The sequence below is a fragment of the Juglans microcarpa x Juglans regia genome, chromosome 3D, assembly GCF_004785595.1.
Source record: "Juglans microcarpa x Juglans regia isolate MS1-56 chromosome 3D, Jm3101_v1.0, whole genome shotgun sequence".
Lineage (NCBI taxonomy): Eukaryota > Viridiplantae > Streptophyta > Magnoliopsida > Fagales > Juglandaceae > Juglans > Juglans microcarpa x Juglans regia.
Window position 1 is genome coordinate 17266749 of NC_054598.1, and position 144179 is coordinate 17410927.

Here is a 144179-nt window from a genome sequence, read left to right on the forward strand (position 1 = left end):
ATTGATGGCAAAATAGCAGGAGTTAGAGGCTCAATTGATAAAACAAGCAGACATGGAGATACGCATAAAATAACAAGAAGATCAACAAAGAGAGATGCAACTCCAAATGCAAGAACAACAAAGACAGGTGCAACTTCAAATGCAGATGCTTATGCAACAATTCAGGCCTCCAAACAATTGAATTTCATTAGAAGTGTTTTTACATATTGAACAATTATGTATCATGTACTGGTAATTTTATTAGTATTATTAGTATTTTATTTATTTAGCTCTGACTTATTAGATTAGTTTTATTTATATTGAACAATTTGTAATGTATTTTTTAAATATAAATATCTATTTGGTTTTAAATTGGTATTATTGTCCAAGAAAATAATAACCGTTCGAACTCTCATCAAGCGTTCGAACATATAAAAATGGACACAACCGTTCGAACATTGAAAGTTAGAGTTCGAACGATAAAAATTTTGTGCCGTTCGAACAGGCAATTCACTATTTGCGTTCGATCATAAATTTTTTTGTTCGAACGTTTCTTCATGTGTTTTTGGTCGAACGGATTGGTATCGATCGACCGGCCATGAAATACATGTTCGAACAATTACTCATGGTTCGAACGTTATTTACTACGTTCGAACGAATTTCTGAGACGAATTTAAATCATCCCAGAAAAAAAATTCCGTTTGAAAGCGATCGAATGGTCCAGCTTAATTTCGTCCCAAAAGATATTTTTTGGGACGGATTTGTCATTTTCGTCCCAAAATACATTTTGGGACAATTTTATAGGGACGAACTTGGGACGAAAATGTTCGTTCCAAAAGACCTAATTTGTTGTAGTGTAACCTAATTCAATAAAAAGATTTTATTTTCATAATTATTAAATACTTCCTTTATAAAGATATTTGATTTTAAGATATTTATCTAATTTCATATCTATATAATTTTTTATAAATAAGGACATATTCTAACAATAAAAATAATAATGACTGCAAGGAGTTGGCATTGGCATTATTGCTAGAGATCATAAAGGTCAAATAATGGCCACAAAAGGAATGCGGAGAGAGTTTTTTCGTGATCCTATCTTAGCTGAATCTTTTGGAGCTTTAGAAGTTGCAATTTTTGCCATTGCGATTGGATTGAGGAAGATCATATTGGAAGGTGATAGTCATCAAGGGTATTACACAAGCTGGCTCTTCTTGGCATACTTAAGGTATTATCATTACTGATGTAAAACAGCAGCTTTCACTACTTGATAGTTTATCTGCCCAACATATTAATAGGGAGGCAAATGTTAGACTTGTTAGAGGACACTACTGATATGGAGGCTATCAATAACACATGAATTTTCTCTTAAAAAAAATTAAGGACATATACTTTGTATTCAATTCATTAATAAAATAATAACGATGGATCTCTCAAAATTTATCTCTATCTCATTCTCCTTATGCTCTTTTCTATTTCAAATTTCTACTGTGTTAAATTCTATCATAATATCGAAGCCATTGACTAATACCAGTAGAATATTTCTCTTTATTCAATCATTCAATCATTCACAGCCTTTCCACTACATTTTGTCTCAAATCAATGCCTTTTTAGCATATTTGTTAGCTAAATAGTTCTTTTTAATCTATTGTGAGTATGAGTTGAACCCGCAGACTCATTATTGTTGGCCTTTTGTTTGGGTCTTATAGTTAACCAAGGCCATGTTTGGTCTATTGTTGACTCAATCTTTCTATCTACTGTTAGCTCATATTGGCTTTGATATTTGATTAGCACTTGCCGGCCATAACCCCAAGTTTGGTATTCCATGCAGCTACAACTTACCATCTCACCATTTTCAACTGTCACTCCATCACTAACATTTTAGTCATTTCATTGGCAATCAATCAATGAATATGAAAACTATGCTCAGATTTCAAATTCAATATTTTTAAGTTTTCCATCTTGAGATTGAGGAGATATTAGAAATAATATCAAATCAAATTCTTTATTATTATACTGATCAAAATCAGAATATTTTATATTCATAAATATCCAATATTGACTTGATCAATAGATTTAATTTCTAAAATATTTACTTATCTCATCTCTATATAATTCTCCTATTAAAATGTGCCTATGTTTTGTATTCAATATATTGAGAATAATAATGCTTCAGTATATTGAGAATAATAATGTTCTAATCCTTAAAGTTTCTTTCTATCTCTCATTCTTTTCCTTTTCTCTAATTGTAACAATCCGACCCTCTGTGTCTTAAGAATATGAAATGTTGATGCATTTTTCCAATGGGGTCAGAGTCCAAAAATAAGGTTGAATGGCCCATGATGGTGGTTATGGCGTTGATACAGTGCTGGGATGCTCATCCATGAAATGGACGATAAATAAAATATATAAGCTGTAAATAAAGAGATATACATAGATTTATGTAGTTTGATATAACAGCCTACGTCCACGGGTCGTTTGGGGGGTGAAATCCACTATATTAGATGATTTTACAATCTCTCAAGCCCTCTCATATCTCTCAATATAATTGAGGAAATAGTTTTTCAGAAAGGTTGAAGAAGATGCCTCACCTCTAGAAAGTGAGAGAGTGTGTTCCCCAAAATGGCAGAGAAGTCTCTCCTTATAGAGATATCTAATTCTCCCACGTTCGTAATGGTCCCTTGCTCCTTTGTAGTAGCCAAGTCCTACATGCCTTATTTCACTTTCATCTGTCAACTTTCCTTACCTTTTATCTCTTTTATTTTTGGCAATGGGCTGGACCCTATTTCATTTTATATCCAACAGATGTCTACGATTTTTAAGGTCAACTTGTCCAACAAGAATGCCTTGAGAATCTTCAAGTCAACCATGATAGAGATTGTCTACGAAAACTATAGAAAAATAAATTATGGGAACTTGTCCCTATTTTTTGTTGTCGTGTGATGCAACGAAGATATATGAGGGCAAACCTTGAGGAGACATGTAAATCCTTGTAAGGGTCTCTAAGGATGGGCCTCTCGGATCTTTGTTTGTGTGAGCGTATATATGATAATCGAGCGTACCGATACTCGTGTGTGATTGTTTATCGTTAGTAAAGAGCATGTATTCCGTACTTAGTAATCATTTTGTTCTTGTTGGTGTTAGTGGATTTCTTTCCTCTAAGATGGTTTCAAGATTGTGTTGTTGTTTTGGTGCTAAAGTCAGAGTCTATTGGTGTAACCCGTGCTAAGTGATCAGGGAGCCCATTGACCCCAGAGTACATATTAGGTAGTTGTCGAGCCCATCAACATGTTCCCAAAGGTAACCCACATGAGATGGTTACGAAGCTTAGAGGCTCATTCCTGGAGGTGACCCACTGGTGGCAGTTTTGGCTAGAGAGGTAGCCTCAATCGCTCCGGCGTTCTTTAAAAAGAACTCATCCGAAACTCGTTGACTGTTCTTCGTCAACCTAGGAGTTTCCACTATTTTTTCTCACTCCAGGGTGGACAGGAGAGTTTCACTAGGATAATTCCACATCCTAGCCTTTGGGATCGTGACAAAAATTATTTTCATGTTCTGTTTGAAAAATATAGTTCATGACATGTGCATTTGTAACAAACTTCCATGTGAAAATGATATTTATATACAATATGCTAAAATTGTGAAAATTTCACATGTTATGTAAGCAAGTAGTCATGTACTCAATGTATCATATATTATGATGTTTCATGCCCAAAATGACAATTATAACATGAATGTGGCATCTATCAATAAATCATAAATAACTTATCAAGTTGTAAGATAGAGACCAATTTACAAACTGTCTGAGTTTGGAAAAATGTAGTGGTTGTAATCAAAGTTGTACTGGGTTAGGATTTGAACTACTACGGAAAATATTCATAATCAAAAGGTTTAAAAAATAAGTATTTACAAAATTACCTCTAAACTTTCAAAAATTGCCACTAAGGCCCTAATTTTTTACTATTTGCAAATAAGTCTCAGATTTCACAAACATCATATTTTCTATATTCTAAAACCATCTATGCCCTTATAATTCCTAAAATCAAAGGAAATTAGTCCAAATACACTCAACCCGTGGCATGTACTCTAGTTGATGTCTAAGTGTAATTTCAACTATTGATCCTTATGAATGTATGCATATTCAATTTCTTTAATTAATAATAATTATTATAATCCTTAATGACATGTTAAAGGCTTAATCTTAGGTGAACAAATTCATCCCAACACTTAATCAAAGCTAAAAACATTAATCTCTATTAAACTAGTCCTTAAACATGCATGATATCTCTTAGTCTTTTTCATCAGTGAAAGTTTCAAAAACTGGAATTAAACCATGCATTTTCCTTCATATCCCAATCACATGGTTTTCTAAATGCTCATTTTTCAAGTCTAAGTAAAATAAATCAAAACTTCATAAGTTAAGCATAATTTATTCAAATCGTGCATGCTTGGATGATCAACACAATATAGAATTAAAACCTATCAAAATATGCTTCTAATCTCAAAATCAAACCTTCAATGATCATTCTAAGACATTAATACATCATATCAAAATATGCTAAGACATGTCATAGCTAAGATTCCCACTTAAAATCATTTAAACACTTAATCCAACCTTAATGGACTCGATTTTGATTTAAGCATGGTAACTTTTTATAAACTCAACCAAAAATCACTTCAACACTTAAAAGCAAAACATAACATGTAAAATAAGATCTAGGGCAAGAAAACTTACAATTTTAGTGGCCCTCTAAAGATCCCAACACAAGAACTCTCAAAAACTCCCAAGAACACTCAAGACCTCACTCAGTTTCTCTCAATGACTCACTAAGGGAGGGAAAGCTCTCAAGATCTCAAGAGGAAGTTTGGAGATGAGGTATGAAGAAATGAGGGAGTGAAGGGATTTTTTATAGGCTTCAAGAAGGGAGGAGACATTGGCCTTAGTCCATGGTGATTGGGTGAAGTGGGCACTGGGCAGTGGTAAAAGGGGTTTGAATTTCTAGCTTGGTTGCATCACTTTGTGTAGGTGAATAGTGACCCAAATCAAATGTTCTTCATTTTTAGGTGATTCCATGCAAGGAGAGGGTGCAAGTGCTGCCATGGTATATCATTAGAAGAAAAAAAATAAAAAAGGTTTATGATATCAAGCATAGTAGCCGTCGGGTTCAAGGTTGAAATCTTGAGACAATTTTGATCATTTCTTGACTCACCTCTTGTCCTCTGTTCATGGTTGTTTTATTACAGGTCATGAGTCACTCTTGGAAGGCTTTTACAGGTGGTGGAAGGTGAGGGATTGACTGCCAAATGATGATGAAGTGGCAGCTCAAATGGAAGAGGTGAAGGGAAGGGTGTTGCCGAGTGGTGGTGGCTTGATGCCTTTTTTTTGTTGGGAAAATTTTGGTCAATTTCCCATAATGAATTTAAAAGTCTCTTGGGGATTGGATGGTGATGGAGGTGGTGTGAGGATGTGGGTCATTTGAGAGCAGAAAATCAAACCAAAATGAAAGGCATTTCGTTTCCATCCAACTAGTGTTTAGGTGCATTCGGTTTTTGGGTTTTTGGTTTGGTTGTAGGAACCAATTTCATCCACCACTAAGTCTGAATTGAGAAGGGTATTTTGAGGTACTAAAAGATAATAATGCCCTTGAGAAAAAGGCACAAAAAATTTGGGTTAGGGGCTATTCAGTCCATTGCACATAAGGGTACACATGTGTGTCGATTGGTGTGGGTTTAGGGTTTTGACATGTCATTACCCTTAATGACATGTGTGGAGATTATCTAGGGTTCTAATATGATCTAAGAATGGTGAAATTGAATAAGAAAATAAGAAAACTTCATATCAAAATGGCTAAAACGATTAAGAATAAAATTAAGTTCAAAATATGGTTTAAAGATCACTAATCATAGATAAGTTGATTAATGTCTTTTACTCAAGTTAGAAGCTTAATTATGGACAATTGGGAGTCCTAAGGGACGTGAGATACTACTTGGGCTTGAGGGAAACCAATGGTATGGTGTATATGAGCTTCAAATAGAAGTGTGAAAATGCAAGACAAAGCTTTGGGCCTTGTTAGGCTTAAAAAAGACCATCAATGGGAGTTGCATGGTTTATGGGCTTTGGGTGTGAGTTGATGAGAGACCTTGGTTCCAAATTTTAAGAGGTTTTGAGAGGCCTCAAGATATATAAATATGGGGCTTGAAAGGCTTGTCTTATGATAAATGGGTCATGGGTCAAAGCTAACACCAAGTTATGCCCAAAAAGCCTTATACCTTCCTCACAATTGAGCCAAACCTTTCTAAGGCTAACCCGCAAAGACTTTAAACTCTTATAAGGCTTGGTTCAAGGATTCTAAGACTGCGTTTGGATGTTGAACTGAGTTGAATTGAGTTGAGATAATAAAATATAGTTAGAATATTATTTTTTAATATTATTATTATTTTAAAATTTGAAAAATTGAATTGTTTATTATATTTTGTATTGAAATTTGAAAAAATTATAATGATGAGTTGAAATGAATTTATAAGAACCAAACGAAGCCTAAGTCTTAGCCCATAACATTCTAAGGTTTTAATGGCCTTAAGTGAAGCACTAATGAGCTTGTTCACTAAACCACCCATACTTAAGCTTAACCACTAATGACACTAAGTGCCATAGTTTAATGGGGAAAACAGATCTAACTAACTCCCTAAAAAAAGAAGACTAATAATAAATCTTATGCTAAAAATGTAAAGTCCAAAAAAAATATATAGTATTATAAACTCATTTTAAGGGAGATTAAAGCTTAATCCTAATAGGTAAGTAGGCGGGGTGTTACACCCACAAAGCGGTTCAGCAACACACGCTAGAAGCACCCACGGCCAACAGAAGACTCTGTAAGCCACCCAGTTGCACCACCCAAAGGACACTGCAAACACCTCTATTTTTCTACACCCAAAGTAGAGCAGCCACAGCCCCACATTCAAGCTCCCACCACAACGGGAAAACTGCCGAGCACAAAGAGCAACCACAATCACACGTAGCAACCAAACGTACAAGAGCACCTCCACGTCCAGCAAACCCAAACTGCAAGAAAAACGATCCAAACTGATCGATCCGATACACAATAGCCCCACGACGCACTCCTTCCACCATGGAAAATTTGCAAGGTGACGTTTTCCAACTACTGTGAGCCACCACAATCCACCACGCAAGGCAAATAGAAACCGACGTCACTCATCACGCCGAAGGACCATTAAAAGAGAGCCCACATGCGTGAACCCAAGTTATCCACCCCCATCTCGCCGAAAACCACCCAGACAGTCACAAAAATTGTCAACCGGTTCACTTTTGTTAGCCTTACACTGCCCCGGTAAGCCCATGACCAACGAACTCACTTCCTTCTGCTGCTCTTTTGCATCTCGGACTAACATCTGCCAACGCACTCACTATCCTCGCCTCACCCTCAGCTCCGTCGCTTGTTTCCTATCGATAAGCCTTGTCCCGGTCACACGCCTATTTCCACCAAGTGTTTTTCGCAAAATAAAAATGAGCTTTAGGGCTCTGTTCTAATTGTTTTAGTTGGGCTTTTTTAATCTCACTTGGGTTTTATTTACATGCTGGGCTTAATTTTAATTGGAGTTGGGTTATGTTAATAAATGATAATTAAGTTAAATGTGTATGTTAGTGGGCTGGGTTATATTTTAAAACAAAACCATTTTATGATGTTTTACACACGCTCGCTCTTTATTACTTTTCAGAAACTAGTATTTTATTGAAGTTGACTATTTTCTCATATGGGCTTGATGTTAATGATTGTAGATATTGCTATAAGGATTTTAGTGGACTGGGCTTAATATTTTTTATTGGGGTTCAGTTTTAACTCATAACCCAAAAATCTTATTTTTCAAAAATGCTAATAGTTAAATTATCTTATTAAATATTGAATTTATCAACCAATTTAAAACAGTATGTTATAAATGGTTATAGTTACTTTTAAACATTTTGAACGTGATTGAACCTATTTTATAAATTGAGATTTACGTGGCTTATCTAACAGAATTGTACTAAGCTTAATTACGCTATTAAGTTATAATTCTAAAGTTAAGAAATGTATTAGTATTTAAATAATTATATATTACGAGTATTCATTAATTTTGCATAATAAAGAATAATTAATAAATTAAATTCCATAATACATATTTAATTACGTGGAGTATTATCTCATGCTTTTCTAGAAATTTAGTGACGTTTAATACTTTATATAGTTGACGAGCTACGAAGTAAGACTCAGGAAGCAGTACAATGAGGTAAGTAATTCGATAACAAATTAGGATCATCACATGTCAATTTATATAAATTATTATTAAAGTCAATTCTTGAAAGCCAATGTTTATATACCACACATATCATGATATATGCAAACATGTCATTCAGCATAGCACACAATCATGTCATTACGCATCATGTTCATATTCAGCAATTATAATTATGTAGGTATTATGTCATGCATCTCACATCATATCAGTTTAATCAGATGGTCATTCAGATGCATGGTACCAATGCAGTTTTCAGGATGGATGTGCAAGCCACAGAGTCAAGCGTGGTCCACCGTAGTATGCTAGAATATTACTCAATGACTCTCCTTGCAGTCGTTGGATGTGGGGCCAATGCACAACCTTGCACACAGGGTTAAGTGTGTTGGCCAGTCAGATAAGTCAGAACAGTCAGTTAATTTAGATAAATCAAGACACATCATGCATAGTGTAAACATCAATATGGTCAGTCACGATTTTAAGCTTTCAACATGAAAAAATTTATGAAAATCCTTACATTTATTATGTTTGTGATGGGTTTCTTACTAACTCTTCAACTCATTTTAATTTTATTTTATATTTTTAACAACCCAGGAGAGGATGATGATGATCAGTACAGTAGCACCCGTCCTTACGATGGAACTTTTTATAAAATGATTTTAGTAATGACGACAGGAATTACCATTTGTTTTAAATTTTTTTACTTCCATACCCAAGGTGCAAGACTTTACATGATAAAATAAAACGTGCTTTGAGAATAAAAAAGGTTTACAGCGGAAAACATCAAACTTAAAATAAAAAGACCTCTCATACATTTAAAACTCTCATGCCTAGACTTTCGTGCTCTTCCCCTTGGGCAGTGTCCGTCCTAACGCATTCTGCTCATTTAGTTCCTGAAGGGGGAGGGGCATATGTAAAAACTAAAAATGAGTCAAATACTCAGTAAGAATTACTTCATATTGTAAAGATATAGCAAGTTAGGATTTCAATCATGCATTCATCCCTCATATGTACATACATACAAGACAATATGCATACATTCGTTTTGAAAACATCATTGGGTGGGGATTTTATTAAAAGGGACAGTTTTCTTTTCGGAAAACACTTCTCCCGCCAGTGCCTTCATTTCTTAAAGAGTCCTAAGACTTGTGCATTCTCTTATCACTTTCCATTGACCTTTACACACTATTACACCCCCTGGGCTGGGGTTAGCAGATCTACCTTTGGACCCAAATTCCACCCGCGGTCATGGGTTGGGAATCCATCGATCTGGGTGCAGTACTAGGTGTACTACCAGCACTACTTATCAGGCATTGCAATCTACCCATTCATTGGTACCCTCGTGCATTCGTTTGTTTATCATGATCGTTACGTGTTTTCATACATCATAGCATTCATTCATTCAGTCCTTTTTTCCCTTTTTTCATTAGTCAGTTCATTCATGGAAAAAGAATCATTTAAAGGCGTAAGCATAAACTTAAACATCACATCATCGAGGCATCATTAGAACAATCAGTCCATGGCATCCATAAAGCATACAGTTCATGGGGACATTTTAAAACACTTTCTTCGCATCGCCTAAAGCATCGATTCGTAAAAGTATAAGGCACAAGCCTCACACTTTCAATTTAAAAAGGCTACATCCAATATCTACTACGTATAGTTATCCATCACATGCATGCAATTACATACTTGGGTTGCCTTAAAAGGGGCTGCCAAGAATGGTCATTACACTTAGCATGTTTTCATAAAACGTCGTTCATTTTGTAAAGTGTCTTAAAGAGAAATATTTTCTTTTCATTTCATTCATATCTTTAGAAAACTCTAGAAGCATATAAATATAATACTTACCTAGTCTCCATTTTATTCTCATACCATGCAGTCCATTCACGTGCGTGTCAAATGGCAACCAACCTACATGCATACACATAATTTTAGCGTTATTCTCTATCTAGTACATAAGCAACTAAACTAGAAATAGAACTACACTTCCCTTGGAAACACTCTCCTTTTATCTCGGGCTCTTACGTGTCCCTTACTATGCTAAAACCTTCGGGGATCCACTTATGGTCACTACCTCTTCTAAACTCAACATCCTACTTTGAGTGCTTATCCACTAGAGTGAACCTCATAATTCACCTTCGGGTTAAGACACTAAGAGCTTCATCTTATTCTTCTTATTAATCTCATCCCGATGCATGACTCAGACCGACTAAGTCACGCATCTCAATCCTAGACAATACACACGTCACTTCCTATATTCGATTAAAAGCTTCCTCATCATCCTCATCCATGCCTATTACACGACTCTAAGCCAACTCTGAGGTTCAAACATTGTGTACCTATGCTTATGACAAATTACCCATTACATATGGTAAATCCGTCTGATACATGTGTCTAACCAGATTACAAATCTACCCTACTTCCTTTTAACACTTAAGAGTAACATATAATCCACTAATGCCCACTTGTGTAAATAAGCTCCATACTCCAATACCAACATTCTCTTAAACTCAACTAGCATGACTCTTCAGGCTACTCATCCAACTACATAACTCATCCCAATACTTAACACGACAAGACTTCATTCATAACTACACATTACGTCACGTCACGTAGTTCGAGATTACTCCCAAGGTACACCGTGACCTTATCACGTCACCTAGCATCTCGAAACGTCATTTGTATGCCAACTCCTCACTCATCACAAGTACGGTTTCTCATGTACTCTTGCCACATCGTGACATCTTGTCACGTTCCCACTATATCAATTCCGTAACTTCACACATACAACAACCATAACACTACTACACGGTAACACCCGTCACTGTGACTATCGGTCATATCATAACTACGCAATCATCCATATCTTCACGACATGACACACATTACTACACCACATGAAGTACACTATACGTGTACTCCCTTCACATTACACTATGCCACATTACCACTATGGCACACATGCCATACGATGCATTGTTTCACCACATGGAGTACACTCCACGTACTCCCTTCACAACACACTATGCCACATCACCACTACGACACACATGCCATATGGTGTATCGCTTCACCACCTGGAGTACACTCCACATGTACTCTCTTCACAACACACTACGCCACATCCTCACTACAGCACACACGCCATATGGTGCATCGCTTCACCACATGGAGTACACTCTACGTGTACTCTTCTCATTCCACACAACGCCACGAGAGTACACTCCACGTGTACTCTTCCCAACCCACACTACGCCACACAGAGTACACTCCCTTCCTATTCCACACTATACACCATGCAAAGTACACTCCACGTGTACTCTTTCCAATCTACACCATGCCACATTACCACTATAGCACATACTTCACAACCACACTTCACAGCACAATCCATAACATGACTACACAGCACACTTCCCAACTACCATTACAACCCAGTTCACAACACTATTACACAACACACTATACAACTACGCCTAATGCTTCATGTACACAACCACACCACATCACCACACTACACAGCAAACTCCACAACACAGTGAACTCCAGAAATACTAACAGCATAGTCTACAATCCAACCAACCAACTAACATAATAACGAGGGTAAAGTGAAAGAGAATTATACCATCGTCAGGATAACCCTTGCGTCGAAAGCCACTAGCTTGGGTGGTGACCATTCTATCGTGGTCACTGTCGTGACCTTACAACAGGACTATCTCGGAGACTGGATCTAGGGTTCTAACAGGTGGATCTAGGTTGTGCGAGGGTGGCTGACATAGTGAGAGTTCAAAGGTGGCTGAGGAAAGGCAATACATGGCAGCTAAAGCCGTATTTAGTGGCGGTTAACCATGTACAATGGATGTTCACGGTGGTTAAGGGCTATTTGGATGTGCAGGTTAGTGGATATGGAAGGGGTGGCCATGGGGAGGTTCATGGTGGTCTCGGGATGGCGGTGAGAGGCAAAGCACGGCAGCATCTAGTCGTGTACAATGCATCCGAAAGAGAGAGTGTGCTTGTGAAGGCTAAGGAGCTCGGTTGGGCATGGGGAGGTTAGGGGGAGGTTGCCGATGAGATATGAGACTGATGGTGGTAGTGCGATGGTATGGGGGTGGCTAACGGCGGCACTTTAGGGAGAAACCCATGTGTGTAGAGGGGTTGTATGCGTGGAGCTAGGAAGGAGCTACGGGTGGTTGGGTTCCATGGAAGTGGTCCATGGCATGAGGGGAACTCGGTGGTGATGCTTGGTGGAACTAGGGTTGAGCCGAGGTGGCAGAAGGGTGGAGAACCCGTGTGGAGAGAGGTGCTTGCATGAGGAAGAGAGAGCTGCCATGAGGGCCTTTGACGATGGGGTTTGGCCACCGACGTGAGGGAAAGCCGGTGAGGTGGTCGGTGGCACTGCATGGTGGCACACGGTGGCGCTAGGTGGGGTTTCTTAGAGGAGGAGCTGTGTGGGGTGAGGCCATCTGGTGCTTGAGCTGAGGGAGAAAGGGAGGAGACAGAGGGAAAATGGAAAAGTGAGAGAAAAAGAGAGGGAGCTAGGGTTTTAATCCCATCCCTTTATCTTGGGGTCTTTAAAACGATCTAACGGTGGACTTTAAATACTGATTTGAAAATGCGTAAACACTAACTTAACTAAACACTTAGAGGAATTAAGATAGAATATTATATCATAACTTTAAACTCAGCTTTAGTTTATAAAATAATATTCTTTCATCATTAGATAAATGATGAAGTTTTGCTAATTACTTTTAAGAGAATAAAATCATCTAATTAAATAGAGTTTTCAGCATAATTTAAATCTCATAATATTTTAAATAACTAAAATCATTTAGATAAAATTATTTTCCACAATTATAATATTTTTGGAACTCTTCAAAAATATTATAATTGTCTTACTTAAAATCAGGCTTGGCCCAATAATACTAGAAATACCCCATATAAATATTTTCAGAACATTTAAAATATTTGAGGGCTTTAAAACACTGGGCGTACTTTAAAAATCAACTGCTAACATTAAAAACAAGCCTTCGAGATTCGGCAAGCAAGACAAGACTCGCGATTACTAGAGAGAAGGAGCAGACTGTTACATCCTCCATTCCTTATAATAAATTCCGTCCTTGAAATTTGGCTTACCATTTAAGAGAAGAAGGAGCGGGGTGTTACAAATACGAGTAAGCGAGCTAGGCTTAGTAGGAGCAAACCAATGAATTTTTGTGGATTTTATTTTATGGTAGCCATTTTCTTTAGTTGGTTCAAGACACGGGTTAATTAATAACGCATTTTATAAATTCATATTTATATTTAATTATGCAAGTCTCTTACCTGACTATATGTACATAAACACGTGACATCCCTAGCCTACAGGAATGAGGTGTTATAGTAATCCTACCCTATCTTTTTGTTGGATGATTGATTAACATGTTAGGCTTTAAATTATGGCATGAGAATGAAGATTTGATTGAATTATATGTGGTTGAACTTGGGAATGCACAAACGGATCAGATTTTTGGAGTCTTGCATGTGTAAATTGTTTTGGTTTAAAATTTTAGCCATGACATGTCTTGATATAATATCCTAAGCTTGGCAAACTTCTTTATTAATTGATTGAAGGTTTATATTTGAGGATAACAACATGTCATGATAGGTTATAAGTCAATATATTGTATTGATCATCTAGCATATTTGGTTTCCACTTGAATGAAGATTATCTTGTGATATCATGATTAATTTTCCCATAGTTTGTGTTATAAACCTTTAGAAATCTATTTTCATCAGGTTAGGAGTTAATTTATATGATTTATTTAGGCTTTAAGAGTTTACATGTCAAAGAGAAGCTAGATACATCATGCCTATACCCAGTTTGAAAGTTTTGTAGTATTTTGGTGTTAGTCAATGCATGAATGAGAAAGGAACTCATGTGACAAAAATCTAAGTTGTTAACATGTCCTTTGGGCCAAATTTATTGTTTACTACATGATGAAATTCAATCATACATGCATTCGTAGAAGTTATAGACTTGAAATCACATATGGTCACAATGTATGCCACGGGTTGGATGGAGTTAGCATAGTAGCTGTTTGATTCTTGCAATTTTAAGATCATCTATGGATTTAGATAATGGAAAATATGAGGTTTATGTAATTTGGTGAAATTTGGGATCAAAATGCAAGTAGTGAAAGTTTAGGGCCCAAGCGGCAAGCAATTTCAGGAAGTATTAAGGCAGTCTTGTAAATATTATTTTGAACCCTCTTGAATCCGAAAATCTTCTTTAGTTTTATGATTCCTGACTTAGAAATATATCTTTTATTTTGTCCGCACCATTTCCTAATAACTAGGGGTGATAAACGGTCCGGACCGGACCGGACCGGACCGAGACTTAGACCGGTCCACGGTCCAGGATTTTTTCAAACCGGACCAGACCGAACCGAATGAAAAAAAAAATAAAAAAATATTTTATATATAATAATTGTACAATTAATAATATAAAATTTTAAATATATTATTAATATTTGTTAATATTCTATAAATTAACAATATTTTATATATATCTTCATCTAACCTATCACTATTAACAATATAAAATTTTAAATATGTTATTAACACTTGTTAATATTCTATGAATTAACTAATATATAATATCAATTAGTTAATTATATAGTAATTATATAAATTAGTAATATAATTTTCATCTAATTTATTATCATTAACCATAAAAAATATTTTTTTATTGAGTTTGTTACATAATCTACATTAATAAGTCACTTAATTTAATTTAATATTTTAAATAATTTTTTTTATTAATTATTAAAAAAATAAAAAAAAAAGGCCGGACTGACTGGACCGGACCAGACCGGACCGTACCGATTGCTATCGGTCCGGTCCGGTCCCTTTGAGTGTTCGGTCCGGTCCGGTCTGGAAAAATTATGGACCGAAAATGTCCATCGCTGGACCGGACCGGACCTGACCATTTTCACCCCTACTAATAACCCAAGAATTTTGTAAATTAGCTTCTAACTTGGATAATTTATTTATGATTCTTGTATAAACACCACTTTCATATTATAAATGTCATTTTGAGCATATAATGTCATATGATACATCATGGAGCATTTGATTACTTACTTACATGACATGTGAGGTTTTCACCATTTTAACATGTTACATAAAAATGTTATTTTTTACATGAAGCATACTACATAAGTACATGTCATGAAATATATTTTGAGTATAATAGGAAAATAATTTTTTTCACAACCCCAAATGCTAGGACGAAAAATTATTCTCGTGGAACTCCTTTATCCACTCTAGAGTGAGTAAACAATAGAGTGGTAATCCTTGGGTTGACAAAAAACCTTCAACGGGTTTCGAATTGATTTTAAAAAAAAAAAAATACTGAAGCAAAGTCATATATGGCACTTAATGCTAGTAGGTGCATATGATGATATGTTATGATATCAATGCATTAATTTATGAGTCTACAGACAATGTAGTTTCAACATGAGTTGTACTACGGCCATCAACAGGTACTCATAGTGCAAATGGGGAGCTGTAATGATACCATATGTTATGTTCTATTAATGACGGCTCTAATAAATAAGGAATGTTATGTTTTTAAAAAAGATGAAGTAAAAAATGTTTTCGGTAAGAAAATATGCATTAAGTTTTTATGAAAGATGTTGAGGAATCTAGATGGGAGATAAATACGGATTTTCTGCATATCTGGCATATATCTCATGTTTATCATTAATCATGCATATCTTATCTCTGTGCAAGTTGATTGTTTAACTTATTGAGATTTTAAACAATCTCACTGTGGTAGTCCCATTCCCCCAGAATGGTAAAAGCTATGTCAAGACTGACCTCTAACGAATAGGATGGTGATGAACTCCACCCCTCGACTTCAGATGATTGAGAATGAGTTCGACCCCGACCAAAAGATTGAGTTAACAATGATGTTCTTAGAGATGGTTCTATTCACTATAGAGCGTATTAGAGAGATATTTTTATCTAGCTTTTTATGGAACCTCATTGAAGTCGTCTGTAATAAGGAGATTCTATCTCCCATTTTATGTCTGAATTCATGCCTTACTGTTTGGACCTCTTTTAGTAAGGCAACATTTATCTATGGTTACTTGAATTATTAGGATGTTTAGTTCATTCTAATATGAAATTTTATAAGTCACCATTTTTTTACTACGATTATTGCATACTGCCAGTTGCATATTAGGATACATTGCATATTATATGTCATGAACGGGAGTATATAACCATGTGTTGCATTTTCGAACGTTTCAAGTCTCCATTAAATCCCAAGCAGAGGTTAGGGCATCACAGCTATGCCCATATGCACAGGGAAAAGTGAGATCGACGAAGTAGAAGTTTTATGGTGGTGGGCTGTTGACATGTTGTACTTACGACTTGGTGGTTGGACATGCAACTCACACATTACAGTGTTACAATCGAGATCAAGGTTGTGGCAACCCTAGGGCACAAGAGGAGGTGTCTTTATGTGATGCATGGAGGCTTTAGTGTATTTATATGAAGTCGGGTAGTACCTTATGAAATTGGGTTTGTGCCATGTTCATGGGTCGTAAGTTTTTTCTAGTCTTGGCCAAGGCTGATGGGCTAATTTATAAGCCCATTGTGTTGTTTTAAAGGTCTAATTGAACTATTGAGCTTGCTTGGATCAAGTCGTTTAGGGATGTTTGGGTAATGAGATAAATAAAAATTATGTTAATAATAATAAAATGGTTGGAATTAAGATTTTTATTGGATTTTGGGATAGAAAATAAAAAAATTGAATAAAAATATTATAAAATTAAAATATTGTTACAATATAATTTTTTAATATAATTTTTATTTTAAAATATGAAATATTTGTAATATTTTTTTTTTATTTGGAAGTTTGGAAAAATTGTAATTATTAGATAAAAATGTTAAAAATTCAAGTTAAGAATATTTGTATTTGAGAAGGAAATATGAGAAATTATGAGATGAAATAAAGCCATCTCACTTTCCAAACAAAGCCCATTTGAATTCAGTGATCGATTCCTAAATCTAAAACAAGCCCAATTCATCCAATTAGCATTTATGGGCCTTTAAATAATTTTTCGGATCTAATCCACATCTAGTCATGGGTCCGCTTGTCCAATAAATTAAATCTGCTTTAACCGACTCATTGGGCTCAATAAAATCCATAGTCATCCCCAAATAATTTATGGGCCAAGGCTTGTCCAATATTGTTCAACAACCTCAATTGAGTTTTATTATAAAATACAATTTTGCTACAGGTACCCGCCGTTGGGTACCTGTTGCGGAATGTGTGACGTGGTATTAACCATGTCACATTTATATTATTATTTTAATATATATTAAAAAAAAACTCGATGACTAATCTGCAAATAAAGCGTGTATTAAGAAACCATTATATATTTCTCTTGATCCACTGTTCCTGCAAATCATATTTTTCCTAACACTTTCTCTGCCAGGCACGCTTTTCTTGGCTCTTGCAGAAGCTGTAAAGTACCAGAAAGTAGGTTATGTCGGCTTCAAGATCAGGTTTTTCTTTGTTCTGGTATTCTCGTTGGAACTTCTCGCAGGTTTTCCCCAATTCCCAAGCACCAAACTCGTCCCTGTTTTGCATCTCAAAACTTTTCTTCATCCTCTTCATTCCTTGGCCATTTGAGCAACGGGCATCAACCATCTCATCTTCGTGCCGTCGAAACTGCACCGCTGCGTTAGAAGCCGCTGTGCCGTTGAACTCTCATCTCGTTTTCATCCTCTTCATTTTCCTCCTCGTCGTGGGTATGAGCAGCTCTGTTTTATGCAGTTTTTTTTTTTTTTTCTATTTTTCTATATCTTTAGCCACCCATCAGTACAGTTTTACCTTTCTGCAACCAACGACGGGTACCTAGTAAAATAGTTGGTTAAAGTACTGGATTTTTATGGTGGTACTGGTTTGGTATTTGGCTTTGGTTCTGGTGGCGAAGCTTCTTCACTTGGGATGGGTACATTCTTCACCTGTAAAAATGAATGCAGAGAGATGGAAGCAGAGATGTGCTTTGTGTTGCGTCGAAGGGAAGGAAATATGCAGTTGAAACGTAGGGAAGGGAATTTGCAAATGAAACGTACGTTTCATTTATCCACGTGGAGGCCTGGGTACGCAGGGGTCCTCCTCCGGGTGCAAATAGACTTTTTGTATAAAATATTGACCTCAAGATCCAATTTTTGCCTAAAATGTACGGATCTTGCTATTATGCACGAAGGTTATAGAACAGTACATTTGTCTTTTTTTTTTTTTAAAAAAAATATATTAAAAGAATAATAGAGAAATGCACTATTCGGTCACCACCTTCGGGCACTCAAGCATTTTCCCAAATCTAAATCTCAACAATGAGACCGAATTAAAACCTTAATAAAAACTTCACCCTAATTTCTAGCTTGGCATGTTTGGCAAACATGAGAATTTCCAAAATTCTCAATATTTCTCATAATTTCATTTTTAAATATCACTTAAATACATAACATTTTTTCAATTTCAAATTTTTAAACTTTTTCATCTAATCATTACCTAATCATTACTCAAATACAAATATCAATACAACTTTTACAAACTTCAAAATAAAAATAATATCAAAAAATTACATCCAAAAAATATTTTAACTTAATCTATCCACTTTCATAAATTTCAATACAATTCTTATTTTAAAATATGTTTTTATTCAATGTTTTCTTTTTCCTTTTCCAAAATCCAATAAAACAAATTCACTCAGATCATTTCACTGCTATTCACAAAAATTTAAGATATTTTAAGCATTTAAACATAAGAAAAGATATTTGTAACCATGAATTATGTAACTGCCACATAATCGCTTTGAAAAAAGTGAATAAAATATGGGACTACATAAAAATAATAATTTTTTAATAGTAGATCTCACTCTTTTTCAAATCGATTATATGGCATTTACGTACTTTACAATTGTATATAGAATTATTCTTTAAACATACCCTAAAACTCCATATACGATAATTACGTTAAATAAATAACAAAAATTAATAAACTCTTTTACAAAGTTTGGGGGTGTTAGACATAGGGTTTATGACTTTAAGATATAGTTTGACATGGGTAGTTGTCATGGAAGAGTTGTGCTTTGAGTGGAAGTGGATAGTTTGAATGTGACTTGGATTTGGACTATGCAAGTGGGGCATCTGGGGCTCTAATGGGTTGGGTTTCTTGGACTTCTTGTGAGACTTGGCAAAGAGAAACGTTCGGCTTGCCCATCTTTGAATGGGCCTATGGGTTGGACTTCCTATCGAGCTACTCAATATTTTAGATTTAGAGATGAATTGAGATGATTTATAAATAGTAATAAAATTTTTAGTTGAAATTAGATGAGATGAGGTGAGGTGAAGTGAGATGGTTTCATCTCACCTCTGAATCCAAACGGGCTCTAAATCTAAAGAGAAGTGTTATAGCAACAAATAAATTACATAACAGTAATCTTGCAAATTGGCATAACTTCATATGATTCATCAAATCTATTTTGCAATAAAAATAACTTTACAATCTGACGAATCACGTCAAACCTTATCAATTTGTAAGATTATTTTTATGTAATTTCTTTACGACCAAAGTATTTCTCAAACCTAAATTCATAATTCAAGATCCAGTCCTATGTACCCATGAATAAATCCTCATAGCCTATGATCATGACTCCAAGGTATTCATATTGATTCCTCTAAAATAATGTCACTTTACATAATCTCACTCTATTTATATTTCTTCAACTATTACAAGCACTAATCCCATCATATATTGAATCCTCAATAATAGATGCGAGTTTAAAATCTAAATTCCACCTCTTACCCTAATGACCTTCCATAAATAGAAACCCTTAAATAAAAAAAATGGTGGTGCGAGCGGGCCACCCAACGATTACTGCTAGACATATCGCTAGTATAAGTTCTTTTATACATTTTTTAACATCCTTAATCATTAAAAAATATATACAAATTCACTGATAGTCACTTACTTAACTATTAAGCAAAAAAAAATTAAAATAAAAATACTCGAGTAGTAACTTTGAGCGGTAACATTGAAGGGGCTAAGTTTATCTATTTTATCATCATTCACTTAACATTAATTAATATGGTATCAAATAATTGACTCACAAGTAAAACATAATAAATAATCTCAAATAATTTAATATCAGGTTATGAGATGATTGGAGGATGATATAATAAAATGGATTATGAGTAGCATTGATCAGTACACCAATACCATGTCATATCTAGGATTAAGTGCTAATTTGGGTAGTGGAATATTCACAAAATATATTAGATCACCTCACTATCTAAATACAACATAAATCTTACTACTGCTTTCCGTTAGCTAAGTCACATTGACAAAAGATGTATTTTCATCAACTTATTTGCTCCACTCTTCTTTTCTTTTATATATGTGTGTGTATCGCATCTATCTAGCTTTTACAACCCATAGAAAGACGGTACGATTTGGATGGTAAGTCTCATTTGGTTATATTGTTTAGATGAAATGAGATGAGATGAGATATTTTGTTAAAATTTGAATAAAATATTGTTATAATATAAATTTTTAATATTATTTTTGTTTTAGAATTTAAAAAATTTGAATTATTTATTATATTTTGTGTAAAAGTTTACGAAAATTGTAATGATTATATGAGATGAGATGAGATAGTTTGATTTTGTGTAATCAAACCAGTCATAAGTTGTGATAAGATAAGTTGAGATGAAAGTTGAAAGTTAAATAAAATATTGTTAGAATATTATTTTTTAATATTATTATTTTGAGATTTGAAAAAGTTGAATTGTTTATTATATTTTGTTTGAAAATTTGAAAAAAATATAATAATTAGATGAGATGAGTTATAATGATTAATGGCTCACTTTGAATAATAGAGCTTTTTGACTCTAAAGCTTTTATTTTTATATATAAACAATGCTTAACTGTTTTATTCCTCAGAAAAATTACATCATTGCATCATGCCAAATGACTTGGGAAACAAATTATGGGAAAAGAGTCTCACCAAATCACTAGATCATCTACATGCCATGAATGTCTTGCCAAACAATGGGCAACTGCATTGACCTCCATGTTAAATTGTAACTTTTGGAAATCTTAAGACCATCCTCCTTATCACTTGGAGCAAATTTTCCCATATAGGCATAGAATCCTGCTCTTTGTTAAGCTCTTGGACCACCAACAGAGAGTCACACTCCACTTGAAGTTCACTAATTCCCAAAGGAAAGTAGATCTAGAGACCCCTCAACATAGCCAATAGTTCAATTTCCATAGGATCATTAACCTCACGTTCTGGTTTACTAGTAGTTTAGATCTCTCTTCCACCCTCATCTGGAAGAGCCATGCCTGTACCTGATCTGCAATGATCATGGAATATAGCTCCATTTATGTTCATTTTCAGTACACCCGAAGGTGGAGGATTCCAACCACATTGAGGTTTAAATCCCTTTTGCTTCTCCCTTGTTGTAGAAATGAACTCATTGTAACCTACTAGCACATGGTCCAAGGCTTGTTTTGGAGTTAAACTCTTATTCTCATAAAACAGTTGATTTTTTCTATACCACAGCCCCTAAGCACATAAAAATAACTTCTCAATTTCACTTGTTTTATTCCTTCTGATCAATTGAGTCAAAATCTGTAGAAAGTCTACTTGAACTTGATACTCTTGCAAGAAACTAAGTTGTGCCAGCAATACACCTTTGAAGCTTGAACAATATAGGAGAGTATGATTAATGTCCTCCTCCTCCACCTTACACCATTTGCATTTAGCATCAACCACCACTTTCTTTACTTGTAGATTTTTCAAAGCTGGTAAACCATTCTTGCACACCCTCCAAGTAAAGATCTTTACTCTATTAGATACTTTCATCTTCCATATTTTCCTCCACCATTTTCTCTGCTCCTCCCCATATGAGATCTCACTAAGTTGCCTCTCATGTTGAGGATACTTAGCCTTACTCTAAGGCTTAGCATATGCTTACCATATGTGACATATTTGACCCTTAATTCTAGGCTTAATTCTAGGAATATTTCATTGTATCGATTTACTCCTACTTACCATATATTTTGTAATCAGTCTTTATGCTATTTGATTTGTATACTGTAAATGGTTATAAATAGAATATACTCACCGCTTCACAAGTGTGGTGGTTTCATCAAACCCTCTCATGGTATCACGAGCCACTCTGGTTTAACAGCCATCGTTCCTTCTCTTTTTTCCATGGCTTCCGATTCCTCTCCCAATCTTCTTCCTTTCAATACCTTAATTCACATGATCACCATCAAGTTTTCTTCCTCAAACTACCTTCTATGGAAAAGCCAACTCCTTCCTCTTCTTGAGAGTCAAGAATTGTTGGGCCATGTCGATGGAACCCTTGTGCCGCCACCCCGTTTTGAACCTACCAACTCTAACACGCCTAACAACAAACACCTGGCGTGGAAAGTTGCAGACCAATGTTTACTAAGCCTCTTACTTTCCTTCCTCACCGAGGAAGCCATGGCTAAGGTTGTTGGCCTCTCTACTGCACGTGACGTCTAGCTCACTTTGGAGAACACTTTTAGCCATCGCTCGAAGGCCCGCGAATTATCTCTCAAGGAAGATTTACAGTTGATGAAACTCACTTCCCTTCCCTTGATAGCTCCCAGGCCCAACCCCTATCCTGTCTCCATATTTTCAATTTTCTTGGAACCATGTCTCCTTCATACCGACTTACCCCCATCTTCCATCGCGCCCCCTTCCTAGCAAGTTCCTCAATCCGGCTCTTCCCCGTGTGATCTTTGTACTGACCATGTGGATGAGTTTGTGCAGGCTGTTGATTCTCTTGCAGGTCCCTCTTCGCCGCACCCGGCTTCCAGTCCACCTTCCATTGAGACCACTACTGAAAACACTACTGAGACCATTGCAGATCCTTCTACTCCGGCATTTCCATTGGCTTCTCATCCTATGCTCACACGAGCTAAAGTTGGGATTTTTGAGACTCAGCATCCGGCGAATCTTGGCATTTTGGGATCCTCTGGACTTCTTCCTGCTCTTCTTGCCTCTACTGAGTCCAAAGGATTCAAATCTGCTGCCAAAAATCATGCCTGGCTTGCAGCCATGGATGAAGAAGTACAAGCTTTGCAACAAAATCGCACTTGGGTTTTGGTTCCTCGCCTTGCCAACACCAACATTGTTGGTTCCAAATGGGTGTTTCGGACCAAATATCTACCTGATGGATCCATCGAGAGTCTCAAAGCTCGCCTTGTTGCCAAAGGCTATACACAGGTACCTGGTCTCGACTACACTGACACTTTTAGTCCTATTATCAAGGCTACCACTGTCCGTGTTGTGCTTTCTCTTGCTGTGACCAACAAATGGCCTCTTCGGCAACTTGACGTCAAGAACGCCTTCCTCAATGGTACTCTTACTGAACATATTTATATGGAGCAGCCGCCTGGGTATATTGATCTCGCTTTCCTCATCATGTCTGTCACTTGAAGAAAGCTCTCTATGGTCTAAAGCAAGCACCTCGTGCCTGGTTTCAGCGCTTCAGCTCTTTCCTCCTTACACTTCGTTTTTCTTGCAGCCGTGCTGACACCTCTCTCTTTGTTTTTCATCAGCAGTCTGGCATTATTTATTTGTTTCTTTATGTTGATGATATTCTTATTACTAGCAACAACTAGTCTCTTCTTGACAGTTTTACTCGCAAGCTTCATTCTGAGTTTGCCACCAAGGATTTGGGTTCTCTCAGTTATTTTTTTGGTCTTGAAGCCTCGCCCACTCATGATGGTCTCTTTCTCAGTCAGTTGAAATATGCACGGGATATTCTCACTCGAGCTCAGCTGCTTGACAGCAAACCTGTTCACACCCCCATGGTTGTTTCTCAACACCTTTCTGCTAATGGTCCTCCTTTCTCGGATCCTACTCTCTACCGCTCTCTTGTTGGTGCCCTTCAGTACTTGACCATCACGCATCCAAATATTGCCCATGCTTTCAATTCTGTTAGCCAATTTCTGCATGCCCCTACTGCAGATCACTTCCTTGCTGTTAAGCGTATTCTTCGCTATGTCAAGGGTACACTTCACTTTGGTCTTACCTTTCGTCCGTCTGCCGTTCCTACTACTCTAGTAGCTTACTCGGATGCCGACTGTGCAGGATGTCCAGATACTCATCGTTCCACCTCAGGCTACTCTATTTATCTTGGCGACAATATGGTTTCTTGGAGTGCCAAGAAGCAACCGACTGTCTCACGCTCTAGCTGTGAATCTGAGTATCGTGCACTTGCAATGATTGCAGCCGAACTTCTTTGGCTTACACATCTTCTTCATGACCTCAAGGTTCCACTTCCGCAGCAGCCTCTTCTCTTATGTGACAACAAAAGTGCAATCTTTTTAAGTTCCAATCCCGTTTCCCACAAGCGGGCCAAGCATGTTGAGTTACACTACCATTTCCTTCGGGAACTTGTTGTTGCTGGCAAACTTCACACGTAGTATGTACCATCTCACTTACAGGTTGCTGACATCTTCACCAAAAGTGTCTCTCGCTCTCTTTTTGAATTCTTCCGATCCAAGTTTCACGTCCGTCCAAATCCAACGCTTAGCTTTCCGGGGGGGGGGGGGGGGTGTTGAGGATACTTAGCCTTACTCTAAGGCTTATCATATGCTTACCATATGTGACATATTTGACCCTTAATTCTAGGCTTAATTCTAGGAATATTTCATTGTATCAATTTACTCCTACTTACCATATATTTTGTAATCAGTCTTTATGCTATTTGATTTGTATACTGTAAATTGTTATAAATAGAATATACTCACCACTTCACAAGTGTGGTAGTTTCATCAAACCCTCTCACTCACAAAGGACATGAACAATCTGTAGGCACTCTTGATACTAAACTGTCCATTAGGCTCATGCTCTCAAACCATGCTAACCTGTCTACTGTCAAAAGGTAGCATCATATTTAGTACCTCATAAGCATTTCTTTGAGGTAAAAATCTTCTTACATTCTCCATATCCCACCATCTTGTATGTGCATCAATTAGGTCAACAATTGTCCAATTCAATTGGGATTGAGTAATAGAAGTTGAAACTATAATTAATCTAAGATTAGGCAACCAATAATCTATCCATATGTTAATGGCCTATCCATCTCCTACCCTCCATCTGCACCCTTTTAACAGCAAACTCTTAACCTCCCAAATACCCTTCCACACATAAAAAAGTGCTGCTTCTAGCTTGAATTCTTTAAAATTAGAAGAGGAAAAATACTTAGCTTTGAAAATCCTGTGTAGCAACGAGTCATTCTCTTTGAGAATTCTCCATCCCTGCTTTGCTAAGAGTGTCATATTGAAGGCCTTCAAGTCTTTAAAACCCATACCTCCATTGGTCTTCGATCCACACAATTTCCTCCTACTAACATTATCTTATTCTCCTCTTTCTTTTGTCTCCACCAGAATTTTGCAATCAAACTCTTCAATTTAGTGCATAGAGAGGCAAGAAGTTTGAAGTAACTCATTGTATAGGTGGGAATAAACATGGCTACAGCCTTGATGAGCACACTTTACCTCCTTGTGATAGAAGCTTTTCCTTCCACCTTTGAAGTTTTTGTCATACCTTAGTTTTAAGCTGAGAAAAAGCTTAGTATATTCCTCTATCCACTATGGGAGGAAGTCCCAGATACTTATCATAATTTTGCCTTTGCAATACTCTCCACAGCTGCATGATCTCTGCTTGTTGACTAGGGATGACATTTGTGCTGAACACCATGGAAGTTTTTTTCTTATTCACGTTTTGCCAGAGGTTTTTTCATAAATTTCTAGCAGATGTATTATATTCAAGTTGGTTTGTAAAATAGCCCTACAAAACAAGACACTGTCATTTACAAACATTAGGTTTAACTTTTGGAGCACTTCTACAGGTACGAATCCCTTCTACTGCCCCATTTATATCAGTATGTTGTAGAAGAGAAATAAGTCTCTTAGTGCATAAAAGAAATAAGTAGAAAAAAATAGGATCTCATTGCCTTAAACATCTAGTAGGATAGATTGGACCTTTAGGCTCCCTCTCCATTTACTAGTGTTAAGAAAGAAACAGATTGCACACTAAAAATATCTTTAAAATGCTGCTATGCAGCTATTAAAAATATCTTTAAAATGTATTTATGTATGACTTTTTTCCAAACTTTACATCAACGTGAAGAGATTTTCTACGAGCTACAGCTACGGAAACCCCATGCGTACTGCATTTATAGCTTTGGAGTTTCCACTTATTTTTCGACGAAAAGATCAGTTTGATGTATTGAATGGCAGTTTATTTATTTAAAGAAGAGATTTCGAATTCTAAACTTCTATTTTAAAAGTTGAAAATTATGCCAGCTAGCGTTATTAATAAGTACGAAATCCGATTGAAAGGATTAAGAAAATCAATCATAACATATATAATTAATTAATTTAACTTGAAAGACAAGTTTTATACTTTGACCATTTGAAGTAAGCGGCCGGACACTACTCATAGGCTGCTTTTGGCATGTGCTATTTTATTTATCATGTTTCCAATCAATTAACATGTCTACATCTTTCAAAGTCATCAACTACCCCATGATTATAACATATATTAATTTTTCGGCCGTCCACACTTCACATCTTTTATTAGCCACATATCTTTTCCATAGACATATATAATATCTTGAACTCCATCCGCGTACTCAATGTTAATACAACAAATTTGCTCACATCCTGCAGCTTACAGCAAACGTAACGTGGAATTGACGTTTTCTAACGTTTTAATTTTATATTTTTATGAACTTGACATTAAGTATGTGTAATAATACAAGCATGACATAAGTATTTGGTGTAGATATTGACTACCGCTGAACCCATTTAGACAAAAAATGGAAAATTTATTCGCACACCCACGTACGCCTAATTACTTGTTATATATATATATATATATATATATATATATATATATATATATATATATACACAACTCAACTCAACTCCGCCATGTTTGATTACACAATTTTTTTTTTTTAAATTTGCCAAAAAAATTTCTATTTTAGTTTTTTTCGGATCATTATCTAAACATAAAAATAATATAATCTTTATAAATATTAAAATAACAATACCCTTAAAAAATTATATTCAACAACTTTGAACTATAAACTTTCAAGAACTCCACAATATACAAACTCCAATACAAATTTACTTTTTTTTGAAAAAAAAAAAAAAACTATTCAAAATTTTCTCACTATTTTTTTGAAACTCACTCCGTAAAAAAGCTCAAAATTTCTCATAACCAAACATGACCATAATTAATGAAATTAATCATATAGGTCTAGACCTATAATTATAGACCTAGATAATTATGTGGCTAAATAAGATACTCAACCATATAATAATCTATTATTCGGAAAGGCACTAGCTAGGCACGTGCAAGAGTCTAAGAGGTCATTCAAGGTGCTGGGCTTCCTTCGAGTTCAAATAGCAACTTCTTGCTTTGATATCTAGAATCTCATTCAATTAAAGTCCTCAAATCGAAAGGAAGTATAGTTCCTTCGTGAGCTTTCAGTGCGTAAATGTTAGATCAAAATACAAAAGCACACCTCCCTCACTTCGAAAAGAATTCGATTCCTTAGACAGATGATTAGGTGATCAAATCAGGCCAAGCATATAATCATCTTCGAATTAATTCGATTATTTGGACATAGATAATTACGAGGTTGAATCAGCACCAAGTATAACCAATGAGAATATTTAATTTCATATAATAATACCTTTTGTGTGTGATGGACTATTATAAATATTTTATTAAGATAAAAGTAGAATAATTAAAATTTTTATAAATATCGAATGAAAAAATTATTTATAGATATTAGTGAATAAATTAGAAGCTCTTTTCGTATGAATATGAAACATGCATTAGAGGTACTACTTGTACAATGAGAACTTTTTTTTCGTTGTTGGATCAAGTAAATAATTACTTCTTCAGTTCTACGCCTTGTCCTTTTGTTCATATGATTTTGAATAAAGATTATATAATAAAAATACTTAAATACCATTTAAAAATATAATAAAATAAAATAAAATTTGTAATATCTCTATCAATATTTTAAAATATAAAAACAAAACATGGGTAGAGGCCGCCACCTTTGGCCAGACCTAAGCTGCCTAGGTTGGTTGGCCAAACTAGCTGGGCAAGATTTGGGTTACACCTAGGAGGGAAACCCAAGCGATCGAGTCTGGGTTCAACATGCGTCATGGACGGAATTTATTCAAATTAATTTTTTTATTTTAATTTGATTTTTTAAAAATAAGAAGAAAAAAACTAGTTGGATATGTGGCGGGCTCCCAAGATGACATTTGTACCATGAATGAACATAGATGGAATTTATGATGGGGGGTGGGGGGATTAATTCACAATTTATTATATCAGTCTTATTAATCCTATAAAAAAAAAGCATAAGAAGATGTTGTCCAAAATTTCCTTTAATTTATGTATTAGGTATAACAGCAAAAGTACAAGTTATATGTATGTATGTATACATACATACATACACATACCTCCAATACCTTAAAAAAAAAAAAAAAAAAAGGCTTACATGATCAGCTCTTTCTTGGAACATTTGTTAAAGATGTCAAAAGAAAATCACCCTTTTTTCAAAGACTAGAGGAATATCTAGTTGGAGCCATTTACCTCTATCCTAAAGTTTCTGACATGCAATGTCTAATTTCCTTACCAATTTTATCATTAAGTAACGATGAAATATTAAATAATAGTGAATAGTAATGAAAAATAAGTGACAAGTAACAATAAAATAATTAATAATAATAAGATATTCTGAATACCAAAATTAAGCCAAGTGGAACTAGATGCCAAACTATGTTGAAGGAACTTTGAGGGTATTTTTAGTTGAATCAATCAGCTTGTTTAATTGGAATTAATGTTATCGAACATGCTCTTGATGGATTCTTGGAACATGGTTCTTGAAACTAGGTTATGTGAGTATATAATTAATTATCTCATCCACTATATTATTTGTTTATGTTCTTATAAGTGTTCTTTATTCCTTACAGACAAGCTGTTTTGAAACTAGGGCTACACTCAGAGTGCTGTGTTGCATGAATTGGACTCCTTACTCTAGTTTTTAAATCTAGAATTTCACTACTGAATTAAGTTATCCTAGTTTTTGGCTCTATAATTTTATTATTGAAAGACTGCATGCCTCTATTTACCTTCAAGAAGAAAGAATTAATTTCAATATATAATTGTTTGGGTCAGCTTGATAATTAATTTACAGTTATTTTGGACATAGCCATGACTGATAAGAAAAATGAAATGTATAATATTTGTTCTAATTCCATCATGAATGTCCAGTATATATATAGCATAATTCCATCTCTTATACACTGCAAAATATTGTTGAATGATATCAATGCATTGCTACGTACCATTAAAGAGGAAATTAGCTCTTTCTCATACATAATTTTGGAGCTTTTTTTTTATTTTTTGGGAGAGGGAGGTTTCAAATTTCAAACCTTCATTTTAAAAGCTAGGGATTATGCCAACCAAACCACAGGCCTTTGGCATATTTTTGGCACTTAAAGGTTGGTCAGTCATATTAATCCTCATGAAAGGATACAAAGGATGATCAGGATTAATGATGAGTTGAGTTGAAATTAATACCAGTGCTTCATTAGTATCTAATCTTATTGGCCTCCTTTAACTTTTCATCTCTTAGTGTCAATATTGTGTTAGGTCCCCTTTGGATGTTGACTGAATTGAAATGAGCTGAGTTCTTTATAAATAGCAGTGAGCTGAAACGATATAGTGAGTTTTGCAGGACCCATTTAAGATAAGTTTAGATATATTTAAATGTTAAGATGAGTTTATATATATTTATGAGAAGTTGAAAAATGTTGTCAATCCTACATATAAAGAGATGTTAAGTTGAAAAAATTTATGTGTCCCACGTATAAAGATATTTTGAGTTGAGTGATTTAAAAATTGACTGTTTATATATTAGACTCAGTTTAAAATTAAATAAATAATCTCGATTCAATCCACGTTTCAAACGGGACCAGTAGAATGCTTTTTTCGTTGGAATTCTTTCCAACCTCTATTGTATTCTAGTTTGGCAATTACAACCATTTGTCTAAAGATGAGTTTGGGATTTGATAGCGGACCTAAAAAATCAACCTACAAACGCTTTACGTCCAATTATTTTGGATAATGTTTGCGTTTTTAGCATGCAATTTTGTCGTGGAGTTTTGGCTTCCTAAAGCTACGATTGGATAGTAAGGTAATTTTAGATGATTTATAAATAATAATAATAAAATAATAAATAATAATAAAAATATATAAAAATTAATAATAAAATAATAAATAATAGTCCAAACACAGTCTGGAATCTCGTGAGCCTCCCTAGTTTTTTTTTTTCTTTTTCATTTAGCTTTTAGTTTTTGAATATTTAATTTTGTTTTGAATTTATTTCTTTTAATTTTGAGGTTTCATTTTGGCAAGCTTATTTTTTGTTATTATCTTTGACTGATTTGATTATCGTTCATGCCGCATCAAACACATTATTATTTAATTGGATTAAGTTCATTTCTTATACGACAATGAAAATGGAGTAGAAAATAAGTACGGTTTTGATTCGGTTGTTCGTTCGCAAAATAGGTGGGTTGGGTATCCGCATAAATTTCAAACTCCACACCACCGTTCTTTTGACGAGGGAAAGAACAACCAAATACCCTAGAGTTAGTTTCGCACCATTCAAAGGTTCAGGTGCTTTACGCCGTGCGTGCTTTATCAACCCAAAATCCCAACATTACTTAGATTGTGTTTGAATGCTGAATTGAATTGAGTTAAATTGAGTTGAGTTGAGATAATAAAATATTATTAGAATATTATTTTTTTTATTATTATTATTTTAGAATTTAAAAAAGTTGAATTGTTTATTATATTTTATATTGAAATTTGAAAAGATTGTAATGATGAGTTGAGATGAGTTGAAGTAGGTTAAGGTTCCAAACGAAGCCTTAGAGTATTAGCGTTGGATTGACTATTTTATTTTTCAAATTTTAATTAATATATAATTTTTTCACTTTTAACTAATCATTCAAAACTTAAAGTTTGCATTAGATTAGTCATCACACTCTCTATAATAATAAAATATTAATATTTATTATTTTTATATATTTTTAATTAATTTTTACTTTTTAATTACTTGTTTATTTTATTTTCATAATTTTCAATAATCTTTAACAATCGTATTCATTTTCATTTTCACAATCCAACAATCTATAATATAATAATCTCATATGTATATAGATGATAAAATTTCATATCTATAATATAATAATCTCAAAAAATACTTTTAAACTTGCGATATTTATTTTTATATTTGAAAAGAAGAATGAATTTACTGTAACTTATATTTTAGATAAAAACAATTTAACTAATTTAATGTGTAGTAAATATGGATGATATTTGTTACATTTAAAGATGAAAATAAATTTGACTAATCTAATACCAATGCCCTTATATTTTACGAGCACACCTCAAGAATTTATTTATTTATTTTGAAATCGATTCAAAAAATTATATGAATAAGAAATGATTTGTATAAATCTTAAATACATAAATTTTGGCTTCGTTTACTAAGTAAACTCATCTCAACTCATTATTACAATTTTTTCAAATTTCAATATAAAATATAATAAACAATTTAATTTTTTAAAATTTTAAAATAATAATAATATTAAAAAATAATATTTTAATAATATTTTATCATCTCAACTCAACTTAACATCTAAACGCAGTCTTAATATGAATTCTTATGAAAAAATAGATTCTATTTTAAAAAATAAAAAAATTATTATTTATTAATCGAATTTATTTTTTTATAAAATATTTATATAAAATTTATCTATTTAAATATTGTAAGCAGTATTACTTTGAGATGTAAGAACATATTCTTGGAGAAATGCACATGCAAGCAAACGTAAACCAATAAATAATCGTTAAATAGGATGTAACGGATTTTGGTTTTGAGTACTGAGGAGAAACAAAGGAGAAACAAAAAGTCCACCCCCCCCCCCCCCCCCCCCAGCGGGGGCCGCCCCTCTCTCTATATCTGTTTTGTTTTTGGTACCACATCTCTCGTTTATAAATTTGATGGAAGACTAGCTGCTAATGCTGTGGTCTAAAACGTCTGTCTGAGCTGTTGTCGTCAACCGAATTGAATGGCTGGCTTAACAGAAGCACCGCTTCCGTACAGAATCATGGAACAGGATGCTTCAGCTTCATTTTCTCATTCGAGCCCGACGGACGCTGTGTCTTTCTTTGGGCTGTGTTTGGTGCTCGGAATTGCTTGTAGGCACCTCCTGCGTGGGACCAGAGTCCCTTATACATTGGCCTTGCTCATCCTCGGCATTGGCCTCGGATCCATTGGTATTTGCTTTATTTCTATTTCGAATTTGTTACTCTCTCTCTCTCAAAGTGTTATTTTTTGACCATCGGTTTTAGCTCTGCCTCATAAAAAAAAAAAGAGAAGAATTTTCGAAGTTTCAATAATTGATAGGCTGTTTACAAAGTATAATTCATTTACGTATTATTTACACAAAGCTTTTCACTTTCTCTTTACGGGATTATTTACGTATTTATGCTCTCGGTTGTAGCAAACAACCAAAGAGTCTAGAGAGCATAAAGAAATTTAAAAGTATTTTGGCCTTGTTTGGATGTTGAGCTGAGTTGAGATGAGTTGAGTTCTTTATGAATATTAGTAAGTTGAGATTATGAAGTGAGTTTTGTGGAGTCCACCTAAGATGAGTTTATATGTGTTTGGATATTAATACGAGTTTAAATGTATTTCTAGGAAGTTAAAAAAGATTGTAGGTCTCGGGTGTAAAGAGGTGTTGAGTTGAAAAAGGTTGTGGGATTCACGTGTAAAGAGATTTTGAGTTGAGATGAGTTTAGTGATTTGAGAGTTGGATGTTAGACTCAGCTTAAAATTAGATTGAATTGAGTTGATCTTAATTCAGTCCAAGTTCCAAACGGAACCTTAGTTATGTCATTTGGAGACAACACCCAAAGGAGGTTATGGCCAAGGGTAAAGATGTTACTTGTGTAATCTTGTTCAATCCCTAAATTGGTGACATCCGGGTATGCAAATGGTATATAATATATACACCTAATGATAGGTCTCAATTCTAGAAGATACAGATAGTATAGAAAAACACTCTTCGGGTGAGAATGAACAACAGAGTGGAATAAACTTGCATAATAATCCATTAATAATTCTTGGCTGCTTAAATAGCAGCAAACCACTTAACAACCCACGTACATAAAGCCGAAAATAAAGGATAACACCATACTGCTATCAACTATTAACCGAAACACAAACACACGTTGACCAGAATTGAACACACGTACTAACGGAAATAAATATGTAGAAATAAACGTGTGCAACCGAAAATGACCCAGTCCATGCCTCATTCCCTACTGCACGTTCAAGCCTCACTCTTTGATACTTGGGTTCGGCTTTGGTTTCTCTTAGACTCACGTGGCTTATCAATACTCCCCCCATTAAGTGGATCTTTGTCCTCAAGCTTCACAGTTGGGAACATTTGCAGCAGCTTTTTCGTCTAGCCAATTGCTGGTGGACCTGGACCCGTTTGAAGGTTGTTTGCTGCTTGTATGGGTGTAGCTTCAAAAGTACCATATTGTCGATTTTGAACGACACATCCCCCTTGAGTTGGTTGCTTTTCGGTAACATCTTTCACAAATAATGTTGCCGCTGCCATCGTATCCTTCCAGCATGAGTAGTCGTGGCCCTTGACACCGGTGACTTGCAGTAAAATTCTCATTACAATTAAAACATAGACCTTGAGCTCGCCTCCGTTGCATTTCATCCCAAGTCAGTCGTCGAACAGGAGCTACAGGTGCGGCTGGTGATGCCCGAGTTGCTAGCGGAAGAGCTAATGGGGCTCTCAGATGTCCTAAAGTCCATTGTCTTGATAGTTGGTCATCTTTCATTCGTGCTAAGCCGATGGCTTCCTTTAAGGTCTGAGGCTTAAACATTCGGATACCATCCGAGATGTCCATTCTTAAGCCGCCCATAAATGTTCCCACAAGAGCTCTTTGCGTCCAGCCTCGTACCCGATTGCCCAAGCGCTCGAATTCCCGTTGGTAATCACGCAGAGAACCATCCTGCCTTATCCTTGAAAGAGCTTCATCAAAATCTTCGCACTCCGAAGGCCCAAAGCGAGCCCAGAGTTCGTCTTCAAAATTTGTCCACGAGAGAATGCGTTCTTCTTCCTGGAATGTCCTGCGGATCCATTGCCACCACTGGTTGGCCTCTCCTTCCAAGTGGTAGGAGGCCAAAGAAACTTTCTGGGCTTTGGGAGTATTCTGAAACTCAAAAAATTGGTTCACATGATTTTATCACTCCGTCGGATCATCTCCTGAGAATCGAGGAAATTCAAGCTTCGCTGTTTTGGAGGATACAACAAGCTGTCTCCCATTGTGGCCTTCACGCTATTGGTTACCATGGTTTGGGAGCTCCTGGTTTGAGAGCAAGACATCAGAGAGGCGATTGAGGGTTTCTTCCAAATGACGAAGCCTGTCGGCCATGCCGAACTCCATCCTGTGTAGCCCATCTTGCACTCCACTGAGCCCAGGCTCCAACTGCTCAATACGCTCTTGATTGGTTCCCATAAATAACCTGGCTCTGAGGCCAATGATAGGTCCCAATTCTAGAAGATACAGATAGTAAAGAAAAATACTCTCTTCGGGTGAGAATGAACCACAGAGTTGAATAAACTTGCATAATAATCCATTTATAATTCTTGGCTGCTTAAATAGCAGCAAACCACTTAACAACCCACGTACATAAAGCTGAAAATAAAGGATAACACCATACTGCTCTCAACTATTAATCGAAACACACACGTTGACCAGAATTGAACACACGTACTAACGGAAATAAATATGCAGAAATAAACTTGTGCAACCGAAAATGACCCAGTCCATGCCTCATTCCCTGCTGCACGTTCAAGCCTCACTCTTTGATACTTGGGTTCGGCTTTGGTTTCTCTTAGACTCACGTGCCTTATCACCTAAACATTAGAAGAAAAAACAAGAGAAATCCTGATATCGAAGATACTGATCGCAAATACAAGGGACCACCACAGGAAGGCCCAGCCATATATGGGCTCATACTCCAAAAGAATTAGTCCATTACAATTGGAGTTCCTTGAAATTGTTAGGGTGAACACAAAAAAACAGAGGAATATTTTCTACCATTATTTGTGCAAATTAAATTGACAATCTAGTAAAAATAAACTCACAAACAGAATAAAGAAAATCAAGCAACCCACAAGCAAGAGACCCAAGATTTTTACGTGGAAAACTCTCAAATGTGAAGGAAAAAACCACGGGACCTAGTCTAGTTAAACTTCCACTATCAACAATAATAGGTTTAAAAATTGTCTTATCTAGAGCAATCTCTACAAGCTAAAAGTACATCAAGAATATCTGTATTCTTGGTTTAACACATAATCATCTCCATACAACATGCATATCAGGGCAACAAAAAAGATCTCACCAAATGGGTATTTTTAGTAAACAATCAGAGAGGAATTTCAACGATAAGCACCAATCAAAATGAAGCTCTCACTATCAAGAATAAAATACTGAAATCTCATCAAAATCAGACCATAGATAATTCCTCAAAGCTCTGATGGAAGTGTGAGAAAAAGACAAGTTCTCACTCATCGTACATACGGTGCCGCAACTCCCTCTCTTTCTTTTCTCTTTTTATTTTTACTCTCTAACACACACGGCACATCACTTACAAAACACAGAACCCTACCTTTAAAAAATTACCCAATTGTCACTAAGTGGCTCACATGGGTTTCCCTCACTTGGCGGGTTCTACCCAACAGTAATCATTATAGAAGACTATAAATTTTGTCTTCCAAGTAATGTGGAATGCCATCCACCACCTTCTCATACTAAAATTGGGAACATGGATTCATGGGAAAAGAGAAGTAAATGTACTTCTCTAAAAAAGTGAAAAATATGCAAGGAGATTAAATTTTTGTTAGTCATTGAGAATATATTTGCTTCTATGATCATCTTGTATACGTATTTTAAGTCTGTACTTTTTTAAATTAATATCTATAAGTACTTATCCTGAAAAAGAAAAAAAGATTTGCGTCTAAGTAAGAGAAGCTTTGATCATAATAATATTCCATTTCCAAAATCTTAAGACTCCCACAACCATTGGTTGTAGAAATATAAAGAGTCCTGTTGGAATTCAAAATACTATATTCTACTTGCATCCACATCAAATCATGGGCATCACTTTGCCCATTATTCCATGAGTTGATGAAAATGGTGCTCCTCTCTTAATTTGGTTGATAGTATTGGTACTTCCGTGAAGAACTGTGAAAGAAGTGGAGACCACCTAGGAAAACTAAAAAAAGACACCATGTGTATAGCAAATTTGCTATATTTAACAGTAATGCTATGCCATTAACTTTGTCCTGTTTGTAACAATAGATTTATTGTAGGTAGTATCCTTCCTTCAAGTGATGAAGTAGTTGGGTTAAAATGCACTCTATTCTAGCGATTATGATGATGAATATGATTGCATAATAATTCATTTTGTTCCAAATGCTGATGCCACTAGGAGAAATATGAGCTATTTAATCATGGGTATTTGGAGATGTAATACATCTTGTATGTGGAATTTACTTATGAGTAGGTGTTTTCAAGTATTATGGTTGATATGGAATTTGTAAGCACCATTTATGGTATAGAATTGCTAGAAATTTCATACTGTGAAAATTTTTATTTATTTTGTTTTGGACCATGAACATGAGGGGTCCTTTTGACTTTGGTGAACTATAGATAAAGCTTGTGGAGATGGTTACCAAATAATTAAAGAATAATTTCCAGTAAACATTGGCATTGAATAGAAGATGAAATTTGACTGTTATTGCATTTTTTTTGTAAGCAAGACTAAGTTTAATTAGAATTAGGACTGACCTAATTCTCAGAACAGTGCTGAAGGCACAACTGAAAATTAAATTACTGAAGAAATTCATTGCAGCTATGAAATAGGAAAAAGAAGAAAGAAGGATGCCTCCAAAAACATCCAAAAACAAGCATACAGTTATCCAATAATGTTATAAATCTCCTACTATTTTTCAAGCTAATAAATCTTCTTTTTGTGCCCAACATAGATGCCTTTAATCACTTTCAAATTGCTTCACATTTTGCTTCTATACTATGGTGGTAGATAGTTTGGTGGGTCTTGAAGTAAATATTGAGATAGGTTGAGTGCGAAAAACTATTTTGGTACCTGAATGTTTCAAACACCTGGCAGCTTTATGCTTATTTTGATTTTTTCTTGCCTTAAGGTTTCATCTTTAAACTCTGCTCATTTGGTTGATTCCTTAGATGTGTTTGGATTTATATTTTGTTTGAAATTAATGGTAACTTGAGGTTGATTGATGTACAGAATATGGTACTCACCATCGATTAGGGAAGATTGGCGATGGCATTCGACTTTGTAAGTTAATTATATACTTACTACACTACAACACCTAAGATAGGCTTGGCCTGCTACAGTCAGTTTTTTACTCAAGGAGTTTTTCTCATATTTTTTTCATATATTAGCTACTACAAAGGATAAATGTTTTTAATATGCAGGGGCAAATATTGATCCTGACCTTCTGTTGGCTGTTTTTCTTCCTGCACTTCTTTTTGAGAGCTCATTTTCCATGGAAGTGCACCAGATAAAGGTTTCAGTTCTCTAACTCTCAGGACTAATGATTTGAGTTTTTGTTAGTGGAATTGTTCTTTAACACATTCGATTAGTAGACTTTCGGACTCCCTTTTTTTCATTGTTCCACCCATCCACCCACAAACACTGTAACACCCCACTCCCCACAGTTAATAATAAAGTCACTTTTAAAAATCACGTGAGCCGGAGTACTACTACTAACCTTGACTTAAAGATTTAATTTTCTTAAAGAAGCACCGAATACAAAGATTACTTATAATAAATAAAGTCGTTTTGTATTAAAATACTAAAATCATAAATCAGAGTTCGCGGAAGCATTTATAAAAAATTTCTCGAACTTTGTGCTATAAAAATCATAACTTAAAATCTCTGACACGATCTAGGCCATGTCATGCCTCCCTGGACTAAATCCCATCTTGTAGCTATACTTTAATAAAATATTTTGACTTGGGGTGATTTAAAAACATAAAAACAAACTTAAATGAGTCGATGACTTAGTAAGAAACCCATCATAACGTAAACATACTTAACATAAGATTTTTCATAAAATATTTCATGCCGAGAATTTAAACTACGTATGCTTATGACATGCATGACTTATCTTCGCTTATTTGACTTATCTTACTTATCATACTGGACTACACACTGAATCCTATGTTGAGGTTGTGCACTGACCCCACATCTTGGGGCCGTAAAGGGAGCCACTAATAGTATTCTAGTATACTATGGTGGACCACGCTTAGCTCCGTGGCTTGCACATCCACCCATAAATCGCATTAGTACCATGCGTCTGAATGATCATCTTATCAAACTGCTTTTATCTTACACTTGATCTTATGAAAGTTTACGTGTCTTATGCAACGTGAGATGCATAATACATACATAAATATAATATGCAGAAGAAAACATGATGAATGACGTGCTTGCAAATATTATGACATGCGTGGTACATAAATATTGGCTTTCAAAGAACTAGCTTTAATAATAATATATATAACTAGCTAACTATGCTAATCCTAATTTATGATCAAGCTACTTACCTCGTAGTGCTGCTTCCGAAATTTCACTTCATAGCTGGTTACCTATACAAGGTACTATGCATTACTAAATTTCTAGAATCACATGTTATAATACTCTATTTACTTAAATAGATACTATGAAAATAATTTAATAATCATTATGTTTTATTAATAAATACGTGTAAAGTGACCCAAAATGGCTATAAATAAGAGATATAGACTAAAGAGTAGTATGGTAATTGACCGTCCCATGTTTCTTAAACTTACAAAATCTACACAATAATTTACTTGTAAAAGGAGGTAAGGGCCATAATGTAATTTAGTTAAAAAGGAATCTATGCATTGATGAAGGCTACTGGTTCTTTTTCATTTTCAGAGGAATCAGTTAAAACCCATACGGTTTCAGTGCCGAGAGAGTGAAGAAAGTGAGAGAGAGAGAGTTGTGAGAGAAAAAGTGAGTGAGAGAGAGAGATTACAGGGAGAGGATGCGACCATGTGACAGGCTAGGTGCTGGGTTCGGCCGCTACACTTATGGAGGTTTATGATTTTTTTAAATAACACATGGAAGTGAAGATATTTATAGAGAGATTTGGGAGAGGGTGCCAACGAGTTCGAGCTGGACTCGGTCGCGGTTATTTAATAAGAGAGTTTGAATTTAAAAATATGATTTAATAGTTCATTCAATGTAGGATTGACAGTGATTGAGACTGCGTTGGGTATTTCAATCAGTGATAATTTTAAATTGAAATAAATTTATAATGGTCGATCTTTAAATTAAAAAAAGAGTGTAACTCGTTTAATAAATAATAAATAGGATTTAACCTAGTTATTGAGTCTAATTAAAACTCCTAATTAACCTCAATAATTTATCGGCCGTGGGCTTATCCAACATGGCCCATTAAATATAATTTAGGCCTAATAAAAATTTTCAATATTTTGACCTTAGAATTATTGGGCCGGGTTGTTACAAACACTTCCTCCCCACATATTGTGTAACACCCCTTGGGCTTGGAACTGGGTGTGGCCCAGTGGCTTGATTTGTTTGTCGGTGGCGGTGTGAGGAGCATAAAGTGAAGAAGTTGTACATGGGGCTGGTTTCGTTGGTTTGAGTTATAAGTGAGAAAACAGACAGAGGGAGAAAGCTTGGGTGCATGATAAAGAGGGTGCTTATGCATGGAATATATATAAAAGGGAAGAGAAGGGCATTCGGCACGAGGAGTTTGGGTGGGAGAAAGTGGTATGAGGGAGAAGTACTCTAGGTGCAGTGCATGGAGAGGAGTTTAGAGATAGAAAAATGTAGTCGTCATGTTGCAATAGGGGTGTAGTGGGTGTGAGGGTTTGGGCATTATCCCATTACCTAAGGATTGTCGGTTTGGGCGTTCCCATTACCTAAGGATTGTCGGTTTGGGCGTTATCCCATTGCCTAAGGATTTTCAATTTGGGCTTGTCAGTGGGCTAACTCTATAGGCCCATGGGCATATCGAGTGTTTATCCGTCCAAAAATCTCAATTGGGCTCCATATAAAATTTATACGCTAGTGACAATATTGTAATACCATTAATAGGACTGTAAATAAACAATACTACTTGACAAGCTGCTCAAGATCAGCTCAATCAAACTCGAGTTCAGCTCGATTCATTTATTAAATTAGCCATTCGTGAACACAAAATTATGATCTATTATTAAAAGAAACAACTTGTATAAAGTTGGGTTTGACTCGTATAAGCTTTTATAAACTCGAACAACTTCATATTTATTATTTGTGGCCTTATAAATAGATTCTTTGTTTTTTGAACTTTTCTCTCCGTACACAACTTTTCCTTGCCAAAGAACCCTAGCCTCCATCATCCCTTCAACCTTCTATCGCCGTCCCACTCTTGCCGGCGGCCTCTCTAAACCCTATCCTCCATCCCCTTGATCTCGCCATTGTCTCTCTCTCGCACAGAGATAACTCCAGTGTCAACGCCGACACTCATCCACCCACTCTAGTCCGGTGAGTGACTGCGCACCGCTGGCACACACAAGATCGCCGGCCCCCGGCGACTTTGTCGAGGGTTGTCTGACGATTGCAGGCCTCCGATGACACGGTTTTTTACTAGATCCGTTTCTGGTTTCTGTATTCCGTCATCTCCTCAAGCGGCTGATCTGTGTTCCTAGCACCTCCACCAACACAGACAAGACCCGCGACTTCATCAAGGAACTTTCAACGCCGGTACCATCTCTGGTGAATGAGTTTTTGAGCAGTCTGGTTTTTTTTTTTGCTGCGCAGATCTGGTTTTTTCGGGGTCTCACTCCAATGATGGGAAGTTTGATCTAGTGAAAGGTGTTTGATCTGGGGAAGTTTAATCATGGGCATTCTTAAACACCTTTTAATAGAATCAAAGGTGTGTATAGTGTCTATTGAGGGTGGAAAGTATTGTTGTATCACAGATAGGGGTAGGAAGGTAACCAAGGAGATGGTGCTCAGTTATGCCAGTGCTTATTGGCTGGCCAGTATAGTGGAGGAATGTGTTTTATCGGAGGGAGGGAAAGACTTCTTCAAGATTTATAGGGATGGAATCAAAGCTTTGTTTGTTCATAGGAGGTCGAACGCTTATAGGCATTTTTTGGAAGTAACTGACTATGATGGTGGTAGGAGGGGTCTTGGTCTCTTAGCGATCCCAGAAGGAGTGGAAGGAAAGGGTTGGAAGAGTTTTTCTATGGAGTTGAAACAAAGTTTGGCTAAGAAGGCTCCAGTCCTTGCACCACAAATGAACAGAGAGGTAAAGAAGGGGAAGGAGATTGTGAGGCAGTCCGAGTCGTATGTAGAGGTGGCAGTGGGTGGTTTAGGGAAGAGGGTGGCAGCGTATGGAGTTCCTAGTCATCTTCTAGCGGTTGAACAAAAACACAAAATGGGAGGCATGGCAGGGAAACTTTCAGAGGGACTTGGTCTGAAGAGGGAAGGGGCAAGATGTCAATTACTTGAAATGGAAAACTGTCAAGGAGAAAACGAGTTGCAAAGGTATCTACGTAGTTTGAAAAAGGAGGTAACGGGCGTGAAGGAGGATTTGAAATTGTTTAGAAAGGAGATAAAGTCTTGGATTTTTAAGATAATCAAAGGTTTGGGCCTGAGTTTGGGCCAACGTTTGAGGCCTTTAAAAGTAGGAAAAAGGAAGTCTGCAGGGTGTAATAGTTTGAGGCCAGACAAAGGGAAGGCCAAACTTGGGCTGGGCCGCATAAGCCCACTTTGCCTTCCAAACCTGAAATGGAGGCCGAAGCTCCATTTGCTCGTGTTTGAGAAGGGGTCCATTTCTGGGCCAGTTTCACGGTCCAACGGAAGTCCTGGGCTAGAGGAGACCCTTATCTCGGCGCCGGTGACAACAACTCCTACACAGAAATGCATGCAAGCTTCTATGGAACACTTGGAGGAGGTTTCTAACTTGTCCCCAGTCATATTGGCAGAGAAGGCGATAGGTTGGGTATCAGAGATGTCCACGACAGGAGCAGAGTCTCTGGAAGGCTTGGAGCACAGTGGGAAGACACAAATAATAATGATGGGACCTTTGGCTTTGGTTCCGTCATGTGATCATGGTGTAACGCCGACGTCTAAAGTAGGGTCCGTCGAAGCTGCACACACAAGGTCGCCAGAGGTGAATGGACTTGCTGCCAACCCAGAATCTCTAATGGAGAGTACCATTGGTGTTGTTGAGGAGGCACAAGATTTGAACAAGGGTTTATCGTTGATACCGTTTGGAACTACGTCGGGTGCGCTACATCAGGGGAAGACGTTGTCCCCTTGGTATCTCTTCCTCCACTAAACAATATAGATGGATCATCTTCGGATTGGGTTTTGCAAAAGGTTAATGAGATTCAGCATATTGTGGGAATCTCACATGGAGGATGTGAATACCAGTTTAAAGCTCTAATCACTGAGATTGAGGCGAGCCACTTACTTGATACCAAATCAAGCTTTAAGAAAAGCAGGGAGTTGAAGAGTCTTTTTTGTGCAATCAACTATGACGCTAAAGGTGGAAGCTCAAGTCGAGGGCATAAAGGTTGATGTATGTTGGCTAGTCTTTCGGATAGAGGGTATTTTGGATGGAGGTTGGGCTATGGGAAACATTGGGTTGGGGTTGGGGAGGTGTGATTTATTCTAACTCGGGCTTGATGTATGTTGGGTAGTTTTTCAAGGGTTTTTGGGGCAATAGGAGCTTCTAGTATGGGTTAGGGATTTTCTTGTATACATCTAGTGTACTTGGTTACTCTTATTGTTATATATATAATTCTTTTACTTATAAAAAAAAAGTATTTATTATTTGTTTATAGTATAATTTTAACTTTATGACGAGAATATCTTAATTATTAAAAGGACGAGGAAATCATGTTGTTACTTGTATACCATGTGCAAAGATACTCTTTGGTGTACTAAACTTACCATCTAATAGGCCTAGGTCCTAAAGCTTTTGGGATGCTTAAAAGTTCTTTTAAAGTTTTGCACAATAAGTAGTAGGAACTCTCTGAAATCCTTCTTTTTATTCAGACCCTTGGCTGAATTATGGTAAGCATCAATTGCATGATTTCCACCATGTATCTGCTACTGTTTAAGTGGCTTAAAAGTTCTACTTTGCAAGGGTCACTTTAAGCCACTCCATAACTCCCTGGGCAGGTCTGGTCTTGGGCCCAGAAGCGAGATTATGACCTAAAAACTGCCGAGTATGTGTATTCTTGTGGGCTTTGTAACCAGCCATGTGTTTCTGGAGTTTTACTTGCTGTGACTCCAACGTATGCCTCACACTAAGGAAATGTGAATCATTGAAAGATGTTCCTTGGAGAAGCATTTGGAGGACTAAGATGCCTTTAAAGGTGGCATTCTTCATATGGGCGTGTTGCTTTGATTCAAAGAAAAAGGTATTGGTGAATCATATGGGTATTGCTAGAATATGGTTTGGACATTTAGATTTATGCTAAAATGGAGCTTTAGGTTTTTATCGCAGTCAGGATTTAGGTTGGAGAAAAAGTAAAATAGATGATGGTTTTTCGTTTGCTGGTATTGTGGAGAATTAAAACAAGAAGTTTTTTTGCATAGAAAGAAAGGAAAAAAGGGGAAAACAGAATCAGGGGATAGGAATTACCTTGATAAATAAAAAGAAATTAAAATAAGCAGAATGCAGAGGCAATGACAAACAACTGTAAAATGAGCCTAATCATCAAAGAGCAAGGCCAAGAATCTGAAGGAGGCCAGACCTATGATCAGACAAACACAAGGTACCCCAAACATGTAAGATTCGTAAGGTAAACATTCTTCGACACTCATAGATGACCCTGATCATTTCTGAAAGCTTATCTCTGCAGCTCGTGGAATGTCTGGGGGGAGGTGGAAGCTTTGGTCCTGTCAGGAGGCATACAAACACTCTCTCCCGGAAACCATCTCTCCTTAAAAAATACAACAAAAAGTCCAAATTCACATGGTCATATGGCATTTCTAGGTCCAATTTCCCTAGAATCCCTAGTTTGATTCAACTATCATGACATTCAGCGATTATCAGAACTGAATCTAATATCTGTTGCCCCTTGATGAAAAAATTTTGAGAGCTGGAAATAGTATTTGCTAATACTATTTTCAATTGATTAGCTAAGACTTTGGAGATAATTTTATAGATGCTTCTACCGAGGCTGCAAAGACTTTTGCTCTTTTTATTCTTCTTATTAGTTGGGTGTTTCTTTTGTGTACTCCATGTGTACTTGGGTTGTACCCCTTTTGCTTTTCATAAAATGCATTAATTGTGAAAAAATGCACCATCAAATTGATCACATGATTTCTGCATCAGCAAAAGACAATGAAATAAGAGAACACAAGCACTTACAATCTCTGGCAGCTGTAGAAGAAATATAGTGATCAAATGATTAACTATCAGATGCTAATTTCTTACTACTGTGGAATGACCAAGTTTTGCTTCTACAATGATTACCTGTCAGAAGCTAATTTGAAACTGCTGTACACACAACAAAATCAACTTCAAGAGAGATAATGGCGATTGCTTCCTCATGTTCATGGAATCTTAGCAAGAATAGTCAATCAAATGACTTCATCGTGTCTTGTTCATATATCATCATCCTGCAAAATGATATTTTCACCTTAACGAAATAGATATCTTCATAGAATTTTAAATACCCTATTTAGCTCATTGATATGTATGATTGTTAATGACTTACTCTGTTGGAGCAATTGTAGCTTCAGGCAAGTCATCAATAATTTTTCAGAATTTAGTGAACTAGCTGTTTCCCACTCTTTTTATGTGCAGAGGTGTCTTGCACAAATTATATTCCTTGCTGGTCCAGGTGTTTTGATTTCGACCTTCTGTCTTGGTTCTGCTTTGAAGGTATTTTTACCTTGCTGCTTAGACTACTTGTTTGTATCACATAATCATGCCTGTGATATCCTGCAGTTCACTTTCCCGTACAACTGGAGTTGGAAAACATCATTGTTGCTTGGGGGACTTTTGAGTGCCACGGATCCTGTAGCTGTTGTTGCTTTATTAAAAGATCTTGGTGCCAGTAAAAAACTAAGTACAATAATTGAAGGAGAATCCTTGATGAATGATGGGTATTCATTTTCAATGATCTACTACTTTTTTCTTTGTTTCTGGTATTGCCATTTAAATTATATGTTTAGCTTTTGAAATCTACCAGTTGTATGTATGTTTTCTCCATCCTAAAGTGAGTATGTCTTTTCTTTTTTGGGATGTCCCAAATGAATATCCCCTATCAAAGAGTCAAACCATTTTCACCTGTATTTTAGATTTGCCAGCCCCTTTTTTTGATAACGATGAGGACTGAGGAGGCATCTCCATGATTTCCCTACACCTCAGTATCTCAAACCTTACGTCAATCTGGGTGGCATTGTGGCAAGGAGGTTCTTGAAGGCAGCTTGTCAGAGGGAACTGGTACAATTTCAGCGTTTGGAGTTGGAATAGGTAGTGAACGGGCTGATTAGACAAGGGCACGTGGGCTTGGGGGTGGGCTTGTTGCGGGTTCACTCTCAATCTATGGTTTAAGAGTCTGCAGGCTTTGCCGGTCCGCAAGATTGATGGGCTTTACTAAAACCAAGTCAAGTGGGCCCAAACCCAAGGCTATGGAGAGGGGTAAAGTGAAAATTGCACTGGACTTGCGTTGCAGAAAAAGTGTGGAAGAATTTGGTCCCTTTACAAGTTGTAGAGGGTGGCAGGAGTCTTTGAGCATTTTCTGCAAGGTCCAGTGTTGGTTCCGAGCTTGTGGAGTGGATGTGGAATTGGTGTGGTAGGCAATGCAAGGGGGTGGGGGGGCTTAGGACGACATTGTCTCTCTGTGTTTATTACCCCAAAATTCATCCTCTAATTGGGTATGAAATCTTTAATTTTTCCTCTTTCTTGATCCCTATCCTGTAGGGACAACATTTGAATCAATAGAGAAAAAGAACTTGCCATTTGTTGGTTATTAGGGGTATCCTTGACAAAATATCAAGTTGACTCACTTGTCTTTGTGTTGATGGTTACATGTGCTAAGATTAGGGTTGAGAGAAAATAAAGGGTAGACCAAAATCATGTCCTACCCTCTCACTACTGCAGTATGTATATATACTATGGAGTACATTTTACATTTTTACCCTCATTGGGTATTATGCCCTTTAACCCTCCCCCTCAAGTTGGAGCATATATGTCATATAAACCCAACTTGGAACAAGTAAGTTTCAACCGAATATGGCATAAAGGCTTAGTAAATAAATCTAGTAGTTGTTCTACATACTTCACAAAAAGGTGTAGAAATATCACCACTAAGCACCGGGTGCAGATGGTTTAACCATGGAATTCTTTCAATCTTGTTGGGAGGTATGGTCAAGGAGGAGCTTTTCTCGTTTGAAAATTTGACAAAAGCCTCAATTGGATATTTATTGCGTTCGTCCCCATGAAAGTTGAGGTTTTGGATTGTAGGATTATCACCCTATTAGTCTTGTGAATGGGTTGTATAAGATCGTTTTAGTAGTCCTTGCTAATAGGATGATTGTGGTTATCGAGAAGATCATTTTGAAGTCACAAAATGCGTTTGCTAGAGGCAGATAAATTTTAGACTTGGTGCTCATCACTAATTACTGCATGGATAGCATAATTAAGTCCAGGTATATTGTGTTAGTTAGATATGGGGAAGGCCTATGATCATTGGGATGTAAGACATCTTCACTAGCCATAAAGTATCTTGGCCTTCTGTTGGGAATCTCTTTCAAGGCCGAGACTATTTTGTATGATGTGTTGGAGAAGATTGAGCGTACGTTGGTGGGGTGGAAGAGGAAGTATCTTTCAAAATGGGGTTGGACCACCTTAGTTAAGGGGCCTTTGTCAAACCTCCCCTAGTATTTCTTATCTCTTCCCGCTTGTGTGGCATCTCATATCGAGAAGCTCCACCGTGACTTTTTGTGGAGCAAACTAGGTGGGGAGTTCAAGTTCCACCTATTGGTGCATTTGGAGGAGGCAGGCTGGAGGTTGTACTGTAAGAGGTGGGCTGGGGGTTCGTAATCTAAGGGCATTCAACAAGGCTCTCCTAGGTAATTGGTCGTGGCACTATAACCACAAGTAGAGGTGTAAAAGACCTGGGTTTGAGCGAGAAGTGGGTGCTGGTCATGTTTGTTTTATTTTTATTCTTATACGAGTCGAGCTCAAGCTTAACATCGACTTAGGATGCGTTTGGATGTTAAGTTGAGTTAAGCTGAGTTAAGTTTTTTATGAATAGTAGTGAGTTGAGTAGTGGAAGAAGTTATGTGGGCCCCATCTAAATTGAGTTTGAAGTGTGTTTTGGATGTTAATATGAGTTTAGTACTATTTATGAGAAATTGAAAAAGGTTGTGAGTTCCATGTATAAAGATGTTTTAAGTTGAAAAAGGTTGTGGGCCCCACGTGTAAGAAGGTTTTGAGTTGGGATGAGTTTGTAATTTGAGAGTTGGGTGTTTGGATGTTAGACTTACCTTAAAATTAGATTAAATTCAGCTGAGCTTAGCTGAGTTTGGGAACCAAACGCAGCCTTAAATTTTTGGTTTTCGAACAGCTCAGTTATTATTCGAGTGAGTTTAGCTTGTTCACAAGCTACTTCATTTGAACAAAATAGATTATTTATATTGTATTTATAAACTATTACAAACAAACTTTAACTTTTTGTTAATATCTTTATAAAATTTATGCATACATATATGTATAATTATAGTCATAAGGATTCAAGTAATATGTATAATATTTAAAACACAATTTCCTTTTATCTCTTTATATATTTAAGATATTCACAATATATACAATACTAGTAAAAATAATAAATATTAAGTCATTGAAGTTTATACGAGTTGTATAGTGTAATAATTAATCATAATTTTGTGTTAACGAATAGCTAATTTAATAAATGAATTGAGCTGAATTCGAGTTTGACCAAGCCGATCTCAACCATGAGAGGGAGGCCTGTTTCAAATATGGAGGGGGGGTAGTAGGCGGTGTTCCAATGAAATTTGGAAGTGGCACATGGAGTGGGGTTGTGGAAAAAAAAAAATCAGGAGGGGCATTTCTAGACACCAGATTTGTGGTGGGTTATGGGTCTAAGATTGGTTTTCGGCACAATATATGGTGTGGTGATAGGGTCCTTAAGGATCATATTTTGCAGTTTACAAGATTGTGTGTGAGCGTGAGGTTTCTGTGGTTGAATTAATCAATAGTGGAATGCTAGCTTTATTAGGGTGGCTTGTGATTGGGAAGTTGGTACTTCACATAATTCTTCAATTTGCTTTATTCATTTAGAATAAGTAATGATGTAACATACTAGTTTTGGATTTAGGGTATATAAGTAATTTTCCTAGTAAAATTATTTATTTATTTATTTTTTAAAGTCTACAGGGCTCGACCGGCGCTACGTTTCTTCTTGAATAACACTTTGTAACTTGAGACCTATATGAAATAATAACTATCACTAAATTTGTTTGGAAACACATAAGTACTAATATCTTACTTAATTAAATCCACAAATCTAAAAATAGTGTTAAACACTTCAATAAATCCTAATATCTAAATTACTTAAAATACTAATTTATAATTTTAGAAGAATACTCGAACTATTTTAAAATAATTCATAAAATTTAAATTCTTAGACTAAGTTTCAGTTCTTAACATAATTATTAAATCTTATAAAAAACCTAATAAACTTTATTAAATATTCTTAACATCATAATTTTATTAAATTCTTAATATAATAATTTTATTAAATTCTACTAAATAGACAAAGGAATATTAACAAAATATTTGCAAAACATCCTTATAAAAATAGTCTTTGATTAATATATTTATTTAAGAAAAATTGACTTTTAAGATGTTAAGCCCAATAAGTTAGTAAACTGTTGTTGAAATAAAATAAAATCAAATACAAATTAAAGTACAAGTCCATTTAAAATAATTATAATAGTTTCTGTAAAATACTACAATCTGGCCCATAACATAATATTACTACACGAGTCCAACGACAGAAAATAGTCCATCCCACGCATACAAGGGCCTAAGGCCCAATGGCCCATCAAAAATAAACTCACAGGTTTCTGCCAAAACCTGAAACACATGGCTTAAGAGGGAAACAGAGAGTTTGAGAGAGAGAGAGAGAGAGAGAGAGAGAGAGAGTTCTGCGCAAGGGGATTTCACCGAGAGAGGGCTGAGTGCAACGGCGGCACTGGGTGGCTGGGAGTGACCGGCAACGAGACTGGGAGTTCCTATGGTGGTGCGGCACAGAGTGAGGGAGAGAGAGAGAGAGAGAGAGAGAGAGAGTTTAGAGACAGAACTATGCTAACCGAAAACTACCGAACCAAAACTATCGAGAGGAGTAACTCGTGAGCCACCCCAAAATCATCTGCTTCTGAAATATCCAGAGTATCAACACACTTCCGTTTAAGCCTTAGGTTCTTCCCAACTGCCACCGAGCACCATAGGACGTCGGAGCACCACCCGTGAAGCCAGAAACTGCCGACCAGCTCAGCCCCAGCGCACCCACTCCCTTCCGGTAAGACCTCAACCGCCGCCAGCCTCTGTTTTGGTTTCGGTAGTTTTCGGTTAGCATAGTTTTGTCTCTAAACTCTCTCTCTCCCTCTCTCTCTCCCTCACTCTGTGCCGCACCACCATAGGAACTCCCAGTCTCGTCGCCGGTCACTCCTAGCCACCCAGTGCCGCCGTCGCACTTAGCCCTCTCTCGGTGAAATCCCCTTGCGCAGAACTCTCTCTCTCTCTCTCTCTCAAACTCTCTGTTTCCCTCTTAAGCCATGTGTTTCGGGTTTTGGCAGAAACCTGTGAGTTTAATTTTGATGGGCCATTGGGCCTTAGGCCCTTGTATGCGTGGGATGGACTATTTTCTATCGTTGGACTCATGTAGTAATATTATGTTATGGGCCAGATTGTAGTATTTTACAGAAACTATTATAATTATTTTAAATGGACTTCTACTTTAATTTGTATTTGATTTGATTTTATTTCAACAACAATTTACTTACTTATTGGGCTTAACATCTTAAAAGTCAATTTTTCTTAAATAAATATATTAATCAAAGACTATTTTTATAAGGATGTTTTGCAAATATTTTGTTAATATTCCTTTGTCTATTTAGTAGAATTTAATAAAATTATTATATTAAGAATTTAATAAAATTATGATGTTAAGAATATTTAATAAAGTTTATTAGGTTTTTTATAAGATTTAATAATTATGTTAAGAACTGAAACTTAGTCTAAGAATTTAAGTTTTATGAATTATTTTAAAATAGTTCGAGTATTCTTCTAAATTATAAATTAGTATTTTAAGTAATTTAGATATTAGGATTTATTAAAGTGTTTAACACTATTTTTAGATTTGTGGATTTAATTAAGTAAGATATTAGTACTTATGTGTTTCCAAACAAATTTAGTGATAGTTATTATTTCATATAAGTCTCAAGTTACGAAGTGTTATTCAAGAAGAAACGCAGCGAGGTAAGTAATTTGATCACAAGTTTAGGATCATCACAGTTCAGTTTATAGATAATTAGTATTCAAGCCAGTTCATTTCCAGCCAATTATTTATGCACCACTCATGTCATATGCAAATATGTCATCCAGCATAACATACTATTTTGTCATTCCGCATCATGTTTAAATTCAGAAATTATGATTATGTATGCAATATGTCATGCATCTCATGTGTATAAGACATGTAAGCCATCTTAAATTCAAGTGAAAGATAAGATCAGATCAGTTAATAAGATAGCCATTCAGATGCATGGTACTAATGCAGTTCAGTTTTAGGGTGGATGTGCAAGCCACGAACTCAGTCGTGGTCCACCTAGAATACTATCAGCGGCTCCCCTTGCTGCTGCGGGATGTGGGGCCGGTGCACAATCTCGCACACAGGGTTAAGTGTGTTGGCCAGTCAGATAAATCAGATCAGTCAAATAAATCAGATCAGTCAGTTAATTCAGTTAAAACAATCATGCATAGCACAAGCATCAGTATGAATAGTCATGAATTTTAAACTCTCAGCATGAAAGTTTTTTTTATGAAAACCTTATGTTTAGTATGTTTACGTTGTGATGGCTTTCGCTGAGTCATTGACTCATTTTAGTTTGTTTTTATGTTTTTAACCACCCAGGTGATGATGATAAATACGAGCAGGTAGGCCAGGAGTAGAAGGAACATTAAAATTTTGTTCAGACTTTCTAAACTAAAACATGCTTTTATGACATGAATTTTGTTCAATTTATTTCATTTAAATTTTTGGAAGACTTTTTATTAGACCTTTTCTATAAAATAAATTTCTGATTTCATTTATGGAATTTGAGATCTCTTGCCGGATTTTATTTTTATGAAAAATACGTGACACTCCTAGCCTTTGGGAAGGGGGTGTTACAAATGAAGAGGTGGCTAAGATGTTCTGGATTCCCTATAGGAAAGGGAAATTCTCTGTATGTCCATTCTATAAGGCCATCACTACTCAGGATAAAAATATTTATCCTTAGAGAAGCATCAGAAGGAACAAGGTGTCTCTTAAGACTGCATTGTTTGGATGAACTACTTCCTCAGGAAAGATACTGACCATGTATAATCTAAGGAAATGTTAAATCAACGTTATTGATTAGTGCTGCATGTGCCAAAATAGTGGAGAAACTATGGATCATTAACTCCTTCGATGTGAGGTTGCTAGGGCCATATGGAATGATTTTTCGGTAGAGTTGCATTAGCACGACCAATGCTTGGTAAGTGGTTGATCTTCTTGCTAGTTGCACTACTCGACGCCAAGGATTCAGAATGCAAGGAACTAATGATTTAGAATGTTGAGGGCACTGTGTGGGTTGAGAGCCCCACATTGTGCATGTTAGGTTGAAATGGTCTAAGTGGTTACATTTTAGGTGTTGTGATACTGTTACGTCTTATTGAGTTGTGATATTTATAACTATGAGCATTGTTGATGTCAATTTCGGTATGCCCGCTGCCCTACTTAGCACTTGCAAACAGACTTGACCCTTGGCTATTCAGAGGGAAGCCTTCGATGCCAACGTTAGTTCCTTTGCCACCTCCTCTGGGGGAGGTATATATAAAAAGGAAAAGGAGATAGTTAGACAGATGATCTTGCCTTTCAGCTTTCCTCCTGCTCGCTATATATTATTTAGAGCGTAGTGGCTGCCTTTCCTTTCCTTGGGTGATTTGACGTCTGTTCATGCTTTTAAGTGGACATCATTGCGTTTACTATGATGTCCTCTCTTGAACCCTATGGCGTTCAGGTTTTGACACAAGCATGTCCCTTGAGGGGGCACTTCACCCATTTAATGCAGTAATCCTCCCTGCACCGCACAAGGGAGGGGTGGGTGATTCTGACTTGCCCTATGCCAATTGAATCCATAGACGTTCTTGGGGGCGCAAGTCTCCTTGTCCGCACTCCGCCAGTTCGCCTTAGTGCGGTTTGTTGGGCCATCCTCGTACAGGCTGCTCGAGGCCTGCGATTAGGCCCATGGGCCTCCAGCCTGTTTGGTATTGCCCATTTTCCCTTAATAAGAAGCATTGATGTTGATGGTATTAATATTGCTTTTCTGCATATTTATAATCACTTTGATTTATTGCATCCTTTGCATATTTGGCCACTGAATATGCTTAGTTTCCTTGTCCAGGACAGCAATTGTGGTTTATCAGTTATTCTATCAAATGGTCCTTGGAAAGAGCTTTAGCTGGACTGCAATAATCGAATTTCTGACCAAAGTCTCACTTGGGGCGTATGTATTACTTATTTTTGTTGCAATCCTAACAAAATTATTCTGGTTATATGACCCTTTCCTTGTCCAGTGTAGGCATTGGTCTTGCTTTCGGAATAATCTCCGTTTTGTGGCTTGGGGTTATTTTTAATGACACGGTGATCGAGATTACACTAACACTTGCTGTGAGCTACATTGCTTACTTCATTGTAGGTTCCTTTCCGAGCTTGGGCAGGCCACCTCCTTTTTTGAGTTCATTTATATTCATTACGTTTGAATCTTTTATTGATGTGTATTAATGGTAATTAATATCTTTGAGAAATTTTCCCAAAAAAAAAAAAAAAAAAAAAAAAAAAAGAAACATCTTGCTAAACATGGCGGCCTACTTAATTGCTTTGCTTAAGCTTTTTGAATTCATGATATCCAACACCATCATACAATGATAAATACTTTAGATGGTTCATTTATTGAAACTTCACTTGACAAAGAAGGTTGGTTGACTACTTCTCTGTGTATCTGTTGCCGAACATAGGGTTCTACTTTCTTTGAAGTTTGCTTTTTTGCCATATATATATATATTTGATGTGGCATACATTTAGGGAAGTTTGAAAAAACCCCATGCAATAATTACAATTCACATGGTTTCTTGATTCAGTTTCAAATGACAGAAGGTTGGTTGGAGTGCTTGGAGTCTTGATCTAGAATCATTTTGCTAAATTCAGCATGCTCAGATTAGTTGTTCTCTAAGTTATTCATAACTTAATATGTTTATACCTCATATTGGTAGCAGTAATTATTGCATTAAACATAAACAAAAATATTGAACTTTTTTTTTAGAAAAAGACGGTACTCTAATTTTATTAATAAGCCCTCATTCATGACGGAGGAATACCGTGGTTATAGACTAACACCTTGGGGAATCATACAATTAAAAAAACAGCCCAGGCCAAGGTGTGAAATAAAGACCACTAAACAAAAATAACTTTGAACACTTGGGATATATATTTACTATAAGCCAACCAAAGAAAAAAAAAAAAAACTGCTGAAGTTTTCACACTACAATCCTTTATTAATAGTGGAAGTCCATCCTCTTCATGTGCCATCCATAAGCCCCCTCCAAGACCTACTCCCTGCGTGACATTTTGAACCCAGTCCAAAACTTTCATCTCCAATGTAGTGAAGGAATACCTGCTCTCTCAGTGGCCTGCAAGCCCTTGCCTCCGGGATGGACTGGTAGTCATGGTACTCTCTAATAGTCCCATTAGTGCCACTTTTAGCCAACCAATCAGCTACTTGGTTGGCTTCAAAATATGTGTGGTTCATAGTCATGATAAGGTTCTGACAAGTCAGCACGGGCTATCCCATCAGTTGGGAGTCGGACTCCACTGCATTACACTGACATGGACCAAGTTCTTGGTTAAGGATTTGGATTTGGCAAATAAGGGGTGGTGTCATGTGGTTGATAAAAACTCGGTGAAATTCTGACATGGCATGACACACTTGGTTCAAAATCCTGAGTCCACAATGCTTGGTGGCTACGACTTTGTGGCCTTAATGATCACTTGGGAAGACAAAGGAGGGGCAAGTGAGTAATTTTGTAACAAATTTGAGGGCCAAAATTGTCTTTTTGTTTGTAGTCACCTCTCACCTGCACATGTAAATGGATTTTCAGCCAACTTCGCTAGCCAATTTAATGGAGGGGAGTAGGTGACAAAGAAAGCTGAAATTAGGGGGTGGGGAGTTCTGCTTAGTTAAAGATTGCGAGGGGGGTAACTGACAATCGGGTGAAAGTTTGCGGTGGAAAAATGCACTCAACACTTTGTCCAATTTATTTTTACTGAAGAAAATTTTCACTGCGAGTTCTTAAATCTTTCCTTCTCGGTTCAGTCCTGGAACTGTTTGGTTTTCGATCGGTCTTCCTTGAATCGTTACTCAGAATTAGCTTCAAGCTTTCTTGTAGTGGTAGACTGGTTTTGGAACACTTCTGGTGAGCAAAGCACTTTCGTAGTGTTTGCTTGTTCAATGATGATGTTATAACTTTCAACATACAGAATAATTGAATGCTATTAGTGATTAAATCTTTCAAGTTTTTGAAAATGTAAAAAAATCTTCAATTTGAATCTATCTCTTAGTTGATCCCTTTTTTAGAGTTCATGTCTTGATTAAGATTTTTTTTTTAATTGCAACTGCAGATTCTTATATTAATAATCTAGAACTATTTTAAGGGATTCAGAAACTGACTGCCTTTTTTTAATTAATTTTTTTATAGGGTCAAGAGGTGGTTGATGTTTCTGGTGTTTTGACAGTGATGACTCTAGGAATGTAAGTTAAGTCGTCACAGAAATTTTTATCCCCAATTGGAAAATAGATATCTGTTGACATTACATTTTGTTGACAGGTTCTATGCTGCAGTTGCAAAGACTGCTTTCAAGGGTGATGGCCAACAAAGCTTGCATCACTTTTGGTATGCCTTATGGTTCTGATATGTTTAATTGAAGTATATGTAGATGCATTTGTATGTTTCTAAATAATTAATAAAAAATTAAGAGAGAGAATAAAAAATGCAATCATCAGTGAACTGGCACAGTTATCACCTTGACTATGTTCTTCACTTCCTTTTCAGGGAAATGGTTGCTTATATTGCCAATACGTTAATTTTTATCTTAAGGTAAGAGCCCCATTAACCACTCTAAATTTCTTTTTTATAATCTATGTTTTTGTGGATGGTAAAAGAATAGATATGTGGTGGCATTTTGGTTGTGCAAATGTTGACAAGGTATGTGTTTTTGTCATGCTTGCGTATATGCATCTGCTGCACTTGATAAAAGATATTTGTAGATTCTCTAGGAACGTACGAAATGAAGGCCAGCATGATAGACTTCTTACTTTCTTCAAAATTGCAAATTAAAATGCTTTTTTCTTCCTGATAATGACAGTTTTCATAGCTGAAAATTAGAGTGTGTTTGTGCATGTCTATGTGGGATGTGTCTCTGTGTGAGTGCACAAGCCATCTCGTTAAGGGAGCGTCTCATGTTACAAATTCTAGTTTAGTCATATCATAGTGGAACACCTCAGAAGTAATAAAAGGTTCCTCATCAACAACATATCTGCATATTGATTAATAGAAAGCTTGGGGCTGGCTCATTGGGGTTAAACCATGGGTCTGAAATTCTTATTACAGCCCCTTGAAATAGTCCAAACAGCAACCTCTTTAAGGTCACAGCGCTGCAGAGTTTTCTGCAAGGGCTAAACTCTTACCCTTAACCACATATGTTACAATTACGCCACATATAAAATGCATTACTCATAAATTCTATGATAATGTGTATGATGTGATCAAGGAAACCAATTTGTTTCATTTTTGCACTGCATGTACAAGTTTTTCAATAATTGACTTCAACTGCTTTGTTCTTTTATTCTAATCAGTTTTTTGAGTAGAGATTCTCTCCAATTACTTGGTCGAATTGGATGGTTTAATTGTGGAGGGAGATATACACAGACTCATCATGTTGACCATGAAACATTTAACGCCATTCCATCTAGGATTTTTATAGACTCTCCCACTTTAGCATTTAATGTTGTGTCTATCTTTCTTTGAATTGGACTGCACAATTTGGTTAGGCAATTTGGAAAGGATCTCAATTGAGTCATACCAATTTAGAAAACAAAATTTGATATTAATATACATAAAAACACGTGATCAAATTTTTACTCAAAATTGCTGTTAAACAAGTTTAATCTCCTACAAACTGCAGATCTACTTTTTTTTTTTTGATAAGTACAAACTGCAGATCTACTCTGGTTTAGCAACTGATCTTCTAACGGATCTTCTAGGATAGGGTCTGCCTGAACTGTGTGGAAGCTTCTAAAAAAATCCTACTTAGTCTTGATGTCCAGAGAGAACAAATTTTGAGAAAAATTTCAGCTTTCCTTTGCTCTACGCTCTGCTCTGGATTTTTCTCTTGGTTTGGATCTCAGTGGCACATTCTCAGTAGAATAAATACTCCAATAGTCCTATGGTCCCATGTATAGAAAGTTCAATTGATAGTAACTTTGTAAAACTTGTATTCACTGTGGTCCACTTCAATATATCGGATGTATGAACATATTAAATAAGTGTATTCAATTCCTCAATTACTTAGAGAACGTGACACCCCCAGCTCCCAGTTACTAGGAAATAGGGTAACCGAGGTGTTGGAGATGCAACCCGGATTTGTATGTCCTTACATTCTATTAAGTTTTATAATTGAACTAGCATGTTAAGAACTCTGCAGTGGAGTTTTTGTTGATACATAATGGTGTACCAGAGAATTAAACTATGTCCAAATACAGAAAGTTGAAAACACCCAATTAAATATTACAACCTCGTCCAAATAGTTGGGCCACACCAGCGCACTCATAACAAACTTAAAGTAAACATTGTTTGCTGATTTTTTTCGAAATAAAAACAGACATAACTAAGACTAAACTCAACCCCAATCTTAGGGTTGGTAATCTCGTTGGTCAGTTGGATAGATGGTCTGGTCCTCTTCTCCTTCTATGGGCTCTACTTTCTATGCAAAAGTATCTGTGATTCCGATGAATGAAACTGCAAGTGGAACTACCACGTGAGATATAATCTCAATAGTACTCTAGGAATGAATGAAGGATTGCATGCAGACTTGTACTTCCCAAGTTTTCATAAAACAGAGTGGTTATCCAATTGTCAAAAACGGATATCAAAGGTAGCATGCATATAATAGCAAACAATTTAAAACAGTAATAAAAACAGGTAATCTTTAACACTCATGACATCAATCATTATCCAATTGTTTGTATTCATGGTTGAGTGTATAGAACCCCGCTTGCACTTTAGGGCTCTGGATGATCCTTAGTCCAGTTGCAAGGTTTGCCATGTCCACATTTATTCACTGCAGAAGTGGCCAGAGGAGTTCCATTTGGATTCTTCCCTTCCCAGTCAAAGGGTCATGTCTCTTCTCATAATATTCATTCATGACAATGAATTATAACATCTTTTTTTTTTTTTTTTTAATAAAAACCGAGGTCTAGCCTCTTATTATTGATAACCCTCACTGAGGTGGAGGAAAACCATTCACATAACTTCCTGTACAATAAATCAAAACCTTAAATAAGGACAAGACAATTTATCAAGTCTCAAGATGCCCCGAAGTCGTCCTGCACAAACTCGTCACCCATAAAATCTGAAACTTTTCCTTGCATGCCTTCTTTTGCCAAAAAATCCGCTGCCATATTAGCCTCTATAAAATTATGTCTAAATCGAATATTTAGCAAACTAACAATCTCTTTAATTTCCTTCCAAAAATCCCAAAGAAACCAATATTTGTATATCTTGGAAGCTAACCAACCCATCACAACACTTGAATCCAATTCTACCAATAAATCTCTAAAACCAAGTGATTGACACAACCGTAGCCCATCCAATAAAGCCCGACATTCAGCTATAGTATTCATCGCATGCCCATAGAAATGAGAAAAACCCGCTACCACTTTACTGCGATGATCATGAATGATGCCTCCACCACCGGATCTACCCAGGTTACCACGAGATCCTCCATCCACATTCAGTTTAAACAAACCCACATCCGGCGCCTTCCACGCAATCAACCTTGGTACTTTATTAATGACTGGAAGTTCTGGGTAATTTAACTCCTGCAGAACTAACAAATCATTAGCTCTCATATTTTTGAACTTCTGCAACCCATGTGAGATGTCCCTTAAATTAATTGTCACAACTCTCGAAATGGCCCTCCAATCATAACTAACACCCTCCATCTGAGAGGCACATCTAGCCCTCCAAAGAGCCCAAGAAATAATAATAGGCAGTATCCCACGAACCCAACCAAGCTGAGACGAAAGAACCGCACATCCCCACCAAAAATTCATATTCCCCTCCCATGTCAACAAACCTGGTAAGTGGACTCCACAAATAGAAGCAAAGTATCTCCATATAATTATAACATAACATAACATTTTGACAGTTCATGCATCGGGTCCATTTAAGAAAAACATCATGGCATGAAAATATACTATATTCAATCGGCTGTATAACATTTAATTTCAAGAGTATCATAAAAACAAATTACAATCCCGAGAGATAACTTAAATTTCAAGAGTATCGTAGAAGATCGCCTATCTTTATTGTGAGCCTCATCTTTTCTTCATTTTTTATGGGGTTTTCAATTAACAAATTAGTATAAAATATAAACTTAAATTTTTACTTATAAACCCCCAATGATTCATTATTTACCGAGTTTGTCCTAGTTCCCTTCTCTAATTACAGTTTTGACCCTTTAACTTTTATTGTTTTCAATATAACCCCTAAACTTTATACAATTTGCATTTTGATCCCATTTCTATTATTTTTCTCATGCTTCATTTGCTTCTTGATTCTTTCATCTTTTTATGCTTATTTTCAATTATTGACAATTTTTAATGTTAAAATACCCTAGTGTCCAAATGCTCCTTACTTTAAATTTCATTTCTACAATTTATCACTTTGTGGTTTTTCTCTGAACACACATGTTTTGTAATGTTGAAGCTTCGAAGACCTAAAGCTAGAGGATATCTAAGTGTGTTGATGCTTTGAGGCCAGGAAAGGGTGTTTGACTTGAGGGGAAGTGTTGAGAAAATGATGGAAAAATCTGGGATTTCCAGTCTAAGGACGTTTGGCCAGACCTTGACAGGGAGAAGTAGAGAAATTTGATAGAGTTGAGTGTAGAGAGAGGGTGAGTGGATTAACATGAGATTACAAAAATTCATGAAGCCCTTTTATACATGAGTTGCGTTGACTCCACATCTTCATAGTAGAGTCTGCCAGCTACTGATGTGGCAGTCAGCTGCCACATGGCAGCTGCCAATTTTTTAAATAATTCTATGTGTTCTAATTATGCTATTTTCATTATTTTTTTTTATTTTAAGAAAATTGTATGTGGTGATTAAAAAAAATTTGTAAGTCCTCTCTCAGTTTTCTCCTTTGTTTTCGTTTGTGCACGTGTGGGCTTGGGTTACGTATTTATTCTCTGTGATAATATAGAAGAAAAAGAGTAGAATATTAAATGAAAAGGATATGAAAAGAAATGCATTTTTGGACCAATAGACCACATATAAGAAAGAAATGGAATTTATTCTAATTTGGATATTAGCTATTTATTAACTTAGAAAAAGGAGAAACATCAATAAAGGAATGCAAAAGGAAAAATGATGAGGAACTTTATATGGTGCCAACAAAAGAGCTCAAGCTAGAATCCATTAGGACCTTAGACAATATTTCTAAGACAAAAGCCCACCATTTAAAACATATAGAAGGAAAGAAACACATACAAAGAAGAACTGCATTTTGAGGCAGTAGTCCGACAATAAGAAACAAATTTAACTTAAGGAAAATGAAACCAAAACCATTTTATTCTGATCTGGCTAGTACCCAAAGATTAAAGAAAGAGAAAATCAATGGGGCAATGGAAAAGAAACAAATGGTGAGGATCGTACGTGTCCAATAACAGCTCAAACTAAACTCCAGTTAGGGCCGAATCGGCCGATAGATCTCATTATTTCTGAGACAAAAACCCACCTTTTTTTAGAAAAACAGAGCAAACCATCGAAGTTTCTTGAGAAAGTGGTTGGGAAAGGTCGGAAAATGAAGGAATACCAGTACTATGAGCTCTGTTTCTTCTGACTTGTTAACTGGAGTGTATATTTCTTCTGGGAAATGATAATATTCTTTTATTTTATTTTTATTTTCTAAGTGTACACATAACATTTAGATCCAAATTACTACATATAATGTGTTTCATGAATCTAACTCATTTTCTACTGCTTGTGCAGTGGTGTTATTATAGCTGAAGGCATTCTTGATGGAGATAATAATTTCAAAAATGGTAACTCTCATCTTTCCTTCTCTGTGCTACAATATGTTCTGTGGATATGGCTACTTATAAAAAAAGAATGTTCTGTAGATATGGTGAAAGCACACGTTGAAAAGTATCTCGTACACAAAAATGGAGATCTTTGCGATTACATGTGGTGAAATATGGTTATGAGTTGAAAGCCTGAAAAGAGTGGCAAGATAACAATTGGGCAGTGAAATAGGAGTTTAATTTTAAGAGTAGTATAAATAATCTTGATGTTTTACTTTAAAAAAACTGAGTTGACAATGAACCCTATCTCAAATGGCATTTTCTCCACATGCAAGAAATGGCATTTTAAGAGTAGTATAAATAATCTTGTGAGAAAAATTTTATATGTCAGGCTTGATGCTTTTGATGGTACTTCTTTAAGTACTCTAGTAGTTAAAAGTGCCAGATTCTGTGATCTTTAGTCTTTGCAATGATGGGCATGCTTGATGTTCAATTTAAGAATTATATGAGATTTTTTTTAATAGAAAGAATCGTATCAGAGTTAATTGATCAAGTTGTATTCTTTATTTTTATAGTTGTTTGTATTACTAATTTGTTGTTCAATTACTTAGGTTCTTTATTCGTTTGTTGTATGCTATATAAATTAATCCTTTCCAGTTGGTTTCTTCTCCCTCTTATGGAAAACTCGTCAGTGAAAAAAAAAAAAAAAAAGAAATTTCTAAAAGGAGGTGCCAAACATTGAAACAAATCTCTATCAAAATTAGAGTTTAGGGATAAGGAATAAAAGCCCTAGCAAACAGATGGTTGACACTACGACACTTTAGAATAGCTGATGGTGGCAGAATTCTGACTTTGTTTTGTGGTTTCCCTGGAAATTAAGAACAAAATATGGCTAATTACACTTATTCTCCTATGGTTTCAATCTAATTTCCCAACATTTGGCTTTAAAACTGTACTTTACCCTCTTGAGATCAAAGCTCATTCGTATCCTTGAATCCCAATCCTTAGCTAATGCCAGCATCTCTTTCTCATCGGCCGATCACCTATGTTTTGCCTCTTTAAGCTGTTGGTTGTCTAAGGCAACATAATGTCCTTCGTGGAATAATACCAAACCTATTACTTGGTCAGAGATGTTTTTTTGTGTATTGAAAGGCAGCTCAAAATCAGGCAAGCGCAACAGGAGGACTACCTCAACTCTGTTTTAACAATGACATCAAATTGAGCTGGTGAGGTTGGTTTACTTGTGTGATTTGTTTGCCTTGGCCATTGCGTGGATTGCAACTTAAATTCATGCCTACCATGAAGCTTTGAGCATTACAGGGCTTGCTATGTGTTTAAAATTACCCTTAGAGTCAGTGCTTGAAGAAGACAACATGTGCTGTTTTCTTGTGAGAACAATTGGCTTTTAGGCGAGGACCCGTGGTGCCAAGGGTGTCAATTTGGATTGAATACCTCCTTTGTGAGGATTTCCTTTAATAATATAGGCACTGCAGTGCTTATTACAAGGCTATAATCAAGCCATTTACAGCAACAAAATTTGTCTAAATAAGGAAGCTATGACTAAATACAGAATCTGTCTAAATAAGAAAGCTAGGACTAATTACAAAATCTGTACAGCTATAAATACATTCCATATAGGTACACCTAAAGAAGGGAAGTCGTATGTTGTCTGGCCAGCACATATCCTGCTGACATCCCCCCTCAAATTGATGCTGGTCGGTTAAGAAGCATCAATTTGCCAACAAGAAACTAATGACGTTGTCGTGTCATGGCCTTTGTAAACACATCAGCTATCTAAAGATCAGTGGAAATATGAGGGAGAGAAATAATACGAGAGTCCAAAACTTCCCTAATGGAATGACAGTCCATCTCAATGTGTTTTGTACGTTCATGAAAAAGGAGATTGGCAGCAATCTGAATGGCACTAGTATTGTCAGCATGGAGAGGAGTAGGATCTGACTAAGCACAACCAATCTCAGCTAGGAGCCCACGAAGCTAGAGAATCTCAGAACAAGCAGCCAACATCGCACGGTATTCGGATTCAGTGGAAGATTTAGAGACACGAGATCTTGTTTCTTACTCTTCCAAGAGATCAAAGAGTCACCAAGAAACATGCACTAACCCATGACAGATTGTTGCGTATTAGGATATCCGGCCCAATCAGCATCACTGTAAGCAACAAGGCGAAGAGGAGTCCCAGCGGGGAAGAATAAACCACGGCTAGGGGACCCTCAAAGATATCTAATAATGTGACGAACAACAGCTAAAATGTAGATGACATGGAGCCTGCATGAACTGACTAACCTGCTGGACAACAAATGAAATATCAGGTCGAGTAATAGTCAAATAGTTCAGGCTACCCACTAACTGTCAAAAACAGTAGGGTCGGAAAGGAGATTACCCTCCTTACGACGATACTTCGTGTTTACTTCCAGAGGAGTATCCACAGAAGAAGTATCTTGAAGGCCAGCCAAAGTAATCAAATCCTGAGTGTATTTATGTTGATTCAGAAAAATGCTAGATGGATCAGTATGAACTTGCAATCCCAAGAAGTACATAAGAGGACCAAGATCCTTCATATGAAACAAGGCCTGAAGATGTTGCTGCAATCGAGTAATCAAGGCGGAATTTGTCCCAGTAATACAATATCATCAACATAAGCCAAAAGAAGAACAATACCAGTGGATGTCTCACACAGAAAAGAGAGGAATCATATTGACTCTACTTAAAGGAAAGCTGGAGCAAGGTGGATCTGAATTTATCAAAGCATGCTCGGGGAGCTTGTTTCAGCCCATATAATGAGCGTTTCAATTTATAGACATCCAAGGAAGAAGAAGATGACAAACTAGGTGGAATGGTCATGTAGATCCTCTTATTTGAGGTCACTGTGGAGAAATGCATTTTTTATATCCATTTGATGAAGGGGCCAACCTTGGGAGGCAGCAACATAAAGGACAGTCCGCACCATAGTCATCTTGGCAAGCGGAGCAAAAGTCTCCTCAATAGTCCACCCCATACTCTTGTCTATTGCCAAGTGCAACCAATCATGCCTTATACCGATCCAGAGTCCCATCAGAACGTAGCTTAATCGAGTAAACCCACTTGCAACCGATGGCTTTAACAGTAGTAGGACAAGGAATGATATCCCATGTGTAGTTGTCCTGGAGAGCCCGAAGTTCTTCAATCATCGCCTCACGCCAACATTCATGTTTAACAGCTGCGGAATAACCTGACGGAATGGGAATGAAAGACAAAGCAACATGGAGATATGTGAAAAACCATACCGATGAGGGGGACGAGATACTCTGGTCGGACGTTGAGGAATTGTGTGGGAGTCCGGATCACCCATAGAAGAGATAGTCTGAGCAAGGTCAGATGGCAGATCAAGCTTGGGAAGGGGCAAAGTTGGTCGTTGTCTTTCATACACAAGTCCATGTTTGAAGCGATCAGGGGACGGAGCCAAGTCATCAAAATGCAGCAAAACATGCATCTTAGGTAAAGACTCAACATGAGTAGAAAAGAACGACTGATTTTCAAAGAAAACAACATGACGGGAAATATGAAATCCGTTAGAGCATGGATCATAGCAGACATTGCCTTTGTGAGAAACACTATAACCCATAAAGCGCATTTAACATATTGAATAGATAATTTACGACGTTCATGGGATAGCAAATGAACAAGACAAACACAACCAAAAGTATGCATATCGAGATAATGAGGATGCTGATGATAAAGACAAAAGTAAGGAGTGTCAAAATTCAAGATACTGGAAGGCAATCTATTAATTAAATAAACTGCAATAGACAAGGCTTCGACCTAGAATTTAGGCGGAACAGAAGATTGAAGCAATAACATACGAACAACATCCAACAAATGTTTAGTTTTACATTCAGCAACACCATTTTGCTGAGGTGTATAAGGACAAGAGTGGCAAGAAACAATGCCTTTTTGTTGGAGAAAATCATGAAACTCACGAGACATATATTCATCACCTGAATCAAACCTTAAAGTTTTGATCCTTGAAGAAAAATGAGTTTCAACATAGGCGATGAATTGTTGAAAGACAGAGAAAACCTCAGATTTAGAACGTAGAAAATAAATCCAGGTATGCTTGGTATAATCATCAATGAAAGTAACAAAGTATTTATAATTCGCATATGAAATAACAGGAGAAATTCCCCACACATCACTATGAATCAAATCAAAACACCGTTCAACATGACTACCATGAGAGGGAAATGAAAGGGACTTACTCTTACCCAATTTGCATGTGGAGCAATCAAAGGAAAGATGACATGAAAATTGATCTTTATTGCCCAACAAACCAGAGTTTACTAAATGAGATAAAACAATAGAGTTAGGATGACCCAACCGTTTGTGCCATACTTCACCCTTATTGTTTATAGTGTTACAAGCTAAAGAAATAACAATAGGAATGGAGAAATGCAGAGGAAACAATCGTCCAACTTTAGGCCCCTTCGCGAGTATCTTCCTCGACACCTGATCTCGCACAAGACAACCATCACGAGAAAAACAAACATCACAGTTGTTATCAACCAACTGGCCTACTGATACGAGACTAGTGGAAAGCTTAGGAGATACAAAAACATCTCTAACTGTGGAATTAACATCACCAATAGCATGAATAGGTAACTGACTACCATTAGCAATCTGAATATGCGACGATCTATTATAATTCTGAACGTTGCTAAGAGTGTTGGAAGAATTAGTCATGTGATTAGACGCACCAGAATCAACAAGCCCAGATAAGGATGGTAGTGAACTGTTACCTTGCAGCTCTAAGGCTGAAGATGTTGAAATAATTATCTGTTGGACCATCTTAGGACTAAGAGCCGATGAATCACCAACAATAGCAGAATTAGCAGAAGTAGAGGGACCAATAGTGGCCTGATAAGTATTAGCCTGACGATTTTGGGGACGAATAGGACATTCTTTGATAATATGCCCTGGCTTCTTACAGTAGTTGCAAGATTTCCTCGCATAGTGGGGAACAATATGTCTGTATTCCTTGCAGCTGAAACATTGAACTTTCCGCATGTCTCGTCCCTTGCCTTTCCCCTGAGCTGCATAAGCCATTGCATTTGGTATCATTTTGTCTTGCTAGTAAGTTGCTTGGGTGGCAAGACATTGCTCCTCACGAAGTAACTCCCCAAAACAAACATCCAAAAAAGGCAATGGATCACTGTTCATCAAATTGGAGCGAGTGGCCTCAAATTCAGGTCATAACTTCATTAAAAACTGATATTGCTTACTTTGTTCATGAACTTCCAGCACAACAGAGGGAGATTCTTCCAGTACCTTGGCATAAATCATGTCAGTAAATTCTCCCTAGAGATTATTAAACCTAGAAAAATAATCTGGAGAGATCGCTCTGAGTGTAATTGGTGATCTCATACTCCAACTAAAAACGCCGGGCATAATTGTCCTGATTATACACTTTCCTTAAGTACTCCCACATAGATTTAGCAGTCTTATATGGCCTCATTTTAAGAAACAATAAGAGGATCAACAAATCCTAAAATCTGTGTCATCACCCTAGCATTTTTTATCTTCCACTGAGCCAACTTAGGAAGCCTAGTAGGAGCAGGATCACTCCCATCTATATGAACCCATAACTCTTTTCCCATAACAAATAAATGAAATTGAAATTCCCAAACAAAATAGTTATTACTCGTGAATTTCACAGCAAATGAATCAGAAGACATGATGCCCTTAAAAGAGAAAAAAAAACACAAGTCCAACCAAAAAACATACCTGCCCAATCACCACTGACTGTGCCGACAGAATCCTAGCACTTGAAAACCAAGCCCAAACTCCAGAGAATGTGCTGACAGAACCACACCCAACCAAGACAAGAGTGCCGACAACCAAAAAAACTTCACAGAAATTGCCGACAACCCAAAAAATCTGCAGAGAACTTGCTGACAACCCACAAACAAGAGCACTGAGATCCCAGTCTGATCTCGAAGAACTATCGCACCCCAATAACCACCAAAAAACCCCCAGACAATGCTGACAGTATCAAAAAACTGTCACCCACCAAGTAAAGAAAATGTCGCAGCCCCCAAAACTCACAGAAGGTGCCGACAGTATTAAAACTGTCACCCACAGACGGAAAACAAATTCTCACTAGAAAGAACCAAAACTATGTCTAAGTGATGGCTTTGAAACCATGCCAAATTGGATTGAATACCTCCTTTGTGAGGATTTCCTTTCATAATATAGGCACTGCCGTGCATATTACAAGGCTATAATCAAGCCATTTACAACAACAAAATCTGTCTGAATAAGGAAGCTATGACTAAATACAAAATCTGTCTAAATAAGGAAGCTAGGACTAATTACAAATCTGTACAACTATAAATACATTCCATATAGGTACACCTAAAGAAGGGAAGTCGTATGTTGTTTGGCCAGCACATATCCCGCTAACAAAGGGTGCCGGCCAATGGTCAATGCCCAAGAGGGAATTGAATTAGGCATGTAATTTTTCAGAGGGAAGTACATGTGAAAGATATTTACTTACGTAATTGCAGCGGAAATTCAAGCAGAATACGTTGTGGTGACAACGCTAACTGTTAAGTACCAAAATACTAAAACCTCACAATAAAAGGGACCTCTTCCCCTTCATTAAATCCTGAGATATTACATCATCCAAATGTACATAAAGTTAGTCGCCTTAAAGTGGCGGACTGATTACACGTAGTCACTCGACTTAACATTATATATTCTAACGGAAGGCATAAGGTAACTGTGGCGGCTACTGGTCTCCGTATTCAGAACTCGTGCAGGTTTGACTTTTCTCTGTCACCCTCACTCTTATAGCTATTTGCATCCTCAAACGTGGTGAGGAATCACCCTCTCAGGTAACACATGTATATACATAGGCATGGTGAGGAATCACCCTCTGGGAACGTTAACCTTTTCTCTTATACAAAATACAGAAACTCATTAGTATTAATATGGCGAGGAATAATCCATCTTCAATATAAGTATAAAAACTCGTAAAACTAGTATTCGGCCTATTTCGGCCCTAGTAACATTCTTCCAATTCACAGGTGCTCATCACATAGCTATTCATTACACAAACTTCTCACACAAAGATACTTGTTGCACCATGGATGCTTTTACCTGGCCAACCAACTCAAAGACAACAACACGTGATCGTGATACACCGGGGGATCCTACATCCCCCCGACTATTAGGTGAGGCCCAACACGAAACTGTTCCACCCCAATCCCCCCGAGGTATTCTCCTTCTCGTGAAGCACATGGCAATGCTATGTAGGAATGGTCTGGGGAATTCTTTGTCCCATCTCATGATTATAGATTCACAAAATCAACTTCTTACACAGAGCTAGACATTTTTCACGCAGAGATAGACATTCTCATAGAGATATTGGGTTCCTGGACAGGGATTCAGAGTCATGTATTGAAAACAGTTAACACATTCAAACATTGGAAATCGGTGTGTAGATATAGGCATGTACATAATGATCGAAATATTTATTCATGCTTGTAGAATGGGGGAGAGAAGTGACAGAGATAATGCAATGCCTCTTACTCAACATTCATCCCACATTTCCAAGCACTGTTTGAGAAGCTAACCTACCTTCCTACATCGAAAATCTTTTCGTTGCCACTCTGCTCCTTACTTTCTGAAGTAGTTGACTTAAGGAGCTCTTTGGTTAATAAAATCTCAAAAGTGAGATCTCATCCCACATCCAAGTCCTTTAAATAGGGTAGGATCGTCGAATGTCATTTCTGACTCCTTTTTGATTTCGGATATGCTGTAAGGATTTTCTTTAACTTTTCCTTGTCATACTGCAGGATGGTAGAGACAGACTGCCAAGCATGGTCCGCATGCTTGGTCCTCTGACTTTCCTCAAAAGAGGGTCTCAGTCGTGGCTTGAGTTGTACTGTTATGTTTAGATGACATGACTCGTCAAACCTTCACCTTTCATTGTAGAATCGTTTTGGATGTGGCCTTTTGGAAGGAGTTGGGGTTTTGCGTGTAGTATTGCCACTTTTCTTAGCAGTTCTGTGTAGTTTCGAAAAGCTCCCTCACTTACCTAGTCCCTTCCAGGCTATTGCTCGCCTTGGTGGGTAACTCTCTCTTGTCAGAGTTACTGGCTTCCGCAGCTCCTCGTTCTCGCCTTCTCAGTAATCGGCCTTTTCGTGCTCGCCTTTAGTGAAACGGCACACTTATCTCTATCTCGCTTTGCGACGTGTCAATTGAGCGTTTGCAAGGTGCTTGCTCGCCCACGTGCTAGACTGGCTGTACTTTGCAGTGTCTGTTGCTAATTCCTTAGACCATTGGAGTATTTTTCATCTTTGCCTTCCACTTAACTCCAAGAATGGTTTGTCCCCTTTGACGCCAAGCAGTTCGTCACGTTACGCAAGTGAAGACTGGGCCAGTCCGAACTTGCATTTGTTGCTTGCGAGTATGTTGGATCACTGCTTAGTTGATGCAAAAAGAGGGAAGACAACAACTTTGGGCCAAGCTTTTCCTTTATCTGCATGGGCCTTGTTGGCTGGAGACAAGTGTTGGGGTTGCCTTGTTTTGGGGCAACTACTTGGCCTCCATCAGAGTGTCGCTAACACTTGGACCAAAGATTGAGTGGCTGATTGGTTGTGCCACATGGTGGAATTGCCCTGCCTCCCAACAAAGACAATGATTATCTCTTGCTTGCTGATAGAGTGTTGATGCCTTGGTGACAAGAGTTGCCTTGGAGTTTGAAAGGAAGATTGTATGAGGGTGGTGTGTGATTTCAGAAAGGCATAGAGAGAGTGACAAGGAAGCCTCAGTTTTCTAGAGGGGTGTGAGAAAACGCTTGTGCTGTCCATTTGTTGCCTCTGGTGAGATATTTTGAACAAGGGACCGGTGTGCTCATTGTAAGTGCCCAATCTTTCCTGGTATGTTTGAAGAGTGTGTAAAGGTTAGGAGGAGTTGACAATTTTCTTTGGCAGGATGCCTCTTCTTGTTCCTTCTCATGCATTAAATAGCAAAAAATAGATTGCACAAATCAAAAATTCGAAATTTGACTTCCCATCCTAAAGGGATTCAAATCTTGGATAAGATATGTTTCCCATACTTATCTACCCAATCTAAATATTCAAATTACAAATCTTATAAATCCTATATAGCTGTACAAATTTTTCTATACCCTCAATACATAGATAAAACATAGGAATTAATTCAAATAAATATAATCCACTAATACCCCCCCTCAAATTGATGCTGGTGTATCTACTCTAATTAGGAATTGATGCTGCTGTCTAGTCATCGCTTTTGTGAATATATCAGCTACTTGAAGATCCGTAGAGATATGAAGAAGAATAATAGACATAGCCTCATAGGCTTGATGAATATAGTGACAATCAATTTCAATATGTTTGATACGCTCATGAAATACTGGATTGGCAGCAATTTGAATGGCACTAGTGTTGTCACCATGAAAGGAGTTGGCTTGTCTTGCGAAAAACCAATCTCTTGAAGAATGCCTCGCAACCACATCACCTCAGAGCAAGCTGCAGACATAGCTCTATATTCAGCTTCAGTAGAGGATTTAGAAACACACTCTTGCTTCTTGCATATCCAGGAGATGAGTGAATCTCTAAGAAAGATACACCAACCAGTTGTAGAATGTCTAGAATCTGGGCAACCAACCCAATTAGCTTCACTATAAGCCATAAGTTGTAGAGAAGTGCCAATAGAAAAAAATAACCCACGGTTAGGAGTCCCAATCAAATATATGATAATACAACGAACAACCACTAAATGCAAGTGCCAAGGAGTGTCCATAAATTTACTGACAAATTGACAATATGGACAGGATATGAGATATCCGGATGTGTGATAGTGAGGTAGATTAGACTCCCAACAAGCTTCCTATATAATGTAGGATTAGAAATAAAATCACCCTCATCCTTCCGATACTTCACATTGACTTCCATAGGAGTATCAACTGAAGGACTCTCCCCCAACCCAGCCAACTGAACAAGGTCCTGGGTGTATTTATGTTGATTAATAAATAACCCATGTGGTTGATTATGAACTTCCAGCCCTAAGAAATAAGTCAACAGTCCCAAATCTTTCATACGAAAGACCTTATGAAGATGCATCTGAACCCTTTGAATAAATTCAATATTGGATCAATTAATAATGATATCGTCCACATAGACAAACAAAAAAAAAAAACCAGAATCACTCTTATGAAGGAACAAAGAAGTATCATACTCACTCTGAGTGAATTGAAACTCAAGTAAGGTATTGCGGAGCTTCTCAAACCAAGCTCTGGGAGCTTGTTTTAGACCATACAATGACCTTTTCAGCTTACAAACATCATTAGCTGAAGAAAGGGGGCATACCAGAAGAAGTTTCATGTATTGTCCTCTTTTAAATCACCATGAAGGAAAGCATTCTTCACATCCATTTGATGCAATCGCCAAGACTGAGAAGAGGCATTTGCAAGAAGGAGACGAACAATAGCCATCTTAGCAAAAACAACAAACGTCTCGTCATAATCAATCTCATATTCTTGTCTATTTCCCAAAGCTACCAAACTAGCTTTATATTTCTCAAGGGACCCATCTGATCTAAGCTTCACAGAATACACCCACTTACTACCAATAGGTGTCATAGAAGAAGGACAAGACACAATATCCCAAGTGTCATTGGCCGCTAGTGCATCCATTTCTACTTGCATGGCATTCCTCCAACATTTATGTTCCATAGCCTGCTTATAAAAAGAGGGAATAACAATAGAAGAAAGTGTAGCAGACATAGAAGAATGAGATGAAAAACCATACCGATCTGGGGGTTTGGAGACTCTCGATGTATGCCGACGAGATTGTGGATCATAAGATGTGTCAAGGGACTGATCAGGAGCCACAAACGGATGCTCAGGAGGGGCAAAAGGAGTGGTCAAATCTGCTGGATGAGATGGTTTACGCTTGGTGTAAACACAACTAGGTTTAACCCGAGCGGAAGCTGGTGTAGAAGTTGTATCCTCATCTGAAAAAATTGGCAAAACACAGAAAGTAGGAGGAGTAGGGTTTAGATGAGTACGAAAAAATTGTTATTTATCAAAGAACACCACATTGCGAGAAACTCGAATGCGTTTAGCCTGAGGATCATAACAAACAAAACCCTTCTGAAAAGAATTATATCCTAAAAAGGCACATTTGACTGATTGAGCATAAAGTTTGTGTCTTTCGTGAGATGGAAGATGCACAAAACAAACACAATCAAATGAGTGCAATTCAGAATAGTCTGAAGAGTGCCCAAATAGCAAAGAATAAGGAGAAACATTGTCTAATATTGGAGTAAGTAATCTATTAATTAAATACACAGCAGTAGACAAAGTTTCACACCAAAAACAAAAGGGCACACCCAAATCAATTAGGAGAACCTGGACCATATCAAGAAGATGATGATTCTTTCTTTCAACTACTCCATTTTGTTGTGAAGTATATGGACAGGAACGTTGAGAAATAATTCCTTGATCTTGAAGGAACATTTGAAACTCAGTAGATATATATTCTCCTCCTGAATCGGAGCAAAGAACCTTAAGAGAGGCAGGGAATTGATTAGTGAGATAAGCCAAGAAATGCTTGAATATCGGAAATACTTCATTCTTAGTGCGAAGAAAGTAAATCCATGTAAAATGAGTATAATCACCAGTAAACGTCACAAAATATTTATAACGATCATGAGATTCTATTGGAGCAATACCCCGCACATCACTATGAATAACATCAGAGGCACAAGTGGCATGAGATCCTTTTGAAGGAAAAAGGCAAAACTTTACTTTTAGCTAACTTGCATGTATCACAATCAAAATTTAATTGATCAAGAGAATAGAAATCTTTATTGCCAATTAAACCGGAAGATAACAACTTATGAAGTATGTGAGAATTGGGATGGCCCAACTGCCTGTGCCAATCCTTCACCTTCAAAGTACCAACATTACAAGAAAACGAAGATAAGGACTTTGACTCAATAGATTTTGAATCTAAACATAAAGGAAACAGCCGACCCTCTTTAGGAACCCTTGCAATAATCATCTTCCCGGTCACCTGATCCTGTACAAGACAACTAGAAGAAGTGAATGACACTCTACAATTGCTGTCAACTAATTGTCCAATAGAAATCAGATTGGTATTTAATGAAGGAGACACCAAAACATTATTTAAGGAAGGAGAAATGTCACCTATAGTAGTGATAGGTAGGGAACTACCATCTACCGTGTGAATTTTAAGTGGACCAGCATACTGTGAGACATTAACAAGAGAGTGAGAGGCACTTGTCAAATGGCTGGTGGCACCGGAATCAAAATACCAAGGTTTAGAGGCAAATTTGGTTTTACCTGAAATTCCAAAAGCTGAAAGAGCTGACATGATCATTTGTTGGACCATTTCAGGTGTAATAGAGGTGGGATTTTGAGAAGTAGAAGCTGGAACATGAGAAGAAGTGGCCAAGGTAGAGCTGGCAGCACTAGGAGGCTCGGCCGCAGCTGAATAGGCAGTTTTTTGGCAACGTGGAGGACGTATTGGGCAATCCTTGATGATATGTCCTTGCTTCTTGCAATAGTTGCAAGTTTTCTTAAGAGCAATTTACAGCGAGATGTCCATAACCTTTGCAACTATAGCAGTGGGTAGTGCTCAAATCCCTCCCTTTGGTTATTCCTTGAGCTGCATATGCCACAGGAGCTGGAGCAGCTTGTTCCATGGCTGTTTGGGTCATCAGTCTTTGCTCCTCGCGAAATCTCTCTCCCAAACACATATCAAGTGGAGGCACAGGATCTCGGTTCATCAAATTAGCACGAATAAATTCAAATTCAGGCCTTAGTTTCATAACAAGCTGTGCCCACATACTTGCTTCATGAATAGCTTGAATATCGGCCAAACTTGTTGCTGGAATTGAAGTGTATACAATATCTGTATACTCAGCTCACAAGTTACAAAAACCAGAATAAAACTCCTCCACAGAGAGAGCTCCTTGAGAGAAATTTGACATCTCTAGTTCGAGTTGAAATCTCTTAGCTGCATTATTCTGAGTATACAGCTGCTTGAGATGATTCCACATATCACGAGCATTCGTGAATAAGCGTAAATTCAAGATAATACAGGGATCAACAGATCCAAGAATCCAAGACATGACTCGGGCATCCTTGCTTTCCCAAGAAGCCCGCTGATCCAGTGCCACACTACTTCCATCAATATGAACCGAAAGGTCCTTTCCTTTCACCAATAGTTGAAACTGAAAAGACCACGCAGCATAATTCTTTCCATTGAATCGAACCAGAAGAGAATCTCTAATTTCAGAAGACATGATAGACAAGAAACCCTAGCCGCAACCCTTGAGACTAGAGAAAAAAATAGCCGCAACTCTGGAAACAGAAAAACCCTAGCCGAGAATCTGGAAACCAAAAAAAAACCCTAGCCGAAAATCTGGAAACCAAAAAAAAAACCCTAGCTGAAATCTTAGAATCAGAAAAACCTAGAATTCTTGACCTTTCTCTGATACCATGAAAATTTTCTTTGGCTGAATGCCTCCTCTTGTTCCTTCCTCATTCATTAAATAGCAAAAAATAGATTACGCAGATCAGAAATTCGAAATCTGACCTCCTATCCTAAAGGGATTCAAATCTTGGATAAGATATGTTTCCCATACTTATCTACCCAATCTCAATATTCAAATTACAAATCCTATAAATCCTATACAGCTGTACAAATCTGTCTATACCCGAAATACATAGATAAAACATAGGAATTAATTCAAATAAATATAATCCACTAATAGGTGTTGCTTCTGCAAAATAAAACATGGGGCACATGCTATCGTATTCCTGCGTTAGGAATTTATCTTCTTATTTTTTAAGCTTATTACCAATCTGATTTGACCTGTGGTGAGAAAAGTGTGACTTTTAAACCACAGTCCGTAACTCAACTCAATCCAACCCTGCAATTAATGCATAAATAATCAGTTTTTTTTTTTTTTTTTTTCTTCTGGTAAAAGATATTTTTTTAATTTTATCTGACTTATTGACGTTGATACTCAGTGTGACTTATTATGATAAAAAATATTTGATGTGCCTATTAGCACATGAAATCTATTAGTTAACCACTGCTACGTTCCTTTTTGCATATTTGGTGTTGTAGAGAGGATAATTTACAGTACTACTGGTTGTTCTGTATCTGTACACCATAAGATTGCTTGCTTTGTTCGAGTGTTGAGGAATATCTGTAACTCATACTGCTAAGCTTCTTCTTCTCAGGATATTCATGGACCTATCTCATTCTCCTCTATGTTTATGTACAAGTTTCTCGGTTCGTAGTTGTTGGAGTTTTGTATCCCTTTCTACGGTATTTTGGCTATGGTTTGGATTGGAAAGAAGCTACTATTCTCATATGGTCAGGCTTGCGAGGGGCTGTTGCATTGTCACTTTCGCTTTCAGTTAAGGCAAGTTTTGGATTCAATTAATTATATGTTGTGACATTAATTTTCATATTCTTATTATTACATGCATAAACTTGGGAATTCTGTAGATTTATTATTTTCTAATTTGCTTTCTGGTATCTTTTTTTTTCTTTTTCTTTTTTTAAAATAAAAGTCAAGGCCCCATGTCCATGAGTGGCCCCTACCCCGAGTTATATTAGAGCTCCCTCACTTATGGAGGAGGAACACCGTGGTTACAATACTCTCAAACACCTAAGATTATAAAGTAAAAAAATGAAGCCCAAAACCAAGGTGTTTAGCCAACCACTTAAGCCAAACAGAGCCAACCCCTCCATAAAAAACTCTAATTAAACAGAACCTTATTTCTCTCTAATAAACGGAATTCCCAAATGATCCATACGAATCAAGCCTCGTAAACGGGTTTGTACTACTTCCGAACCAACGAAATCTTTGTTAACTCCATGAGAACCTTCTTTTGCCAAAAAATCTGCTACCATATTTGCTTCCCGAAAAATGTGCCTAAACCGTGCATTGATCTCATGCGCAAGTTCTTTAATCTCCTCCCAAAAGTCCCAAAGAAGCCAAAGTAGACAAATTCCGGATGCAAGCCAATTCATGACAACCACTCAATCCGACTACTAAAATATCCCTCATCCTCAAACGTTTGCATAACCAAAGACCATCAAGTAATGCTCGACATTCTGCAATAGTATCAGATGCAAAGCCATAGGAATGTGCAAAACCTGCTATCACACTACCATTTGAATCTCGGATGACACCTCCACCCCCTGCCTCTCACGGATTGTTACAAGCACCACCATCAACATTCAACTTCATCCACCACCATCAACATTCAACTTCGTCCTTTCTATCTCTGGCCAAATCCATTTAATAAAAACTGATCTTTTCTTATGAATAGGGACAATCGGAATGTTTAAACTTTCCATCACCAACCTCTCATTCTTTCTCATATGCTGGAATTTTTTCCGATTGCAAGAAACATCTTTAAGTAAAAACTTAACAGTTCTAATAACATCTTCTATCTTAAGCAACATACATTCCATTCTAGCCGCACATCTAGACTTCCATAAAGCCCAAGAAATAATAATAGGAAGAGCTCCATGTATCCACCCTACTTGAGAGTGTGCCGTCACTCGCTGCCACCAAAAAGATACCATACCCTCCCAGTTTCTGATCAGTGGTAGTCTTATCTGACAAAGATTTGCAAAAAACTTCCATACCTTTTGAGCACTTGTCCCTTCACATAAAATATGATGCATCATTTCCTCTTGAGGCACGGTACAACAGTGGCATTTAGAAACCAATGGAATGCCCAAGCGTTGAATACAATCATCAGTCGGCACCGCACCTTTCTTCACCCTCCAACAGAAGAACGATATTCTCTTGGGAATATCCGCTTGCCACAGCCACTTCCTCCATTCACATACCTGTCCACGTTGCCTAGAAATATCCCAGGCAGATTTGGTGGTGAATTCTCCATCCAAATAATGTTTCCATATCAAAACATCCCTCCCCTGCCGATGCCGCATATCTGATTCACAATTTTTCTGCAACACCTCAGGCGGGACCAAGTCCCGAATAACTTCAATTTTCGGACCCCTTTCATCAATTACTTCAGCAACCGACAATTGGCTATTTCCTACCGCTGGACAAAGATCCTTCAAAGGGCCACATCCCACCCAATTATCCATCCAAAAACTTAACTGACCATTCCCAACAATCCACTTAGAATTCAGGATCACTTTAGGCATTAACGCTGTTATGCCCTTCCAAAACTTGGAGCGTTTATTCACCTGAATCACATTATAAATATGATCCCGCCCAAGGTACTTTTTTCGGAAGAATTCCGCCCACATAGATTCCCTCTTTAACAATTTCCAACCAAATTTCATAAGTAAAGAATCCTGCACCTCTGTCAAATCTTTAATGTCAAGGCCTCCCTCATCCACTGGCTTACAAACCAATTTCCATGAGATCCACTCGCGCTTTTTAATCTCCATTGAAGAGCCCCAAAGGAAATCAGAATTTTTTTTTAGGCATTGCAAACACGGCTTTCGGCATCTTCAAAACTGATAACATATGGATTAACATACTGTTCAACACATGTTTAATAAGAACGATCTTCCCCCCAAAGGATAAAATCTTGCTTTTCCAACCCGCTAATTTTTTCTAAATTCTCGCTAGAAAAAAAATCAAATAAACTAATCTTCAACCGCCCCACATAAAGAGGAATTCCCAGATACAAACAAGGCCATGAATCATCTTCAAATCTGGATATCAATTTGAGGTCATTCTTTCTATCCATAGAAATGGAAGAGGTGAAAAAAAATAGTAGACTTCCTCGGGCTAATCAACTGCCCATACATATCTTCATACCGGTGCAATGTTGTCATGAGATTCCTGACCGGATGGTAAGGTTTTATATGACCCAAACTAAATTTTTGATGAAGCCTACGAGAGAGAATTTCCTGAGACAAAATAAATAGGTAAGGCGATAATGGATCACCTTGTCGAAGTCCATGCACGCCTGAAAAAAACCTTTAGTGCAACCATTTAACATCACCGAGTAATACAGGGAAGAAATAGCATTGTAGACTAGATTTCTCTAATTATCAAAGAAACCCAATCTACGTAAAACTTCCATAAGGAACCTCCAATTAACACAGTTGTACGCTTTTGCCATATCAATCTTCATCATCACATTGCCCCCTCGCACCTTCCGATTTATTCCTTGAGACAATTCCTGAGCCAAAGCCATATTATCAAAAATGCTTCGACCTGGGAAAAACACTGCTTGCTCATTTGAAATAATTCTTTCAAGTAATGGTGCCAATCTAACAACCATAATCTTCGTCATAATTTTATACACCACCGAGCAAAGACTAATAGGCCGAAATTGTCCAAATCCCATAGGTTCCTCCACCTTAGGAATCAAGACCAAATTTGTAGCCCCATAAAAAGTAGAAAAAGGTTGAGCCGCAAAAAAATCCTTCGCCATCTCTACAAGGTCATTTTTAACAATATCCCAAGCCAGAGAAAAGAAAGAAGCTGAATACCCATCAGGACCTGGGCTGCTATCCGGAGGAATGGACCAAAGAGCCTCTTTAACTTCTTCAACCGACGGTGTCTCACACGACAAATTGTTCTCTTCCATAGTCACTGACGGAATGAGCAAGTTAAGCTCCGGTACGTCTAAGTGTACGTTAGTTGAGGAAAACAACCGCTAAAAAAATCTCGCAGCCTCATCATGCACTATATCTGCCGAATCCAAAACTCTTTCATCATCAAGAGACATTCTCTCAATTTTTTTATTCTTTTTCTTCACTCTCATAACAACATGAAAAAAACTTGTATTAGAATCCCCTTCCGTAATCCATTTAATCTTGGCCTTCTGACAAGCCAAGATTTCCTCCCTGTGAACCCACTGCAAGTGTTCTTGTTTACAACTCATTAACTCAATTTCGGACTGAACAGAAAAATTCCTTGTCACTTCCTCTTCCAGCCAAATAATCCGATCTTCCAGCCTTTTAATTTCAACCTCAACACGTTCAAATACGTCTTTATTCCATTTCAACAATACACCTTTTAGCCTCTTTAATTTTCTACTGATCCGCACCATGGCACAACCTTCAACATTAGCCTCCCAAATCCGCCTCACCAATCTGACGACGTTTGCGGAAGATATTAAAATTCGCAACCCCAAATAAATTAAGAAATTGCATATTAACCAAAACTCAATCCAGTCGAGCCCAAATTCGCCTTCCTCCAATTCTTCCATTACACCAAGATAAATGATTTCCTTTGAAAGGTAAATCAAGCAATGCACAGTCATGAATGCACCCATTAAAATCAGCCTTTGCCCGAGAAGCCTGTAACCAACCCCTAACTTTTTCGCTATCATTCCGAATAATATTAAAATCCCCCCCAATGAGCCATGGCAACCCTTGAGGGTCTTGCAATCTGAGATATTCCCATAATTCTAGTCTTTTATCACGAAAACAGCTGGCATACACAAAAGATGTCAACACATGTCTATTACCATAAGAAAACCAACCCGAAATAGCTTGTTCCGAAATTGAAACCAGCTCAAACTCAAGTTCTTCCGCCCAAAACAACCAAATTTTCACACCAACTTTCGCATTATTCACAAAAGATGGTAAATGCAACCATCTCGCCCATCTACTACATTTATTAGCATTTAGAAAAGGTTCTAAAATAACCACCACCAACGTTCGGCTTTTATTCAAAATACGCCGAAGCCTATGTTTTGACGAAACAATTCCCCTAATATTCCAGATCAATATAAACATCAACAAATCAAATCAATTTTTTGGAACGAGTACGATGCTCCAGAACAACGATAGATTTCTCTTTTCTCACCCCCTTTACCTTTTTCAAAGAACATGCATTTCTGGATCAAAATCAAAAACTTTTGCAGCCAATTCATTCAGCTCACCTTGTTCCCCATCAGAAACCGCCCGGCAAGGAACATTCTCCTCAATAAGATCCTTAACTGCAAAGAAATCTTCTCTTCCCAACCCACCGAACTCAAACTCCAAAGCCTCATCAACCACCCTCAACAAACTCCTGGGCCTAGACTTAGCCATATTCTGCGGTGCCTCTTCTTCTGAAAACTCATCAACCATATCACACCACTAATTTGAGTTTGCCACGTGCATCGGGGTAGGTGAGAAATTTTCCAGCAATCCATCCTTCCCAAACAATTGATGTTGGTGAGTCCTAGGTGTGTTAGAACTGCACACATCAGATGTTTGCATCTTAGGGAGATCCTTCGTTGATACAACCAGATCTACTTCTCTAATGACAGGCTCACAATTCTCATGCACCACTCCCAACTGTGAAATAAATAAGACTTGGTCCGGTCTACCAGTTTGTGCAGTTTTACGAGCCTGGATACTCTCCAGAATTTCCTGGCGCCAAGACCTCGACGCCTCCCCAATCTCTACCTGCGCAATTGGCCTGTGTTCGTTCCTCTCTTTATTATCTATCTCCTTCCAAACTTGTTGTTCTGACTTCTTATTACCACCTCCTGTCACTTCAACATTTTGCTGTTTGGAATCAGGACCTCGTTTACATCTGAGTTCCGTATGTCCCTGTTTGCGACAAGAGCCGCAATAACTCGGCACCGCCTTATAAAAGACTTCTTGAAAATGACTAGAGCTCCCATGAGGGGAACCCAGCCAAAAAGAGTGCCTCAAAGGAGAAGAAATATTCACCTCCACACAAATCTGAGCCGCCTCAAGCCGAGAAACACAAGCCGTGGTGTTGTCCCGCTTCAAATATTTACCAAAGCCATCTCCAATACTATGCAACATTGATTCCTGGAAATAATTCAGAGGTAAGCCTAGCAAAGTCATCCACACCGGAACCCAAGGCGAATCCTCATCTTCCACATAATCTTGAGTCCAGTGAAAAACTTGAAAAGGCACTCCAAGGATTTCAGAATTCCCTCTCACCATCACAGAGATAAAATCCTCTTCCTTAACCATCCGCACAAACACATTATGTGGATTTCTCAATTGACCAATAACTGGTATTGCAACCCCCACCGATTGTTTATAAATCTCCGAATATGATCAAGTGAAGGTCTTCGACGTTGGAATTTCAAGACTACCGAGAAACAAAACGGTTCAGAAGATAACTGCACTTCTGCTTTTGAGAAGACAAAACATTTCACCATCTTGAAATTTCGGATCATGATGTGGTATATTGACGTTCGGCAGCAACTGAGGATTGGATCCCACCACATCTGCAAAACGCCTCCCTAATGTTTCCGTCAACTCCTTCCCATCCCTAGTAGACACCCTCTACTCTGGATTATGATTCAATCCCTCCCCATCCCTCCCGAATCCATCCGGCGGAGGCACAGGGCCGGCGCCCAGCGCCATGCACAAAAGCCCTAGTACGCCTCAAATTCAAGAAAAAAAAATCAACCTAGCCACGTCACCCTAGTATTTGCTTTCTGGTATCATTATGCCTTTTCTTTTCTCGGAATCTTAATGTAAATCTTTTACTGCAAAATTCTTGTAGTAAAGATTCCACTAGCGAAGAGGTCATAGTGTTTTGGGGTAATTTCATTTTCTGGATTAGCAGACGCAGCTCATTCTTGCTGTTTGTATGTGGTAGGGTCTGGTTTTCTGCCAAACCACATCTTTAGCTCACCTATTGTCAATGCCAACACTTTTTAATTAGTGTTGTGATTCCCAAATTGTGAGAAGCTCAATCTCTATTATCTTGTTCAGCTCTTAGCTTTAGAACTCAATCGTATATGGATCACGAGATCTTCAATCTAGAATTCTCTTTTTGATATTGCAATCCTTCTTGTTGAGAAACACTGCAGACTATGTAGGGCTATGGGGACATAGTCACATAGCCTCGTTTGGATAGCTATCTCAACCCATCTCATCTCATCTCATTTTCATCCCAAACATCACTCAAACACAAACACTCTTCAATTTCAAATCTTCAAATTTTTTATCTAATTATTACTTAATCATTACAACTTTCCCATACTTCCAAACAAAACATACAAAAAAAAAATCAAAATTTTCAAATCCCCAAAACAAAAATAATAGTAAAAAATTATATTTTAACAATATTTTAACTTTTTAATATTTTTATCTAACTTTTTCTCTCTCATTTTCCAAAATCCAAATAAAACATCTAAACTTAAACTATTTCACTACTATTCACAGATTTATTATCTCATCTCAACATCCAAACGAGGTTAAATGAAGCTTCCATTCAACTATAGTTGAGAGGGATAAGTATCAGCAAGCTGTAAAGGACAGAATCCGATTGATTTGGTGAAAGAAGCAAGCTTGACCGTCCCCAAGAAATTAGATCCTTCATCATTGTAAACTGCACCCCCCCCCCCCTTCACACCTCATAAGCCACCAGGTTTGTCTCGAGAACCGAATTCTTGCTTTGTACCTCTCTATACTACCATCAGCCTTGAATTTGACTGTAAATACCTATTTACAGCCCATAGTCTTCTTCCCCTTTGGTAGATCACCAATTTCCCAAGTGCATTAGCAATTAGTGCATTCATCTCTTCTTTAACAGCCAATCTCCATTCCGGATGATCCAAGGCTTCCTGAATGGTTCTTGGAATAAACAAGTGAGAAATATTGGATGTAAAGGCCTTATGAGTATCAGAAAGTCTATGATAGGATAGATGTTTGGCAATAGGATGTGTGGTGCAGGTTCTAACTCCTTTCCTAAGGGCTATAGGTAAGTCTAGATTAGCAGAATTGTCTTTAAAAGGAGCAGGAGTGGAAGAGTTACCTGGAGTATTGGAAGGACCAACTTGTAAAGGTGATGATGATTGGCTGATTGGCTTTGCTCCGGATTGGAAGAAGGATTTCTATTATTTTGACGATCTCTTCTTCTAGTATAAACACGAAGTTCAGATGAGGTTGGTAGTATTTCTCCCCTGGTTGTGAATCACTTATGCCTTGTACAAGTAGACTAGGAATTCCATTATTTTTACTGGATAAATTTTCTGTTTCCTGACCTTTTAAAGGAGTATGGATGTTCATGTCAATGAAAACATTAGGAAAAAGATTAGAAGTTTGCCAGAACTCATCTTCACTTTTCTCTTTCTCCCCTTGAAGATAGTTATGGCTAAAGTAAGGCTGTTTTTCAAGGAAAAAGACATCCATACTGATGTGAGTTTTCTTTGTAATAGGGTTAAAACATTTGTACCCTCTCTTATTAGGAGCATATCTGAGGAAAACATATTTTTTTGCCCTAGGGTCGAGTTTGGACTGAAGATGGGTTGGTATATGAACAAAAACAGTGCACCCAAAAACTTTTAGTTGTAAATCTTATGTTACTCGACAGGTAGGGAAAAGCTCCTTTAGGTAGGCTAAAGGAGTGATGTATTTTAAAATAGGAGTAGACATCCTATTAATGAGATAACAGACAGTCAAAATAGCATCACCCCATAAATATTTAGGAACATGCATAGAAAACATGAGGGCACGTGCAACCTCTAATAAATGACGATTTTTCCTTTCTGCAATACCATGTTGTTGTGGGGTGTCACGACAAGTAGATTGATGTTGAACACCTTTTGCTAACAAAAAAGTTCCTAAGCTTTTGTTAAAGTATTCAGTACCATTATCACTTCTAAGAATATTGATTTGTGTTTGGAACTGATTTTCAACCATATGATAAAAATCCTTGAATAATTTTTCATCACTCATCAAATACGCCCAACACAACCATGTATGATCGTCAATAAATGTCACAAACCATTTTTTTCCAGATGCAGTAGTGTTTTTGGAGGGACCCCAAACATCACTATGAATTAAATAAAAAGGTTTTGAAGCACAATAACCTTTTGATTGATAAGTGTTCCGATGACTCTTAGATAAATGACAAGTATCACAATGAAGAGAGTTGCAATCAACAATTTTAAATAAGCTGGGAAACAAATGTTTTAGATAGAGAAAACTAGGATGTCCAAGTCTAAGATGCCAAAGCATAATTTGTTCTCGTACAGGCATTGAACTAGTACTACTACTACTCAAACCCTGAGCTTGTTTAATGTTGAATAGGGTTTCATCAAAATAATAGAGTCCATCAATCATCCTAGCACTGCCAATCATCCTCCCCGAGAGTTGGTCCTGAAATTCACAATGGGAATCAAAGAATATGACACTGCAGTTAGAATCCCGTGAGAGTTTACTAACAGACAGCAAATTACAAGCAAGTTTAGGAACATGAAGGACAGATTTTAGTTCAATTTTGTCAGAGATTTGGACAGAACCTGTTCCTGCAATGGATGAGAAACTTCCATCTGCAATTCTGACTTTTTTATTACCAGGACAAGGGTAATAAGATTGAAAAAATTGTGAAGTACTAGTCATATGGTCAGATGCACCAGAATCAATAATCCATGGTGCAAGAGTTAAGCCACAAGAGTAGGTACTGGGGGTATTACCTGTTTGGGCAAAGGAACTAGTAGGAGGACCAGATGTTGGAGTGGATTTCAGCAATTGAAGAAGATGATCCACCTGCTCAGTACTTAGGAAATTAGCCTTTGCTTCATTGAATCTAGGGGCTATATAGTTGCTGCCAGAGGTTCCAGATTTGCTGCTCTTCCAGTTTGCAGGCTTTCTTTGGAGTTTCCAGCAAGTCTCTCTAGTGTGGCGTGGTTTATTGCAATAATCACACCATACCCGAGTCTTATCTTCAAACCTCCTTTGGTTAGAATAGGACTGCTGTGCAGAAATATTAGCAGTGGACAGATCTGTGCTGGTAGCACAATAAGGAGCAGGGTTGGCAGCAACTAAAGCAGAGTTCTCCACAGTTTCATCCTCCTTTTTTTTCATCATGACATTCTAACGACAATCTTCTCTTCGCACATCAGAAAATACCTCTCCAAGTGGAGGTAATGGCTGTCTCCCTAGAATCCTTCCCCTAACTTCATCAAATTCATCATTAAGTCCAGCCAAGAATTTAAAAATTCTGGCATTCTCTACCATATTCTTATTATGATTGCAATCATCAGAATTTTTCTATTCATAATCATTGAATAAGTCTAAATCCTGCCAAAGTCCCTTAAGAACATTGAAATACCTGGTCACACTGCCTTCTCCTTGGTGAGTATTGCTGATTTTCTACTGCAATTCATATATCTGAGAGTAATTTCCAAGCTCAGAATACATCTGACTAACATTGTCCCAGAGCTCCTTTGTAGTCGAATAACACATGTAGTTGGCACTAATTTCTTCATCCATAGCATTCACAAGCCATGCCATCACCATGGAATTTTCTGCATCCCATATAACATAGGATGGGTCTGTTTTCTCGGGCTCCTTGGTTTCACCAGTCAAGTACCCTATCTTCCCTCTTCCTCGTATATACATCCTGACTGATTGTGACCAGCGTAGGAAGTTTGCCTCATTCAGTCGTATGTTTGTGATTTGGACAGAGGGTTCAGAATGGGTAGGTTTTGGTTCTGGTTTGTTTTTGGATTTGGCCTCGTTTCAAGTATTAGCCATGGTAAAAGGCTTGACAGCAACAGAAGAGAAAGGCAAAGACGAAGAAGGAAGAAAAAGCAAGATATTAGGGGCTGATTTGAGCCGCCAGAGGGAATAGGGTTTTTAGATGAATCAGAAAAGGAACATTGCTCTTGATACCATCTAGAATGAGAGAGTAATTTGTAGGAATTATTCTCATTAAAAAATATAGGTACAAGGCAGTATATATAGATTACAGCTGAAGAGAAAAAAGGAAAGAATAAAGTAGGAAAGAATAAATTAAATGCTAACTTCTAAGGAAACTAAATCTCCTAGAATATTCACACATTTACACCCAATATCTCCTAGAATACAGCAGAGTTGACTAGGCAGATTTTGGAAACTTTCTAACAGGATCCCAATACATTTAAAGAGGAAATCCACTAACTACTAAAAAAGGCATATCTTTTTTTGTCTTCATATTTATATAAAGTACATCAATCAGTAATTGAAGTCTCTTAAATTTAGGAAAAAGAAAAAAAAGAGGAAAATTAGACTTTTGGGTATATCTAATCTTTGTAAATGTAACACCTCCAAGGGATGCGGCCTAATTATTGAGTTTATTTGTTACTTAGCTACCTTGATCTCTGAAAAGTTTCCTAAGTTATGGCTTCAGTTGTATAGACTTCAGAAAGAAAAAAATATTGTGAAACTTTTATTGGCAGGTACATCACATCTAAGTTTAATGGTCGATTGCTTTCCTTATCGCCTTTATGATATCATACCTAAGTAAAGGGCAAGGGTTTCATAATTGAAGACAAAGACAAGTCTTCTCTTTCAAAGTTGTATATTTTTGTACTGGATTCTGTTATTTGAAAATTAGCCTTTGATTATCTTGAAAAGTATGCTCAAATCTATGCTTTGCAATCGTAAAGCCCAATTGGAAAAGCCCAATGGCCACCAAAAGGTTTGTTGAGAAGCATCCACATGAGGTGTAGCAGATACATTTTTATAGACAGCTAATTAGATCATAGTTTGTCACTTGGTGTCCATTACTAACATTTCATGTCTTCTTTTATGTATTTTTGGTGCCTTAATAATATATTGCTTCTAATTGATATACTCTGGTTGTTTCAGCGTGCTAGCGATAGCTCAACAGTACTCGATTCGAAAACAGGAACTCTGGTAAGTGTTTGAGCAAGCATCTAAATTACATCTTCCATTTGAGAGATAAATGAAGAAGATCACTTAATGTATCTTTGCAGCTGAAGAGGAATGAGAAACCAGAAATTACTTTCTTACATATGGAGATATAATTACACGCTTTTTCATTTTCACAGTTTGTTTTCTTCACTGGTGGAATCGTACTGTTGACACTTATTGTGAATGGTTCAACAACACAGTTCATTTTAAGCCTTTTACATATGGATAAGCTATCAGCTGCGAAGGTGAGGACTTAAGTGTAATGTTATTTACAAAAGACTAAGATAGATCCTTAATTTCTTAATCATGTAGTTGATTTCTAAATGCTTTGTTCATAGTCTGATATAGACAAGCTCTGACACCAAAGTTGGTGTAGGAGAATGGTTGTGTGCAATGTTGCTTTTTTACTCAGATGCCACAAGCACTTATTAGTACCATTTTATTAATATTCTCTATTAACAATCACTTATTAATACTATGTTGTAATATTATTCATTAATAAAGAATATCAATAAACAATACCCTCACTAATAACATGGTATGACTCTAATATGCCACAAGTACTTCACAATAAAGATTCATATCGGTAAAGAAAGACTCCAAATATTGTTTCCGTTGCCCAAATATTGTTTCCGTTGCTTGTAGATATGTCCTCAATAGTATCTGGGTGGATAAAACATAAAAACAAAATGAGTAGAATCTTTAGTAAATGATTCTATAAAAAATAAAGTTTAGATTAGTGATCAGCATTTCATTAAAAACATTTTCATATTAGAAAACATTGTAAAGAATCAGGATAAAACATTGCACACACACACACATATATATATATATATATATATATATACCATTTTTATTTAATCTTTTGGGTCTTCTGCACACATTTGTGCCTCACTGCAAGGGTTGATAATCACAATGATGCCAACTACTATTGGTTGAATGAGTGGACTTGGGTCTAAGATATTACATCCTTGGTAAATGGTGGTGTACTCAAGTGGGCCTCCATGACATATATTAGCTCCAACACCAGTGCGTGCCCTTTCATTTCATATGACCAAAAATATTTATAAACCTCTTATGCATTCATACATCACCATCTTTCTCTTCCTTTCATTCTTTCCTTTCTCACATATTTTGATCTCAAAAACATTCATAACACAAGTATATTCATAAAGCAAATCTAGAGAAAGCATGCAGATTAAAAGCAGTTGAGAAAATTGTAATTGATAACATATTATTAATACATAAAAAGGTATTCTGAAGAAGTTCTATTTACACTGTATGAACATCTCAAAAATATTATTGAGAAAATCAATTTATTTAGAAGTTAATAAAATAAATATTGTATTTACTTACCTATCTCCTTCACTTCGAGAACTTAATGAACTTCTCCTAGTATCCACCATTTGGAGCTCCTAAACATCACTTTTCAACACTATGAATAGATCTAATTTGTCCTTTGTAAAACCAACAGTGAGGTGTTTTTTATGCAATGCCTTGTGTGCAATTTTAACCTTACTCAAACTTGGCCTTCCTACAGTTGCATCTTTAAAATATTGCTTCTAAGGCACTTCGAACTCCCTCTATTTGGTCTTGGTCTACCAAGGGTTTCTTCAGGATCATACCTAGAGTTTTCTGCACCACACCAAGGCTATATTTGGCACTTCTGCAATTTTTCCTTGTACGAGCCATGGACCAACACAGTGCACGTGAATAGTAATAGAGAGAGACAATGTTGAAATAAATCTTAAAACGTTGCTCAAATTTCACAAACCAAAATCTTCCACTCTTGATTACTAAAGATGGTGATCGTTACAGGGAAAATGAAATGATTGATATGGAGAAATTGGGTACAGAGTCTCCAGATCTTTAAATTTCAAAATTTATCAGTTGGAGTCACGGTCGACATGCTCAAAATATCAAAGAACTATACTTCACAAAGGAAGCTCTAATAAGATAGAAGTAAATTTCATGCTTAGATGAAAAAAGATAATCGTTTAGTCTATGGTCCTTACAAGTCTCATGTGCATTGAAAGAAAATTACTAAGATAAATATGTAGACCTTTAAGCTTCCATTATTTATGAGTTGAGAGATGATGATTGACTTAAGACAAATAATAAGAAAAATAAATATGTACAAGTTGAAACTTCACCGTTTTGAGTTAGGAGAGGATAATGTGGCTTCATAGAAGTAAAGCTTACTGCTTCAAAAATGATAAGTTGTGATAGATTGCAAAATAAATGTAGAATATGGAGTCGTTCGACTAACAAAACCTTCCTACATTTAACAATACAGTGAAGATTGGGGATATTACCTAGAGATAGAGTCACCTCCTTGATTAATTAAAAAAAAAATATCAAAGATTGTTGGTAAAGGGACTTGGACAAAATCCCTAGTATCAGTGACTCTGATAACACATTCATGTTGTGTTTTTAGAAAATATTGATCAGGACTAATATTCTTCATATGCTTTTGCTGATTTTGAGTTTTGTGTCATACATGAAACAATGAGGTACTCTGAAAACCATCAAATAAACAAGAACCATACTGATTTTGAGTAATTGAAAGCTCAAGGCCCATAAAGATGTATGTTACAATAGTGGGCAGTAGTTGATATTTATGGTTTCGTGAGTACTCACTATTTTCATTCTTAGTGTGTCAGCTACAAGTATAAAATTGAAGATCTTAATCATATCCTTACATGGTTCTTATTTTTCCTCTTTTTTCCCTCTCTCTCTCTCTCTCTCCTTTTTTTATTTTTATTTTTATTTTTTATATTTGTGTATCAATTAACAGCAGCGCATACTGGGCTACACAAAGTATGAAATGTTGAACAAAGCGTTAGAGGCTTTTGGTGAACTTGGAGATGATGAGGAACTTGGACCTGCTGACTGGCCTACTGTGAAAAGATATATTGAAAGCTTAAACAATTTGGAAGGGGAAAGTGTGCACCCTTATGGTGCCTCTGAAGATGATGATAATGATCCGAACCCGGCCAATTTGAATGATATACGCATACGCATGTTGAATGGTAAATTAGTTATTATTGGTAGTGCATCTAAAAGAGATTCTCATCGCGACCCTATGAATTTCAAAGATATAGCAGTACTCCTAAATGGCGGATTTATTGATAAGTTTCATGTCAGTCCCATTGCTTGGCATGTTTATTACCATATTTCATTCATTTCACTCCCACTACTTATTTTTCAATCTAGCTTTGACTAGAACTATAAAAAACAGTTAGTTTCTTAACATGTTTTTGTTTCCTTTTTAATGTATGTTCCTTTAAATGTTGATAGCATTGCTTATTGATTAATTCACATCTTTCTGAAAATATTGTTTGTATATTGATTTATTCAAATCAATTCGATGGTTATCGTGGAATATAATGCTTGCTAAATTGAAGGTAAACTCCTTTGCTAGTTTAAGAAGCATTTCTTATATCAGGTGTCCAAGCTGCCTACTGGGGTATGCTGGATGAAGGGAGGATTACACAAACTACTGCAAACCTTTTGATGCAGTCAGTGGATGAAGCGCTTGACTTGGTTTCACATGAGCCTTTATGTGATTGGAACGGTTTAAAAACTAATGTTCAATTCCCAAGTTATTACAAGCTGCTTCAAGTGGGCTTTATCCCCCAAAAGTTGGCTTTGTATTTCACCGTGGAAAGGTTGGAATCTGCATGTTATATATGTGCTGCATTTCTTCGTGCCCATAGAATCGCACGATGGCAGCTACGTGACTTTTTAGGTAACATTAACTTCCTTGGTCATTGTCAACATGCTTTGCCAGTTATCACATCATTATTGATCTTGCAACCTATTGGTGTCAATTTAGATAAATATATTTCCTTTTCCAATCACTTCTTGCCCACCCCACAGCCAAAAAAAAAGTTATATTTAGTACTGAATCAGTTCTGTTATCATGACGATATCGTCGGTAAGATTTTCTGCTAGTGGTCCTCCCCTCGTAGCAAGAAAATTTGTTTTTCAATAACAATATTGGAAATTACGGAGTTTGAACCTTTGATTTCTACTTTATCTTATGTAATTAATAATGCAGGGCTTAAACTTCTGTGGAAAACCCTAATTTTAGTTATTTATAATCGTCAAAGTTTTCAATAATCTGAGAACAATGAAAAATATTCAGATCCTTGTTAGTATTGGTATTTTTATGAGCTTCGTATAGACTGTTGGCATGCTTCCTGACAGCTTAAGCTTTTGGGACTGATGGGTTTTTCAACATGATCTTTTCACATGTTTGCTCGAGCTGTAGCTAAATATAAAATTGCTACAATTGGTATCTTCTATTAACTTGAGATACATTGTTGTCCCTCTTCCTAACCACTTGAGCTTCTAGGACCAATGGTGTCTAACAACAGTAATGCCACATGTAAATATTCTTTCTCAAGTATAGCATATTATAATCTTCTATTCAGATTCAAGCTCAACAGCTGCTTTACTCAGACAATATGGTGTTGGCACAAAGAATCATTGTTCTGCAATGCTTGAGTGAATTCTAGCATTGCTATACAAGAAATGAAAATACTCTTTTAGAAAATAAATATTTGTTTTCTGGTCATGGCCTAAATGGCTATTGCCTCTAATTTAGATTTAGCCTCTGAATATTGTTTATTTCTGGACTGCCCAAGTTATGCTGAAATTTTTTCTTCTTTAAAACTCCGTCTATTTTTAGGTGAAAGTGATGTGGCTTCTATAGTCATCAATGAAAGCGAGGCAGAAGGACAAGAAGCAAGAAAGTTCTTGGAAGATGTTCGTGTAGCTTTTCCTCAGGTTTGTAATTTGAACTCCCCTGTGGATGTCTCATGATGATCAGATGTGCTAGATCCTAGTTGGAGTTCATTAGCTAAAGCCCTTTCAGATTTTGTGTGGAATTAAGGGACCAATATTGCATCAATACATAGTTTGTGTAATTTACAGGTTATAGTTGTGTTTAATTTTCAGGTTTTACGGGTTGTGAAGACAAGACAAGTAACATATTCAGTGCTGAATCATTTAATAGATTATATCCAAAATTGTGAGAAGATTGGGTTATTGGAAGAGAAAGAGATGCTACATCTTCATGATGCTGTCCAGGTTCATTCAGTGATGATGTGTTGTTCACTTTCTATCATCTTTAGATTTTGCATCAATTTTCTCTTAATTTTTTCTTTACTAGAAATTTGGCTTCAATTCACATGCAGACTGACTTGAAAAAGCTTCTAAGGAACCCTCCTTTAGTTGAGATACCAAAAATAAGTGACTTGATTAGTGTGCATCCTTTATTTGGGGCTCTCCCTTCTTCGGTCAGTGCCCCACTCCAAGGTTCTACCAAAGAAACAGTAAAGTTATGTGGTGTAACACTTTACAAGGAAGGTTTCAAGCCAAATGGTATTTGGCTTATTTCCAATGGGGTGGTCAAGGTAACTAAAAGACTTGCCTTGGATTTCCAGTTCAAGATATACAACTTTCTTATTTATGACAGAAATGAGAAATATTGTTTTGCAGTGGACAAGTAAGAGCATAAAAAACAAGCACTCACTTCATCCGGCTTTTACACATGGGAGTACTTTGGGCCTATATGAAGTGCTAAGTGGGAAGTCTAACATTTGTGACATGATCACAGATTCTGTGGTTCTCTGTTTTTTTGTTGAAAGTGAGAAGATACTTTCAGTCCTGAGTTTGGATCCGTCATTAGAAGATTTTCTTTGGCAGGTATGGCTATACTATCTTTGCAAAAAGAAATGAAGATATGACTACTATTTGAGTTCTTCTACTCAGCAGCCCTAGACCACACACTCACTTGCTGAGGGAAAAAAATAAAAAGATTAAAAATAAAAGCAGGTGTGTGTGGTGTAGGGCTGCTGAATAGAATTTTTCATTTCATAATTATTCGTATAGCATGAATAGCCAAATCCATTGGCAACCAACTTGTAAAAAATTGCAAATATAACGAAGTTCTTTAATTTTCTACTATGGGGCATACACTATTTCTACTTGTCATCAGATATGCACTATTAAGGCTATGCTTGTTTCTACGTAAAATATTTTCCCAGCGAAAATGATTTCGAAGAAAATCACTGGTTTTATATCGTTTGGTTGAGACCCTCAAAAAGATTCTGAAAACATTTCCAGATGTTTAGTGGGTATTGGAATATTTATGCTTACCTCTTAAAACAACCATAAACCAGAAAATGATTGGGAACCAACTGCAAACTGTTGAAAAGTTCAGTTCCCAAGGCTAAGAAGTCTAAAAAGGTTAAAATAAATATAAAAATCAAACAGTTCTGCACATAGGATAACCTCCCAAACTTTCACCCAAAATTCAGACAACTTGCATACCAACAACACCTGGACAGCCATAAACACCATATCACCGCCCTGCCAATCCACCCAAACCCCCACATGCTATCATGCTACAATCAACAATTGAAATAAACTACTGAGCCATGTAACCAAAACAAAAACAATCCAACAAAGAAAAACCAATAGGTTGCACCAGGTACAACCTGAATTCTGGATTTCAATGAAACCCCAAATACCGCTTGCCATTTATGTCATCATGAAGAATTCACCTGCTGAGTTTGGTATCACCTATCTCTACACACTAACGGGGCTACCTACATACGTATACGGGATGGGTACCAACTGGAGACTTTCGGCAGATAGTACCCCCCCTGTGATAAGGCTGCAGACACCTGTTCCACTCCATTTTTGGTGACAACGCAAACACTGTGCTGAGCTCAATTTTGGTAGATAAGTAGGCTGAAATTGGAGGTGTTTTGTGAGGTGTGGTGGCTTAATTCCAGGCCGAAGAGAGTTTTTTTCAGCAAAGATTGGGAAAGGAGATGGACCGGCGGGGGGACAAGCATCAAGTGCGCACATGGTGGGAGTGGGTTTAGTGTGAGAAGCATAAAAGCTAGTATGGTAGTGTAAACATTATAACATAACTGGCTTCGTTAACGTGTGAGTACTGATCTTTCATTCAATTTTTTGCAGGAAAGTGCTATTGTTCTTGTTAAACTCTTGCTTCCTCAGATATTTGAAAAAATGGCACTGCAAGATTTGAGGGCTCTTGTGTCAGAACGGTCAATAATGAAGTTATACATAAGGGGAGAAACTATAGAAGTTCCTCAGCATTCTATTGGTTTGTTATTAGAAGGATTTATAAAAATACAGGGGGCTGAAGAACTCCTTGCATCACCTGAGGCTCTGTTGCCTTCACATGGGAGTCTAATTTTCGAAAGCCTCAAATTGTCAGGTATGAAGGAGGGGGAACATCTCCAACCTGTTTATAAGTTCTTGTCCCTTGTTATGTAGCGGTAGAGTAGGGCAGGTAATTAAAGACCATCTGCAATCCTAAATAAAATATAAAAAAAAATGATCATCTTCAATGAGTATCAGCCTCAAGCAGGTTTAACTAGTGTTGGTCAACCTCCAGGTGGCAACATTTGACTTTCCTATCAGAGGTTTTCGATTTCATTATCTCCAGTAAAGGAAGTCAACACCTCTCTCTTTTCCTACGACACTCATGCCTCACAGTTCTTTATGTAGTTTTTTTTCTATTTTAATTCTTGCCTTTTTGCAGTTATTTAGCGCTTTTTCACCTTTGATTTTGGTTTGTCCTTATCCTTGGGCTTATGGCTGCTTCAGCTCAATAATGGCCCTTAAAAAATCTTTACACCAAGAGGGTTGTCACCTTGGGCTTGCATAGTGCTCAAAACATTTGATGACATATGTTTCTTGCTCGAATTAATTATCTTTAGGCATGGTTCTCTTTCAAGGAAAATCAGCTTAATGTTCCATAAATGCAAGGCATGTTGTACATGGGATTCCGTAAACATTATTCTTTTTACTGATCCTGTTATGACCAATATTTAATTGAGGTTCCTGTTTCTTATTTATGATAACAGGTATCACAGGAGCCAGTCTTTCTCATCAAGGATCCTGCTATCAAGTAGAAACAAGAGCAAGAGTGATAATTTTTGACATGGCAGCATTTGAAGCCGACGGTACTCTCCAAAGAAGGTCATCCTGGATATCTCCTTCTGCTGATCGCCCCCATAGATCCCTTGGCAGGGAACATCGTGGTCTAATGAGTTGGCCAGAAAACTTCTATAATCCAAGGAAACATAACCAGATCCCTGAAGGGATTGACCGACAAGCTAACAGCTTGTCTGCAAGGGCAATGCAGCTTAGTATCTATGGCAGTATGGTATGATTGGATTGATATGTTTTTCTGTGTCTGGAAGTTGCTTCGTGAAATAAAGGTCAAATGAATTTATTTGCTTAGACCAAAGTTTTTGCCCTTCAGAATTTTCTATTTTTCTCTATCTTTTTTTTTTTTTTTGGCTATTAAATATTAGGGAAATTTAATAAAGTCCCTAGGTTTCACTAAATAACATGGTTCGTGAACTACAGAAGAATGAAAAATGAAAAAAAAAAAAAAAAAAAAGATAGTCCCTAGGATTAGCAACTTCTGAAAACAGGGCTGTTCCCATGACCCATCAGCAAGGTAGGCAGAACATCTACCCTTCATATGTGCTTTTGGGGGGAGGAGAAATAAAATCCCTCTCACCCCCCACGTGGTGGGAGGGGTTACCTCATTTCCATCCTGTTAAGGGCTTGGGTGGGGAAGGGTGCCAAATCTGCAGGATGGGGGGAAGTATGGGCATGGGAGTGGAAGGGTCCCAACCCCTTCCCCTCCGGAACCTGCACAAGTGTCAGGGTGGGTGGTGCAGGCATGTGACCCTTCCCCTCCGACACCCGTTTGCTGGCAGTGGGATTGGGGAACCCTCCCTCCTGCTGCACGGGGTGAGGGGAAAAGGTTCCACCCTCCGCCCACATGGTAGAGCAGTTCCCCCGTCGGTGGTGTAGGCGTGGGGAAACCACCACCCCCTGGGTGATTGATTGCAAGGCAATAATGATTATATCTTATACCATCGACCTAAAAAAAAGGTGATTGATTGCATGCCATGTGTCACATGCCACATCAACATTTCCATCAGGATTTTGTTCGAAACTCTGACATATTGCATTGTTTATTTTTGCAAGGTGAATACCCAATGGTGTACTAGAAGTTCTTGGAGGCGTGGTCTCATTAAGCCATCACACAGCTTGTCTTATCCAACAGTTCCTTCATATAAACATCGAGGCCTTCGTTCTGTCAAGTCAAAAGGAGGTATTACTGCAAGGAAGAACCTTGGTGAGAACAAGTTTACAGGTAATCTACAAGTTAAATGTCCAAGAGGCAGTCATGCAGTAGATGATTTTAGTGACGAGTCCGGACCTGAGGATGAGGTCGTAGTGAGCATTGATTCCCCAAGTAGGCTTTCTTTCCGCTAGGTTTCGTGAAAGTCAACATCTTCAGAGTGATGGTCATGATTCATTTATTCTAGTTGTTGCATTCTGCTCGAGGGTTCTATGTAAATAAGGAAAAGGTCAAATATGATAGCCTAAAGGCCTTCCACTAGGTAAAACTCGATGATGTGATATGTTTTATGTTATCTTACTAAATTTTGTATGGTTTATGCACCGATTACCAAATACAATGAAATCCTTTTGAGTAAGAGATGAAACCACAGGTGCATGCATATATTTTGTGTAGAGAAATTGGAAAGAGAAATTTGTCCGACTGAAAAGTGAACATGAAAAGTTGGGGTTCTTCTACTAATGTAAAACGTGTAATACCAAAGTGCAAATACATAAGGTCCCTAAATTATTATTGTCATTATGATTATTATTCTTATTATTATTATTTTATATAAATAAACTTCATTGAATCAAAACTTTAAATACTTTTGTCTATCCGGACAACTTGTAAGATAAAATTTGGGATTGAATCCCACCACATAATAATGTTATCAACATTTCAAGCATATTGTGCTAATCTATGGTGCTATTCTAAATCTGTGCATCATAGTTTTAGGCCCGATTTAGATACAAGAAGTGTTTCATCTCATCTCAACTTATCATTATAATGTTTTCAAACTCTTATGCAAAATATAATAAACAATTTAGCTTTTTTAAATCTCAAAACAATAATAATATTTAAAAACAATATTTTAACAATATTTTATTCAACTTTCATTTCAACTCATTCCATCTCAACTCATTATCCAAATGATACCTTAATCTCCTTATTAATATTACCCAACAATGACAGAGGTTCCTCTTCAGCTTGAATTTCCTATACCATCAACAAAAAATCACTTTCTAGGATAAGTTTTGTAATTTCCATGTGAACACATATCTGTAGGTCCCCGAGCATTGCCAGCAATTCAATCTCCTCAAAAGCTTTTAGTTCATGTTCATTTTTGCTAGCTGCCATTAACAATCCCCCATTAGCATCTGTAAGTATGGCTCCAATCCTTGTTTTGTTCTGGTCATAAAACATGGCCCCATTTACATTTAGTTTCAGCATTCCCAGTGGAAGATGTTCCCGGCAACATTGAGTACGAACCAAATTTTGTGGTTTTGACTTGTACTTGTTTTGAGCCTTTTGCAAAGCTAAAGTGATGCAAACCAAGGAGCTGGACATGCTGATCATACAAGTGGGAATGGAGCTGAATTTGTACAAGACCCTTTGTCACTTCCTAGTGGCCCACTTACAAGACTTAGAGCCAAACGTTTCAAGGAAGCACTAAATGGGCTAATCCAAGAGAATTGGGCTGATTCTAAAAAGACCAAGATGGGCTCAAATAATATTCAAGACTCAGTCTATGTCATCAAGGCAATTGAAGAGGCTAATTAGCATGTAGAAATATGATGAATGGTCTGTCCATTAAAGAACGTGAATTTGTTAAGTTTCAAGAATATTAAATAGGTGAATGAACTTGGTCTTGCCTGGGTACCTGAAATACATTGAATTTAGTCATTTAGTCATTTCTAACTGCCTCTAGAAGTCCAAGAGGCCTAAAAATCGTGGGACTTGTTATGTTAATATTTGTGTTGCTTTTAAAGCTGTAGTTATGACTTTTCCTATTCTTGGAGGGTTGTTCCAAGTATATAGAGGGGTTATTTCGAGTTTTAATATCAGATTTGAAATTTCAGAAGCTTATTTGTCTTTGTGAGGTCTTGTGTTCCTCTTGGTTCTTCAAAGAACTCTATGAACTTATCAAGTTAATCTTGTGGCGTTCAAGCTCCAAACTTATCACCTTGATTCTGATTTCTTGGTGTGGCGTTTTCAATCCTTCGTAGTCTTGGTTTTCATCTAGTTGGGTGACTGGTCAAGGCTCAACAAATCTTGTCAATACGATCTTGGGGTTCCAAGCCATCATTGTTATCGGGTTTCATCACAATTGTTGGTGGAGTTCATATCATTTTGGTATCGAGCTTTGGTTCTAAGATAAGTTTGTCTATCTTTTATTTTCGTTCTATTTCCTGTTCTTTGCTTAAAAAAAAAAAAAAAAAAACATTAAAAAAAAAAGGTACACGATTCCAGTAAGAAAACTTCTTCCTTTCAATCTTGTATCTTGAACTTTTGATGAGTTTTGGTTGTTTATTTTCTGAATTGCTGCTGGATTATTTTGAATGAGTTTCTTGAAGTTCGATTAAGAACTAAAGAAGACACAGAAAAGTGGAAAAAAGGCAAGAGTGTGTGAGACCATATGAGGGTAAAAGCCGTTTAGAGTGAAAACACGAGTGCAAGTGTATCAATTCTTGAGTGAAACACGTGAGGGAGTGCTTGTGAGGATTCTAACTTTGTTTGCAGATTTTAAAACATGTCTAATAATCAAGAAGAAGACACAACCGAAGAATTTTGACAACCTCCGGTTCCAAACCTCCAAATGCAAGCGATGTTAGGGGAGATGAGGTGTATGTTGAGGGCTGAATTAGAACCTATTCACGAAAGGTTGGACAGGGTAGAAGCGGAAACTCCTAGGGGCCAGCAACATGACATCCACAATAGGCAGCATGGTGGGCATGGTCCATGGCGGAATGTTGATGGAGAGGCGGGGTCGAAGGAGTTTGATGAGCAATATTTGAACCGAGGCAGGATTGAGCGTGGGTATAGAAATAGAGAAGCTAGGATGGGTAGGCCTAGGAGGGATAACGATTTAGGAAATATAAAGATTAAAATCCCATATTTTCAAGGTAAAAATGATCCTGAAGTTTATTTGGAGTGGGAAACTAAAATGGAGATGGTTTTTGATTGTCACAACTACTCAGAGATAAAGAAGGTTAAGTTGGCTGCAATTGAATTTACCGATTATGCTATTGTGTGGTGGGATCAATTACTGATTAATAGGAGGAGGAATAGAGAGCCACCCGTGGACACTTGGGAGGAAATGAAAATGCTTATGAGGAAGCGATTTGTACCCAGCCACTATTATAGGGGATTGTATCAAAAATTATAGAGGTTAATTCAAGGATCTAAGAGTGTGGATGAGTATTACAAGGAGATGGAGGTAGCTATGATCCGAGCTAATGTAGAAGAGGACCGGGAAGCCACCATGGCTAGGTTTTTGCACGGTTTAAATCGTGAGATTGCGGATATAGTCGAGATGCAGCACTATGTTGAGTTGACGAATATGGTGCATCAAGCCATAAAGGTGGAGGAACAATTCAAACGAAAGGGATTGGCTAGGAGGGGACTGCCTATGGCTACAACCAGCTCGTGGAAGACAACTCCAAAAAGGGACGAGCAGCAACAAAATAAGCCAAAATTTGAATCCTCTAAGAATGCCAACTTAAAGACCGCCACTACTTCAGGTACAATCGAGACGTCAAGTTCTAAAACACGTGATATTAAGTGTTTTAAATGTCAGGGGCGCGGACATATAGCTAGCCAATGTGTAAACAAGAGAGTGATGGTGATAAATGCCCAAGGAGAGCTTGAGTCAGAAAATGAGGAAGAAGTAGATAATGATGATATGCCATCTATGGAGGATGCTGACGATGAGCAAAATGCTGTGGTTGGAGATTTATTGGTTGCAAGGCGAGTTCTCAATGTGCAGGTTAAGGAGGAAGAAAGTAACCAAAGGGAGAACTTGTTTCATACTCGGTGCTTTGTAAATAACAAAGTTTGCAGTGTCATTATCGATGGTGGGAGTTGCACAAATGTAGCAAGCACTTATTTGGTGGAGAAATTGGCTTTAACTATCTTGAAACATCCTCAACCTTACCGGCTTCAGTGGTTGAATGAATGTGGGGAAATCAAGGTGACAAGACAAGTGTTGGTGGCATTATCCATTGGCAAATATGAGGATGAGGTGCTTTGTGATGTGGTTCCTATGCACGCATGCCATTTACTGTTGGGAAGACTATGGCAGTATGATCTGAGAGTTACGCATGATGGATTCACAAATAAGTATTCCTTCACTCTTAATAGGCAACCTATTACTCTTGTGCCATTAACTCCAAAACAGGTCAGGGAGGACCAATTAAAGTTACAAAGTTCGAATGAAAAAAAAAAAAGGAAAAGGAAAGGAAGGCCGAAACTGAAAAAAAAAAACTTTCAAAAAAAAAGAGAGAAAAACATTGATCAGAGTGAAAAAGAAAGAGAGAAGATTTGGCTATAGTGAGAGCAAGAGAGGAAAAATTCAATTACATTGCAAAAAAAAGTGAGATCAAGAGAGCATTATTTTCACACCAGCCCCTTATTGTACTCATGTACAAGGAGGCTCTTTTATGTACTAATGATCTCGTCGGTGCTTTGCCGAGCAATATTGTTTCTCTTTTGCTGGAGTTTGAAGATGTCCTTCCTGAAGAGGTACCTTATGGTTTACCTCCAATCCAAGGGATTGAACATCAAATTGATTTCATACCTGGTGCATCAATTCCAAACCGACCTGCTTATAGGAGTAATCCCGAGAAGACCAAGGAACTTCAGAGGCAAGTAAGTGAATTATTGGAGAAGGGGTTTGTCCGTGAAAGTATGAGTCCTTGTGTGGTTCCGGTGCTGTTAGTTCCTAAGAAGGATGGAACATGGAGGATGTGTGTTGACTGCCGAGCCATCAACAACATAACGGTAAAGTATCGTCATCCCATTCCTAGACTAGATGATATGCTGGATGAATTGCATGGTTCTTGTGTCTTTACAAAAATTGATCTTAAGAGTGGATATCATCAGATTAGGATGAAAGAAGGTGATGAATGGAAAACTGCTTTTAAGACTAAATATGGTTTGTATGAGTGGTTAGTGATGCCTTTCGGTTTAACTAATGCTCCGAGCACATTTATGCGTTTGATGAACCATGTTTTGCGAGCATTTATTGGCAGATTTGTAGTTGTGTATTTTGATGATATCCTGATCTATAGCAAAAATTTGGAAGAACATGTAATGCATTTGAAATCTGTTTTGGAAATTCTAAGGAAAGAAAGGTTGTTTGCTAACCTCAAAAAGTGCACCTTTTGCACGGATAAGCTTGTGTTTCTTGGTTTTGTTGTTAGTAAGAGAGGAATTGAGGTGGATGAGGAAAAGGTGAAGGCAATCCAAGAGTGGTCAACGCCTACAACAGTCAGCCAAGTGAGGAGTTTCCATGGCTTAGCTAGCTTCTATAGACGGTTTGTGCGTGATTTTAGTAGCTTAGCCGCCCCTCTTACTGAAGTCATCAAGAAAAATGTGCCGTTTAAGTGGGGAAAAGAACAAGAAAAGGCATTTAGTCTGATCAAAGAAAAGTTAACTAATGCGTCTTTGCTTATTTTACCTAACTTTGCTAAAACTTTTGAAATTGAGTGTGATGCTTCAGGCATAGGTATTGGAGCTGTTTTGATGCAAGAAGGTCGTCCAATTGCTTATTTCAGTGAAAAGTTGAGTGGGGCAGCCCTAAATTACCTTACTTATGATAAGGAGATGTATGCCTTGGTGAGGGCTTTAGAAAATTGGCAACACTATCTATGGCCAAAGGAGTTTGTGATTCACACATATTATGAGTCTTTGAAGCATTTGAAAGGACAGCAAAGGTTGAACAAACGCCATGCCAAGTGGGTGGAATTCATTGAAACATTTCCGTATGTGATTAGATATAAGCAAGGTAAGGAAAATGTGGTGACTGATGCATTGTCCCTAAGGTATGCCTTACTTTCCATCTTAGATACAAAAATGCTTGGCTTTGAATACATTAAGGAATTGTATGCTCAAGATTCTGATTTTGGTGATGTGTTCAATGCATGTGAAAAAATGGCGTTTGGTAAGTTTTATAGGTATGATGGATTTTTGTTTCGGGAAAATAAACTGTGTTTGCCAATATGTTCTTTGCGCGAATTGCTTGTGAGAGAAGCTCATGGTGGTGGTTTGATGGGTCATTTTGGTGTAGCTAAGACTTTAGGAATTTTGCATGAACATTTTTTTTGGCCTCATATGAAACGTGATGTGGAAAGAATTTGTGAGAAGTGTATCACGTGTAAACAGGCTAAGTCTAAGTTGAAACCCCATGGTTTGTACACCCCTTTGCCAATACCTAGTGAACCTTGGACTGATATTTCTATGGATTTTGTTTTAGGTTTACCTAGGACTAAGAGGGGGAGAGATTCAGTTTTTGTGGTGGTAGATAGACTTTCCAAGATGGCACACTTCATTGCATGTCATAAAACTGATGATGCATCACATATAGCTGATTTGTTCTTCAAAGAAATTGTTAGGTTACATGGTATGCCTAAGACCATTGTTTCTGATAGGGATGCAAAGTTTTTGAGTTACTTTTGGAAGACTTTGTGGGGAAAGCTGGGAACTAAGTTGTTGTTTTCTACTACTTGTCATCCACAAACGGATGGCCAAACTGAAGTAGTAAATAGAACTTTGTCGTCTTTGTTGCATGCTATCATTAAAAAGAACTTGAAAGCATGGAAAGATTGTTTGCCACATGTTGAATTTGCTTACAATAGAAGTATACATTCTGCAACTAAGTTTTCACCATTTGAAATTGTTTATGGCTTTAACCCATTGTCACCTTTGGATTTAACTTCTTTACCTTTGAGGGAACGTGTGAACTTAGATGGCAAAAAGAAGGCAGAATTTGTAAAGATGATTCATGAAAAGGCACGGCTGAACATTGAAAGGAGGACTAAACAATATGTCCATCAAGCCAACAAGGGACGCAAGAAGGTAGTGTTTCAACCAGGAGATTGGGTTTGGTTGCACTTAAGGAAGGACCGTTTTTCAGAGAAGCGGCATTCAAAACTCCTACCTCGGGGTGACGGGCCATTTCAAGTAGTAGAACGCATCAATGATAATGCCTACAAGCTTGACTTACCAGGTGAGTATGGTGTCAGTGCAAACTTTAATGTTGCTGATTTGTCTCCTTTTGATGTAGGTGATGATTTGAGGACAAATCCTTCTCAAGAGGGGGAGAATGATGCAAACCAAGGAGCTGGACATGCTGATCATACAAGTGGGAATGGAGCTGAATTTGCACAAGACCCTTTGTCACTTCCTAGTGGCCCAATTACAAAACTTAGAGCCAAACGTTTCAAGGAAGCATCAAATGGGCTAATCCAAGAGAATTGGGCTGATTCTAAAAAGACCAAGATGGGCTCAAATAATATTCAAGACTTAGTCCATGTCATCAAGGCAATTGAAGAGGCTAATTAGCACGTAGAAATATGATGAATGGTCTGTCCATTAAAGGACGTGAATTTGTTAAGTTTCAAGAATATTAAATAGGTGAATGAACTTGGTCTTGCCTGGGTACCTGAAATACATTGAATTTAGTCATTTAGTAATTTCTGGCTGCCTCTAGAAGTCCAAGAGGCCTAAAAATAGTGGGACTTGTTATGTTAATATTTGTGTTGCTTTTAAAGCTGTAGTTATGACTTTTCCTATTCTTGGAGGGTTGTTCCAAGTATATAGAGGGGTTATTTCGAGTTTTAATATCAGATTTGAAATTTCAGAAGCTTATTTGTCTTTGTGAGGTCTTGTGTTCCTCTTGGTTCTTCAAAGAACTCTTTGAACTTATCAAGTTAATCTTGTGGCGTTCAAGCTCCAATCTTATCACCTTGATTCTGATTTCTTGGTGTGGCGTTTTCAATCCTTCGTAGTCTTGGTTTTCATCTAGTTGGGTGACTAGTCAAGGCTCAACAAATCTTGTCAATACAATCTTGGGGTTCCAAGCCATCATTGTTATCGGGTTTCATCACAATTGTTGGTGGAGTTCATATCATAAAGCATGATCAATCACTTGCCATGGATCCATCCAATTGTTCTGATGCACCATTCTCTTCCTTTTGAACCATATATCCCATGTGATTAGAAATAATTGTTCCAGCTCATCCTTGCTACCACCATCTTTTTCCTGCTGAGCAATATCATCAAATACCTTAGTACTACCTGAAGCTTGTATAGATGGTAGATGTTTCTCCCAGCATTGTTTTAGAGTAGGACAACAATAAAGGGCATGAATTGTATCCTCCACTCCCTCATTCCAAAATTGGCATCCTTCATCTGTGAAGACTTTCCTGTTCTTTAAATTGTGAATTTCGGCAAGGAATTTTTGCAAGTTCTCCATGTAAAAACTTTCACTTTGTTTGGGATTTTCATCTTCCATAGATCCCTCCAAAGACTCCTCTTCATCTCTGCATTGGAGCACTCCCCTTCATGTCCATGCTTTCATGTTGCTCTGAGCAATCTATATGCACTTTTCACACTAGATTTTCCATCTTTTTCTAGTGCCTATATCAGTTTGTCTTCTTGCTCTCTTAGACTAAGCACAATCTTTAGAATTTCTGCTGCCAGGTGTCTTTTTGTTTTTTTTTTTGTGGGGGGGGGGGGGAGGGGGGTGCTCTAACCCTTCTATATCCCACCACTTTGTGTTCTTCTCAATAATGCTTTCCACTCTTTCCCCCTTCATGTAACACCCCGTATTTTAGTGTATTTTTACTGAAGGAATTATTTTTATGTAATTAAAATTTATTCTCTTATTTTAAATTGGTTGGATTTTGAATGAGTTTATTTCCATGATTTTTATTTGGTGAAAATTATTTTTTATGTGCTTTCTTAATATTTATTTATTGTTATGTATTTAAATTGCTTTTAATATTTATTTAATTACTGTGGGATTTAATTATTTCAATTTGACTTTACCATTACGTTTAAATTATTTTATTGAACTTGAGGTCTTGAAATCGTTTCCGTTGGATCATTTTTGTGACCCAAGTTATGAGGATTGGACCTCATTTCTTTTCCCTCTATTTTTCTTTTCCTTTTTTTTTTTCTTTTCTTCTTTTCTTTTTTTTTTTCTTTTTCTTTTTCTTCTCCCGGTTTCCTCCCCGGGTGCGCGAGTTCTCTCTCTCTCTCTCTCTTTCTCTCGCCGTGCGTGGCTTATTCCCCAGCCCGCCGCCGTGCGCCGGCAGTGGTCGACACCGCTCGGCTCCACCGCTCCCCCTGCCGCCGGCGATCACCTCCCTCCATTTCCAGCTCCTCCATCGCCGCCGTTAACCACCACGAACCCATTGAAGCCGCGGCGTTCCATGCACCACTGCGCCGCCGTCGCGCCACCTCCGGCCACCATCATTCTACCACTTCATCCCCGGCCTCTTGGCAACCCATTGGACCCAACCCCAGCTCCGATCCGTCACCGGTGAAGCCCCACCAAGTCCATCTCCGATTTGCACATTTTTGGCCTAAAACCACCCCTTGCGCCGCCACCCACGGCAAACCACCACCACTACTAGCTTCACCGACCTCCCTAGGCCCTACCCTATCAATCTTGGGTCTTCGTTTGTCCTCGTTGAAAAGTTGGTATTTGTGACCCACGGCCACAGTGTATTTTACACTGTGGTGTTGCTCAAACGTCGCCTTTTTCAACTTCGTGATCCTCGAAAAATTATTATATTGCACTGTAAGTATTTCTCCAAAGAACTTTCGTAATTTAAATGTATTTTTGCACTAACCCATTTCACTGTGTTTTTGGCATGCCGGACTGAGTCCGAGGAGTTCGGGGGTCGGATGGATTTGTGATTGGAGTTGTTTGGTTGATTCGGTTGAATTGGATATTGGTTGTTGATGGGTTGGTTGGATTTGTTGGTATTGTTCATTGATGGATGATAGATATTGTGTTGGTACATGTGCATTTCATTATTTCATGCATGATCATGTTTGTAAAAGAAAACTGGCTTTTCGTGTATTGCATTCATGTTCATGTGATTTGAAAAGCTATGATTTTATGTGATAATATTTTTGGTGCGTGTGTATCACGACCCCAAGCCGAGATGGGGCATTAACTCGGTGGAGCTCCTCTGGTTACTTGGGAGCGGAATATACTGAGTAACGTCCCCTGGATTGTCGCCGGGCGACAATGGGATCGGACGAGATGGTCTCGTGCCGACTCCGTGGTCCTTCTGCTGGCGGGGACTAGAGGATGTCTGGCCACGTACGCGCTGGGCGCGGAACTGGGCATCGCTCGTTGCGTAGTGTGGGTGCTTGGCCATGTACGCGCTGGGCGCGGAACTGAGCACCGCTGCGAAGTCAGGACGTGCGGATGGTCCATAGGGGAGGCCATGGTGCATATGGAAATAATGCATGGTGCATTTGGGATTAATGCACTATTTTCTGGGAAAATAGTGCGAGTTAATTTTTGGGTAAATCATTTTCTGGGAAAATGATTTACGGATAATTTGGACCAAAATAAAATTTTGGTGTGTGTTGGAAATTTATCATTTTCGGGGAAAATGATGTTTTGTGGAAAAATGCATGTTTTCATGTGCATGCATGTTAGTTGCGTTTAATGCATTTTATATTACGTTGTTGTTTGGGTTATACTTACCTGCGAGACCATTTTGTGGTGTCGCAGATTTTGATGCTGATGAGGAGGAGGAGGGCGAGTCTGAGGAGACGGCTCCGCCTGAGGAGTGATCTGGGATCACTCGTTTGTACATTCAAAACTCTTGTAAATTATTTTATGGATGACTGTATAACTGCTATTTAAATCTTTACTGATGTTTGATTGTAATTAAATTCTGGTACTTAGTTGACTATCCGCTGCATTATTTTATTTGAACACTGTTGCATGTACACACACTGGCACTTCGTTGGGATGTGTGACCGTGTTGTCACCATCCTGGCGTCTCGATCCCTGTGTATTTATATAAGGGGGATTGGGGGCGCCACAGGTGGTATCAGAGCAGTTCGGCTCTGGGTAAAACCACATGTCCCTTAGGATAGTACCAGAAAATTATTTTTATTATTATTTTAAAATAATAAAATTTTTGTTTAAGTGGTGTAAGTTAAGTTATTTATTTTATATTATGAGTTTATTGCTATTTTATTTTATGTTAATTGATGTTATTTGATTTATTTGATTTTATTGCTTTAATTAGTGTTTACCTTTGGTTGAGTATGGTTTTATTGGCTTTATTTATTTTATTGTATAATAATTCTGTTGTTTATTTATTTTATTGTATAATAATTTCGTTATTTATTTATTTATTTGTATGTCATTTTAATTTAATTGTTTTATTTTATGGCGGATTATTTTATTGTTATATTTATTTTATGGTGAACTACTTCATTGGTTTTATGCATTTTGTCGTATGTTATTTTATTTATGGAATTTTATTTTATTTTGTTTTGTTCGAAATTGAAAGGCGGGTTAAGGGTTATGTTATGACAGGAAGATGGTACGACTGAGAAGGCCATTGTTAGGCTTAAACATTGGTATAGTAGGCCTAAACTCTTGGTGATTGGTTGTTTTAATATCAAGGCTCGAACATCAGGGTCTGGGAGAACTCTTTGGATTAGGTACTCAAGTTGCTGCTAAGGAGGGGAATAGTTTTTAATTGCTTAGGATAATTGAGGATTTAGGTTCCGTAGAATTTAGGTAATGAGTCTTTGAGGTAGGGGGTTGTAAGTTCAACGAATGTCAATGTTAGATTTATGAGAAGTTCATCTAAGGTTTGTGGCCCCATAGTTTTTTGAAAATAAGTTAATGGGATTTAAGCTGGTAGGTTCAACAAGCAATTAAGAGATTACTTAGACTAGAAGTTTTTGATCTTGCCGACCTCGATAAGCAATTTGATAACATTTGGGGTTTTAGAATTTACAAGTTTTATAAGGCGAATGTTTTAGATTTGAGTTCATCGATCTTGAGGGTTTCAGGAAATGATTTATATCTGGGTTAAGGTTTTAGAATTGCAGAGTTGAATGGCTGAATTAAAATAGGATTGATCTGAGTTGAGTTATTGATATGAGAATTTTTTTTTGGGGAGAATTTCTTTGGAGATGGAGGATGTTGATCTAGTTCAGTTAATAATTGTTTTTAGCTTGAGGTTACAGTGTCAGGTTGAGGATTTAATCCATATCAATTTTAAGGATAATAGATGGTACGATTAAAGAAATGATTCTTATTGATTTCGAGGATATAGGTTTAGTGATGGAAATGGTAATGATGATCACCTGCACGTTTGGAGGATTATTGGTTTTGGCTAAGGGTGCGTAAGATTGATGTATAGTAGTGGTGAGCGGTTATGGATTTCGGAGAGTATAGGTCCTAGTCTCATTTTGGTTTGAAAGAAGTGGTTTTGGTAGGTGTGGAAGAGGAGTCGACATAATAGTAGTAATTCAAGAGACCTTGGCTTGGAGTTTTTGGTGAGTCGATCGAAGTGTGCAATTGAAGTGGGTTACTCAATGAATCATGGTTGGGAATAGTTATTGTGATTATCTTCAGGAATTAATTGTGACTTGAGGTTACCTAGGAATTTAAATTTTAAGGTTATACTTTCTTTTGGAGTTTGAGCATCTAGTTGGTTGAATGAAGGACATTGTTATTTAACTTGAAGAGAGATTGATAGGATGTCACGTATGGTATATGATAAGATCTTGGAAGTTGAAGTTTAGACGTTAGCGATGAATGATATGATCAAGTATGTGGGGGTAATAAAGCATTAGGATCCTTGGGTGCTTTGCAATGGCTTTTGGTAGATTGAAGATTTGATCAGTATGGTTTGCCCTGAGGTTTAATAGTGATGTGCTATTGAAGGAACTCGTTGTGTTAATACTAGCTTATTGGAGTAGAAATAGGTGGGCGAGTTACCAAGGAAGTTTTGTTAATGTTTTGGTGAAGTCAATGGTGGTTCGCTGTGAGTTTAGTCACCGTTAGATTAGATGATGTTTAGAATGTAGATGGTGAGCTTTCGGGTTTAGGTTGTTAGGTAGAAGTCTCTAGGCACTCTTTTTGATTCGCTAGGTTGGAATTGAGTCTTTTAAAGGATGTTTCTTATCTTAGAGGAGATGAGTGTATTTTGGGTTGAGGTTGTTTATTTTCAATTTGGGATGCTGAGGTTGTTTGATATTGGGTTTCTGTCTTTGATCATGGTTGTATTTTATAGAATTTGATTTTGATCAAGGCAGCAGAAGTTAATTGAGGAATTTGAGTTATAACTCGTGGTTTTGGGAGAGAGAGTGTTTTTCTACCAAATTGTGATAAGGGTTTTGGTTAGTAGGAATGGAGCCACCTTGTACTCGATGGAGTTAGTTTCATGAGAACGTAATGTTTTATGCATGTGGCGAATATCAGAGTGCGCAGCAGAAGCGTGGTATTTTTGTTGTAGTCAGGAGTTCAAATTGTGCTGATTTGAAGAATTAATGGTGACTTAAATTTTGAGAAGATATTTGTAATTGGAGATTAATCATTTGGTTGTGCAATTTGTTATTGATGGTTAACATTGGAAGTGGCTATTAGGTTTCCAATAGTAGAATTCAATAAAGGTTTAGAAGTTGGAGCATAGGAGTTGATTGCAGTTGGCACATATTATTGTAAGGGCTTTTGATCATTGGAATTTATTGAATGTTGTATTAAGGTTCTCGAGGAAATGAGATTTTTGGATAGCAGTCACTCTAGGAATACTGGTCGTGATGTGTCATTGGGGGACTAAAATGAGTATGATGGATAGTGCCATGCTCATTGAGGAATGTGCCACGTGCCGTCTAGTTAAGGTTGAGCATCAAGGTAGACTTCAACCTCTCCCTAGTCCAGAGTGGAAGTGGGATGATATTTCTATGGATTTTGTGGTAGGGTTGCCGAGGACTCCTAGTGGGAAGAACTCAATTTGGGCGATTGTTGATGTCCAAGATATGTTGGCCATTTTCAGATCGTAGAGAAGGTTGCGCTTGTTGCTTATAGAGTGACCTTGCCGGACTATTTTGGCGGTATGTTCTTAGTCTGCTCTTAGTTGAATCTTATTCCTGTCTTAGTCTTAATATTGACCTTGCCAATTTCGAGGACGAAATTTTTTTTAAGGGGGAGGATGTAACACCCCGTATTTTAGTGTATTTTTACTGAAGGAATTATTTTTATGTAATTAAAATTTATTCTCTTATTTTAAATTGGTTGGATTTTGAATGAGTTTATTTCCATGATTTTTATTTGGTGAAAATTATTTTTTATGTGCTTTCTTAATATTTATTTATTGTTATGCATTTAAATTGCTTTTAATATTTATTTAATTACTGTGGGATTTAATTATTTCAATTTGACTTTACCATTACGTTTAAATTATTTTATTGAACTTGAGGTTTTGAAATCGTTTCCGTTGGATCATTTTTGTGACCCAAGTTATGAGAATTGGACCTCATTTCTTTTCCCTCTATTTTTCTTTTCCTTTTCTTTTTCTTTTCTTCTTTTCTTTTTTTTTCTTTTTCTTTTTCTTCTCCCGGTTTCCTCCCCGGGTGCGCGAGTTCTCTCTCTCTCTCTCTCTCTCTTTCTCTCGTCGTGCGTGGCTTCTTCCCCAGCCCGCCGCCGTGCGCCGGCGGTGGTCGACACCGCCCAGCTCCACCGCTCCCCCTGCCGCCGGCGATCACCTCCCTCCATTTCCAGCTCCTCCATCGCCGCCGTTAACCACCACGAACCCATTGAAGCCGCGGCGTTCCATGCACCACTGCGCCGCCGTCGCGCCACCTCCGGCCACCATCTTTCTACCACTTCATCACCGGCCTCTTGGCAACCCATTGGACCCAACCCCAGCTCTGATCCGTCACCGGTGAAGCCCCACCAAGTCCATCTCCGATTGCACATTTTTGGCCTAAAACCACCCCTTGCGCCGCCACCCACGGCAAACCACCACCACCACTAGCTTCACCGACCTCCCTAGGCCCTACCCTATCAATCTTGGGTCTTCGTTTGTCCTCGTTGAAAAGTTGGTATTTGTGACCCACGGCCACAGTGTATTTTACACTGTGGTGTTGCTCAAACGTCGCCTTTTTCAACTTCGTGATCCTCGGAAAATTATTATATTGCACTGTAAGTATTTCTCCAAAGAACTTTCGTAATTTAAATGTATTTTTGCACTAACCCATTTCACTGTATTTTTGGCATGCCGGACTGAGTCCGAGGAGTTCGGGGGTTGGATGGATTTGTGATTGGAGTTGTTTGGTTGATTCGGTTGAATTGGATATTGGTTGTTGATGGGTTGGTTGGATTTGTTGGTATTGTTCATTGATGGATGATAGATATTGTGTTGGTACATGTGCATTTCATTATTTCATGCATGATCATGTTTGTAAAAGAAAACTGGGTTTTCGTGTATTGCATTCATGTTCATGTGATTTGAAAAGCTATGATTTTATGTGATAATATTTTTGGTGCGTGTGTATCAAGACCCCAAGCCGAGATGGGGCATTAACTCGGTGGAGCTCCTCTGGTTACTCGGGAGCGGAATATACTGAGTAACGTCCCCTGGATTGTCGCCGGGCGACAATGGGATCGGACGAGATGGTCTCGTGCCGACTCCGTGGTCCTTCTGCTGGCGGGGACTAGAGGATGTCTGGCCACGTACGCGCTGGGCGCGGAACTGGGCATCGCTCGTTGCGTAGTGTGGGTGCTTGGCCATGTACGCGCTGGGCGCGGAACTGAGCACCGCTGCGAAGCCAGGACGTGCGGATGGTCCATAGGGGAGGCCATGGTGCATATGGAAATAATGCATGGTGCATTTGGGATTAATGCACTATTTTCTGGGAAAATAGTGCGAGTTGATTTTTGGGTAAATCATTTTCTGGGAAAATGATTTATGGATAATTTGGACCAAAATGAGATTTTGGTGTGTGTTGGAAATTTATCATTTTCGGGGAAAATGATGTTTTGTGGAAAAATGCATGTTTTCATGTGCATGCATGTTAGTTGCGTTTAATGCATTTTATATTACGTTGTTGTTTGGGTTATACTTACCTGCGAGACCATTTTGTGGTGTCGCAGATTTTGATGCTGATGAGGAGGAGGAGGGCGAGCCTGAGGCGACGGCTCCGCCTGAGGAGTGATCTGGGATCACTCGTTTGTACATTCAAAACTATTGTAAATTATTTTATGGATGACTGTATAACTGCTATTTAAATCTTTACTGATGTTTGATTGTAATTAAATTCTGGTACTTAGTTGACTATCCGCTGCGTTATTTTATTTGAACACTGTTGCATGTACACACACTGGCACTTCGTTGGGATGTGTGACCGTGTTGTCACCATCCTGGCGTCTCGATCCCTGTGTATTTATATAAGGGGGATTGGGGGCACCACACTTCATCCATTCCATATATTCCTTCGTGTAAGTTCCTGTGTCCAGGTATCCAACTATCTTCCCAGATCTTAATAAATTTCCCATTTCCTAGCCCTTGTTTTGCTTCCCAAATACCTTGCCATACATAGGAGGGGCTCTTTCCCAACAATGAGTGAAACAAAAAAAAAAAAAAGGCACATTTGAAAAATATTTTGCTTTAAGGATTCTGTATTGCAAAGTAGTTTCATCTTGCATGGTTCTCCAACCTTGTTTAGCTGGAAGTGCCATATTGAAAGTTCTGAGGTCTTAAAACCCAGGCCTCCTGCATGTTTTTTGACTCACACATCCTGTCCCAACTTATCTAGCACTGTGTCTTCTGTTAATTTTGCTTTTGTCCCTAGCATAATTTGACTTCATGGTTTCTAGATAATTGCAGAGGTTTGCCGGTAACTTGAAGCAACTCATTGAGTAGGTAGCAATTGATAGAGCAACTATTTTGATAGGTACTTCTCTTCCCACATACGACAATAGTTTCCCCTTCTAGTTTTGAAGCTTCAACCATGCCTTATGTTTTATATCAAAGAAGGTGTTGTTTTTTGCCCTACCTACCACATGAGGTAATCCTAAATATTTCTCATACTGTTGAAAGTTCTGAACCCCAAAGAAAGACATGATTTCCTCTTTTATCTATGCGCTAACATTTGTATTGAAAACCATAGAAGTTTTCTCTCAATTGATCTTTGGACTTGAAGCCTTTTCATACTTTTCTAGTAGTTGTTGCATCTTTATATTTTCTTGCAAGTTAGCTTTAGAGAAAAGAACATTGTCATCCTTAAATAACATATGGTTAATTTGCGGGGACCCCTACATACTTAGACGCCACTAATTTGTTTGTCAGCCTTAGTTTTTTGTAGAATTTGTTATCAATCCTTCAGTATACAATAAGAACAAGAATGGAGACAATGGATCATCCTATCTTAATCCTCTAGTTGGTATCATTGGAACCTTTGGTTCCCCATTTATAAGAATAAAAAAATGGGACAGACTTCACGCACAACATAATGATCTCAATCCACTTTGCCCAAAATCCCATTTTTGTATTATTAGTTCCAAAAATTCACATTCAAAATGACATAGGCCTTGCTCATATCAAGCTTCTAAGACATGTAGCCAACATTTCCAACCCTTTTTTGTTTAAAAATGTATTATTTCATAAGCCACAAGAATATTGTCAGTTATTAGCCTTCTTGAGACAATAAGCACTTTGGGACCCAAAAATAACTGACGGGAGAATCTTCTTCAGTCTGTTTGCCAACATCATTGAGATCCTCTTTTATACAAAATTAAGAGACTAATAGGCCTATAATCTGCCGCTCTCTTGGATTTAGAGTAGGACAACAATAAAGGGCATGAATTGTATCCTCCACTCCCTCATTCCAAAATTGGCATCCTTCATCTGTGAAGACTTTCCTGTTCTTTAAATTGTGATTTTCGACAAGGAATTTTTGCAAGCTCTCCATGTAAAAACTTTCACTTTGTTTGGGATTTTCATCTTCCATAGATCCCTCCAGAGACTCCTCTTCATCTTTGCATTGGAGCACTCCCCTTCATGTCCATGCTTTCATGTTGCTCTGAGCAATCTATATGCACTTTTCAAACTAGATTTTCCATCTTTTTCTAGTGCCTATATCAGTTTGTCTTCTTGCTCTCTTAGACTAAGCACAATCTTTAGAATTTATGCTGCCAGGTGTCTTTTTTTTTTTTTTTTTTTTGGGGGGGGGGGGGGGCGCTCTAACCCTTCTATATCCCACCACTTTGTGTTCTTCTCAATAATGCTTTCCACTCTTTCCCCCCTTCATCCATTCCATATATTCCTTCGTGTAAGTTCCTGTGTCCTGGTATCCAACTATCTTCCCAAATCTTAATAAATTTCCCATTTTCTAGCCCTTATTTTGCTTCCCAAATACCTTGCCATACATACGAGGGGCTCTTTCCCAACAATGAGTGAAACAAAAAAAAAAAGGCACACTTGAAAAATATTTTGCTTTAAGGATTCTGTATTGCAAAGTAGTTTCATCTTGCATGGTTCTCCAACCTTGTTTAGCTAGAAGTGCCATATTGAAAGTTCTGAGGTCTTAAAACCCAGGCCTCCTGCATGTTTTTTGACTCACACATCCAGTCCCAACTTATCTAGCACTGTGTCTTCTGTTAATTTTGCTTTTGTCCCTAGCATAATTTGACTTCATGGTTTCTAGATAATTGCAGAGGTTTGCCGGTAACTTGAAGCAACTCATTGAGTAGGTAGCAATTGATAGAGCAACTATTTTGATAGGTACTTCTCTTCCCACATACGACAATAGTTTCCCCTTCTAGTTTTGAAGCTTCAACCATGCCTTATGTTTTATATCAAAGAAGGTGTTGTTTTTTGCCCTACCTACCACATGAGGTAATCCTAAATATTTCTCATACTGTTGAAAGTTTTGGACCCCAAAGAAAGACATGATTTCCTCTTTTATCTATGCGCTAACATTTGTATTGAAAACCATAGAAGTTTTCTCTCAATTGATCTTTTGACTTGAAGCCTTTTCATACTTTTCTAGTAGTTGTTGCATCTTTATATTTTCTTGCAAGTTAGCTTTAGAGAAAAGAACATTGTCATCCTTAAATAACATATGGTTAATTTGCGGGGCCCCCTACATACTTAGACGCCACGAATTTGTTTGTCAGCCTTAGTTTTTTGTAGAATTTGTTATCAATCCTTCAGTATACAATAAGAACAAGAATGGAGACAATGGATCATCCTATCTTAATCCTCTAGTTGGTATCATTGGAACCTTTGGTTCTCCATTTATAAGAATAAAAAAATGGGACAGACTTCACGCACAACATAATGATCTCAATCCACTTTGCCCAAAATCCCATTTTTGTATTATTAGTTCCAAAAATTCACATTCAAAATGACATAGGCCTTGCTCATATCAAGCTTCTAAGACATGTAGCCAACATTTCCAACCCTTTTCTGTTTAAAAATGTATTATTTCATAAGCCACAAAAATATTGTCAGTTATTAGCCTTCTTGAGACAATAAGCACTTTGGGACCCAAAAATAACTGACGGGAGAATCTTCTTCAGTCTGTTTGCCAACATCATTGAGATCCTCTTTTATACAAAATTACAGAGACTAATAGGCCTATAATCTGCCGCTCTCTTGGATTTTTATTTTTTGGGATCAAAGTGAGATTAAGAGAGCTAAGGAACTTACCAAAATTAAGAGCTTGTAATTCAGCTGAAGAGATTGACTCACTATATGACAACATTTTTGGAAGAATAAAGGCACCATTCCATCTAGTCTTGGTGCTTTTGTAAGACATTTGGTGTAGTGCGACTTTGACCTCTTATTCTGTGAGCTCTTTGTTCATGTCTTCTGTTATCCTCCCTGATATACCTTCCAGAAATTCCAGATCCCCTCTCTGACCCAATGATGTGTAGAGGGATTGAAAATACTCAACCGACCACCTCATCTCCTCCCTCACTTTCTTTTCATCTTCCTTGATCATCCTTCACACCATTTATCAGATTTTTCCTTCTCCTATAGGAAGCCTTTTTATGAAATCCGTGTTTTGATCCCCTTCCTAAAGCCAAAGAACTTGTGATCGTTGTCTCAATATTATTTCCTCCCTTTCTAGCCAGCTTTGTAGCTCATTTCAAGGAACTGTTATTCTTCAATGTTTAGGCTTTGAGGGCCTCTATCTTGAATCTGTTGGAGTCGCTTCCTACGTCTTTGTATTTGCTACTAACTTTCAATCCACGTTGCTTCAAAACAAAATAATTTCTTCCCCCCTTCTTTGATGTTTGTCACCACTCAAATTTAAGATGATTGGTACATGATCTAAGTATGTTGCTACACCATGTAAAAGATCGAAAACAAATTACACCACATTGTGTTAGTAAAAAATCTATCAAGACGCTCGCTAATGCTGTCATGTGTGCCGCTTCTACTGCAAAAAGTATATTTGACTTCCCTAAAACCCATATGTTGTAGTTCACAAACATCCAAAAGTGATATAAATTCAACTATTTGTCTTTCTAGTCTTACCCTTCCTTCCTTCTTCTCATGCCTACCCAAAATCTCGTTAAATCACCAAACACTAGTTGTGCCTGATCTCCAGCTCCTTTTAGCAATCTTATGAGCCTCCAAGTTACATGCTTGCTTACTATTTTTCAAGCTGATTGAGATGTGAAAAAACTATCTGTAGTAGACTTCCAAATTCTAGAATGAGCACCCAGTTTTGTTTTAAGGGGACATTTCAATACTAATTAGTTCACCAAAGATTCATTTCCTAAAGTAGATAGTTTTGAAATACACCAACTAGATGGAGTACCAACTTCTTCAAACATCAAATATGGATTAACAACATCAAAACCATTATTGCTCAAAGCACCATCACCAGCTTAGTTTTCATGCCAAAAATCTAAATGCCCTTCTTTAACTTTCCACTAGCTTTCTTAATGTAACTGGGAAAAAATTGCATAATCATGAGCCTTTGGCATAATTGTTTCCAAGGATGAGACTAATAAGGAAACTGAAACTCCACTAGTCACGTCCCAAAAATCACCCTGTACAAATGATAGAATAGCTGGCACTGAATCATCTCCAGCATCCTTTCACTTAAATCCCGCACCTGGTGGTTTTTGGAAATTCCCTTGTATAGCTAGACCACTTGCTGTACATATTTAGTCATTTATGGCCTTACCGTATATAGCTAGACCTCTTCCTGTATATATATTCATGTAAAGCTTTCTTGTAATGTGTGAGAAAATATTTTATTCAAACCTCTTTATGGTATCACGAGCATTTTTTCTCTAATGAGACTTGATCCATACCTTCCGCATCTATGGCCTCGTCTTCGTCTTCCAGTACCTCTAACCCGATAGTTGCCTCTCACCCAACTAATGGCCCACCGGTTGACGAAGACAATCCCCTCATTGCCATCAACACCAATCAACTGCAACGCTTGACCCCCTCAAATTTCTCATCCTGGAGTGCGACTTTTACCAGCCTTCTCTACGGATACAACTTGATGGGATATGTAGATGACACTCTTCCATGTCCATCTATACCAGACACGAATGCTGACACCACTGCCTGTGCTAGCTTCAAATTCTGGTTTCGCCAGGATCAGTTATTGCTCAATGCTATCCTCGCCTCTGTTGCTGATACAATTGCTCCTCTCATAGCCACTTCAGCAACTTCACGGGAAGCTTGGCAGTGCTTGAAGCGTCTCTATGCCAACCGCCTCTCGTACCCGTGTGATGCAACTCAAAGAAAGCCTCACCATGCTTCAACGTGGTGATCGTTCTGTTTCTGAGTATATGCAAGCCGTTAAGGCTACTGTTGACAAACTGGCACTTATTGATACCCCTCTTTCTTCTGACGATATAACCCTTTATGTTCTGCATGGGTTAGGTCCTGAATTTCGAGATGTGGTGGACCCAATTCGCTCACGTGAATCTGCTCTCCCATTTGAGGAACTTCATGACATCCTTCTTAGTCATGAAGTCTACCTCAAGCGCTTGGATGCCTCAAATCAATCTACTGTGGTTACGGCTAATACTGCCAGCCATTAGGATGGGCAGTGCTATCAGCGCCATAACGGCTCTCGCTCCACTCGGTCTTCATCCCAAAATGACCATCAGTCCAACAGGAACAATAAGCCTCGCCGTAAGCCCACATGCCAGTTTTGTGATGAACAGGGACATACTGCCAAAAACTGCCCGAAGCTCCAACCAGCCACTGCTCATTGTGCTGGCCGATCTGCCGGCAAGAAATGGTTATTGGATTCTGGTGCCTCCCACAATATTACATCTGATTTGGGCAACTTATCTATTCATTCTGAATATGATGGTACCGATGCTGTGGTGATTGGTGATGGTTCAGGTTTACCCGTTACCCATATTGGCTCTCTTGTTTTTCACTCTTCTGCCAATAATTTTACTCTCAGTGATACACTTTGTGTTCCCCAGATTCATAAAAACCTTGTTTCTGTTCATCAGTTTAGCAAGTCTAATAATGTGCTAATTGAATTTCATCCTAATTATTTTTTTGTGAAGGATCAGACCACAGGAGCGACTTTGCTTCGAGGAAGGTGTGAACACAGTGTCTACCCACTTCCTACCTTTATTCCATCTGCTTCGCCCTCCATCACAGCCAATATTGGTGAACGAACGACTAGTTTAATTTGGCATCGTAGGTTGGGCCATCAGTCCCAACGTCTTGTTACCAAAATAATCTCTCAGCATTTTCTTCCACTTACTGCATCTGGTTCATTACCAACATGTCATCCTTCTCACATTAATAAAAGTCACCAATTACCTTTTCATTCCAGCACTATCCATACAACTGCTTTTTTACAATATATTTTTTCTGATGTGTGGGGTCCAGCTCCTGAATTATCATATGATGGTTATAAATGCTATGTTGTGTTTATTGATCATTTTACTCGATACAGTTGGTTCTTTCCCATGCATAATAAATCTGATATCTGCACTATTTTTCCATAACTATATATTTTTTGGAAAAACAGTTTGGTCATTCACTTAAGAACCTATACAGTGATAATGGGGGCGAATATCTTGGTCTTCGATCGTATCTTCAAAAATGTGGCATAAGTCATCTCACCACACCATCTCACACCCCGCAACATAATGGTATTTCCGAAAGGAAACATCGCCACATTGTTGAAACTGGTAAAACCCTCCTCACTCAAGCTAATATGTCACCAAAATATTGGACTTTAGCTTTTCAGGCTACTGTTTATTTAATAAACCGCCTACCCACCGCCAATGGCCATGCACCGCCCCTCACATGTCTTTTTGGCCAACAACCAAATTATCAAAAATTATGAACGTTTGGTTGTTTATCTTTTCCATGGCTTAAACCGTATCAACATAATAAACTTGATCCAAAGTCCAAAGATTGCATTTTTGTTGGTTATTCTAATTCTCAAAGTGCTTAAAACGTCTGGATATTACCACTAACAAAAATTTATATTTCACGACATGTAACCTTTGATGAATTAGAATTTCCATATATGTCCATGACTCACACGGATCAGGTTTGTCAAAATTTCCCTGTTGTGCTTGCTCAGGAGCCCATCTACTTGCCGCAACAGCCTAACCAGATCCTATCTGTGCCTCAGAACACTTTAGCCCCCACACCTGGTTCGTACCTCCAACAAGCAAAGCACTCAGTGACCAGTCCGCTCACTCAAAGCACATTTCCTGGTTCATCCGTACCTGTACCAAGTCCTGCCTCGCTCAACCCTCGTGAGCAGTCTCCCTCGACTGCCTTGCAGCCCAGTTCGAGCCTAGAGATTCCACGTACTCATCCCATGATTATCAGGGGAATGAATAACATCAGAAAGCCTAAGCGGATGTTTGCAGCCACCAAACATCCCATGCCATCCTCTTTTGAGCCTACCTGCGTGGGCTAGGCCTTGAAAGATGAAAACTGGCGTTGAGCCATGAGTGAAGAATTCAATGCCCTTGTTCGACATGGTACTTGGGATTTAGTCCCTTCTCAGCCCAACATTTGGCCCGTTGGTTGTAAATGAGTCTTTCACATCAAACGAAAACCTGATGGTTCTATTGATCACTATAAAGCCCGTTTGGTGGCTAAAGGTTTCCACCAATGGCCGAGTCTAGATTACACTGAGACTTTCTCTCTCGTTACCAAACCGGCTACTAAACGAGTCATTCTCACTATTGCCTTATCTCGTGGGTGGCCCCTTCAGCAGCTTGATGTGAACAATGCTTTCCTTCATGGGACTCTTATTGAGGAGGTCTATATGGTTCAGCCTGTCGAGTTTGTGGATCCTGATAAGGCCAATCATGTCTGTAAGTTGCAACAGTCTATATATGGGCTCAAACAAGCCCCTCGAGCCTGGTACACTGCACTGAGTGGTCACCTGCTACAATTGGGCTTCCATCAGTCCAAATATGATGCTTCCTTGTTCATCTACAATCAGAATGATATTGTGGCTTATTTTCTTGTATATGTTGATGATCTCATTTTGACAGGCAACTCTGGATCTTTTACCAAATCTATTATATCTTCCCTTGGTGCAAAATTCTCTCTCAAGGATCTCGGTCCCTTACACTATTTTTTGGGTGTTGAAGTTCTTCCTATGTCAAATAGGCTTCTACTCAGTCAACATAAATATATTAGAGATCTACTCCAACGCACGCAACTAGATGGTGCAAAAGCAGTGTGCACCCCTCTAGCAGCCACAACCAAACTCCACCTAAATGATGGCACCCCGGCGGCTGATAGCACTGAATTCTGGCGAGTCATTGGTAGTCCAATATCTCTCACTCACTCGATCGAACATAGCCTTTCCGGTCAACCGCCTTGCTCAGTTTATGCATTGTCCGTCGCAGACCCATTGGAGTGCAGTCAAACGTCTGCTTCGTTACCTCAAACATACCATGCATCATGGCCTACTCCTCCAAAAAGATTCCAACACCACACTCACGGCCTATTCTGATGCCGACTGGGCAGGCAACGCAGATGACCGGACATCCACATCAGCATACGTTATTTTTCTTGGCCACAATGCTTCCTGATGCACTCGCAAGCAACGAGCGGTTGCCCGCTCTTCTACCGAGGCAGAGTATAGAGCCCTTGCCACAAAGGCCTATGAGGTAGCTTGGTTATCCTCTTTATTCACTGAGCTTGGGTTACAGTTCACTAAGCCTCCAAAATTTCTTTGTGACAATGTGGGTGCAACTCACTTAAGTGTCAATCCCGTGCATCATTCTGGCATGAAGCACATAGCCATTGATCTTTATTTTGTGCGTGACTATGTTAACAAAGGAATCGTTGAAGTCTCGCATGTATCCGCAGGACCAATTAGCTGATTTGCTCACCAAGGCACTGCCCCGTACCAGATTTCATTCACTGATGTCCAAGATTGGCGTCACAGATGGTGGCACCATCTTGCGGGGGCGTAATAAGGAAACTGAAACTCCACCAGTCACTTCCCAAAAATCTGTACAAACGATAGAATAGTTGGCATTGAATCATCTCCAGCATGCTTTCACGTAAATCCCGCACCTGGTGGTTTCTGGAAATTCCCTTGTATAGCTAGACCACTTGCTGTACATATCTAGTCATTTATGGTCTTACCGTATATAGTTAGACCTCTTCCTGTATATATATTCATGTAAAGCTTTCTTGTAATGTGTGAGAAAATATTTATTCAAACCTCTTTAGAGACATTCCGAAGATATTTTTTATGAATATAAATAGACCAAAAAGAACCAGAGTTAATAATCTGCCAATCTAACTTACATTGCATAGCGCTCAAAGTATCATAAAGATTTCGATTGCCAACCCTCTCCTTCATTTGTTGGTCTAAAATGTTTATCCATGAAATCCATTTCTTCTTTCCTTTCCTTTCAAAATCTCCCCAAAAAATATGCAAAAGCTCAATGACTTTTTTGGGAGGAGTTAGAACTGATAATACATAAATTGGAATAGAAGTTTGCACAGATTTCAATAATGTTAACTTCCCTTCTGTTGAAAGGAGATTACTTTTCTAGCATGCAACTTTCTTTTTTATTTTAGAAATAACGGGCTTACAATATGAAAAAGATAATCGTCCATAAGTAAGGGGTGGACCAAGATATGTAGTAGGGAGATGGCCTTCTAAGAAACCAATTACAACTGCCACTAATTGTTTTCGGCTTCTAGTAGCTGATTTATGCATTAAGGAGATTTTATTAGAGTTCATTTGCTGACCTGTAACAACTTCATAGGTAGAGATGAAACCCATTAATGTTGCCAAACATCGTCTAAACCCATTGGGGAAAACGAGCAAGTCATCTTCGTAGCAAATGTAAGAAATGGGTGTGTATCCACAAGGCATTGGATAAGGAGTGACTAAAGTATGTTGAGAGAGGTAAGCAAATCCCTTCTTATTGGTTCTTCACTAATAATAAATAATAGAGAGAGAGAGAGAGAGAGAGAGAGAGAGAGAGAGAGTATGTCCTTGCCTTAAACCACGACTTGAAAAGAAGAATCCAAAAATTGAATCATTTATAGTAAGATAAAATTTGGCTCCATACTATTGAAATAAGGCTTAAACTACTTCATTAAATCTACAGAAAGATAACTCTAGTTTACTCTATCAAGCTTCTTTGCCATATCTACTTTTAAAATGACATTTCCACCTTCCACATTCTAAGCAAAAGATTGAGTCAATGCAAGAGCAATTGCTATGCTCTATTTAATTAGTATGCATTCAAGAATGCACCCTGATGAGGGGGAATCAACCAAGCCATAATTGAACCCAATCTGCTAGCTAACGCTTTAGACACACTTTTATAGGAATCAAAGTGATAACTGAGTGTTTATAACTGTCTTATAGAATATCCGCACTAAACAAATCCAAAATAGCCCTATATAAATCACAAGATATGTCCCAACAGTTCAAATAAAACGAAGAAGAAAAAAAATCAGCACCTGGCACGATCTAAAGGACTATTGTCACAATACAATACGAAATTTTTTGAATCATACTTAATACTTTTGACAGTATCTTAGTAGTTCAATACAACACCCGAAGCACCAATCAACTTGGTAGTTTAAGGGTTTGTTTGGGAAGTGAGATGATGTCATCTCATCTAGAACTTTTGATGATTTTCGTAACACTCACCAAGAACCACAAAGATCAAGATAATATAATTGTCAAATATCTAAAATTTGAAAATAATAAACCCTTGAATTTGGCTAAGTGGAAGTTATGATCTTCAAGAGAATTGAGCATTTGGATTAATGGAGTCATTTAGGACCATAATTTAGCTAAATAACTTCCACCATTTCTTTAATTAGTATTTTTAGAGATTTCTAAAACAATGAATTTTTTTGTGAAAATAGGTTGCCAAGAGGCCAATAGAAGGATGACAAGTCACATGAAGAAGATTTGTCACCTGGCTTGGAAATTGGTTCATAGCAAGTCATGGAGGTTGGATGGACATGAAGAAGGCCCAAAAGTTTGTTAAAATGAGGGTCCAAGCTTAATAAAAAAAAAGGGCCAAAGAAAGGTTCAAGACAAGGCCCAATGTAAGGCCCAAAGCTAAGCCCAACTTAGTAAGCTATTGAGGCCCAAGAAGTGGCCCAACAAAAACTGAACATGAAGCCCAAAGGAAGGCCCATTTCGAGGCCCACTTTAAGGTCTAAGTCATATAATTTTACTGCCCAATTGGATTGCAACACTTCAAGAATAAGCCTAGGATTCTCATCACTACGCAAATAGTAAATACCACCAACTAGCAAATAGTTTTCTTTCCTTTGCAAACCTCCCACATGCCCATAGGGTTTATTTTTCAACCATGGTCAGCCCTCCATCATGAGTTCAAGCTTACATTTCTAAAACCCCTCATCATGCCATGGAATAGTCATTGCATAGTAATTTTGACAATCCATCAAACACTATGCATGCCGATTCCTCTTAGCTCTTTTCTCCATTTTTTTTCTTTGAAATTTTTGTCTTTTCTTCTTGAATTAGAATCTTTGATAGCCCTATAATAGTGAATCAAGTGCAGCTCATGTCATGTAGAGGAAAAAGGCATGTCAATGTCGTGTGATCCCACCAATTGGATATACTAGGTTCAAGTTGATGCACTCCAAGAACAAGCCAACAAAATATTGTTCTTTCAACAACCTCATCAATTGATTTTCTGTACTTGATTAACCCCCTCTCATGCTACCTAACTCTGAAAATCTCAGGCCTAATATGAAGCCAAAAACAGCTCCCATAGTCACTCCAAGAATCAAACCATTTCACCTTGGAAGTGAAACATGGTCAACCGAACTGCACCATTGTTTTCTAAATTTTTCTGTCGTAATCTCAGCCCTCTCATACACCTCTAGCCTTGTATTTTAGTTTAGAATTAGGATTCCAAATTACTCAATTGTATGCTTGGCCAATCATTCACCATTTGACAGTAAAACTGATTCAATTGATGAAGAAAGTTGGTGTTGATCAGCATGCACTCCTCTCGGCTGAACCCATCTTTCAAACAATTTTATTTTTCCACACTTTTATGCCAAGTGTTTTACATTCATGCCTTCTATATGCAAATAGAAAGATGGTCGCAGTAGCACCCGCAAAGTACTTATATTTTTTTTTATCTAAAATAGTTAGAAATCGAAAGGGTTTATGGTTTCACTTGGATGAAAAACCAGCAACATGTTTCGTTTCTTTTTTAACTCAAACCACGTACATCTAAAAAATTTGGAAGTTCTGCACCTATTACACTCATTTGGTCCTTGTCCTTAGGTTAATGATGGAGCATATTCAACTATACACTAGATTACAATATGAAAAACAATCAAACACCGCACCGAGAGCCTCTCCAATCCACTTCATTTCACTACTGCACACCGAGCAAGCACCAAGCCTCTCTTCAACCTTCCCCTCAGCCATTGAACTCTATAAATAGCACTCCCATTCCTTCACAACCTTCCACGCCATTCTCAAGCATTTCCTTAGTTTCTTTGAGAGCAAAACACCCATAGTGTTAAGGAAAGTGAAACCGAACGGTGAGAGTAAAGTCCTTGGAGTGAGTTTGATCTTAAAATCTCCATAAGCCATGGATTGGTGAATAACTCTACCATATCTCTTTATTTGAAGTTAGAATCACATTTTAGTCTTTGATCTATGGTATGAGAATGAGATTTGGATTGAGTTATATATGAGTTTAATCTTTGGGAAGCATGTTTCAGTTCAAATTTGGAGTTCTTCATGAATAAGTTGTTTTGATGTTTCGGTTTAGATTTTGGTTCACATGTCATGAAATATCTTGATATGATTCCATAAGCTTATCTAATTGTTTAATTGATTGAAGGTTTATGAGAGGAAAACAACATGTCATGATAGATTTATAAATTAATATCTTAAGTTGTTCATCTAGCATATTCGGTGTTCACTTGTTTGGAGGTTATCTAGTGATATCATGATTAAGTTTTCCAAAGCATGTGTTATAAGCATCTAGAAGCGTATTATCATCACGTTAAGAGTTAGAATGCATGATTCTTTAGAGCTATAAGAGTTCATATGTTAAAGAGAAGTTAGATACATCATGCTAGGTACTCGATTTTGGGAATTTGAATGACGTCTTGATATTGTTCATCACATGGATGTTGATATGATTCCATATAGGTTAAATCTATGTTATTAGCATGTAAAAAAGTTCAAATCCAATGTTTGGTTTTTGTGTTAACTTTTGGTTATAAAGAGTTCATAGAGATTATGGGCTTAAAATCACATATAGTGTAAATTAGCCATAGATGAATTCCTCGTAGTGGATGTTTGATTCATAAAATTCTAAGGTCAATTAGGATAATGAATATATGAATTTTGTACAATTTGGTGAAATTTGGGGGTCAAAATGCAAATAGTGAAAGTTTAGGGCCAAAATGGCAATTTCGAAAAAAATTAAGGCCAATTTTATAAATATTGTTTAAAGCCCTCTTTAATCTGGGAATTTCCCATAATTATATGATTCCTAATTTAGAATATATCTTATTTCAAAGCTGCATCGATTCTTAAAAATCTGAAAAGTTTGTAAGTTTAATTCTAACGTACTCTTGGATAATTTATCTATGATTCTTGTATAAACACCACATTCAAATTATAAATATTATTTTGATCACAAAATGTCATATGATATATCATTAAGCATTTGGCTACTTACATACATGACATGTATTATGTTACTTTTGCACAAAGCATGGAAAAATATTGTTTTAGCATGGTACATGAAAATAAGTCTTTTTAAGCTTAAAATATATTGTATGTTATGAAATGAATGTATGTCATGAAATATTGTCATAAAGCATTGTATGAAAATGTTTTATCACAACCCAATACTAGGATAAGGAAATATCCTATGTTATTGATGGCTCTAATAAAGAAGAAATGATATATTTTGAAAATGTGAAATGTTCTCTGTAAGAAAATGTACATCAATATTTTTCTAAAGATGTTGAAAAATCTGGATGGAAGACAAATACAATTTTTCTACATATCATGCATGAATATCATGTTTATCATTAATCATTCATATCTTATCTTTGTGCAAGTTGGTTGTTTAACTTACTGAAATTTCTAAGAATCTCACCATAATGGTCTCAACCACCATTTTTTCTAGCACGGTAGGAATTTTAGTAGGGCCGGATCTAGCTAGTTGGAATGATGATGAACAAAGCTATAGAAAGGAAGTTGACTAAGGATGAGCCCAACCCGGAAAAGAGAACGAAGCTAGCTATGAGTTACTTGGAGGTTAGCATAAGTTAGAGAGATGGTTTAATAATTATCTTTTTAGTTAATGGTTTTTGAAGATAGTATTTGATATGTTGATGTATATTGCAAAGTTGAGTACCCCATTACTATACTTTATAATTCAAATTATGCCTTACTTGATGGATTTTGAACGAGTAAGGTATGCTTTGAAGATATCAATGAAGTTGGGATATTAGTTTGTTCTAGAACAACATTTTTAGAGGTTACCATTTTTTCACTGTGATTATTGCATACTGCTAGTTGCATACTAAGAAGCATTGCATACTAACTATCATGAACGGATGTATGAAACTATGTATTGCATATCCCGACGCTCCAAGTCTCTATTCCATTCTGAGTGGAGGTTCTCTATTCCATTCTGAGTGGAGGTTGGGGGTGTCACAATTTCATCCTCAAATATTGCTCAAATACAAATATTTTTCAATTTCAAATATTCAACTTTTTTATCTAATCATTATCTAATTATTATACCTTTTCTAGTTATTTGATTATTTATCTTCAAATAGATATTTTTAAATTATTCAAAGTTATATTTTGGTTGTCACTTGCTTATTTTGCTAGTAAATGATGCTTTTTACTGTCTACTGGTAGGATGGCACGTACAAGGTGAGTGCCAAGTTTTCCTGGTCTAGATATTGATATGACGAAATGCTAATACATTTTTATACATGTTAAAATTTTAACCAAAACATGTTAGCATTTTTATTAAAGAGTTATACAAATTTTCTTTGAAGTTGAAACTGAAACGCATTAAGCAATTGCTGCTTTGAGGTTTTAATGTTTGTTGGTTATAGAAACCTAGTCCAATGGCTATGAAATTCATATATTCTATTCTAAAGGCTTTCAATTATTTGGTAAGAGTTTCTTTTAAGAGAGTTGGTTTAAATCTTTGTTGGAAGCATGTTTTACACGCGAAGGTTTGATTAGTACTCAAACTTGAAGCTTTCAAGTTGATGGTTGTATTTTGATCAGATTCTTTCCACTTGATGCTAGAAACAAGTTAGAACTTGAATGTGGAGTATATGATTATATTTCTTGAAGTTGTATTGCATGAAAATGAAGGATCCAATATTTTGTTTCAAGATCAAAAGCATGCCATATTCGATTTGATGCTTTAGGGCAAACCGATTGTTCTATTAATGTTTTGTGATTTTTGGTTATTGATCAGTATGCTATCAATTAGGTATAAATGTTGAACATGTTAGGAGAGTTATTTGTGGACGTTTGGAGTCATTGGAGTTGTTTGAAAGGTGTTAGACCTAGAACATAAAGAGATGGTTCTATTTTACTTAGAAACTTGATGTTTTTAGCATTTGTGTTGCTATAATGAGTTCATATTTTTATAGTATATATATTTTGATGTATTAACATGATTTTAGAACCTAAGATGTAATTTTTGAGTGTTGCAAAAAATCATTTTAAGTATTGCAAAAAATCGTTTTAAGAATGTTAGATTGATGTTTGATCAAGATTGTTTGGTCAAGATGCAACAAAAACCTTGTTTTTGGCCTATATGTGAATCGGCCCAAGCATAGTTTGTATAGTTGTGTTTTGATTTAAATTTTTTGACTGCCTATTTGAGTTTAGGATAAAATTTATATGAGAAATATAAATTCTAGTAGGATTTGGAGTTAGTATGCAAAATCATTATTTTTGGAGCAAAATTGTAATTTTTCTCATGAAGAGGGGTAACTTTACAATTTAGTCCTAAGTTAGTGAGTTTTTATGTTTGTATGAGCTTCAGCGAGATATTCTAACTTTAGAAAAATACATCATTTTAGTTCACGCATTTTTACCTGCATTACTACAATCATTGTAAATTAGTTCTTAACTTACTCTAAATATGCGGGGTGGTAAGAGAATCCATCATTTACAATTATCATTTTCATTTCAGTTAATATTATATGTCATGTCATTCTATCACATGCAATTATGCTACATGCCTTACTTTCTCGCATGCATTAAGTTCCATGAAATACTTTCAAGCATTTAAGTTTTTTTATTTTTATCACGATCCTAAATACTAGAATAGAGAATTATTCTAATGGAACTCCTTTGTCCACGCTGTAGTAACTAAAATAGTGTAGAATTTCTTGGTTGACAAGGCAAAGTCAAAATATTTGTAATAAATTCTAAGTAACTAGTTACAGGAGCAAAGCTAGGCACCAAACACTGATGGTACCAACCTAATTATCAGTTTATCATTTAGTTGAAACTACATACTCACGGCTGGCGTAAATGCCTGTAATGTGATGTAGTATCAGCAGGAGCACATGGCTCTAGGGAACCCATGTAGTTTTATAGTGTCAGTTAACTCTTAATTAAGCAATATTTTCACACTCAGTTCATGTTAAGTATTTTAAGGTTATGTTCAGTCCATATCAAGTATTTTCAATTCATGTTCAGTTTATGTCAAATATCTTTCAGTTCATGTCAAGAATCATGTCAGGTTAAGTCATTTTTTAGTCAAGCACATGTCATGCTATTTGACAAGTCACATCACGCATTGTTCATGTTCGGGTCATCAAGCATGTACTGCATTTTTACTGTCATGCATGTCTTTTACTACTGTCAATAGCTTAGAAGCATACTTTGCTAAAATTTGTGATCAAACCTCACTTGATAGTCTCAACTATCATTCCCCCCGAAATGGTAGACTATGTGCCTGGATCTAGAGGACCTGCTGAGGTCAAATGGATGAGGTTGAATAGTCCCCAATGCGATAACGACAAGATTATGGCTTTACTTCTCCAGATCATAGATAGGGTTTTAGCTATCTTAGCCGAGTTGCACGAGAAGCTCAACAAGTTAGCATATTAGTTATTTTATTCAGAACTATACTTATGGAGCATCGCCTCCAGTACTTATTTATGTTACGAACATGATGGACAAGTTTTGTAACATTTCTCTTATTAGTATGTTATGAGATTATTAAACATGTTATATTTTGGGATATAGTTTCTGGTGCAGTGTTATTTATTCAAAGAAAAAGAATTATTATTCACTGCATATATTACATACTGTTAGATGCATGCTAGCTTTATTGAATATTTAATTGTTATGAACAGGAGCAGGTAACTTTATGTTGCATGTCGCAACGCTTCAGAGTTCGTCTAATCCCAAGCGAAATTTGGAGGCATCACACAAAGTTCTTGAACCTTGGGAGAGTACCCTAGAGAGAAAAAGTGCATGCCACCTCTGCATCATCATGGGAGGCAAAAAGGCTCACCACCCTAGAAAAATGGTCCATCCCTGGATTGATATGAACCCATGGTAGCATCCAACCAGTGATCCACATCATTGTGATATTGACGCATGACAGAGACACTAATTGCACACCTTACTTATAACTCACCTCTACATTTAATGCAAAGACACTAATTAAACACATCTACATTTAATGCAAATCCCTTTGAATGTCTTTTCATATTTAACATATTCCTTTTCTCGAGCCTTATATGGTTATCAATCACGTGCTTCTTTTTTCTTCAAGGCATCAAGCTATTGTTCACCTCAAAGACAACTCGTTTCTCCGATTTCTTACTTATCTCATTACTTGCCTTGTTATAACTCGTCTTTTTCATTGCTCTCCTTGCCTATACCTCACCTTCTTTGATATTGCATTGAAAAAAAAAATGAGTAACATAATTTTTGAAATAATAATATTTAAAAAGAACATTAATATAGATTAAAGATACTAGTAGTGTTTATCAAACCTATTGTTATAACTTACAAAATAGGTCCAAGGTTGAAGTGAATAACTGATACAAACGTTTGAGAAAAATGTTAGAATATATAAGCCAATATTGTGGACCTTATCATAGCACCACTACAAATTAAGAAAATTAGGGATGTTTGACAAATACAGAATAATTCCATTTCATGACAATAATAAATTTTCAAAGGTATTGTTGATGCTAAGCACTTGCTATAAAAATCTTACATCTTTTATATTATTTGTAGATCAAATATAATTTCTTTATATTAAATTCATCGGTGATTTCACTTTCGAAAGAGAGTCTTGATGTAACGTTCTCAAATAAAACCTAGTTGGACTTAAGATGGATTCTTGCACATGCAGGTAGGGGGCTCAAGGGTACTAGCTGAGGAAATATTTGTGTGTATGTATTTGTGTATAACATCCTAAGATTCAAAATCTCACCGTCTTGAATCAAAACTTAGACCCCTTGTTAGTGTGTGTGTGTGTGTATGTGTGTTAGATTATACATAATATTCTTAGAATATTATGGTAATATTCTTAGTTTTCTGTAATTACTTTAGGTTAGAATATATATTTTTTCATTGTATTTCCTTATTTACTTTGGCCATATTCAACTATATATAGGCCTATTTTGTAAAGTTGTATACACACAAAAATTACACAAATTATTTTTCAAAATTCTCTATTTTTCAACATGGTATCAGAGCTTTGGTGTTTCTGATTTTTTCTATCCGTGCAAGCTCTCTTTTAGGTTCTTTTTTTCTACAATAGCACCGACTTTCTCCATGCTTGACAGTGGGCTTTTCATGAATTTACATCCGTTTATTGCCTAGATTTTCATCAAATCAGATCATCAAGAAGTCCAAAGAATTTCTTCTGAGTTTATGTGCAAACAACTTCTCATTCCAACCCCACACGCGCCACCCCTTCAGTCAGCGCGTTTGGGAACAGTTGTTTCCTGCGGATCCCCAACTCAAATATTTTGAAGATATTGAGTTGTTTGTAACCTATTGTGATCGTCACAAATTTATGCATTTTATGATGGCAGTTTGTGAGGATTATGAATCTGCTCGGACATCTCTTTTGCATGGCACGCCCCTTCCCTCTCTTGAGGTTGCTGTTGCTAAACTCATCTCAGAAGAGAATCATCGTTCAACCATGAAGATGCAAACTCTAGGTCTTCCATGGGACGTTCTCCTTCTCAGTCGTCGAAGAATGTCTTCTGCAAATATTGCAAATGTCTTGGTCAATCTGTTATGAAATGTCGTAAATTGCAATACAAAAGTCAGTCCCGGGCCCCTTTGTTGCAAGCTGCCGCAGTGGCTCCAACTGCTTATTCTGCTTTTGAGTTTGCTATTGAGCCTTCATCATTGTCCACACTCTCACTAATGCAAAAATTAAGGCATTGATAAATTAGGTTTTATCCCGGTCTTCTAGTGCTTTGGCCATCACCTCAAGTCAATCTCCTTGATTTATCGATTCTGCATATTGTAATCATATGACCTCTGATTCTACATTTTTTTCTCAAAAATCTACTTTGTCACCCAATCCTATCATTTATACTCCTGACGATTCTCAATTGCCTGTTAGTAGCATTAGGTCCATTTTTTCCTCTAACTTATCTGTTGACAACACCTACATTGTTCCCCAATTGTCCTTATATCTCCTTTAGGTTGATCAACTTTGTGAATTAGGTCTTAAGTTTACGTTTTCTAATGCTAGTGTTGATGTGTAGGATCCACAGACGGGTCAACTCATAGGATAGGCTGTAAGGTTGGACGTTTGTTCGATCTCTCTTCTTTGCAGCTTTCATCCCATTTGTTTTGCTTTGTTGTTGCCTTTGTTGTCTCTTCCTAGTTAAGGCATTCTCGACTAGGTCATGCCTCTCTACCTCATGTTCATCTTTTAGCCTCCCAAGGTCATTTAGGTTCTATAGGGTTTGATTCATTTGATTGTCTCCAATCAACTAGGAAAACAAACACATTTACCTTTTAATATAAGTGAATTTTTTTTGTCTGGATCTTTTGATTCAATCCACTCTGATATTTGGGGTCATGCACCCACTCCTACTGAGGGAGGATCTTGTTATTTTGTCATCTGTGTTGATGATTATTCTTGTTATACATGATTATACCTTTTGCAGCATTGATCTGAACTTGTTTGTGTTTATCAAAATTTTTACAAAATTGTACAAACTCAATTTTCTCGCACCATTAAAGTCTTTCGCTTAGATAATGTCATGGAATATAATGAAAAATCTCTCCTTGATTTCTTGAATAAAAAAGTTACACTTTCACATCGTTCATGTCCATATACCTCTCAACAAACTGGTCATGCAAAACAAAAACATTGTCATATCCTAGATACTGTAAGAGCAATTTTACTTTCTACTTCTATACCTAAAACATTTTGGGGTAAAGCTTCTTTTGCAGCTGTGTACACTATCAATCGGGTACCCTCACCCATACTTCACACCAAATCTCCCTATGTGCTTCTCTATGGTATGATTCCTAACTACTCCTTACTTCAAGTTTTTGGCTGTGCATGTTTTGTTACTCTTCCTTCTTATGAATAGACCAAAGTTGGACCCTACTCTTGGTTATGTTATTTTCTTGATTATGACTTAACTCAAAAAGGTTATCACTGCTATAACCCTGTCACCAAACGTCTTCAAGTCTCTTGTCATGTGACGTTTTGGGAACACAAACCTTTTACTAGTCTTTCCACGTTCTTCCCTTCCTCCTCCACCTATTGAATCATATTCAATGATCTCTTTATTGCTTTATTTCCTAACTCTTCTGTAAAGATTTCGAGCACTCCAGACAGTTCTTCCACTGCTACTCTCAATGCCTTTGAAGGTCCGTCTGCAACACCATCCATTCATGAGCTTTCTCCGCTCCCTAAAACTCATTGTTCCAGTCGGGTAAGTGTTTCTCCTACTCATATCCGTGATTGTCAATGTTTCTCTTTTTTTGCTACCCTCCACAAACCACACAATTATCATAAGGCGCATACTGACCCTCTTTGGCAGTAAGCTATGTCTGATGAATGGATGCTCTTGTCAAAATGCATATTTGGGATCTAGTGGACTTGTCTCCTGGTAAAGCTATAGTGGGATGCAAGTGGATTTATAAAATCAAGAATTGGGCAGATGGATCAGTTGAACGCTACAAGGCTCGCCTTGTTGCAAAAGGTTTTACCCAGGAGTATGGTATTGACTATAAGGAGACTTGTGCTCTTGTTGCAAGACTTACCTCTGTCAGGTCTTTACTTGCAGTTGCTATTGTCCAACGTTGAAAACTCTTTTAAATGGATGTTAAAAATGCATTCCTCAATGGTGATCTTACTAAAGAAGTTTGCATGCAGTCTCCCCCTGGCTATGAGCATCCTCTACAAAAATTTTGCCGTCTTCTTTGAGCTCTTTATAGGCTCAAATAGGCTGCTTCGACTTGGTTCAAAAAATTTCGATCAATGCTTTCTCAACAAGGCTTTCTTTATAGCCCATATGATTTTTTCCTCTTTCTTCGTACTACTGGTGCAGGTACTATCATTCTTCTTCTCTATGTGGATGATATGATTATTACTAGTAATGATATTACTGGTATTTGAGATCTTTAAAATTTTCTTACTCAGAATTTTGAGATGAAGGATTTGGGACACCTTAACTACTTTCTCGGCCTTAAAGTTACTTCGAGTGAGGATGATTATTATCTCACTCAAGACGAATATGCTTCTTATTTACTTTCCAAAATTGGGTTTACAAATAGCAAGATAGTCACTAGTCGACTTGAGTATAATACCAAACTCTTAACCATTGATGGTTCCCCAGTTTTGGATGCAACACTTTATTGGCAATTAGTTAGCAGTCTCATTTATCTCATTGTTACTAGGCCTGACATTTCATATGCTGTTTATCTGGTCAGTCAATTCATGAGTGCATCTAGATCTACCCATTTTGCTTTGCTCTTCAAATTTTACGCCATATTAAGGGCACTCTGTTTCATGGTATGCACTTCCCCTCAGACTCCCTCTTAAGCTACAAGCCTATTTTGATGTAGATTGGGCTAGTGATCCCATTGATCGTCGCTCCACCACTAGTTACTATTTCTTACTTGGTACTTCTTTGATTTCATGGTATAGTAAGAAACAAACCGTTATTGCCCGTTGCAACATTGAGGCTAAGTATCATGCCCTTACTTATACGATATCTAAACTTTTATGGTTACGCTGGCTTCTGACAAATAGGGGTGTTCCTTATGCAACCAGTTCTCCTATTCATTGTGACAATCATAGTGCCATCTAGATTGCACACAATGATGTGTTTCATGAGCGTACCAAACATACTGAGATTGATTGTTACTTCATCTGTCATCATCATGAGCACAATGTCCTACAATTATACTCAGTACTCTCTGAAAACAATCTTGCTTGCATTTTTACGAAATCACATCCACCTAATCGCCTTGGTGATCTTGTTTCAAAAGTCCAGTTGACTTCGCCACCAAGAGTTTGAGGGGGATGTGTGTGTGTGTGTGTGTGTGTGTATCTTAGATTATACCTAATATTATTAAAATATTATAGTAATATTCTTAGTTTCCTGTAATGACTCTAGGTTAGAATATTTCTTTCTTCATTGTATCTCCGTATTTACTTTGGTCATATTCAACTATATATAGGCCTACTTCATACAATTTTATGCATAGAAATTATACAAATTATTCTCCAAAACTCTATATTTTTTAACACCTTTAACCCTTGAAATCTTCCCCTATTTTAACTTATTTGATCTAGTATTTCATTTCTATCATGTCTCGCACACCCTAACCCTTTTTGCTTTCAATCTCCTTCACCAACTATGACAATTAAGAGAAAATAGAAACGAAGTCTGGTAAATCAATCTCAAACCATAAGAGTAATCAGGTAAGACAACAACTTTCAAATTTTTTACAAACACTTATGAATCAAATTCTACAAAATAAACATAAATTAGTCTCAATTAGAATATTTGGAATTTATTCAAAAATTAATAAATAATAATAAGTGCCACATGTCAACCTTTGGGCATGCCACATGTCAACCATTTAGTTGAAATTGCTCCACATTTAGAACCCAATATTTTCATGAGCCACTCATGTATTGACAAGTGTCCGAGGTGGACTTTGATCTAAAGACCTCTTTTTTTCTCTCTTTCCCCTCCTCCCCATTACCCTCATCTCCTTTTCTATTCTCTTCTTCCCCCTTTGTTTCCAAACTCGATTTTGATGTCCCCAATGCCACGCCTCTTCATCACTTGCAATTTTCACAATTTTCTCACAATTTAACACCTACTCTTAGAACTTGAAGGCATTGGACACTGATTATGAACACTACAAGAGGATCTTTTGAGCTTGAAAAAAGAAAATCAAGTATTCTATGACTTTAGTTTCATGCAAAATCTAAGTTTTGTAGTGTTAGTCTAAATGAATATCAGTGAAATTTGATTAAGGAACTTAAGAGAGAAATGGTATAGGGTTTCTATTTGGGCTATAGTTGGTGTTGATATAATTGAAAGTTTTAAGTGTATGTAGTTGGTTTGATGAAAGTTTGAATTGAAGATCTTGTAACAAACTACTAACCCAATTTTATTAGGGATGAAATAAGGATAATGTTACTAGGCCCAAGTTAGGTTTAATGTGTCATGTTCGATAATAAGCCCATGAGCTACAAGTTTATCGAGATTGGCTAAGAATTTTTACTAGATTCGAAGGTCAAAAAGCTTATTTTAAGGTCGGGTGGTGCTTACGAGATGATTTTGGATGGTATTAAAGGATCAATATTTTTGGAAAATCCCATTAAGACTTATCAAATAAGTTTGAATAGGCCACGGACTCAAAACCTATTATGGTAAATTACTAATTTTATTGTGCTTAATAATTAGTTTAAAACTCATTTAATATCTATGAAACAAGTGAGCCCTTATATAGCGAGTTATAGGCCCAACAAATTATTTAGAAACCCTTTGGTATTTATAGCACAAATTGGACTCATTTGAACTCAAGACCTGACCCATTAGAATTTATTAAATGGCCTAAGCCACAAGTCCCAAGGAGTTGGTAAAATCCCACAAAACCTAAGGAAAACCCTAGGACCCATGGGTCAAGCCAAATGGACCCAACCCATGTGTGTGAAGACAAACCCTTGTAGCCATGACTTGACCTGCAAACCAACTATAAATACCCAAACCTTGAGCCCCACGCAACATCCACCTTCATTCTTCTTCAACCTAAAGTTGCCGTTCAACATCTCTCCCTCTCTTCCATACCTCTCAGTTTCCCATGGTTATCGCAAGTCACTGTCAGTCACCACCATAAACAATCCCTTCCATGCCTCACTAGCACCCACTAGTCTAGCACTCAGCCACCATGCAATGCCAAGCCGCAGCACCTTCTCAGTTTACCCTCAGCTATGAAGCCACTGCATGCTACTAGCTATAAGTGTGGATATAGTTGTTTTGAGTAGTTTCATGGGACGTGTTCGAGTAATATAATTGTAGTGTTTGCAAATTGATGATCACATGGAGGCGATAGGTTCTTCGGTCCTACAAGAAGAAAATAAATATAGATAAATAAATAAATATATATATATACATATATATATGTATGCATGTATATTCACATACAAACACAGTCCATGGTAGGAAGCAGTTGATTTAATGCATAAGCTAGTTCGCATGTATTATGCAAGCTGTTTGCACGGGTCGCATGAGTCTGCATGGGCTATAAGATCACCAATTGGCAAAGTTAATGTGATTTTTGGGCATGTATGATGGGTTAATGTGTCACGAGACCATAGATGGTTTTACAATCAGAGACATGTTCTTAGGGTTTAACGACATTAGGATGAATTATTTGGACAGTAACAATTATGAGTATTTAGTTATTTTGGTATATTGATATTTTTGGCGTATATGGATATTAATCTTAAAAATATAAATTATTATGAGGTTTTAAGGGCTAGCTAGCTAGTTTAAATGTATGGGTCCAAACAACGATTACAGATTAATACTCGTGATTACGGTTTGAAAATAGGTTATTAAGGAACTTGTTTGATGCTAATTTGTTATGACGGATCATGGAGTTGAATTAAGAATTTTATTTATGCATGATAAAGGGCAATGATAAATTTAAAAATAATAATTATCTTCGGTCATAGTGATGAGTTTTTAGTAAATTATGGGCTAACATGCTTGGAGCATATGATTGGAATGTTACGTCATGATTTGATGGGTTTGAGATTACTATCATGTGTTACATGTCAATTTTAAGAGCTTTAATACTGAAAGAAAAGTGGTCACGATTATTTGTTTTATGAGTTGATATTTAATTATTTACTGGCATTCTAGTCTTAGGGTTGGTTAAAAAGGAAAAGGCATGACATGGGATCACCGGTCAAATATTTTAATATTTTATTATGAGGTCAAGTGAAAAGTACTTATTTAAGAACGTGTTACGAGTTTAAGGTCTCGGTAGCATTATTAAGTGAAATTTGAAGTCTTTATATTACTGGTGCGATTAAGAAGGAAATTGATGTGACATTATTTTACATATAGCGGTGTCAATTTATGTAAATATTGTAATTTGATTACATAAAAGGTGTGCAAAGGGATTCCCCCTACCAAACCTAGCGGTCCTGTAAATAAAGGATAAGGGAATCAAGACTAAAGGTCCAGTCTAGGATAGACAATCTGCAACCCTGCCCATGGGACGGGTTCTCTATAGGCAACCTGTAGGAGAGAGGGTGTTGTAAGGGATGAGACTCGTCGATCTGAAGGCCCATCGAGTAGTATCAAGCTCTCAAGTACCCACCTGCATAGTAGGAGTAATATGCGGGGAACTCTTGATCTTTTGATAGGAAAGATATTAACAGGTCACTGAGGATGTTGTCTGGGAGAAAGAAATCGGAGAATCATGCTGCACTAATGGCGCCACTACCCAGGCTACACGCCATGTTAATGACGTCGTTGCATAGCCATATTGTACTAAAGGATTCTGACATAAGAAACAGTACAAAGGATATGGACTCCATGGAGGCAGGCACGATCTATCCCCCAGACTTTTAGTATAAATAGTAGGTCTCAGGTACGAGGATATTCTCTTTAATCCCTAAACTCCTTTACTTATTTATAAATTTCCAAGAATATTTACTAACTATGGCATTGGAGGTTCCTCGGCCGCCCACTCCTAGTTGCACTACTCTCCATCTTTTGCAGGCCCATTTTGGAAGAGCTGAGTTGTCGGAACTTGACCCAAAAATGTGCGAAACACGACGTTAACAAGGTGTTTTATGCATAAAGGTAATTTTTGCAAAAATATGTTGATTCACTTCTTACTGTTATGTAAACATAAATATCATTTATGAGTTATGTTATATGTACATGTTTCATGATATGTGTGTATAGGTTGTTTATTGCCAGCCCCTTTTACATTTACCTATATTATTATATGTGATGAATGGTTGGGATGGACTTATGTTTCTAAGTATTATATGTAGTATCACTGTATATTAAAATGAATAAAAAAAAGAAAGGAAAGGCTTAATGAAAATGCAAGGAAATTGATTGAAATGCATGTTTGACTGTTTGAGGTAAAATGCTTAAAAGGGTCGGTCATGTAGTGAATACGTTACCTTGAGGTTAAGGGGCAGATTACACTACAGGATTAGCTCATTGGCGATGTACCTAGTAATGACCATTTTGAAAGGGATTAAGTTCTCTTCTGACAGTCCTAGGAAGAGCCACGACCACAAGGATCGCTAATCCTAACAAACGGGCATGAACTGTGTGTACTAATCATGATGCTAAAAGAGGAAGGACTGTAAAGGCATAAATGAGATTGAATGTGACTAAATGGTAAAAGCATACATTCAAACAATGAACACATGCAAGGCATAATAAATCCCAATGGAATATGTAAAGGGATTAGCCAAAGACTAATGCTAAATGTATCAAAGATATATACAGAGAAAATTCTTGACTAATAATAATATGCATATGTCATTATTACTTCTTTCCAAATGATATTATACATTGTTATCAGCTCATCACTTATATTAAAACATAACGAACGATAGATAGTCCATCACCTAACTAAAATAAATGTCTTATAATACGAACAAATGCTAATCAAAGAAAGGCCTATGTAACTAGTCCTTGGGCTAGACTAGTCCTTCTTCCTTGAGAAAATTTGCCTAGCTAAATCTACATCAAGATCTACAACTTCGATTAATGAAATTGCAGGTGAGACCACCACTATGAGACTTTTGAAACATCCTAGTAGGCTAAAATGCATGACAGTACTAATGATGATAGACAATAGAAATGAATATGCATGCACTATTTCATATAAATAAAGCCATGAACACATATTTATGCAAGGCGAGGAATCACCCTTAAGGCAGAAACACGTGTTCTTAGTCATTATGATGAATCACCCTATGAGCAAATCTCATATATGCCTAGTCATTATCATGGCAAGGTATCACTCTCTTATCAAAACACATAAAATCAACAAGATTTCATCATATAAGTACCAATGGGGAATCAAACCACCCATTCAACAAAGGAAATCTCTCTACCCGATCAACGTATGAACTCATTCACCAAAACCAACCCATCCGACTTAGGAAATCACTATACCCGATCAACACACAACAAAGGACACAATGCATGGTTAATCACGAGACTCTCTCTACCCGTGTTATCAAGTGAGGCCAATACGAAGATGTTCTACCTCAAGCATCACGGAGAATCCCTTTATCCGTATGAAACTCGTGGCAACGTGCCATAGGTAATGGTGTTAGGACTGCTCAACCCGTCCATGCTTATCAAACACACAATAAGAATCAACACTTAGAAATCACATCATCTTAATTCATATCATTCAAAACTCATCATCTCAAAATCACAACGTAAAGATAGCCAATAAACATAATGAAGAAATTATGAAATTTTATGTAATAAAAGGTGAGGCACAAAATATGCAAACCCTAAACTTACACATACTCACAAATAGTTACCCCACATTCCTAGTATAATCGTAGGATCTAACCTACCTCAACTGTATTTCTAATACAACGGTTGCACTGATAACAATCTTTCTGTCGCCAGGTTTAAGTCATTTGCTTTCTCGATGACTTCGACTAAAAGAAAGAGTAACCGCCTTACAAATCTCAAAAGTGATAAGTTGACTCTCGTCCAAATTCTTTCTATACAGCGGGACTATCAGTCATAATCAAGAGATTCTTCTGACTCCGGGTATGCCTGAATGAGAAACCTTTAATCTCGACCGTCCATTTTTCCTTTGGACTTGAAGAAACAAAATGACTAATGGGATAAGGCGTGCACGTTCCTACCATTTGCCTTGTGTCCAATCCTGTAGTCCTCCCTTAGTAAGGATCTCCCAAGTGACACTGGACCATACCTTTTGAGATCAAACGATATGGCCAACAGGTCGGTAATCTTTCTTCCGCAGGCTCACTCTAGATGTGGCGTTTTAGATTGAGTATGGGCCTCTAGGTACGGCACCTACCACCCTCTGAGCTCCTTTGTGTTATCTCGGAGAGCTCTCACATCTGCATCAAACTTGTCCTTGTCTGTTGCTCATCCTAGTACGGTTAACACATCATTTGCTCACCTGGTGTTGGGCGACCCATCCTTCATCACCCTGCATTGTTCTACATTTGCTAGGTTCTTTATAATGTGCTACTCGCCTTACTCATAGACTGATTGCATATTGCTCGCCTAACTATCTCCTTGTCGCTAGTATTTTGCCCTTAAGAGGGGATCTTCTCCCTCGATTCAAAGCGGTCCTCATATTTCCTGTATTTAGGAAACCCAAAAACTATTATAAATGAGGGAAAAGAAGGCAAGAAACCAACAAGGAAGATTTAGAGTGGTGCCTAGCACTAGCGGCGTTCGACACTGTAGTAGTCCAGGGCTTCCAAATGAGAAAATCTCATGGTTAAGTTATAATAATGGCAATGAATTTTGAGAGAGAGAGAGAAGTGCCTGGTAGTGAGGATGTTCGGTGGTGTCATTATCGATCGCAATGATGAGACCTATCGGGGAAGGAAGAGACGGCTACGCAAAAGGCGATGGGTTTGTGAACAAATGTGAAGGGGTCTGGGAATAGAGGGAAACGATAAACAAATTTGATTTTTTTTATGTGTGGCACAATCAATTTGTGGGATCATTTTGTATGGATTGAGCCGAACCAAGGGAAGGGATCCTCTCTCGAGGGCAAAATACTAGTGATAAAGAGGCAGCCAAGAGGGAAACGTATAGCAGGATAAGAAATAAGGTGAGCAACACGTTGTAGAGATCCCGGCAGATGCGAGATTGTACAGGGCGATGAAAGAAGGTTTGTCCTACACCATGGGAGCAAAGGATGTGCTAACCGTACAAAGGCAAGCAAAGGGCGAGGACAAGTCCGAGGCATCTATGGGAGTTCTTCGATACTCAGAGGGCAGCTGGGGTTGTATCCAAGGCACATGCTCCATTAGAAACGTCATATTTGGAGTACGCTTGGAGAAGTCAGAATACGGACACTGCAGGCCATATCATCTTACCTCATAAGTATGACACAACACCACATAGGAGACCCTCACTAGGTAAAGGACTGCGAGATTGGACTGAATGCAAGTTGCAGAATATGCATGCCTTGTCCCATCAATCACTCGATCTCTACAATTCTTCAATTCCAGAAGCAAAATGGATGGTCGAGATCGAAAATCACTCATTCTAGTAAGATAGAGGTCATAAGAACGTAAAGACTATAACTATCAATCTCGTCGTTTAAAAGGCATAGGACAAGAGTCAACATCTCACTTTTGAAATAGTAAATTGTTTCTCTTCAAAATCAAGAAGCAAGGAACTCAAGAGCTTCATGACTGGAAGATCAATATCAGCGTAGCTTTAGTATTAGAAATACTATCCACATAGGTTTCTTCCCAAGACTATACTAGGAATACAAGGTAAAATATTTATGGATATGTTTAGGATTTGCATTTTTCTTGTTGCCCGGATAACCCAATGGGGGTGAATTGGGTTTGTTTTAAAAAATCAACAATTATAAATTAAATACACAATATAAAATGTGAATAAAATACTAAGTAACAATAAATATAAGGAGCAATGGTAAGAGAAATTAAAATTCAATATTTTAACGAGATTCAGCCTCATTGCCTATGTCCTCGACTCAAGCTACCTCTTGAGGATTTCCAAATTAACCATTCAACCTCCTTAAGGTGGATATAAAGAATAATGATAAACTTCTCATTAGTTGACAACTAGTTTACAACTTAGTTCATAAAAAAAAAAAAAAAAAAAAAAAAAAAAAAAAAAAAAAAAAAAAAACAGATGTAAAATATATTGGACAATGCTAGGGTGTACACTAAATGTGCATCCCAAATATACACAGTGCAAATTATTATTTTTTCTTTTAAACATTTTAAAAAAATTCTTAGTCATTAAGAAAAAATAATAAAAATACAAATTCATTTATAATCACTTAACCATTAAGAAAAAAAATAAAAAATAAAAATATATGAGTGAACATATTTGACGGCCATGTTTAGAAGTCATACTAGTATTTTCTAAATATATTTATAAATTTGCAAAATAATGTTATTGTCATAGTTGTAAACTAGTTGTTAACCAGTTGGAAATGTATTATTGTCTGGATATAAAAACCTATCACACCTTTGAGCAACACTGCTTCAAAGAATTCATATAAAATACTTTCTATACTTACAATCACCTTACAAGTGGTGATTCAATTATTCCCTATGTAAAACTCCTACTACACTCACAAGGGTAGATTATTAGAGTATATTCCTCAATGAGTGAAAGAAAGATAGTACAATGTAAATTATATTTCTCTTAAAATGAATAAGTGTCAATGCTTAGGAAAGAAAGATTGAAAGTTTTTAATAAATGAATGTAGTAAAACTTGTAGTTGATATGTAATTTCAAAGTTCTCAAATGGGCCATTTATAGACTTAAGAGATTTTCTTTTCAAATTTAAAATTTTCAAACATATCATGCACATGTGAAAAATGATAATGAATCATATTTCAAATTTCAAATTTTCAAACATATCATGCACATGTGAAAAATCTCACTCAATCATCTTGTAAATTTTAAATTTTAAATTTCAAAATTTTAATCATATCATGCATATATTGAAGAATAAAAATCAATGATCTGTCAAATATCAAATTTCAGACTTTTAATCATATTATGCACATGTTGAAAAATGACAATCAATAATCTTTCAAATTTCAAACTTTTAACCATATCATGCACGTGTGAAAAATGTAAAATCATTTTTCATGAGTATATTAAAAATATTATTAACCTTAACTCTTTTTCAAACTTTGAAAGAAATGCACAAAACTACTCTTAGAGCTTCATTTGTAAGGCTATTCCATTTCTTGCTCATGCTTGATTTGTTGATGTCCTTGATCTTCAAGACTTCATTATGTGGACAATTTGAGACTCTTTTATGCTTCAACTCATGTGTTATCATCGAAATCCATAAGATAGGGTTATATGATGTTTGAAACCTTGGATTCAACAATTATGTATCTCACCCATTTATAGCTGAAAGTGCATTTTTCCATTACATTTATTGGTTATATCTATGGTGTGATTTTAAGATAAGATT

At 37.2% G+C, this 144179-nt stretch overlaps 1 protein-coding gene and 1 long non-coding RNA gene across 6 annotated transcripts; one reads left to right on the forward strand and one right to left on the reverse strand.

The window, feature by feature from the left end:
- Positions 1-10872: 10872 nt before the first annotated feature.
- LOC121254869 lies at positions 10873-17563 on the reverse strand. Its single transcript, XR_005938735.1, has 3 exons — positions 17552-17563; positions 13597-13600; positions 10873-10933 (listed from the first exon to the last, which is right to left on the reverse strand). It is a non-coding gene; the product is annotated as an uncharacterized LOC121254869 (long non-coding RNA).
- Positions 17564-32445: 14882 nt separating this feature from the next.
- LOC121254465 (sodium/hydrogen exchanger 8) lies at positions 32446-96534 on the forward strand. 5 transcript variants are annotated; one of them, XM_041154512.1, is made up of 23 exons: positions 32446-32771; positions 37849-37899; positions 38040-38131; positions 45434-45511; positions 45578-45735; positions 53308-53409; positions 53480-53597; positions 55658-55710; positions 55787-55852; positions 56012-56056; positions 61231-61283; positions 75568-75752; positions 86900-86947; positions 87103-87210; positions 89763-89997; positions 90414-90716; positions 91662-91759; positions 91931-92062; positions 92170-92388; positions 92474-92680; positions 93965-94226; positions 94879-95180; positions 96020-96534. In XM_041154512.1, exons 1-23 carry the CDS (start codon positions 32564-32566, stop codon positions 96308-96310), a joined length of 3414 nt encoding a protein of 1137 aa, XP_041010446.1. In that variant the 5' UTR covers positions 32446-32563; the 3' UTR covers positions 96311-96534. The 5 variants fall into 5 exon arrangements, with proteins under 5 accessions (XP_041010446.1, XP_041010447.1, XP_041010448.1 ...); XM_041154513.1 differs by having other exon boundaries at positions 89766-89997; XM_041154514.1 differs by lacking the exons at positions 45434-45511; positions 45578-45735; positions 53308-53409; positions 53480-53597.
- Positions 96535-144179: the final 47645 nt, after the last annotated feature.

What these genes read in the sequence shown, in the direction of transcription:
- LOC121254465 (XM_041154512.1), top strand. Translation starts at nt 32,564, where the DNA reads ATGGCTGGCTTAACAGAAGCACCGCTTCCGTACAGAATCATGGAACAG. An exon ending in ACCAAAGTCTCACTTGGGGC is followed by an intron (nt 53,410 to 53,479) that starts GTATGTATTACT and finishes TTCCTTGTCCAG; the next exon opens with TGTAGGCATTGGTCTTGCTT. An exon ending in ACGCATACGCATGTTGAATG is followed by an intron (nt 89,998 to 90,413) that starts GTAAATTAGTTA and finishes TTCTTATATCAG; the next exon opens with GTGTCCAAGCTGCCTACTGG.